The 144,179-nt window shown below is 39.2% G+C and overlaps 2 protein-coding genes across 2 annotated transcripts; one reads left to right on the top strand and one right to left on the bottom strand.

The window, feature by feature from the left end:
- Positions 1–24,507: 24,507 nt before the first annotated feature.
- LOC129773643 (uncharacterized) lies at positions 24,508–29,916 on the bottom strand. The gene has a single exon (XM_055777285.1). The coding sequence runs from the start codon at positions 29,914–29,916 to the stop codon at positions 24,508–24,510; it is 5,409 nt and encodes a 1,802-aa protein (XP_055633260.1).
- An 8,870-nt stretch (positions 29,917–38,786) lies between these two features.
- LOC129779036 (U8-agatoxin-Ao1a-like) lies at positions 38,787–120,375 on the top strand. The gene is made up of 3 exons (XM_055786280.1): positions 38,787–39,330; positions 95,711–95,783; positions 118,284–120,375. The coding sequence occupies exons 1-3, from the start codon at positions 39,210–39,212 to the stop codon at positions 118,444–118,446; spliced, it is 357 nt and encodes a 118-aa protein (XP_055642255.1). The 5' UTR covers positions 38,787–39,209; the 3' UTR covers positions 118,447–120,375.
- The last annotated feature ends 23,804 nt before the right edge of the window (positions 120,376–144,179 follow it).

The following is a 144,179-nucleotide window of genomic DNA, read 5'->3' as shown; positions in this document are numbered from 1 at the left end:
GTTCCGGTCAGCCGGGATCCTAAAGAGTTTCGTAATCTGGACAAAAATGTCACAGAAGGTTGTGTCCGAGACACGACCGCATAGTTGACGTAGGATTACGTTAGGCTATCTGTCGCATGTTGATTTTGGATGTTTGAAAATATATATTGTTAAACTCTTTGATAATGATCTGATGGCCCTGAAAAGGGCCGTTTGGTTTGGTTGTTGGGTATTTTTTGTTTTTTGGCAGCGGTAGCTTTTTCGGAGCCGCTGCTGCTTATTTCTGTTTTTATTTTGGTGGTTTTCGTTGACACCATCACGTCGAGCTAAACGGCGAATAGCGAGTTTGATACACTGGATATTGTCATGTAGAACCTTGCGATACGCTTCGATCCTCCTTTGCCTTCCTTGCCGCATGAGGTCATGTTGGTCGATGTTGATCTGATGTGACCACACTTAAAACACTAAAAACATATATGTTTACCGATCTGAGCGTCGAACAAAATGAGAAATCTGACTGAGCAGCAGCATCAGCAGAAAGAGAGAACATGCCTGAAACTTTCTGCTCATGATGTTTGCTGTTGCCATCAGTACTGGACCGATGCGGGACACAGCTCGATTGTTGATGTTAGGCCTCGATGTTTACCGCCGCTGCTGCTGCTACTGCCACTTAAGTTCGATATGAGACACAGCTCAATTGTTGGCCGCTCAGATTCGATGCTTCGATGTCTTGAAGTTCACTGCTGCACTTTCACGATTCCAAGAAGCGGGTGCTCGCACTTCTGAGAGCGTGCCCGAAATGCTCCGCTCGCGATGCTTGCTGCTGCCACTAGTAGTAGTAGTAGTAGTAGTAGTTTGCCGCTGCTTATACTGCCATAGAGGCTTGATGTGAGGCACAGCTAGCCTATTGACCACACAGCTTCGATGCTCGTCTATATATTAGCCGCGTCCACTGCTGCTGCTCTCCACTGTTGTCCGTTCCACGTCCGTTGTAAAAATGAATAAAATCCACGAACGCTCCATCCTTTTATATCATTTGATATGTGTGAAGTAGGCGCCTCCTACTCGATTGTCATGCAGCTTGCCGGCGAACGAACGCATCGGGCGCGAAAAAGAAATGACGTCAATTTCGATCAATCAGGCCTAGGTATCTTCTGTTTGGATAGTGGTTGAGATTTTTTAATTGTTCGATTGTTAGTTACATGATATATATTATTTTATTCAATGTGAAAAATTATTATGGAGTGCCGACAACGTATGATGCAAACATCTCATCAATCCATCATGAAATGAATGAGCAATAAGCGTTTGAAATTGGACGGGTCGCTCATTTATTTTCTAACCGGGAAGCAGTTGACATACTACGCTGCGCTTTTATGTACATGAAAACCACTATTAACATGCGGGGGAAACATCTTATATGAAAATTGCCAAATGTCAATGTTGCCAAGCGTAGTTATTGATGGTTAACCCTTCCGTTACGAGCGTCGTCTATAGACGACATGCGCGCGACGAGCTGTGTGTACGAGCGTCGTCTTTAGACGACATGAAATTCATACTGCTCTTCGATCACACCAGCGCGATGTGCATACTTTTCGGCGCAGTGCTCCGTACAGGGGCATACTTTTCGGCGCAGTGCTCCGTACAGGGGTAGCACTTCGGCGGAGCACACTGCCGTAATGAAAGGGTTAAACCGACGCCGAACCGAATAGCGATGAACGCACCCATATCACGAACTTCGACATTTGATTTGCTATTATGGTGCTACTCGTCCGTGTAGTTCGCGCAAAGGCATCGGCAAAATATTATTTTAGAAAATTCCTTGAGGCATGACCGGAGCCGTTTCGCTATATATATATGCATACATATGTCATTCGCCTCCACTAGAGACGAATGAACTCTCAGAGTTTAAAGTCTCTTTAATTCAATACCGTTACCGTCATTCGCCTCCCTTACCGCATCCAGTCAGGTTGGTTGATGGAAAGTATGTTTCTGACGTGATAAGTTTCATGTTAGTTGCACATGATCAAAGAAAATATAAAAGTAAACAGTATTTTTGATCGTAGTTTTATATCATTTTTATGATAAGTGGAAAACAATAAATTAAACTCTTTCGTTTCAAAGCAATATCGAAAGTCTTGAAAAGGACTGGAATGGTTAAATGGGTTGTAAGGAATCTGCTGCGTGCTAATGTGAGGTTTCAGTCGGATGTAGCAGTTGTTAACTTTTTGGCAGCGGTAGTTTTTTCGGAGTCGCTGCTGCTTTCCTTGGCTTTGGCATCTTCAGCTTCTGTGCGGCGGTTTGCAAGGGTTTCGTTGACACCATCACGGTGAGCTAAACAACGGATAGCGGGTTTGATACACTGGATGTTGTCATGTGGAACCTTGCGATACACTCTTCCTCAACCGGATCCTTTGTCTCCTTTACCTCCATAACCGCATCCAATTGTATTGGTTGATGTGAGCAGGAGTACCAGCAATGCACACTAGAAACACATATGTTTATCGATCTGAGCGTCCAACAAGAATGAGAAATCTGACTGAGAAGCAGCAGCAGCAGTAGAGAAAGAGAGCATGCCTGAAACTCTCTACTCATGATGTTTGTTGTTGCCAACAGTAGTGGACCGATGCGAGACACAGCTCGATTGTTGAGGTTCAGCCTTGATGTTTACCGCCGCTGCTGCTGCTACTGCCACTTATGTGAGACACAGCTCAATTGTTGACCGCTCAGATTCGATACTGCACTTTCACGATGCCAAGAAACGTTCTCGCATTTCTGACGGAGAGAGCGTGCCTGAAACGATCCGCTCGTGATGCTTGCTGCTGCCACTAGTAGTAGACCGGTTTCAACAACCGTTGCTACTGTTTGTCGCTGCTTATGCTGCCATAGAAGCTCGATGTGAGACACAGCTCGCATTTAGACCGCTCAACTTCTATGCTCGCCTATATATTAGCCGCTTTCACTGCTGCTGCTCTCCACTTGTTGTTGTCCGTTCCACGTCCGTTGTAAGAATGGATGAGATCCACGAATGCTCCTTCCTTTTATATCATTTGGTATGTGTGAAGTAGGCGCCTCCTACTCGATTGCCATGCAGCTTGCCGGTGAGAGAACGAATCGGGCGCGAAAAAAAATGACGTCAATTTCGACCTATCAGGACTGGGTATCTCTGTTCGGATAGGGGTTGAATTTTTTCAATTGTTCGATAGTTAGTTATATGATATATACTATTTTATCCAATGTGAAAAATTGTTATGGAGTGCCGTTATCGTTTGATGCAAAAATCTCATCAATCCATCATGAAATGAATGAGTAACAAGCGTTTGAAATTGGACATTTTTCACGATGCGATCGATTTTCATTTTTCAATTTGTACCCCAATATGATCCCGAAAGACGTAATCCTACGTCAAAAAGCCGTCGAACGGCTGTTATGTGTCAAACTCCATTATTCTCATCTTATGTGTCCTAGATTTTTTTTTTTTTTTTCCAAAATATATTTTTTATTAAGGCACATGTGGCGTTAGCCTGACGGGGCCGGGAGTCCAATATTTTGACAATTTTTGTCTTACAACTATGTTAGTAATATGTAACCGATTACTCGCGGTTGGCTCGAGGTTAGTATTACAAGTGTTCTCATAATTGATATGTTGCAGTCTTCGATGCTCTATATGTGTGCCCGACACGGGCTACTTCCTATTGGGATGCAGCTGACCATTAATCAGCAACGCTCCCTAGTCTGTACCCCATATCTAGCGTGGTGCGTCTTTCTCGACTCGAGGAATCCAGGATAGAATGGTCACTAGCCGGCGCAATCATCAGTTCGTGTAGAGTTGTCATGAGCGGTACAACCTTTGGCTCTTGTTGAATGATCAGTGGACTGCACAACCTTTGGCCCGTGCATCTGTAAAGAGTGTGTGTATGTATTGCCGCGACTAAGTAAAAGTTTATCGATCGGGTAGGAGGGTTATGAAACGGGGACACAACGAAGGAAACATCATTAAACGTTGACATCGGCGTTTCTGAGGAACAGGTATAGATGAAGCAGAAGATCAGGATCCCGGCTACCTAAGATATCCCGGACGGGGATATCCGATTGTCTGCCTTTTGCTCTCAGTGCTCTAGAGAGCTGAGAGCGAGCAGCATGGAACCGGATACACGACCAGACAACATGCTCGATGTCGTGGTAGCCATCGCCACAATCACAAAGATTGTTTGCTGCGAGCCCAATGCGATAGAGATGCGCGTTTAGGTTGTAGTGATTGGACATAAGCCGAGATATCACGCGAATGAAATCACGACCTACATTCAATCCCTTGAACCATGCACTCGTCGAGACCTTAGGTATAATCGTGTGTAACCAACGACCGAACTCATCTTCACTCCACATGCGCTGCAAACTAACGAGTGTGTCCTGACGAGGAATGTGAAAAAATTCATTATAGGCAATTTGCCTTTCAAAAAGTGTGCCTTCTGAAGCGCCCACCTTAGCTAGCGAGTCCGCTTTCTCATTCCCCGGAATCGAGCAATGAGAGGGAACCCATGCTAAGGTAATCTTGAATAATTTTTCGACCAAAACACTCAATAGATGTCTTATTCTTGTTAGGAAATAAGATGAGCGTTTATCAACTTTCATTGAGCGGATTGCCTCTATTGAGCTGAGACTGTCTGAAAAAATAAAATAATGGTCGATGGGCAGTGTTTCAATGATCCCTAGAGCATAGTATATCGCACCCATTTCTGCGACATACACGGAACAAGGATATTTGAGTTTGAAAGAGGCACTGGAATTTTCATTGAAGATGCCGAAGCCAGTGGACCCGTTTATGTATGAACCGTCAGTAAAGAACATTTTATCAGATCCAACTTTCCCATATTTTTCCGAAAATATCGACGGAATAACATTGGAGCGCAGGTGATCTGGTATTCCATGGATTTTTTGTCGCATGGACAGATCAAAAATGACAGAGGAATTGCAAAAGTATGGGAAGCAAACTTGGTTGGAGATGCCTGGTGAAGGGTGCACGTCGTGGGTAAGGTACTCATGGTATAAAGACATAAAACTTGACTGAGGAGTCAGCTGGAGTAGATTTTCGAAGTTATCAATCACCAATGGATTCATGATCTTGCAACGGATGAGAAATCTGTAGGATAATTCTGTGAACCGAAGAGTAAGCGGGGGTACTCCTGCCAAAACTTCGAGACTCATCGTATGTGTCGAATGCAAACACCCCATGGCTATACGCAAATGTACGGAAATGTGTCCTAGATGATTTCTTAAGTTTTCATGATTGTTATGCATACAAAATGGTAATGTTCATGTCTGTTTGTCTATCTGTCTACATTAATATGTTGAAACATAAAAGTAAAGTATAGAGCTTATTTTTGTATTCAGATGCAATAGCAGCTTTGTCCTAAACAAATTCGATAAACGGTCCATGATAAAAAACGCTGTTCAATGCTAGATGTTGCTCGAGGCTGTTGTAAGTGCTGTGCTTGTCGTGTAATGTAATGATGATTCGCGGTCGGGATTGTCATGTTGTGATGTATGTTGTTACGTCGGAACGGTCAGATGCGACTCCTGTTAACAACGGTATCACTTCAAATGTGTTAAAGTATCAGCAAATGTTTGAAAGGAGAAGGAATTGTTCTGTCCAAAACCGTCCTGTCAGAAGCAAAGAAAATAGAACCATGAAGAAGCAGAGTACGAAGAGAAAAAGTAAAGCAGATCCTGATAAGTCGAGTTTAATATTTGAATCACCATCGGTTTCTCAAAATGGATCATCAATTGGAGAAATTGAAGTCGATGTGAGATTCGTGTGAAGAAATGATGAAACATATGGAGAAACAGTTGAGCTCGCTAAAAAACTGTACCTAGTGAGCCAGCACAAGCAATTCGATGAAAGGTTCATCCGGAGTGAATGGGCGGATGCCACCACATGTTCCAGATGTCCGTGGACCATCCTTCCAATCTCTCGCTAGAACACGTGGAGGCCGGAGGCTGATACCCGGTCAACTATTGCTGACATATCTAGGGCAGTTTAATTCCCGTGATCAAGTGATCAAGTTTCCCTCCACATTGATGTATTTGTCGGCCTGCGTCACATAACCTCTGCGGAATTGGACATCTGTCTCGTATAACTTCCGCGTACGGGCAATGCTATGCAGCGGTGACAGGAGACAGTTTCTACATGATTGTCATCACACTTTATTTCTACATGATCACGGTCCTTCTGTTGGCACTTCCTCCGTTTTAGAGTCGTGGTCATGTCGTTCCAAGCCCGTCTGTACCTGGTTAAGTTCTCTCTCGTTGTAAAACTGAGGTATCGCACTGATTTCTCCACCACCGCTGCTTCACGTTCCCCGTCATACCAGACGCTTCTATCGATCGGTGCCTCTCCTTCTAGTGTCGCCGTCACGAATTTCCTGATAACTGTGTAAATCCTGCACTAACCATCCCATTCGTTGCGTGGACACCGGCTGGACAACATCGTTGCTGGACGAGCTGGACGGCGAGGGATCGAGTGCCTTTCTCAAGGCAAGAGGGTGGAGGGGTAGTGCTGGAGTAGAGTTAGTTTTCCAAGGGCCTTTCTCAAGGCTAGAGACGAATGAACTGGAAAAGTTTAAAGTCTCTATAATACAATACCTTATCTAACCTTACTAACCATCCGCGAGACGTGCTACGTCTAACTCTGTGGGTAGTGTCGCTCCAAACCGCTGCGCGTAGTTCTCGGTAACTTGGGGTTTCGTAGATGCATGATGTTGCCATGGAGTTCAGTTCAATTTTGAGCGCATGTATAAAGTTTCTAAGTGATGATCCCACTTGAATTCGGGAGATTCCCATATGAAAAAGGTGCTTCGGACTACCGTCTGCTTCTTCGGGAAGCTGCAAAGTTCACGCCATTGGTCATCGACCATTGTCTTTGTCTGCATTGTTGTCTCGGTGTGCAGACCAGACTGTCATGTCCGATCAACGGTTTATACATATATTCACATCCGATCTGCACGTTCATGTCCCCGATGACGATCTCGACATGCCTACATGTATTAAACACTCTCATGGACATCCGCTGGCTTCGTTTAGAACGCTTTCTTCTCGATTTCAAGTCTTCCTTCGTGTACTTGGCCTAATGAGATGTTGAAGATGCACTGTTAGGATAGATCTCACAAAAACAGTGTAATATAATTAATATATGCACGATAAGTCGTGTTACAATATATTAGGCTGTCAAAAAAGTCCTGCGGTATTTTTTTTGAATTTTCATTTGTTCATAAAATTAATTACAATCATCTGTTTTAAGTCAAATATGCGCCGTTTTGTTCGATGACTTGTTCCCAACGAGATGCCAACTTCATAATACTCCTGTTATAGAAGCTCGCTTCCTTATTGGCAAAAAACTCGGATAGCCAATTTTCACAGGCCTCTTTTGTGGCTAACTTCTGACTACCTAGCTCGTTCGCCATGGACAAAAACAGGTGGTAGTCACTTGGTGCAAGGTCCGGACTATACGGCGGATGCAAAAGAACCTCCCATCCGAGCTCCCGGAGCTTCTGGCGCGTCACCAAAGAAGTGTGTGGCCTGGCGTTGTCCTGATGGAAGACAATGCGGCCTATGTCTATCAAAGATGGCCTCTTCTTCATGAGTGCTACCTTCAAGCGGTCCAGTTGTTGGCAGTGCAGGTCCGAATTGAGCGTTTGACTATATGGAAGCAGCTCATAATAGATTATTCCTTGACAATCCCACCAAACACACAGCAGAACCTTCCTGGCCGTTACTGAGGGCTTGGCCACCGTCTGAGCCGCTTCAGCGGGCTTCGACCACGACCGTTTGCGCTTCACGTTGTCGTAAGTGACCCACTTTTCATCGCCAGTCACCATCCGCTTCAGAAATGGGTCGATTTTGTTGCGATTCAGCAGCGATTCACATGCGTCGATACGGTCAAAGATGCATTTTTGCGTCAACGTGTGTGGCACCCATACATCGAGCTTCTTTGTGAATCCAAGCTTCTTCAAATGGTTAATAACGGTTTGATGACTTATCCCCAGCTCTTGACCGATGCTACGGCTTCTACTATGCCGGTCTTTCTCGGCTAATTCAGCGATTTTGTCGCAATTTTCGACGACAGGCCTTCCGGAGCGTGGCGCATCTTCGAAGACCTCTACACCAGAACGAAAACGTTGAAACCATCGTTGTGCGGTGGAAATGGAAACTGTATCGGGTCCATAAACTGCACAAATTTTATTGGCAGCTTGAGATGCATTTTTGCCTTTGTCATAGTAGTACTGTAAAATATGTCGGATTTTCTCTTTATTTTGCTCCATATTTGCGACACTATAACTCACGAACGACTTATCCAAACAAAACACTGTCAAGGACTATATTATAGCAAAAATACCTTTCCAACAAGCTATAGTATGACTCGATACAATGAATACAACTAGAACTACGCGCTTACAACGACACCTCGCGGAAATACCGCAGGACTTTTTTGACAGCCTAATATTTGCATAACTAACCGCGGTGATTCATTCGGTATATTCGCAGCTAATCTATATATAGATTCCGTCCGCTATCCGTAACCTGCGTTCCAATAGGTTCCATATAGCTAGAATGTGAACTTTGTAAGATTGCAATGATCAGTATGAGGGGAATTAATCTATGTGAGAGTCAATACGACAATCGAAGGTATCGAATCGATGCATGTTATTTCATGTCATGCCTATCCAATTGTTTAATTTCGTTGCTTCGGAATTGAGTTTTTATAACTGTTCAGAAATCCGTAAATTTAACTCAATTAAACTCCAAATGGTGGGCCCAAGAGAAACCGTTTGTTATACGAACTGAACTGAACTTTAAACGGGCTGAAGTTGTAGTGGTAGAAATCATCTTGAACAAATCATTATGAATTATTTTCAATAGTAAATTATTGAAAGAAAAAAAATCAGATATATACAGGGTTTTTTTAGGGTATTTTTAAGCAAAGCGCCATGTGAGTTGCCTGGTGAAGTCATGGTCCATCATTGCTCCATCAACCCCAAAACCAATGAAAAAAAATTGGTATGCTTGTCCCTCTTGAACAATGAAACCATCTCGTTATACAACGTTTTAGAATCCGTTTTCGGTAACTTGTATAAGGTAAATCTTTCACGAATAGTATACCATCCTCCCAATAGCTAGTTCTGGCTACTAGGGGTGTTCATACACTGTTTGACTGAAGCCAAATATTTTCAGGTAAACTTCGATATAACGTACATTTCACTTTCAAAATTGTACGTTGTATCGAATTGTACGTTATATCGAAGCATAATAAAGTACTCACAAACGTAGTCTATAATACATTATTGTGTTGCTGTTTTAGTAAAGTTAATGAATAACTTCAATCAGAAGACGAAACCAGCCTTTCTCATGATGTTTCCCTTCGTACTGTTGACTAAAGCTTGATTCGTTTAGAATCCGGAATTACAAAACCAGCTGTATTTCGGGAATGATTGAAGGTAAAAAACTTGTTTTAGCATCACAATACAGATAATTCATTGTTCTATCAGAAAAAAAATATTGAAAATTTTCTTCCTTTACACTTTGGAAATGTGTACGTTATATCGAGGCAAAATGTACGTTATATCGAAGTTTCCCTGTAACTCTTTTTTGACAGATAAAATTTGGTCCTCGTGTACTAATCAAATATATTCGATGCAAAAAACGACAAGCAAGTATTCAGTTATTGGATGCCGAAAATATTTGTTGGTCTGTTCTTCAAACCTGTCAGTACATGAGATTACCTTAAATATTTCAGTCGAATTTTTTTCATGTTCGATGTTTGACATTGTTCGTCACAGTTGATAATTGAATAGTGGTAAACAAAATAGTGTACGAATTTCAAACCAAATTTTATCTGTCGAAAAGTGTCAATTATTTGACTTCCGGACAAACAGTGTAGTGACACTTGAAATATTTACTACATACTTTGTAGAAACCAGCATGCTTATCGGTACGGTCTGGATATCTGGATGCTTTACCAAAGTCTGGAAGATTCCAGACAAATCTGGAAGTCTGGTAACCGTGGGTTAATCGGGTAAACTTCACATCATTTTCTCATCAAAATTCAACAAAATAAATAGATGTAAAATTATATAAGTATTAATTTAATTGTAAATATGTTAATACAAATTACCCACAAATACTGGTAGGCAGTAGGGAGTAGGTAATTTTTGAAAAAAATATGGAAATCGTACATCAATGATAAAACAAAAGAATAAATAAAAATCAGTGTTATGAGAATCTGGTGACTTTATTTCTATTTCTACTAAATTTCTAATAATCTCTGAATTAAATTGGTGAATGAGTGCATTCATGTTCCAATAAATTTCAAAACGCGAATACCAAACGCACTTGCGAAATTTTTCATCTTACACGAACTTATACGCGCTCATCTATTTGTTGAGTTTTTGAAAAGTACAACAATAATACTTTCTACTAGAAATCAAGTTGAATCACGTAACACAATTTATACTGTATTGAGATTCCAAACATGAACTTGTGTTAATTGATGGGGGGTCAATTTCTAGACATCATCGACCCCCAAAATCAATTTTCGTTTATGTCGACCCCTTAGAAACCAAGGGATCCCCAAGGGGCCAATATCGACCACATTGGGAACCACTGGTCTAGAGGCACAGACGGAAACATGACGTAGGACTTCGAGGACAGTTGCTTCGGAATTGAGCTTTTATAACTGTTCAGAAATCCGTAAATTTAACTCAATCGAACTCCAAATGGTGGCCCAAGAGAAACCGTTTGTTATACGAACTGAACTGAACTTTAAACGGGCTGAAGAGTTGTAGTGGTAGAAATCATCTTGAACAAATCATTATGAATTATTTTCAATAGTAAATTATTGAAAGAAAAAAAAATCAGATATATACAGGGTTTTCCAACTTTAAATTCCGAAAGTAAATTGAAATAAAACACACTTAGAATTCGAATTTCGATGAAACTTTTATTTCAAATTAAAGTTTGGTTTATGCCATTATATGTGAAATACAACATCATTCAAATGTCCACCTAGGGCTTCCTCGCACACCTTGATCAGGAACAGGCAAAAAAAATCGGTTAACATGCGGCCATAGCGCTCACCATTCACAGTTACCGTCTCGCCGTCCTCATTTTCAAAGAATCGGGCATGATGACTCCACCAGACCATAATGCGCACCAAACAGTGACTTTTGGCGGATGCAATGGCCTCTCAACAATCACGTGTGGATTTTCTGAGCCCCATATACGGAAATTTTGGATGTTCACATAGCCACCGAGCTCGAAATGTGCCTTATCGCTGAAGAAAATTTGATGCGAAAATTGAGCATTTTGCTGCTGTTGTTCGTTCACCCAATCGACGTATGCCCGACGCATTCCATGGTCACCACGCTCTAATTTTTGTACCAGTTGGACTTTATATGGATGTAGGTGCAAGTCCAAATGCAAAATTCGCTACAATGATGTGTTTGACAAGCCCAATTGCTGAGCACGCCGGGGAATCGAAACATTCGGGTCATCCTCCACACTGGCAGCAACAGCAGCAATATTTTCGGCCGAACGCACATTACGATGATGCACAGGTTTCACAATATCCGCTACGGATCCAGTTTGTTCGAATTTACGCACTACATTAGCGATTGTGTGCTCTGTAGGCCGTCCATGACGACCAAAATCCGCCCGTAATGCTCGAAAAACATTTGCCGGTTTTTCATCATTTTTATAGTATAATTTAACAAAATTAACACGTTGTGCGATGCTAAAACGATCCGTATTGTCAAATGGCAGACATTCAACTAACGATATGACGCTTTGGTTGACAGCTATGTCAAACGGTTGTCAACGCAGGGCTGTATACTTTCGGAAGCCCGAAATGGAAAACCCTGTATTTCAACAATAAAATAAAAAAATACTCGATATTCTCTGGTTTTCTTGTATCGAGGTTAATAAATTTATATAAACATCCTTATTAATAAACTACTATTAAATACAGAAATATAAATAGTTTTTTCTTCCATTTATTCAATTGAATACGATACGAAGCCGTCATCTTACAGTGCATTGTTGAACTTAAGTTGCGGTTGCTTATTGCTCAATTGCGGCCTCTTCTGGTTGGCCCATCTGGTGTTTCTTCATGTTAAACCATTTTGTATGTCTAACAATCACGAACACCTAATAAATCATCTACGAGACATGAAATGAGAACTTCTTATGAAATAGTTTTAACGTTAATTGTCATTTCTGCTGTGAATAGATTATGATGATTTGCATTCCATTTGCATTGAATCCGAAATTCTTTAAAATTTATTCGGTTTGTTATACATTACGGTTCCCTAACCCACAATGGTCTCAATTAACTAAAATTGGAAGGATTCACATTTTCCCATACATTGGTTCTGTTCATTTATATGTTTTCTCAAAGGTGCTGTCGATAACTAGCAACTGTCAACGAAACACAATATTCAAGGCATGCGTAAATCGGTCGGTCGAAACGTAAATGCATCACTCTTCATACGGATAAATAGCAATGAATGGCACAACGCTCTCAAATTGTTTGAAATTTCTGATACGATAAAAACAAAATAATATGACAATTCATTGGAGAGATAAAAGGTGTGTGAGTGATATTTGTTACATATTGACCCAAAAACTGGTTCCAATAGTTTGAACAAGGACACAAATCTCCTGTATTGTTTTCGCGAGAACAACAATGAATCATTAATCAATCATCTTTAGCTGCGTCTACAAAACCACGCCAACCCATCGGTCTTTCCCAGGGCCACTAAACCTTTAAACTAAAGAGTTGAACAGAGAATTCGTCTCTACCCTTGAAAAAAGGCCAATTCGAAAAAATTAACTGTAACTTGTTACGCGCGACCTTGAGAAAGACCGTTTGGCAAGTCGTCCGGTCGCTAGCTGGATGACTGATAAACGGTGGATGAATGAATTACTTGACAATTCTCATGAATTCGAACATTGTTTTCGGGTTAAAAGTGAGGGCAAAGTGTTGCGTTTAGGTGTAGTGGGCAACAATATCGGGGAGAAATGAAAAATAGATTTTTCTTTGTTTTCTCAAGAATATTCTGGACTAACACAAGTTTTTGCTAACCAACTCAACAGCAAATCCAAATAACCTTATCAACCAGCTTTTATTTGGTTCAAGAACGTTCCTGTAGGACCTTCCCACACCGAGATATTTAAGTTTGAATGAAAATCACCCCGTCATCTTCGATGATGAATAATTCGATAAACAACCCTCGCACCGCAAATCGAAAGGCAGTTTTGAAAACTCCAATAAATTCTGCACAAGAATAATTTGTTACTTTGACAAAAAAATATTAAAATTTTATGCATCGATTTCAAAAAAGTGCCGAAAACAGGATTTTTATAGTGCTTTACAAAATCCACTGTAATTCTGCAAATATCGCAGTAAGTTCCAATGTTTGCCGGCAAATTTTTAGCCTAGTGTATTTCCTAAACATCCGTGAACGTTTCAAATTGATAAGTTCAGCCGTTTTTTTAAGCCGATTTTTGAATGTTTGGAGTAAATTAGAGGAGCATTTAATCGCAATTCGTACCAGAAGTATAAAACCATACACGACTCTAAGAATGAACGATTCGTAACTTTCGTCTTTATGACCAACCAACTGGCAAAAAATTGTGTTAGTCAAGAATATTCTTGAAAAAAACAAAGAAAAATCGATTTTTCATTTCTCCCCGATATTGTTGCTTATTACACCTACACACACCAAGATAAAAATATTTACGTAAAATGATGCGCATGCCCATTGATATGCGTTCATTTTTCACGAAGTTACAGCATGTCAAATATCACTTTAAATTTCCGACTTCGCATTCTGTTTTTCTATTTTTTGTCGAGTGTATAAAACATATATCTCAATAACGATTTTGCGTAATATGCATTTGAAATACCTTAATTTTTCGTTACATTTTTCGTAGAGTGACCCTCCTATATAAATATCAAAGACGTAGTCCTACGTCAAAATTTTCGGTTTCTTAATTACATGTTTATCATGTTTTTAAGTATGAATTATTATAATGACTTGTTGATTCAGTAATGTAATTTTGGAGGATAGTTATGACAAACGAGCCAAATTTTCAATTAGTAAACCACGAGTACCGTTTTGTCTCATATTCCGAACACTTGAGCTTTGATCGCCATTGAACAGTGTCTCATTACTCAAAATGGTACTCTCTCACGAAATCAATTTGATTTTTAGATATAATAGAGCCTTCTTTTTCAGTTGATTACAATAGAATAGATTTACAAATACATACTCATGGTGAAAAACTAAAAATATGTTTAATCATTTTTGTCTCAAATTCCGAACACCATTTTTGTCACTGACTCATATTCCGAACACTTTTGTCTCAAATTCCGAACAGCAAAAAAGCATTTTTTTTAAATCATAACTTTTAAACTACTGGACCGATTCAATGATCGATATATCAAATTAAGGCCAATTAGCTAGTGTTGTTTGGAAAAATGTTATACTCGCAATAAAAATTGAATTTTTCTTTTGTAATTATTGATTGTATTTGTTTTTTTTTATAGTTTACATGGTTTCGGGATCAAGGGCGCTATATCGGTATCGATACCTGTAAATGATGTTAAAATGAAGTCTGTAACCGAAAGAATGCTAGGTGGTTTTTTGCATATTAAATTATTTACAACATCAAATTTCAGTGAATTCACATTTAAAAATGAAGTGTTCGCAATTTGAATAATGCGTAGAAACTTGATTCATATTCCGAACACTGGTTTGAATGACGATTTCTGCATAAAATATAATTTTATTTCATCCATTTATTGTAGACTCTTACCATTTCTAGCACTTAACATGAAAACAACAAGCAAAATAGTTGAAAAAACTACAAAAACTGAAAAATTAACGTTCCTTGTTTTTTACAGAAATTGCTAATGCAAATATTTTATCATTGGTTTTTACTGTCACTTTTTTGCAAATTTCTAATATTATAAATTATAGGCTGTATCTATACCTGTAAATGATGTCAAAATGAAGCCAATACCTCAAAGAAAGTCTGTGTTTTCATTATTCAATTATTTATAGCATAAAAGTTTAGTAAATTTACATTTATAAATGAAGTGTTCGGAATTTGAGACTGTTCGGAATATGAGACAAAACGGTATCAAAACTAGCAGAACTTAGTTTTTGGTTGTTTTTTCTAACTCTCGTTCGTAAACACTGTCTTGTAAGAAATACTTACAGAATTTGTATACCTCATTCTTTCATCGTAAGATGTTATGATAGCAACAGTTTGTTATTCACTTATCGCTACTCAGTTATGATGTAATTCCTCACCAGCTGTTAGCGTTTCCCTAAACCAACCTAAAAAACCCTTCGCCAATCATCGCTGTCTGTCGGAAACACGATTGCGTATTTCGCCTCTGCTGGATTCTTTGAGCTAGTTACACGTGATTGCACAAAACCCAAGGCGTTTTTCCGAAGTGTTACATTTAACACTTGTGACGACAGCTGGCAATGAAAATGGCACCAATACCGTGTATGTTTGTGTGTGTATGTGCGCGCGTATACATTAGGAGGAACCGGATCTCATATTTCCACCATCCATCATGACCGCAATGTGGTGTGGAAACATCATCGTGGAGAATTATGATTTGCGCCCTCAGCGTGTGATTGGCATCCAATGTGCGTTTGTTATTTTCCGTCTAGTGAACAGCACGACGGTGTCATGGTGGGCGGAAATTAGTTGGGCACAGTTTTATGTATGTCTATGGTATGTTTAGCGAATTGTTTGCCCACAGAGTACAATTATCTGGCGGTTGCGAAATTTTGTTGACTAGACATGTGATGAGCCCGAAAAAGGTAATTTTAGCCGTTCGCTTTTATGATTAGCAGGCACGATTCATGGAAAGCCATGAGCGGGTGAAATCGAGTTTCAATTTTTTTTCCTAGTGTTAGCACCTAATTTTAGGATATTACTATTAATCTATTATTTGATATTATTCTCGGTCCTTTAGCACGTTGACTGCCACGTCAGTAATCGGTGACTGACACCGAGCTTTCCGTTCAGGCCTCGTCAGTCACCGGTGACTGACAGTATAAAATATGATGATAAAGGTGGACATTCAGTTATTTTTTTCGCAGACATTTCACTGCTCTCGAGCAGAAATACCTTCATAAGATAAGAAATGATGGCCCTAATACGTTCAAAAATTTCCATCGAGTAAATTCAAATTTTCCAGTATTGCGCTTCGTATTGCTGTATTACGATATCAGCGCGTGGCCTGACGGGAAAGTTGCTATAAAACCGTGTGGCACTCAATGTGTTAAAGCTTTTTTCTTTTATTTGTAGTTATTTTGACGTAGGACTACGTCTTTCATTTCTATACCGGGGGGTAAATTCAAAGTTTCGAAAACGAAAGCGTTACGCCGGAGACCGAGATTTTGAGTGTTAATAGCTCCTAAACAACTGAACGAAATGGTATGATAAACACTTCATTCGAAAGATAAAATGTCTACGCGTTATATACTTGTTACTTTTTGATCCAAAAACTTGTTTCAATAGTCTTAAAATTGCTTTCAAAACAGGCTATTGAAATCACCAATCGGTATATAAGCGAGCGCCGCTCGGAAATCCACTCAGTTTTAATTGAACAACGATTGGAGCATGTTGTCGCTGTTGCGGTGAAGCTCTTTATTTATCATGAAAGCGCGGATGAACGGTGTCACCAAGAGCCTGTTTGTGCACCCTAGGCCAGAAGGGAATCTATCAGGAGGAGAGTGATGCCACAAACGGTTCCCTGGGAAGACATCGCTACACACACATACACGCGCGGCTATTAACAGGTGGTTATCGAGTTGGCATTAACCACTGGTGGGCTTCCAGTATCGAGGAAAATGTGGAAATATCTAATCGTTACTGAAAATAATCTGCCAGTTCCTTTGGGAATTTTCAAAATATATTCATGTGAAAGAGTTTAATTGAATGTTTTCTATCCATGTAACACTGTGACCAAATACATTTGGTTTTGTGGTTTTTCAATCAATCGCAATTAACAGGATAGCTTCAGAAGATAATTCTTCCCCATCAGTAGGATATTTCAATTCCCCATCAGTAGGATATTTCAATCACACACAAAAAGCATACTTAAGCGATATTCTGGTGGTGAGACACATTCATATTTCGTGAGGACATCGACAAGACAACATCGTTGCCTAACGTGCTGGAGGAGGTGGACGGCGAAGGATCGACACATACACGCGCAGAACTCTTTCCGTTAGGATGCCATTCAGCATCGAGAAAGTTCCGGAAAGATCTAATCATTGCTGGAAAATAATCTGCCAGTTCCTTTGGGAATTTTCAAAATATATTCATGTGAAAGAGTTTAATTGCATGTTTTCTATCCATGTAACACTGTGACCAAATATGTTTCAATCAAGTGCTATTAACAGATGGTTATCAAGTTAGCATTAACCACTGGTGGGCTTCCAGTATCGAGGAAAATGTGGAAATATCTAATCGTTACTGAAAATAATCTGCCAGTTCCTCTGGGAATTTAAAATTACATTCATGTGAAAGAGTTTATTTTAATGTTTTCTATCCATGAAACACTGTGAAATACATTTGGTTTTGTGATTTTTCAATCAATCGCAATTAACAGGATAGCTTCTGAAGATTATTCTTCCCCATCAGTAGGATATTTCCGTATCCAATATTGGATGCATAAAACCTTGTGCCTCCAACGTAACACTCTCGTTTTCGAAGTTCTCCAAATATTCATTCATTCAGAATGAATTCAGATTCAACTTCAAACAAATGATCTCTAAATCAACGATAGTCCTACGTCACCCTTGCGGTTATACCATAGATATAACCCACTTCCTGTTTATTTTTACAGACTTAGTTACATAGGTTTAAAGGAGCCAAACATTTAACTATATTTTTACTAGAATATATTAACATGTTTCCTTAATTCTATGGTTAAAAAAATAGGAAACCGATTATTCGCGGTTGACTCGAGTTTAGAAGGGTGACCCATTTTCATTAGTAAATGGATGGGATGTAAGGAGATTGTAACAATGTCACACTCGCAATTTTATAGTTATATCATCAGGGCATTAAGGTGAAGGTGGAAGGAAGCCACAAATGGCTGCAACAATGGAGATGAAAGTCGCTCCCTCACTCCTCGTCCGATATTCAATAATTTTGCGAAACAGTGGGTAGAAAATTATCGTTTTCGCATACTTCCCATTAAGTAATATTAGCTAAGCTCTAATCGCAATTCTTTAAAAATCCATACTTTTTGAATTTCGTAATTATTGATTGTAGTTGTTTTTTATTGTATAGTTTTCTCGGTTAAAGATAGAGGGCACGGAAAGCTGAGGATTTTTACATAACATATGTCGATATAAGAGATGCAATTTTTTCTTTTTTGAGATATCATTTTTAAAAAATTTAACATGTTCTCGATACTCCTATGTGACTATACTAGACCTATGCGACTAAAATCCTATTTTCACGCAAGTGTGAATTTTTTGTTCAAAGAAGTTATTGGCTTATTGGCTCCAATTTGATATGTCGTTCATCTGAATCGGTTCAGTAGTTCAAAAGTCATGAATTTTTGAAAAACGTCATTTTTGGATAAAAGGGGAAAAATGATTTTTCGGACCACCAGTTAACTTTGAAATACCATATCTCAAAAACGAAAGAAATAGCATTTCTGATATCGAGACATGTTATGTAAAAAAACCTCAGCTTTCTAGAAAAAATATAACAAAAAATATAGTCCAAAGCCATGAAAACAATAAAAAACCCTTACCGAAAACCGAAAATAAAATGCGTCTTTTTTGCAAGTTCAATATTTTTTAATAGCTGATTGACTTTAATTTGATATATCGATCATCTAAATCGGTTCAATAGTTCAAAAGTTATTTATTTATTTATTTTTTTATTTATTTTTTTAATATTTCTTCAACTGACTTTTTTTGTCTTATTGAACATTTCAATTCTTATACTCTACGAACAAAATTTCACACAATAAACAATACAAACAGTTATCGTCTTGAATAGAGTCGTTGTTGAAACGTCTTAGTAGTCGAGTAAAAATCAAATAGCTCAAAATAGTCATTAAAAATACTGCACATATATCGAATTGGTTCATGTTGTGCATACTCTACATTTCGTGTACCAAGCTGTAAGAAATTTCGCTGTCGTAGTCTTCTCTCTGGTACATAGAAATTGATTTCGCCGGGGATATTCGGAGCATCAATTTCTCCTTTCAGCACTTTCGCCATAAAAACTGCTTGAGCTACAGATCGTCGTTTTTCAAGGGTGTGAAGACCGAGAAGCTGGCACCGATCCTCGTACGGCGGCAAGTTAAGCGGATCTATCCACGGGAGAGAGCGGAGAGCGTATCGAACGAATTTCCGCTGCACTGCTTCAATCCTGGCAATCCAATTAGCGTGGTATGGACACCAAGCAACCACACTTGCCTCCAAAATAGATCTCACCAATGAACAATATAGAGATCGTAGGCATAATGGATCCCGGAACTCTGTTGAGATTTTGAAAATGAACCCAAGTTGCCTATTTGCTCTAGAGATAACGTCACTATAGTGTATTCGAAATGTCAGGCCACTATCCAGTATAACGCCCAAGTCTCGTACTTGAGCTACTCTTGACAGAGGTTGTCCTGCGATGGAGTAGTCAAATACAATTGGTTTGGTCTTTCGATGGAAGGAAATGATGCTACATTTTGAGATGCTGACTGTCATGAAATTGTGAGTGCACCACCTTTCAAAACGATCTACCATTCTTTGAAGTTCCAAACAATCGTGCAGGCTCCTAATAATCATATATATTTTAACGTCGTCTGCATAAAATGTCCGGCATCCAGGTGGAAGGATTATGTCGATTTCGTTTATGTATAATACAAATAGCAGTGGCCCTAAATTGCTCCCCTGTGGTACTCCGGATGAGTTGGAACATGTTTCAGATAATTCAGATCCGATTTTGACACACAGCATGCGATCACACAGTGACGAACCATGTGACGAAAGCGGGAGACATTCCAATTTTCGCCAGCCTTGCTAATAATATCCCATGATTAACACGATCGAACGCTGCTTTGAGATCCGTATAGATAGCGTCGATTTGAGCACCAGAATTCATGCCACGAAAGCATGTGGTGATGAATTGAACAAGATTCGTTGATACAGATCGCTTTGGAAAGAATCCGTGTTGTTCAGTGGAGATGTAGCGTTGAGAGCTGGCAAACATTGCATCATGTACGATGATCTCGAATACTTTCGAAGTAGCACAAAGTGATGTGATACCACGGTAATTTCCAATGTCAGCCTTATCACCTTTTTGTGCACTGGGAACATGATAGAAAATTTCTAACAAGTGGGAAAATTGCCTTGGTCCAGAGAAGCTCCATATAAAACAGCCAGAGGATATACAAGAGCGTCAGCACAGTTTTTCAATACACAGGCCGGAATTCCATCAGGGCCAACAGAGTTGGAAGCCTTCAATTTGTCTATGGCTGATTTTACGTGTCTATGGCTGAGATTTCAAAGGTATTGAGCTCGATTACATCCCTAGGAGTTTCATCAAGTGCGGCAATTATTTGAGAACTCGATGCAACTGAATTGTTGAATGCAGTCTGGAAGTGTTCCGCGAAAAGGTTACATTTTCTCGGCAGAGTGCTGGTGTGCCTGTCATCGAGATGCATTTCCACGGGCAAGCCATTTTCCTTTCTTTTGGAATTCACGAAAGACCAAAATTGCTTCGGGTTCCTACGAAGGTTGTGCTGGGTACGAGTCACGTAACGCTTGTACAGTCGATAACGATTACTGGAATACGGGAGTTTTGATTAGCAATGGGATTGATTTGAGTAAAGCCATTTAGGCTGCGTCCGTCCAGCAAAATTGAGCAAGATGGTGCAGAATATCGATGACCGGAAGGTGGTGCGGTAAGCTTGACCAAACCAGATTGGATTGGTTGTAGTTTCCGAATTGAATCACGCTATCTGAGACATTCAAGTTCGAAAGAATCGCTTCAAGAGAACTGATATGGTTTTTAATGTCAATAACATTTGCTATTCGATCAGGTGGTAAATAGATCACTCCGATGCTGGCATTACCGGTGGGTGTCTTTATCCTAATCCATACCTGCTCCAATGTATCGCATACAGGTGTAGGATCTAAGCAACAATATGAATGTTTAAAGAAATTTTTGGGAAAAAATTAAAAAGTTGATGTTTCGGACCCCCCTAAAATGGAAATGGTCACCCTAACGAAAAAATAAAAAATACGGATCTAATATTATGCAATAAAGAACAAAACTATCACTTTTCATTTGTATCTTAGAATCACTATATCGGTTTGGCATGGAATGGCTGTATATATATATATAGATTGGGTATAACTAAGCCATTCACGATTTCTAATACACAGTCTCGCTCCAACTAGCAAGCAGTCAGCAGTCTCTCCTAATGCCGATGTCACACATAACGATTTTGCTCGATACAAAACGAAGCAACAATATATTTGCGCACAGACCGTATTGGTGATTGCTCAATTGAAACTTTTACTCGCCCCAAATTTTCAGGTGTTTCTCATCTTCTAAGAATTGTGCTTCCTGTGACGGTTAAACCGCGTTCGAATATCTTCTAGCCCCTATTTCTGAGCGGAGAATGTTAAAATGTCGACTGCAATCACTCATCGATTGTTTTCATAAAATGCGCGGGTGACGAATGTTCACTATCATTGAGATTGAAAATGGGATCTCAAAACAAACACAGAGGCATGGCACCGGCCCTGCAGTCGAAGTGGTAAACAAGCGAAATGAATAAAATAATTTCGTAGTTCTTCATCAACAATGCGGTTTTGGTTTAGATACAACCCCATGAGAAGGATTATTAGGTGGAGCAGATGGCAGAATTTCGAGCGTAGTGTGCGTGACAGCATGCGCTGCTATAGCTACATTTCAAATTTTGACGTCAATATTTGTGTTTACATTCAATTGCCATCCACATTCATGTGAAAACGCTTCTTTTCGGCGAGTTTCTTATCAATTAAAAATAGATCTTTCCGTGGAGTTCCCACTGAATATGCGTATAATGTGAGAGTGTGCGTTGGATATTTCTGAAATGATGTCGGAAAAGATGAATAGAAGTGATATTTTTGTGTGTCATTTTTACGCTCTCACCTTCATAGAAACAAAGTTTCGTTATTTTCGCGATGATATGATGGATATGATGGTATTTTGAAGGCTCCTAGTACCGGAGTATATGCTTTGAGAAAATTAGTTTACAATTAAGCAACATTTCATTGAATATTCTGCTATTTCCGAGGACTAGGCTGTTCTTTGGACGTTTTTGCTTAAATGATGGAAGTAAGTTACAATACAATTATCATCTATTAAAAAACAATCAGTTACAAGACTTCATGAGCATTTGGCCCATGACATCATCAAATTGTGAGTTATTTCAAGATTGTTTTGGTTCTTCCACATACATTACATATTGGATGCAAATAATGACGATACCATATTTTGTTTACCAATCCAAATATACTTTGCCTACTGCTCCACCTCATATGTACCTCAATGGATACAACCCTTCATATTTTTTTAAGAACACTTCGCATCTCACTAGTCAAAAACACTTGTTAAGGGGGTACTCTAGTGTGGAGATTTCGAACGTTTTATCGAGCTCCGAAAAATAAAACGAAGTATATTTTTACTATTCATTACATCATTATTTGTTTATCTATCTTTTAACGAAAAACAAAAACTGAACGGGAAAAAAATATTCATAATTAGATTAGTCACAAGTTAGAATAAATGAAGTGAGGTGGCTCAAGAAAAAGGTGTGCCATGGCGTACAAGATTCTAGCCCTTCTGGTTATCTTAAAGAAAAAAATCGAACAAATTCTGAATCAGTAAAGATGCCGCTACCACATGAACCTCGGACAAGTCAAAAACATGTTTTGTGACAAAATGGTGACCGTTAAAGAAAAAAAAGCGTTTTTTACGCATTACGCATAAAACGAGTTTTTTTACGTTTCCTGATTTTTTTAAATAGTCAAATAAAAAATGGGTGGGTTATACCTTATTAATGGGTTATATGGTATTAATGCAAGGTTGATGTGGGACTACCTTAGCTTAGCAATCATTTGTTTGTATTGATAAAATTTTTGATGGAATGAAACAATTCCCGAATTCAATTGAATTCAATATATTTGTTTTGTGAGTAAAAAGATTGTATAATGACATGTGCGGTTAATTCATGCATTCATATGAAGACATACCCTTCAATGCAATAATGAATAAACGAGCCAAAGCGTTGTGTTCGTACCCGCTTTTGTAATCCGTGTTAGGAAAACACAAAAAAAATGGGGTGCAGAATTACCCCCGGCTAGCATGAAACAACAACTTCAACTTCTACTTTTTATGCTATAGAGGCTTTAAACTTGAAAGTTCATTCGTCTATAGTGTCTGTTGGGGTTTTTTCGGACGACTCTTTGCAGCACGCGGGAATTGTTGGTGAGCGAGCTCAAAGCTATAATATAATATATTCACATAATGAATTCAGATATGATTTACAATAATTCATCTCGACTTACATTTGGTCTCCTTGTTTTGTATACAGCGAAGCTTACTACAGGATGACTTAAATTGATTTCAATATTAATTTCTAATAACACTCGGATGGAACTCTACCTTTTTGTGGTTAGCAAAGATGTGACGTATAGACGTATAGGATTGTTATGACAGCTGTATTTCGACGGTTATCAGACGAACTGTCATGGAGCGATGCTGATGGTACTGAAATGCGCAGGGTGATATGAAGTGAACAGTGGCGTGATTTGCCCCCTCAACATTCCCCTACCCGTAATGCACGTCCATCGAGTCCGGTGGTACTGCGTTACTTCCTGCTTCAGTGTTTTCCGAGGCCTTGATGTTCAAGATGGCAACCCGAGTCACTGGTCGTCGCATCACTCCTCCTGACGTCTTCACTTGAACTTGTCTGCTTCGCCCATCTCTCCCCTTTATTACGGAAACAATACGTCCTCGCAGCCATCCGTTTCGGACAGACGGATCCACGACGACAGCTAGGTCTCCAACTTTCGGTTCTTTCACCTCTCCGTACCATTTGGTACGACCAGCAATGGTCGGGAGATACTCTCGCACCCAGCGGCTCCAAAATTGGTCCACGAGGTTAGTGGTCAGTCTCCAGTTGGTCCGAACAGATTCAGAACATCCAGATATAGGCTTTGGAGGTTGAGTAACTCCCTGCGAGCTCAGCAGCAGAAAATGATTTGGCGTGAGAGCTTCTTGCGATTCCGCTTCCAGTGATACAAATGTCAGAGGTCTAGAGTTGACTGACCCTTCCGCTTCGGTCATCAATGTGAGAAGAGTTTCGTCGTCTGGGTTTCTGCTGCTATTCAGGGACGAAAAGGCGATCTTGATCGACCGGACGAGCCTCTCCTACGAACCACCCATGTGGGGAGCGGACGGAGGATTGAATACCCACTTGGTGGCAGCGTTGGTGAACACGGCGGATAGCTGTTGGTTCATATCCAGGATCTGATGCTGTAGCTCACGGTTGGCTCCGAGGAAGTTGGTGCCGTTATCACTTCTAATCTCCAAGGGTGATCCACGCCGCACTACGAATCGTCGTATCGCCATCTTACAGGCTTTAGTGGAAAGGGAGTGTACCACCTCTAGATGGACGGCCCGAATGGTGAGGCACGTAAACAGCGCCACCCATCGTTTGGCCAGAGAACGTCCGACCTTGACTTGAATGGGACCGAAGTAGTCCAGTCCAACATAGCTGAACGGTCGAGTATATGGACTGAGTCTCGCATCAGGAAGTGGTGCTTCACGTGGGCACAGCGGTTTTGCCTTTGACACTCTGCACTGCATACAGGTTCTGGAGAGTTTCCTGACTAGTGCTCGGAGACAGGGTACGTGAAATCGCTGGCGGACCTCGTTGATAACGGTTTCATTGTTCGCATGCAGATAATGTCGGTGATACCACTCTACGACCAGGTTGGTGAGGCGATGACCTTTCGGGAGGATGATTGGGAATCTAGTATCGTGCGGAACGAAGATTGCCCCAGCGATTCGAGTGTCCATTCGCGCTACTCCCCATTCGTCGATGAACGGTGATAGCTTGTAAAGACGGCTACCTTGGTTGAGTTTCGATTTTCGTCCATCTTTTGTCATCTGGAGTCGAACCATCTCTTCCGGAAACTCAGCTAGCTGCACCGATCGCCATAGGGTATTTTCAGCTCTATAGATTTCTTCCTGGGTAATGTGCGAGGATTGCAGTGGTTGTTTTGCCGCCTTGCGTCTACAGTTGTCTGTGAAGCGGTGGATGTATACAACTGTTCTTTGGAGCCTCTCGAACTTCGAAAAGCGTTCCCAGTTAATGATTTCGTCATGTTGCACTGCTATATGGATGTGACATGGTCGAGCTTCGGTTTCGGTTTCCTCTGGTTTTACTTGTTGTGACCAAGCCTCCTCTGGTGCCCATAGAAACTCCGGGCCTTTGAACCAACGGCTGTCGGGTTTCAGGTTTGGTCCACTAGCCCACTTGGTTCCATCATCCGCGACGTTGATTTTCGATGGAACGTACCGCCACTCCTCAATGTTTGTCTTGGAGAGGATTTCTCCTATCCGGCAGGCGACAAACTGTCGATAGCGACGATGATCAGAATGGATCCACGAAAAGACGGTTTTTGAATCGGTCCAAATCACTCGTCGCGATATTGGAAGACTGTGACTGCTGCATAACGTTTTCATCAACCTACAGCCTATTAACGCCGCCTGCAGCTCCAGCCTCGGGATGGATAACGTTTTCAAAGGTGCTACTTTCGCTTTTCCTCCGACAAGTGCACACTGGAACTTTCCATGGATGGTGGCCCTCAAGTAGGCGACACAAGCATAGGCAGTCTCGCTGCCGTCCACAAATATATGCAAGTGCAAGTCCTCGATTTCTGATGCCGTTACGCCCGGAAAATAGGCACGAGGTATACGAACAGCTTTCAGGTCGTTGAATTTGGCTACCCACAAATGCCATCGTTCAAGGATTGGCTTGCCTACCACGTCGTCCCAACCAGCTTTTGTGCGCCATATATCCTGAATGATAACGCGGCCATGGATGAGGAAATGGGAAAGAAGCCCCAACGGATCAAACTGACTCATAACGCACCGTAAGATGCCTCGCTTTGTAGGGGTGACGGCTCCCAAGTCGGTATCGCTGGAGAACACGAAGACATCCTCGGTTGCTCTCCATTGCATACCTAGCACGCGTTCTGCTTCGGGACCGCCTTCACCGACGATCTTCGTTGCTCTCGCTTCGGTATCCCCAATCTGGCGGAGTACTGCGCCTGAATTCGAAAGCCAGTTGCGAATTGTGAATCCGCCTCGTTTATGCACCAACTTGACCTCCTCTACAACTTGACATGCTTCTTCCTCACTGTCGAAACTATGCAGGTAATCGTCGACATAATGCCGGCGCACAATCGCCTCCGCGGCCCTCGGATATTGTTCTGCTTGCTCGGCTGCATTCAAATTTTTTACGAACTGCGCCGAGCATGGTGAGCTAGTTGAGCCGAAGGTTGCTACGTCGATCACGAAGGTTTTCGGAGGACGCCCGGTTTCACCGGGCCAGACGAACAACTGACTGTAACGATCTGCTTGCCGTATCTTCAACTGATGGAACATTTCCATGATATCTCCCACGACTGCAATCTTCCGCTCACGGAATCCACAGAGAATATCTGGGAGAGGTTGGACTAGATCCGGTCCTTTTAGTAGCATGCTATTCAGGGATATGCCGTTCACTGTTGCTGCGGCATCCCACACGATGCGAATCTTGTTGGGCTTCTTGGGGTTTCGAACTATTCCAACCGGCAGATACCACAGTCTCCTTTGATCCGCTTCGGCTAGTTCCTCCTCCGTAGCTTCGTGAATGTAGCCCTTTTGCTGGTATTGCGCTATCTGCCGCTGGACGTTATCAAACAAGGATGAATCCGCGTTGAAACGGCGCTCCAAGCACCGTAGCCGTCGGACAGCCATAGCGTAATTATTGGGAAATTCTACATAATCGTAGCGCCACAGTAATCCAGTCTCGAAGCCGTTTTCGACTCTTCTAGTCGTCTGCTCGAGTATTGCCCTCGCTCGCTTGTCGTCGTTCGATTCGGGACTCTGATTCACCGAGACGCCCACGTTCTCGACCGTGAAGTATTGCTTCACTAGCTCGTGCAGGCTCCTGTCTACATCACAACCACAGATGTGCAAGTTGCAACTCGCAACGTTCGTCCCGTTTGGCATTGAGCCGTAGATCGCCCATCCGAGACGAGTTTTTGCTGCCACCGGCTCTCCCACGCAACCTTCGCGTATTTGTTGGGTGGCGGTGAGGTGAGTATTCTTGGCTCCAATGAGAATTCCTGGAGCTTTGGATTCGAAGTCTACGACCGGTAGCTTCCGCAGATGAGGGAAACGCTCGGCAAGCTCTTTATAGCACAGCGTCTGCGCAGGTAGTGCAAGGGACTCGACCGTCCTGACGTCTTTTAGTGGATATCGCTTACCTCCACTGATACCCGAAATCTCCACCTCTACCTGACGGGAGCCTTCTTCCTCACGGCTAACGTTGCTTGTCCAGGTTAGGCAAAGACGCTTTTCCGTGCCTTCAACCTGTAGTACGTCGGCTATTCCCTTTTCGAGGAGTGTGACGGACGATCCTTCGTCGATGAAAGCTAGCGTCTCAATACACCGTCCTTTGTTGAAGAGTCGCACCGGCAACATGCGAAACAGTGTCGAGCTCTGGACGTTGTGAGCATTCACACCTTCCGTTGCATCACTTCGCTGGCCTGCTCCGCCTCTTTGAGGTATTGGATGAGATGGATTGGTCGAGGAACTGCCCGAATCGCCGTGCAGAAGCGGATGGTGTCGCATTTGACAACCTCGAACTTCACAGCGCGATGAGGACCGGCAGGGTTTTCTTCCGTGCTTCCCGAGGCAGATACGACACAAATAATAATTATGCACCACTTGCCAGCGGTCATCTCGGTCCATCTTTTTGAAGACGTCACAATCCTTCACTCGATGGTCTGGATTCCCGCAGACCAAACAGCTAATTGGCGAAGCTGCTTTTGGTGATTCCACCTTCGGGGCCTCGTCAGCTGTTGCGTCTGATGTAGCAGCATGAGCATTCACAAAACCTTTCAGCTTCTCCTCTCTCTTCTGCTTACTTCCCCTTGGATCCAACGTAAGAGTGACTTCAGCTGCTGCCGAGACCAGATTTGCCATGTACCGACCGAATACACGGAGGTCGACCGCCGCGAATTGTCGTTTGAACGCCACCCAGTCAAGCTTCAAATTTGCTGGCAGCTTATCCACAAGTTCTTGGAGCAGCACCGGGTTAGATAGATGTTGCACTTGTCCCGCCGCCTCCAAATGTTCGCTAAAGTTCTGTACCGCCATGCCGAAAGCCGCGATCGTGCACAAATTATCCACTTTTGGTGCTGGAACATCGCGGATCTTCTGGAGCAGCGCGTATATTATTTGTTCTGGCCGCCCGTACAGCATCTGCAGCGTATGTATCACTTGTGGCACTGATGTAGGTAATAATAAACGACTACGAACTGCCTCCAATGCGGCACCCTTCAGGCACTGTTGGAGACGACCAAGGTTTTCAACGTTACTGTAGCCGCATGCTTCCGTGGAGGTGTTAAAAGCACTGAAGAACATGGGCCACTCTTCGGAATTGCCACTGAACAACGGTAAATCCTTCGGCATAACATGTCGCGCTGCGATTTGACGAGGTGTAGGGGCTAGCTCGTCGATAATCGCAGCTGGTCCCATTTGTCCACCAAGAGGTCCCATTTGCCCACCCAGAGGGATTTGCGGGAGGTATGGATTAGGTTGCGGAAGCATCGATGGAAAGGAATAGGGGATGTAAGAGGGATATGCATTTATTGAACTGGCTACAGGATTCAGTGTTCCTACGCTACCGTAAGCATATTGCGAAGAGGCTACCTGACCTACTGGTGCGAAATTGTGTAAACTATTCGGTACCTGATATGGCTGACTCACGTGCCACGGTTGCATTGGATGCCTTCCAATCTGTCCCACTGAGCTGATGTATGGTGGCAGGCACTGGGTGGAACTGGTAAAGCCTGTCACTGGATTGACCCAATTGATCGTGCTGACTGGCGTCGATGCCCCCGGTCCGTTTGCTCCTCTGCCAGGTTGAAAATCGTGGGAGAGGCTACCTTGCCCACTTGCATACCCACTCGTTGTCGGTTGGCTTAGTTGCGAGTTTGATTGCATCGACATCGTAGGAGAGATTATCCAAGAAGGGAGAACAGATGTACCTCCGAACAATGACGTGACCGCAGGTGACGATGGTGTTGTTTGTGGAATAATTTTTGTATTTCCAGCAGCGGAATGCTGCGGTCTGGTTCTGGAAGACGTTGCTGAGACCGTCACCGTTCTCGCCGGCGCAGAAGTTAGCTCATTCTGGCTGACGGCGACCTGATCCAAGCGATGTAACCAATCTCCAAGACTACCAGCCATCACATCCCTGTTGGTTGCTCCACACCTCGCATTGATGATGTCGTACCGCGCTTTCCACATCTCTTTCTTCAACTGCAGCTTACGTTGTTCCAACTGGATCGTCTGTTGCAGCTCAATTTCCCTTAGCAGGAATGCCTTCCGCTCTTCCAACAGTTTGAGGTTAAGCTGGGCGAGTTCCCCAATCGGCTTTGCTCCTTCGTCGGATCCGTTCGCGTTAGTTTGCCCGTGTGCAGGTTCGAGGCCAACCGAAACATTCGAATCAACACCGACGACGCTATTAGCAGATTCGACGACGCATTTATGGCACATCCAATGTTCGTCCTTTCGCCCTTCATCGAAACCAGCACATCCGAAGTGCGACCATTTGCCGCATCCTTCGCATTGTACCATGTCATCGGCGTTGTTGGCGAGATCGCACATTTGGCAATCGAAACGATCCGTCTCCGGCATCCTGGTTTGCTACTTGCAACACGTTGCAACAAATCTTTGAGTTTGTTGGGGTTTTTTCGGACGACTCTTTGCAGCACGCGGGAATTGTTGGTGAGCGAGCTCAAAGCTATAATATAATATATTCACATAATGAATTCAGATATGATTTACAATAATTCATCTCGACTTACATTTGGTCTCCTTGTTTTGTATACAGCGAAGCTTACTACAGGATGACTTAAATTGATTTCAATATTAATTTCTAATAACACTCGGATGGAACTCTACCTTTTTGTGGTTAGCAAAGATGTGTATGAGGAAGACGTATAGGATTATTATGACAGCTGTATTTCGACGGTTATCAGACGAACTGTCATGGAGCGATGCTGATGGTACTGAAATGCGCAGGGTGATATGAAGTGAACAGTGGCGTGATTTCCCCCTCAACAGTGTCTGTACGATTTTCCCAGGTTCCTCAGTTAAGGAGACCGTGTTAAGGAAACATATTCTAGTTTGCACAGAGGCAAGCGAGTGCAAAAGTACTCGAAGTTTGCATTTATTTGCAGAGCCGATTTTCCCAGACATCTTGGTTCAGATGTCTGTGTTGGGAAAACACATTTCAGCTGGAACAAAAATAACTCCTTTCATATATTTGCAATGCCGATTTCCCCACGCTCCACGAATTTTAAGTTTGTGTTAGGGAAACACATTTCAGTCGGAACAAAAGTACCCCTGACTTTCATGTATTTGCAATGCCGATTTCCCCAAGGCTGCTTGGTTTAGATGGCTGTGTTAGGGAAACTGTAGATCGGGCCAATCAAAATGAGGCAGTTAGGGCGTTTAGATAACGCTTAACATTTTACAGTTATTCAATTGTTTATTCAATGAAAAATAATATTTTATTGATTGCGATAGGAGCGTAGAAATAGTCGCTATCAATTGATGGAAACATCTTTCCGATCCAGTAAGAAATGTTCGAGTTATAAGCATTCGGAATCTTTCATTTTTCCTGCATGTTCTGTGTTTAGGTTTTCGTTTTACCCCCCATATACTCCGGTTAGACGTAGTCCCACGTCAAAAGATAATTTTTTATTGATTCATGTGAGAGAGATGCATACAGATCGTATTCATATAAATTCGACAAAAATCGGTTCAGAAGAACTTGAGCTATCGTGTACGCAAGTTTGAAAAAACTATTTTCCTGAAAAACGCGTTCGAAGTTAATTTTTATGACCGTACTAGATTAGATATCGCATCACTGAAATGGCTACAACTCGGCAAATAATGGGATTTTCGAAAAAGTCATTTCGAGGGTAAATTTCTGAATGTCTAGACTTCAGAAAAAATGATTTTTTTTCAAATTTCTAGACTAGAAAAGACTTAATAAAATCATCAAAAGTGGCAGATACATCATCTCTTTCAACAAGGCCAAAAATGTTTGAAAAATCAGTCTTCGTATTTTATGTTGAAAGTTGGAAATTCGAGATGAAAGTGGAGTAGGTTTTTTTAGATAAATAAAAAACTTGGGCGGTAGAGGGTTAATGATCAAATTAGAGGCTGTCCACATACTACGTGAACAGCTTTAGGGGTGAAGGGTGGGGCTGTAGGTGGTAAGAAAATGCCCACGCTTGTCCACGGAGAGGATGGAGGGGGTATAGACCGATTCCACATGGACAGGAAGAATATTTTTTCAGATACAATCACCTATACATTCAAAATCAAATTAAATAACACATATTCTAGCATTTCAAAATTATCCGTATTTATCAATAAACCGCCTGGGAGTACTACCCAGCCAAACTTTCATATACTTTTTCTAATATCATTGATCTTCTTCAGTAAAATCTGTATTATAAAAATACATCACGTAAACTGTGAATGAACAAGCTATTTTCTATGATCGAACTTTTATATCGGGTATGCACCTTCAATGGTACCTTCAAAGCACAAAACTATAAAAATTAAACGTTCCTTAATGGTTAAGATTCATGATATGCGTGAATGATTTTTTCATTAAATACAATTTTCTATAGATTTTGTTATATATCGGAAACAGTTAGTCTTAGGATAATAATGTCTGTATAGTTTTTCATACAGAGTTGCGTGTGAAATGATTTTTTTCCAGCGTATTTTAATTTCGACAATTTCTGGTAATGAATATTTACATTTGCATGAGATTGTCCATGAACCACTAGTCGTCAAACTTTAAATAATTGAGCCAGTTCTCTAATAAAAATATACGTTGAATTTGGTAGCTGATTCGGAATATTTCAGTAGGTTATGGAGGATCAAAATTGATGAAAAAATCTTTCCACGCAAATGGTCAATTCTCAGCTAGGACAGAGCTATTGAATTTTTCTTAAGTCTAATTGTATGTCTTGAACAGACTTTAAATTAGAAAGTACGCTACTTGGAATGATTATGCTGCTCATTTAAATGATATTTTTTTTGTGTAGAATGCAGTTGTAAGACATTCAAATGAATGGAACCAAGTAACTTTTAGAGGTAAAGGAAAAACTAAAAATTTTGTATTTTTTATGGGTTTTTATTAGTTTTCCAAAAATGCATGATAAACTGGATTGTTTCTATGGTTTCTATGGTATGGCTTGAAGCTCTCCATCCACTCTACAATTCCTTCCTTGATACCACACTGTTATTCTTATTGTTATTTTTCACTAATCTAGATGTTTCACAATAAAATTTTATGTAAAATTTCGTCAACTGAAAGCAATTGAGTCGTACTAAGCAGCGTACTTTTTGAATTAAAGTCAGTTTAAGGCGAAAACCAGTCTAAAGAAACGTTCAATAATTCTTTCGTAGTTGAGATTTGACCATAAGCATGGAAGATTTTTCTCATCAAATATGATCCTCTATCACCTAAAATATTCCGGATCAACTACCTATCAACCAGTATATAACAATATTTTAAACCGATTTAATTATTTTCAGTATTTTATTCAATTTAAGAAGAAGTTTTCTCAACAGTTTAAACATTTCTTCAAATTTTAATAGAAAGTTAATTGACTTGTTTCAATCGGCCAGCAGTTTTCTATGATTTTTTGGGAAAAATGAACGAATTTCAGAAAAGGGGGGGGGGGGGGGATCGTGGCAGCGGCTGATTAAGTTAGCGTTGAACTGCTCTCTAGTGATGCTCAAATTTTGTAAGCAATGTTTTGATACGAATCGAAGCGGAAGAAAACTCACACCTACTCTGTATTTCGATCGATTAGAAATATTTCGAACTACTTGATAAAATTCAATTCTGTATTCCGTTGGAGTTGTTTCTGCATTTCGTTCGGTCTGTTAGTTTTCGAACATTAAATAAGCAAAACGTTCGGAATAGAGAATACGAAATTCTAACTCGAACGAAATGATGGTTTCGATCGAAATGCAAATACGGCGGAACTTGGAATAGGGGTGTAAAGAACAATACAAATAACTTTTCGGGCAAGGTAAGCAAAAAATCAATGAGTAGTGAGTTTTCTGATGTGATTTTCCCCCTGAGTATTCTGGAAGCCATCTAGGCACTCAATACAAAATGATCAATAAGTTGAAAAGTAGAAAAAAAATATACAGGGTAACTTCGATATAACGTACATTTTACTTTCCAAATTTGTACGTTGTATCGAGTTATACGTTATATCGAAGCATGAAAAAGAACTCAGAAACGAAGCTTATATTACTTTATTGTGTTGCTGTTTGAGTAACGTTAATGAATAAATTCTAGAAGACGAATCCAACCTTCCTCATGATGTTTCCCTTTATAATGTTGATTAAAATTTGATTCATTTAGAATCCGGAATCACGAAACAGTTGTACTTCGGGATTGGTTAAAGGTACAAAACAAGCATTAGTATCAAAATACAGATAACTTATTGTCGTTTCAGAAAAAAATAGTCAAAAATTTATTCATTTGGACTTTGAAAATATGTACGTTATATCGAGGTAAAATGTACGTTATATCGAGGGTATGTTATATCGAAGTTTCCCTGTATATTGAAAATATTGTGAATACGCTATTAGTACCTTCTGAAATTTCCCCGAACTATGGCGGAAAAGGCTTCGTATTGTGCAGACGATTATAAATGAAATGAGTATGTAAATAAACCGACATTTCCTTCGACCAATCGTTTTCCGGAGTGGGGAAAAAACTACACTCGACAAAAAAATAGAGGAGCAAAATGCGACATCGAAAATTATGAGTGATTTTTGAACCACTGTAATTCTGTTATAAAATAATGTATTCGTCAAAACAACAACTGGGCTTTGTATAGAATACAGCGCGGACTCGATTATATATTTCTTTTCACTGTATATAATCGAATCCTATATATAATCGAGTCAAAAAAAATAATGTAAGGGGTTGTATCTAGGACACGACCGCATATTTTCGACGTAGAACTACGAAATTATATTATGCAATCCACTTGTTTACCTCTTCGAATATTATTTTAGAATGTATCGAAATTGTTGAAATAGGTTATGTTCTTCGTTACAAATAAATATGATGAACGTTCTTTTACGTTTGATATGATGCCTAGGACTACCAAAATATGTGAACGGAAGAATTGTCAAACGATCATTGTGTTCTACATTTCCCTCTGAAATTATCGCATAGTTCTCGAACCGCGAAAGGTCATTCAACTCTAGTATCTGAAATGACGATCTTCCCAGGCTTCTGAGTTTAAAAGTACGTTTTAGGAAAACATATTCCGGTCTGCACAACGACAAGCGAGTACAAAAGTACTCAACACCAAAAAATACCCCCGATATGCATGTATTTGCAAAGCGGATTCTCCCAGGCACATTGGTTTTGAAGTCCGTGTTAGGGAAACACAGCTCAGTGAGAACTAAAATACCCCCGACTTGCATGTATATTTGCAAAGCGGATTTCACAGGCACATCGATTTTGAAGTCTGTGTTGAGGAAACCGTTAATCGGGCCGATCAAAACTTGGCAGTTAGAGTGTTCAGATAACGTTTGATATTTTATATTTATTCAATTGTTCATCTCATGAAAAATAACATTTTATAAATTGTAATAGACGCGTAGAAATATTTCCTATCAATTGATACAAACATCTTTCCAATCTGTTAAGAAATGTACTAGTTATAAGCACGGGTAGGGTTAGCACACAAATCGGCAGAACAAGTGTATGGAAAAAAGAAAATTCTTCCAGTTTTCATGAATTTAAACCATTTAGAGATTAGCGAATTGTAATGAATAGCATATCAAACAAATCCTAGAGAATTTCCGATTCGACTGGTATACGAATCATGAGAATTCGTTCACAGTGAGAATAGTTATTAACGTTAACTTTATTTCATAAAAACGTGACCTGTTTTCTGTTTGATACCCTTCCTGAAAGATGTAGCTCTGCGTCAAAAAAAATGTTTTTATTTGTTTTTTTTTCGCATGTATTTTTCGTTTTTTGAAGATAAAAGAGGAATTTGATTTTTGATTCATTCCCTTAAAGACAGAAAACACCTTTCTCACATGATAAAAATAAACTTATTCAGATTCTCTCAGGAGGTGATAAACGATCATATTTGATGAAAAAAATCCTACTACGCATATGTTCGAATTTCACCAATGACAATGTTATAGAGCTTTTTTTTTGTTTCGGACTCTGTTGCCTCAAACTGGCTCTACATTAAAAAGTACGCTACGGAAGACGATTCTGATGCTTTCATTTGAAATATGAGAAAATTTTATGCAGGATATAGTAGTGGAACAACTAAATTAGTGGATTCTAATAACATTTTCGAAGTGAAAAACTTAAAAGTTAATAATTTTTAATGTGTTATTATTAATTTTATCCTAAGAATTTATATTAAACTAGATTGTATTGTGAATTTCTTAAACGCTCTACAATTTGTTCTTCGACGCCCAACTTCTATCTTTCTTAATTTGGCTGCAATATCGATATATAAAATTTCTGGTGAAAATTCAAGCAAAATCATCAAAAATCACGATTTTCACCCCACAACGTTGAAAAGGTACATTTCTTCTTGAAATAAGCCATTTTTGAAATATGAAAAAAAAAATCCAAAATGTATATAATCGAGTCCAAAATTGTATATAATCGAATCACATATAATCGAGTCCGACCTGTATTTTCAAGTTTGCAGTGGGCAGTTTTGACCATCGATTTGCTGTGCGTTCATTATTTCATGAAATATTCTTGATTCAAAATTAAAGAATAATTTTTCATTCGATAGAGAACACCACTGTAGAAAATAGTTCTACTGAAACTTTCTATGAATGAAATGGAAGCGAAATAAGCAGGTTGATTGGATTGTTATTGAAAATATATTTTTAAAATCTATAGAAACTTTGAAAACAAACCAAAAACGCTATATCTTTTCTAGCAATGTCTTTTGTCAACAACGCATATACACATCAAACTAAAAATACGTACGATATCCCGAAATTAGAAATTTGTTGCTTGAATATGCTGTAAGGTACACCGGGGCAAGTTGAAACGATTTTTTCGATGTTCAACTTGAAAATTATCTTAAAAACCAATTAAATCACTCAATTGAAGTCTGTTTGCAGCATTTACAAGGTATGACTCTGAGGTATAACAGATGACTCTCGATAAAACATATTGATTCACACTGGATGTCTCGGAAAATATCAATTTTTAGAATGTTTAGTTTTCATATGATTTGTTTCAACTTGTCCGTAGAGCGGGGTTAGTTGAAACGCGGAATTCTCAGGAGTTTAATGTGCGGTTTTGTTTTTCGAACTATCTACAACTGATTTATGAATCACTAAATTGAAATAATTACATATAAACATTAAAAAAAATAATTTTTTTTTGGTACACGTGGGATGTGGGGGAGTAGTCTAATAAAGGGTGTGTCACCTCAAATTGCATCACGGAAAAAACGCTGTAGAAATTCGCCCAGTAGACCGATCCTTTTGAAAATTTTAGACAGTAAAATAAAAACTATTAAATAACTTTTGGCATTTTCCTTTTATTCATACTTCGAGCCCAAGCCCGTATGCTCGCACCTTCCTCTTTACCCCGTCCATAAGGTTCTGTACAACGTCAGGTTGTAGTTTTTTTTGAACAGAAATCCATTTTCTCTTGAAGTCCGCCTCCGATTTGACAACATTTGGGTTCTTCCGGAGGGCCTGCTTCATAATCGCCCAATATTTCTCTATTGGGCGAAGCTCCGGCGCGTTGGGCGGGTTCATTTCCGTCCATTACCAGGCAATGCGGCTTCGTCAGCATTTCGGCATTTCACACCCTTTACACACCAAATGGACACGAGGAAATAATATACGAAACAATAACATCAAGAATACTATTTTAGACGCTTTCATGTCAAAGTAGAGTCACTCGGAACGGCCACTAATGAGGTTTATGGGATCCATCATTCAAACATTCAAATATTATGTAACGAACTCAAAAATGGGTTGTGGAAACTTGTTCATAAATAAATCCAACAAAATCTAAACATTTTTATGCAAATGATGATTCGATACATGTTATGTAGAGAAGAGAGAGTATGAACTAGTAAAAAAATGCGTTACGTAAAATTTGAACGATCCCTTGTTGAAAAACTAACAAATTTTACTTGTATCATGTCTGTGTATTCATAAATTATGTAGAACATACTGAAGAACGAAATATAAATGAATCTTATTTTTTAATTTATCACCATCCATTCATACATAAATTACCGACAAATAACGTCTGACATCTGCAGCAATGTTTGAAAAATAGTCGATTTTCCCTAGTTTCAACTTAGCCTAGGGTTGCAAAAAACATGGGGTGAGTTTAAATGCTCAGAGCTATACGGTAAAAGATTTTTCAGTTTAGTTTTCAAAATCACTGTCATAAGGTGAGTTGAAAGATAATGTTTACTACATATATTTTTATTACGTCAATCCATCATTCCTAGTAAAAGTTATGAGTTCCGTTTTAACTTACCCTGAATTTCAACTTGCCCCGGTGTACCTTATATTTTATCTTCATGTCATCATTTATATCGAAGCTACAGGCGTTCCGAAATTGCTGAAAAATTTCGACTCTTTATTCGTCAAAGGATTGACGTGAAGATCTATAGATGTCCACGCTTGTCCACGGAGGGGGATGGGGGAGTCTAAAATCGTGCTTTTTCTGTCCACGTCGTATGTGGACAGCCCCTTGGAAGATTGTGTTTAGTTGTATGATGTTGAAAGTATGAACTTTATCCCAATATTGTGACAATAATTGCTATGCAACTTGAAACAAGAATTCTACATGTGGGTTACATGTGATCCTGGCGGTGTTAAACTAAAACATACGCACGATTTCCAAGATCCTAAGCCAAAGCAGAATGGTATCCATTCATTCCACTTAACCATTTGTTTGCGTAGATAATGTCCACCAGCTAGTAAACATGTACATGTGGCGAGGCAACCATCCTTTTAAACCATTTTCGTAGCCACAATTACCCTTCGGTACATAGTCTGGAGACTTTACTGTCTTTACTGTCGCCGTTATCGTAATCGTTTCCCTCTGGACTGCAGCGAAAAAAAGGACGACGACGACGACGACGACGCTGACGACGATGGCGAGATAAGAGCGAAACACTTCGGTCAGATTTGCCGCGCGAACAATTTCTTGTGGATGGCATTCTCGTGGTACCAAACCCGACCAGTCCCGATTCGGGCGTCGCGACGGCACCGATATCACAACCGAACACGGAAATGCTGCCGGCGGTGGAGAACATATAAAAATACCGGGTGGCTGCTATCAGTTCATCACTTCACTATCGGTTACTGTTGCTCGCGGAGCCCCAAAGAGAGCAGCAGCTGAGTGACTTTTTGCTGCTGGTACGAAAGCACTTCCGCCGTTGGTCCTGTGTTACTTCTCATTCTTGGGGTGTGAGACTTTCGTATCGCGCTGTGTCTCTCACTCGAGTGGAAAGGTTAAAAGGCGTGGATTCGTGTGTCTATGGAGCATCCCTATTAGACAGTAATTTAGCAGAGAAAACGCGAACGGAAGCAAATTGTGCGCTTTTCCGGTGTTGTGGAAAGAGTAAGGTTTTATTTTGGCCAATTGGTTTAATTTGGTGGAAACATATAAAGTTGAGGTGGTCGGAAACCGGGCAGCAGTTAGGAAGTGATTGTTATTTTTTTTTTCAAAGTGGCGCTAAGGCGATAAATGATCCAAGATGAATAAGTATTCGATTGGAAGACTGTTAATTTGTTTGCTGATCGCGTTCGTTGCCAGTGCCCACAGTGCCAGCAGCTATTTCTACGACTCGGACGAACGCTACCCGAACCTGTTGGACGGTGAGTTTATCATTTTTTTTTCTCTTGGTGTTGAAAAAGTTTGGATATCCACACCCACCGGACGAGGAAAACATATGTTTGCCCACAGCGCACCATGCTGTTGGCGTGTGTCGATGTTTGTCACCGCACTTTTAATAAACACTCACAATGTGCCTGTCCATCGTTAATATCCTTTCTGATTCCAATCACGTATAACTGACGCAATTTCCGCCAAATTGATTAAAAAGGACGCAACAGGCTGAAATTGACTTTGTGAAACTGGAGGCTATTTATTTCTTCCATTACCCCATGGCGAAATAAGTGTGCCCACATATGTGTATAATGGCACGATACGTGCGTTTAATTTGAAACAATGAGACACATTGTTGGAACTTGTAGGAGGTATAATTCTGTTAATGAACAAACCATACTAAACATAAAAAAAAATCTTCAATGTGTATGCAAAGCGAGAGACCATACTGAAGTGTGGCTTTAAGATTAGAATTTTCGGCGTTTCGAAGAAATAGCCAGATTAACCACATGCATGGGATAAAATGGGATAAATGTGTTTTTGCAGTGTGGAATAACTGAATCGTGATTACGCTCTGCATCGTTTCTTATTACTCACTACTCACTGGTACTAATTCGTGTGTGCTTAGTATTTCGTTTAAATAAATTTACTGTTTCTCTCTTGCAACATCGCCTTAAAGGACATCAATTAGTGAACTTTAGTGAAGCGTCTTGTTGCCCATTTTGGCAAACACCTGGTAACCGTAAGCTTTACAATCAGCTAGATATGAGGCTTTGTATGTCCAAGTACAGGAACTCATTCTCCGTGCGAGGTGTAACTCATTGGAATTTAAAATTATTTAATGTGGATTCGTTCACAGTGTTCAGGAGAGGATGTATTTTGAATTAGTGTGTTTCTCGTCCTATTTTAAATGTGGAATTTGTTGATAATTTGTCGAAACTCCCAAGTAATGCGAACAATATGTAGCGTTTGTTCTGCTTCACGATAATTCAATGTAAATTGAAAAGACACTGCGAGTTACCGTTCTGAATCATATTTCGGACGCTTAAGGCATATGATTCAGAAAACAGGTCTAAGCTTTATGCACAGGCATTATTTGGTTGATATTTTTAATAAATTAGTTCAACATGCTTTTAAGCTTTCTACTTTGATACTCATTTGATTGAAAACATTAAAAAATCATCGAATAAAATGCTTTTCAAATGAAGCGGATAAAAATCAAACTTCGGACACTAAATCTAATTTCGGACAGATTGAATTCAAATTTTGGACACTTTATTTTGAAATTTTTTGAACGAAAATTACATTACACTTGATTATATTTTATAGTCAACTGCGAAACACTTACCAAGCAATCACAGCAAACTGTTAACGATGATGAGAACTGATAAAACACGGGAGAAATTTAAATATTGATGAAGGGGTAAATTCTACGTGCTCACGCAAAGCAAACGTCAAACACAAACGATATTGAGTAGTGTTTTAAAATTTTTGCCGATTATGTTATAATTCAAATGAAGTTTTCATATGAAATGATAGTGAAACCGAGGGATTACTCTAAAGAAGCAATTGTGATATTAATTTTATAGTTATATCATCAGTGCATGAAGCATTCCAAGATATTAGAACAAAGTGTCCGAAATATGATTTTTTTTTCCAAAATATATATTTTTATCAAGGCTCATATGGCGTTAGCCTCACGGGGCCGGGAGTTCAATACTTTGACAATTTTTCTTATTATCTATGTTAGTAATATGTAATCGATTACTCGCGGTTGGCTCGAAATATGATGTTGTCCGAAATATGATTCAGATCGGTAATCTAATTCAGAAACTTGATCATTTTCTGGTTATTGATAAACAGATAGTCTATGTTTTTCACTAATGGCATCTGCTGGGCGTCTCAGTTTTGATTCAGTCGTGTCCAGCACCGCCCATCTAATTCAGAAACTTGATCATTTTCTGGTTATTGATAAACAGATATTCTATGTTTTTCACTAATGGCATCTGCTGGACGTCTCAGTTTTGATTCAGTCGTGTCCAGCACCGCCCATGTTTGCATAGGAGACGTAATCACCAACACCATTAGTGTTGGGAAAACGAATTTTTGTTGTTTTTTGGCCTACAAGCAGAACCAAGCAAATTTCCAATAACCTAACCTGTCCAGTTGAGGGATATTATCGGATAAAAGAGGGCCTAGGAGATTTTGCGGATTACAACATATTGTTTTTCATTTGAAAAACGCTTGCGTCTATTTATGTGGACAATCAATCGTTTCTACGAACATTTGTTCTATGCATTTTGCTGTTCTCTTCCAATTCCATTTCGTTTGTGCAGGAGAACTGACAGAAGCATTTGACGAAGATCAAGATATCGATGATAATTCGATTCCGATGGGTGCCATTGGCTATGGATTTGACAGTGAATAACACGAAATATTTGATATGGTGTAGTTAATATTTCACCATATTAAAGAAATCATGTTGATGGAAGTAGTGCTATAAAATTATTTGTGTACGAATGCCGCAATCTATCGTCATTTCCAATAATAGGGAAGGTGTATTTCCGAGGAGGAATCCATTCCTTCTACAGGGTAACTTCGATATAGCGTACATATTACTTTCAAAATTGTACGTTGCGTCGAATTGTACGTTATATCGAAGCATAATAAAGAACTCAGAAACGTAGCTTATATTACTTTATTGTGTTGCTGTTTAAGTAAGGTTAATGAATAAATTCAACTAGAAGACGATGCCAATCTTTCTCATGATGTTTCCCTTTGTACTGTTGATTAAAATTTGATTTGAATTTTGAATCCGGAATCACGAAAAAAAGTTGTACTTCGGGATTGGTCAAAGGTACAAATCAAGCTTTAGTATCAAAATACAGACAATTTATTGTTCTTTCAGAAAAACAATATTCAAAAAATTATTTCTTTGGACTTTGAAAATGTGTACGTTATATCGAGGGTACGTTATAACGAGGGTACGTTATATCGAAGTTTCCCTGTAACTTTAAAAATTTTTACTTCCAAAATGTTATTAAAATCCACTAATTTAGATGTTCCACTACTATATCCTGTACTAAATTTTCTCATCTTTCAAATGAAAGCAACATAATCGTCTTACGTAGTTTATTTTTTAATGTAGCGCAGTTTGGGCATTGGGTCAGAATGTTTCATTGAACATCCTACAGAAAAACATGTAGCAAAGTGTGAACAGAAAGAGATTGAATCGAGGATTCAACTTTTACCAACACGATGACCCTAAGCACGAGCCTCATATAGTTCGTACATGGTTACATTATAATTTTTCAAACGTTATTGATACTTCTCCCCAATCTCCCAGCATCAATCTCAGTTAAAAAATATGGAAGTTATCTGCGTAGGAAATTTAGAAACCATCAAATTTCTAATGATGATTTTCAAAACCACTTGATCAAAAAATGGATGAATACTCCTTCCGAATACACCAAAAAACTCGTAGATAACGGCTAAAGACAGCTAAAGATAGTTTCAATGAACAAGGGATACCATACTAATGGTGGAATCCTGGAATTGATCAACGCCTTATGAATCGAGTTAAAATTCAACCAGAGTACGATTATGAGTTTGAGTCAATTTTCATACATTCGCACATACATTCGAAATTCTTAGAGAAATAAAAACCATTATTCTGAGAACAGATAGCAAACCTTTCAACTATCATATGACACTATGACTTCATAGAAATAGAAACTTCTGAAACTTTGTTTTCGACTTTCAAAAGAAGGGAAAAAAGATTTGCACGGTGGAGTACGATTACGAGTTTGTATCACTGTATATGTCATATTTATATTTTTTGCTGTAAAATTTTCATTGAATATAATAAACTCTAACAATGAATATCAGAACTCATAATAATACATCGAGTAATGCAGCATACTTGGAGGTTATTTCAATATAATTTAGGGCGAACGGTACAAATGTCATCAAAACAAATTCAAGCAAGAAACCGGTTGGGCGCCGCAGGGATACCATGTGATTTTTTTTCAAATGTCTTCACATGGTACGAGAAAATGCCTTCAAATGTCTTCACCATAATATCGGAGTACAGTTCTTCACAAAAAAATGTAATAATTCGATTTGTTTATTTTAGCTCTGAAGTTTTGGTTGTAGGGGAAAAGGGGGGAATTTGGACCACCTAAGCAAATCGCCTAATAAAGGGTGTATCACATCAAATTGCATCACGGAAAAAACGCTGTAGAAATTCGCCCAGTAGACCGATCCTTTTGAAAATTTTAGACAGTAAAATAAAAACTATTAAACAACTTTTGGCATTTTCTTTTTATTCATACTTCGAGCCCAAGCCCGTATGCTCGCACCTTCCTCTTTACCTAGTCCATAAGGTTTTGTACAACGTCAGGTTGTGGTTTTTTTTGAACAGAAATCCATTTTCTCTTGAAGTCCGCCTCCGATTTGACAACTTTTGGGTTCTTCCGGAGGGCCTGCTTCATAATCGCCCAATATTTCTCTTTTGGGCGAAGCTCCGGCGCGTTGGGCGGGTTCATTTCCTTTGGCACGAAGGTGACCCCGTTGGCTTCGTACCACTCCAACACGTTCTTTGAATAGTGGCACGAAGCGAGATCCGGCCAGAAGATGGTCGGGCCCTCGTGCTGCTTCAATAGTGGTAGTAAGCGCTTCTGTAGGCACTCCTCAAGGTAAACCTGCCCGTTTACCGTGCCGGTCATCACGAAGGGGGTGCTCCGCTTTCCGCAAGAGCAGATCGCTTGCCACACCATGTACTTTTTGGCAAACTTGGATAGTTTCTGCTTGCGAATCTCCTCCGGAACGCTGAATTTGTCCTCTGCGGAGAAGAACAACAGGCCCGGCAGCTGACGAAAGTCCGCTTTGACGTAGGTTTCGTCGTCCATTACCAGGCAATGCGGCTTCGTCAGCATTTCGGTGTACAGCTTCCGGGCTCGCGTCTTCCCCACCATGTTTTGCCTTTCGTCGCGGTTAGGAGCCTTCTGAACCTTGTATGTACGCAGGCCCTCCCGCTGCTTGGTCCGCTGGACGAATGAACTTGACAAATTCAGCTTATTGGCGACATCCCGGACCGAACTTCTCGGATCACGTCTAAACTGCTTAACTACGCGCTTGTGATCTTTTTCACTGACGGAACATCCATTTTTGCCGTTCTTCACCTTCCGGTCGATGGTTAGGTTCTCGAAGTATCGTTTTAGTACTCTGCTGACCGTGGATTGGACGATTCCCAGCATCTTACCGATGTCCCGATGTGACAACTCCGGGTTCACGACGCTCTTTTTCGTTCGACGACATTTTTCCAAATTTACGAAAAATTGACAGTGAAGCATGGCCAACGTGATCTATACACTCTTATCTGATTATAAGCGAAAGCTGAAGATATAATTCCTAAAAATTAAATTTCTACAGCGTTTTTTCCGTGATGCAATTTGATGTAACACACCCTTTATTTCCAAACCAACACGGTCTAAATCAAAAATTTCACATTGTATAGTATACTGAGCTACACTTGTTTTCTCTCAATCAATAATGTTTAATCATTATATCAAGCTTCAAACTGCCAAATATATCATAAAATAAAAGAGATGACTTTTGGACATTAAAATTTGATGCGGGGCGATTTGGACCGTCTGTGGAGTGATTTGGACCAGTGTGTGTTCCATCGAAAAAAACATACTTATGTTTATGTAAAGTATTTTGGGACAATGTAACAATCAGTAACAGTGTTTTGGGATCGATAACAGGTGTCTTGGCCAAATTCCAGACCAGAAAAATTGGATTGACACCATCTCGAATTCTGCATGAATCTTTTCACTGTTGTTCGAGCATTTCACATTACCAACACTTTCGTTGTTGGTCAAAGAAAATCCGTTCTTGATGGCATGAGTTGCTCTTTCAAGCTCCTCCTTTTTCCAACATTGTCTGCCCACCCTCTTTTTGTGATTTCGTGACATCTGGAATCAATTAGATCAAAGAAAAGCCTCAAACCTGTAGGACCAATTCTCCCCCCAGAAACGTGTCCATGTCACAACATGCAAAAATTAAAATGCAATTAATTTCATATACTTTTATCAAACTTACAGTTTCGCAGCATCAAATTGTTCCTCTTCTGTAGGCGAACAGAAATTTACTGCACAATACACGAAAAGTTTCTTTAATCAGCGGGAAAAACTTTAAAATCACGATCGGAAAACTCACATTTTTTGGCAATCAATGTGCTTGCTGTGTTCATGCTACCGTTTCCTTCCACCTGTCGAAGTTTACCAAAGTTTTTTTACGTTAGTTACATACGGTTCAATAATAAAAGAAAATTACATTATAAAAAATCCAAGTTTAGCCGTACTTTTTGAGATAAAGGGGTGGCCCAAATCACCCCGTATGTCCAACTCACCCCGTGTTATCCTAACTCACTCCTCAACCTTATCACTTACAAACATTGTTACCCAGCCAGGGGTTGTTGTTAATCGGAGGTTTAGCGTTACTTGATCTAGTGATCCGGATGTCGTTACGTTTTATGACTTCTTGGGAAGTCCAAAATTGCTGATGCACTTCCAATTGTAGTTGTGCCTCATGTCTCGATCTAAAGTTTGAGCTGTAGGTCATCCGGAGACTGACGAGTTATTCTAATATGACCAAAACCCTTAAAATGGTCACCAATGAGCTAATTTTGACAAACCATCAAATTCGAGATTCCAATGATCGGATTTGGTTCTGGTCATGAAGTAGTCACTTCCCTCGGAAACCTGATCCGGAACATATCCAGTTTACGTCAATAAGGGCATATAGGTTTGAATTAATTACGAATAAGCAATTTTTGAAAAATCATGAAGTTTGATACTCCAAATGACGGGTTTTATGTTGTTTTAGTTTCTGGTATCTATGGCCCCTAAACATGTTCCCGCCAAATGAAACTTGTTGCATTCAATTCGGTTCAGTCGTTTCCGAGGAAACTGAGCCGCAACATTGGTTGTCTAGTCGAGCTAAAAAGTTCTATTCCATGGTGCTTTTTCATGAAACTGATTTTTCTCACTTGTTTTAATAGTATTTGTAACTATCTGCTCACTATTTCAACTCGTGATGAATCAACTGAGTGTGAATTAATATGTTTTGCGTCTATGAAAATCGTTTTGGTTTGTTGAAAATACTACATGAACTGGAGAGTCCCGGAATTTTTAATGAAAACAATCGCGTTTTGAGCGAAGTTGTATTCGTTTCTCAACATAGTTTCCTTCGAGGACAATACACTTGGTATGGCGAGTTTCCAACATTTCGATTCTCTTTCTGTAGTACGAAACATCTGAGTTAGGGACTCTCAAACTATTTTGGACAAGAGACCCCTTTTCCAGAATGATGTGATACCATCGACCCCTAAAAACATTGTGGTTGGTCAAGCGAGTAAACTGGATATCATTTTCTTATCAATAAATAGACATACCATTCAGTAAACATCAAGTGTAAATAATAATTATCAATATAAGTTTCAACAATAATACTTTTCACTGAAATATTAGTCATTCTTGTAACGAGTTGGTTCACGTAACAGTTTGGAACATATAGTAGTCGCTGGGGCCCATGTCTGGAGAATATGGTGGGTGAGCAACCAAATGGAATCGTAATTGATGGTACAGAACATTTTTCTTCGCCATATGAGACCGTTTTTTCTTCATTTCGTCGTTCAGTTTGTCAAATAACGCTGCAGAATACTCTCCGGTAATTGTTTTTCCTTTCTGCAGGTTATCGATGAAGATTATGCCATGCGCATCTCAAAGAACGGAGGCTAAAGCCTTCCCGGCCGATCGTTGGTCTTTTGGCCGCTTCGGCCGACTTTCGTGGCTTGTCAGCCACTCTGCAGACTGCCTGTGGGACTCAGGAGTGTGGTAATGGATCCACGTTTCATCCATTGTCACAAAACGTCGAAAGAAATCCACTCGATTACGCTTCAACGTCAAACCGGCTGTTGTTTCATCAACGCGCCGCTGTGTTTGGTCGACGATTAGCAAACGCTGCACCCATCGCGCGGATAGATTTTTCATGTTCAAAATGTCGTGCAAAATGTATCCCATTCGTTCTTTTGAAATGCCTAAGGCCTCAGCTAACTCGCGTAACTTCACTTTACGATCGTTCAAAACGAGTCAATGCACTTGTTTCACGATTTCTGGATTTGTAGCCTCTTTTGGCCTTCCAGAGCGAGTTGCATCTGCTGTGATTGTACGGCCCATTTAAAATTCACTAAATCTCCGATAGACTGTTGTTCTCGAATGAGCAAAAGTGGAATAACATTTCGTAAACCACTGCATTGATTGTTCAGGAGTTATCCCACCAAAAAACAATGTTTGATCAAAATACGATATCCCTCTTTTTCCATTTTCTATACAAATGCTCGGGTAGTGACACTTAAATAACTTTAGTTTGTGAACAAATAAACGAAATGTCATGAATTGATCTCTAGACAATGTCTGGCCGAGAAAAACCGGACTTCACTTCGCAGGCCACAAATATGAAAACTTCAAGTTTCTGCTCCTCTGGCAAATAAAATTACTACAAAGGCCCACAATTGTGATTCTGTAACCATCCATTCCTTATTATTCAAACTTACTTGCTTTTATATACGCCTTCATACCTTCGTCAATTATCAAATAAGATGCGCTACTTGCCAAATATGCCTTTTAGTATAGGCATTCGAACCAGAAACGTCTTTGAATATAGTATAAGTCGATGATGTTCCTACTTTTCTGCCTTCAGTCAATGTTTCCCATTAAGTCCCATCAGCAGCTTTTTCGGTTGAAATTTATTTATCAGAAGATGTATCGATAGCGTCTAAATCATTTTCGGTTTCAGAATCAGAAATAATTCTAGTTCTATTCTGTGTAACGAAAAACTTTATCTTCGCTTTCTGTTTCAGAATCAGAAATAACCCTGACTCTTTTTTTGTTAGGAGCTATGCAACAAAAATCTTCATCTCCACTGCTTGAATATTCAATTTTATTGACTTCCTCCTTTAGTAAATTTTCTTTATCAAATTGCATCCGATTCATTTTCTGATCGGTCTTGCTTTATTTTGATTAGTTATTTCAAAAAAAGACAATTTTTCTGATTTTTGCCCATAATAGAAACCCTAGATGACCAGATAAAATAAATATCAATTGTAATACCTTTTACTAATAAATTACAAAACTGCCTTGGTAGATATTTTATATTCGCAATTCGAAATGTAGTTATGAAAACTCTGCCATAACGCACACTGCGCTCGGGAATTCCACCATCTGCACCAACTATATTTCCTGCTCATGGATCTGAACGTAAGGTGGCCAAGCAGTTAGGAATGTCTCAGTCATCCATGCAACGTATTTTGATAAAAATTCTTGGACTTACAGCGTACAGAAAATAACAAGTAAGATGATTGAGATTTTTCTAGAAGGTTTGATTTGGTTTCATTCAATTCTAGAAAATATAGTGTTTCTGGAGGCTAAGAACTTCAATTTTAAATATGACACATATAAATGTGGGTTATATCTGTGATATAACCGCAAGGTGGACGTAGGAAAACCGTTGGCCTAGCAATCAATAAGTAACTAACATTTAACTCTTAGACATTTTATTTTTCGAATAAAGTGATTATCTATTGCACCGGAAAAGAATTATTAACGCTCAAAAGAGGAATCGATTCCGGTGACAGAAAATAAATGGGGTTAGAAGCATAGCTATTTTAAGCTATTAAAACAATTTTTCGAGTTATTAAGCAACAAGCAAATAACTCTTGGACTTGTTATCTTTTGTTTAAAATGGTTATCATACCATATCATTGATCCGGAGCCGAATTATTAACGCTTAAAGAAGGAATGGATTCCTCCACAGAATTACATAGCACAAATAATACTTCCCCGGCTCACATCGCAAGAACAACCAAATGGATATCCGAGCGGGCGCCACTTCAAATACAGATTTGTGTGATTTCAATAGCCTTTTTTCATAGCAATTTTGAAGCTATTTAAACAAGTTTACTGGTCAATAATTTACAATTATATAGCTCTTGGACATTTTGCCTTTCGAATGAAGTGACTATCATACAAGGTGGCAAAGATGTATTAATTAACATTTAAAAACGCTCTCATTTTCGAAATTTTGAACTTATACCACGGTACAGCTATGAAAGACGTAGTCCTACGTCCGATGGTGTTAAGTCGCATGTTGCACCATCTCATTGAAACCACAGTTTCTCCACATTAAAGGTATTCAATTGTGGCACAAAAAAAATTCTTCGGATCATGGCCCTGTAGCGACATGCGCATCAAAAAGTGACTTAATGCAACGGTGTTTCGACAATGCACAATGGTCCAGGAAGTGAATTCAAGTGAAAATTAGCATTTAGAACTCGACAGTTGTTCTCTAGACAAAATCTGTCTTTGACAAAGTTGTTACATACAATAGAGCGCTCATATTTATGTTGTCAAAAATAGGGTGACCAGAATTGTCGATGAAGTAAAATATATAACTTTCTTATCGACAATGTTGTAGCCCCAGTTAATTGAGACATCTTTGTACATTATGTAAAAGGAAATATTAACATAAAAGTGAGCGCTCTATCATATGAAACATCTTTGCCGAAGTCAGATTTTGTCTAGCGAATAACTGTCGAGCTCTAATGCAAATTTCCACTTAAATGCACCTCCTGGACCATTGTGCAATGATACGAGGATTGCAGTCAAAATTTTATGCTAGACCCATTCTTACCCGCACTCAGCGTAAATAAGAGATTATTCCGAAAATGTTGAATCATTCTATCAAAAATCCAACCTTGCAGTAGTTCTGTATAATGCTTAGCGTTAGATTTTTATGTGGTGTTATTTGATGGGTATTTCCACATCAAACTTTGATGAAATATTAAACAATAACTATTTGTACTACAGTTGAGTATTATGCATTGGAAGAAGTGAAAATATGTCTCCTACTAAACCGTTCACAACTTTCAAAAATATTCCCATCATTTGTCATGATATTACTAATACAGCCATTCCATGCCAAACCGATATAAAGGTTCTCAGATTTTCGTGAAAAGTGATAGATTTGTTCTTTATTGCAAACAATTAGACCCATATTTTGACGTAGGACTATGTCTTTCATTTCTGGGCCGGGGTGTAAATTCGAAATTTGGAAAACGAGAGAGTGACGCTAGACTGCAAGGTTTTGAACGTTAATACCTCTTTACCGGCTGAATGGAGTGGTACAATAGTCACTTCATCCGAAAGATAAAATGTCAACGATTTATATGATTGTCACTTATTAGTCCAAAAAATCGTTTCAATAGCTTAACAATTGTTTTGAAAGCAAGTTATTGAAATCATATAGATCAAGCTCATTGATGATGATTGGTGATCGCAATGTGTTCCCGAACACGGACGCAAAATCTAGGCACCTGGAAATACATGCGAGCTGTGATTTGTTTTGCTCGCTTATATTAGTGTTTGGGAAACCATAGCGGGTACACGCAAGGCGTGAGTACTTCCACTCGCATCAGTTTCTGTTCTGCTTTTGCATGGAACAGTCATGAAAAATTGCCCCATCACGATAAAAACGAAATGAATTTTATGCAGGGTTATATACACTTTATTTCGTTTCCACCGTGCAATGGCGCCCTCAGTCTTTATTCTGCGTATGGAGTGATCATGAGAAATCTCGTGTCATTCTCACGAAAACAAAAATGAATCATGTATTAAACATCTTCAGTTGCCTTTACAAGGCCACTCAAATTCCATCGGTTCGTTTTGGGACCATCAACAAGTTCGAAAGAGTTGAATTTATGTTAATAACAATGCCATACTTATACTCATCCATCCACACAATCCACAGCAATCTTTCAAAATATCCATTCATTCATGCATTAGGAATCGATTCAGATCCAATTTCAAATAAATGATTGCCGAGCCAGCGGTAGTCCTACGTCTACCTTTCGGTTATATCACAGACATAACCCACTTCTTGTTTTTTTATTTTTTCGTTAGGGTGACCATTTCCGTTTTAGGGTGGTCCGAATAATCACTTTTTTTTCAAAAATGATTTTTTTTTAAATTCATAACTATTGAACTTGTAACATCCGTTCATATTGGCCTAAAGCGATGACTCTGCCATCACTAAAATAAAGCTGAGCCGCAGACAACAAAATCTGCCAAATGTCAATTGACAGGGTCATTGTAATCTCTGCGCCAGCTCATCTGGGGGACCCCGCGTCCTTAACAATGGACTGGTTTGAGCAAAGGAGAGGTCGCGTCCATGAATGGGGCAACTACCGTCGCTCAAAAGGATAGGGCATAATTGTGCTCGGCCTGTCGGTATTGTTCCCTTTTGTCCGTTTTATGTGGTCTTTCTTTCTGTTCGTGACCGTCTCCGGAAGTAGAAGTGCACGTCGTGTAAAGTTTCGTATTACGTCCACGTTGTTGATAATTGTGGACGTCGTTAGAATTTAAAAAGTATAAAAAGAAAAGTCGAGGACACAGAAGATCGAAGAGGACACGACAGGAAGAGGCCACGGAAGGGACTATCAGTACCGTTCCAGTTAAGAACCGAAGGCCATCTGGTTAGGGAACGGAATTTTCCTCCCACGCACGCCGGAAACCATCATACCGCAAGTACCGTGTGCTGTAAACCCCCCCGAAATATATAGAAATCACTACCATTACCTTCAGTATCATTCCCTTTTAACAAACAGCCCTGAACATACATTCTTTGCCGTTATTCCGGGCTCATAAAGGTAGCCGTCACCCCTCGTCCGTAGTCGGTTGTAGAGAAGGTTTCACCACAGGAGCCTTGGGAACGGTAGCAAGAGAGGCTCCCCACGAGTGACGCGAGTGACTTTATTTAGGGTAGATAAACGGGAAAGGGTAAACTCCTGGGAAATTGTGGGTTGTGTGGTTCTTCTTGAGTCTGAATCAGCAGTTTGCAACGACCCTGAGCAATCGCGAGCAGAAGGCATTACAAACTACTGGACCGATTGTGATGATCGACATATCAAGTGAGAGCCAATCATCTCGTATTTTATAAAAATGCTCCAGTTGCGAAAAAATTTAATTTTGTTTCCGTTATTATTGGTTGGATTTGTTTTTTATGGCTTTTCACAGCCTCGGGACCAAGGGCACCATATTTTTTATATTTTTCGTAGAAAGCTGAGTTTTTTTTGCATAAAATATCTCTAAATCAGGAATGCGTTCTTTTGTTTTTAAGTTATGACTTTTCGAATTCAACCGATGGTTCAAAAAATCATTAATTACCTTCATCCCAAAAATGCCTTTTTTCAAAAATTCATAACTTTTTAGCTACTGTACCGATTCAGATGATTGATATACCAAATTAAAGCACATTAGCTTCTTTGAAAAAAAAACCACACTAGCGAATAAATAGGATGCTAGGTTTATATATCCAGTATAGTATATATCCAGTATAAACGAACACTAAAAACATGTTAACACTGAAAAATCATAACATATATATATATATATATATATATATATATATATATATATATATATTACCTTCGAAACGTGGTACAAGCATTTCTCGAGTAGTGTTTGTAATTGGAAACCACTTTCATGAAATGTATCGTGTTTTTATGTGTAAGCTGCTGGTGTAGTAATGTATCAAACGAATATACTGTTGTCGAAATTTTATGCTCGTTTGCTTCGAAAAGGCCAATGCGCACCTTTGCCCGGCACTACTCTACTCGCTACGGGCTCGTTGTGCCGTAATTAGTACGGGAGTGAGGGAGACAAATAAAAGTATAGTAGTGCTTGTTTCGATAGCAAATGTTGAAATTGATCGTTTGAAGAAGGTCGTAACAGTCGATATACCTGAGAATCTGATCAGATATAAGAGTAGCCTTAGCTACGTCTCTACGTACGCTCGTAGATCAAGACTTTGGCGGTGACGTTAGTTATATGATCCTTGAATGTGAGTTTACTATCAATGATGACTCCTAGATCTTTGATTGTTACTACACGGTTTAAAATCACACTGCATAAGTTATATTGATAAACGACGGATGAACGTTTCTTCGAGAAGGATATAATTGAACATTTTTCAGGATTCAAAACCATTCTATTGCTGTCACACCATTCAGCAAAAATGTCAAGCTGCTGCTGCAGGTACACTACGTCATTAGGACAATTGACGGGCCAAAACAACTTGAGGTCATCGGCGTAAGCGAGTTTGTGGCACTCCAAGCAAAAGCTAACGTCGTTCAGGTACAGGAGAAAATATAGGGGCCAAGATGACTACCTTGAGGAACACCCGATGATACTGGAAATGGAGTAGATACAGTGTCACCGATTTTCTGTCCAGTGTCACTGAGGAATTTGTATAAATAGCATCTATTTGTTGACGTGACTGTAGAGAGCGGGCGATGAATGAGGTGTACAATACCAGATTTGTCGAGGTAGATCGCTTGGGAACGAAACCATGTTGTTGATGTGAGATGTAATTACTGCAAGCATGGGAGATGAATTCCCAAATTTTAAGTTCAAATTTCTTAGAAACCGAACAAAGGCTGGCGATTTCTCTGTAATTCTTGACATTTTTCCTGCAGCCTTTTTTGAATACTGGAAAAACAAAAGAATTTTTCCATCCGTTTGGAAAATTTTCACATTCCAGTTATCGAGGAAATAGCGAACTCAATGGCAACGATAGACTACTAGAGAACTTTGGAGGGGATACCATTGGGCCTCGGATTTGTAGAATTTTTTATTTACTCTAGTGCGAATAGTAGTAATATTCTGTATTACTTGATGATATCGCAACTTTTGAGAGGTTCAAAAGAAATTGGCAAATATGGTATGAAAGAAAAATGCGTGATTCTAGTATAGCAGCTAAATGGAATGGACACATGGGAACGATCAATCGAAATTATCACACATACTACATCATTTCATCATATAATTCCGTTTGAGTTATTACAGTCCGGTGAGCAACGCAATTTATTATGTCGATAGCTATAAAATCAGGATGCTGTGGCGAGTGTGGAGGGTGCCAGCGTAGAAATTAATTGAACGTCATCCAATTCAGGGGAAAAATGTAGAAAATTGATCGAATTATCATTATTCCAATCATTGACTGTGAAAAACGGATGCGTTAAGGTTTTGTCGCTGTGTTTTTCGACGCAGCGACGCAGGGTGATGAAGCTGAGCGATTTTTGTGTTTGATGTCATGCCAATTATTAAGACTCGAATGAAATGTTAAATATCTATTTTCGTTGCACATTTCTATTCGGTTTGATCTAATATAGATTCATTGAAGTACTAACTTAAATAGCTACTATGTCCTTAACAGAAACAAAAACCCATCCTCCTATTCCAAATTTGCGCACACATTGAAATGCCAATCACGTTTTTTGGCGCCCAGACATTTCAAAAGATCCACTGCTCCGTGCGACGGGAAGAATTCTAACGAACAATCATTCCGCCCCTACCAGGTACCAACAAGCTTGTTATTGAGCCAATATTGACGATAAAATTAATCTTTGCTCTCGTTTACTTCTTTCTCGCAGCGATGAAATGATTCAATTTACATTATCGTTGTCGTACATATCGGTAACAGACGCACATTTGCCCCGTCCCCACTTTTGCGTGAGAGGGAGTGGAAGACCCTGTCCGTTGCACTCTACGGCTACGTTTATAGGTACGTGATGGGGCACTGGCTTGCTTGCGTTGTGGGACCTCGAATCTCTTATGTTCGCATTCATATGTGTACCCATATCACACCTTCATGAGACAGGTGTCCAAATAAATACACCAAAGAAAATAGCTTCCAGACAGCTATTCGCCGTCGTGCCGCGTTCCTTTCGTAGTCGTTAGTGATGATGTTTTCTACTCTGCAGGACTTTTCACTTCCTTTCCACCAAGGTGAGTCATCCTTGTGAGGGGGAATTTGCTATTTTGTTTAGGAGAGGTGCGGTGAAAACAAATATATTTCACATTTCAACTTCTCTTATGTTTGAATTTATGTATAGTCTAGTCGAATATTCAACACACTTTTCCATTACTTATCTCATACAGCAACTGAGAACTGAAAGATACACTCAATGGAACACTGTGGAAGTATACTCCCACAATCCGACCAGTCAGCGTTGATAACATTTCTGAATAACTCTTGAGAGAGTATCGAAATAGTGAAGTCGGCTATAATTTATCTGTCCATTGTACGTAAAAAGTGTCATCTTTCGATTTTCCTCTTCTAGTCGTATGGTGGTAGGATTTCATACTTACAGCGCGAATGAATGGGTTGTTTTTGATGGAAAATGTTCCAATACAATTTTATTCATGCGGAAAAGGGTGACGATAACAGCGCATTATTAACTGCCCTGTGTCACCATACGAAACTATAAAACACTGCTATGACCACAAGAAAGAAGAAAAGCATCACTGATAACTAAGTAGTCTTTTCGTTAATGTTGGTTGAGTGATTTTCACTGAAGGACTAGATTGTGTTTGTGACATTTTGAAAGGAGAGTAGCCTAGAGTTTTCGTTCATTCCTTATTGTGCTCGCCATCTCTCAACTTTTTAGTTTCGTTATATGTATTCGAATAGGTTATTCCTTTTCTTCACTTTTAAGTTATAGTCTCGAAACATTATTACTGTTTTGAAGGAATATTATTTATCACAATACTAACGGTGATCCAATTGAATCATTCCGTATGACCTAATCCGTCAAGATGCTTCATCGTGCAAATTATGCATAAGTTTTAGTCTGCTGAAACGAAGAAGCTAACAGAATCGTTACATTTCACAGAGTTTGAAACGAAAAATTCGCTTGTTGACGGTAAACGGATAACCGGGAAGATGCTCCGAATTGTTTGCAGCAGATGAAAAGAGCAAAACCATGTAAGCTGTCGTCTGCCGACTTTCCGAGAGTGGCTAGGCGCTTTTGTTGCATCATTTGAGGCTCGCTGTAACAAGGACTAATTGAATCAAGCTTTCGCCACAGCCCCAGAATCACATCGAATTCATGACACATTCGGTATTCATTGCAGCTAGCTCATCCGCTTATCTGGGGGGAGCTATATTCTGTAAACTAGTACCAAATCATGTACGGTCTGAGCTCGAAAAGTGTACCGATAGAGTGCGATACTGTTACTGCAGGACTCTCATATTGCCACTTCGCAAGATTGTTTCTCCCATTGCAAAGCGAAGAAGAAGAAGGAGCACTAAATCTGATTTTCTTGAGTTACAGCTGCGGAGTGTGATGTCACCACATCCAGTGACAGCAATAAATGTGGCGCCGGAAATGTCGTTTATCGTAGGAATTATTCCATTATAACTTTGTCTGCTGTAAACTGGAGTTCATACCGCATGATTTAGTCAAGGGGACCGAAGTTCTGCGGCGTTTGTGTTGACAGTTAAAAACACGAAACCCAAGCTTAGTAACAATTCAAATGTTCGTGATTAGGGCATACCATATTTAATTTACAGCCGTTGATTCGAAGGCATTCAATGCAGAATGGAGAAGCCGCATCAGAGACAGCGAATCTTGACGGTAATTCAGAAGATGTAACCGTGGCATGAAATAATAATAACAATAATAATAGCGGAATCCATCCTCGTGTGTTTGTATACGCAATTTAAGCTTCGCCAGCAGTTGTTTAAGAAGGAGACCTTAACTTTTTGGGTAATTACACAAGGAAGATGAAGTAGACAGGAAGGGTGACAACGCTGATCCCGTTTTGGAACAAATTGACCACTGAGTTCGACTAGCAGAGTATGCAACAGATTATGGGGGGTGTATGCAAGAAAGTCTGCTTTAACCGAAGTCTGTCGGTACATTGATACCAGCATCAAAATAGTGTGTGTGAACTTAGGATTGTTTTTGGTAGAGATTAAACGGATATCCGGTAACTATCCGGTATCCGGCCAATCCGGCCAATATTTGCTATCCGACCGGATACCGGGTATTCCCCAAAAAAATTTTTGGTGCACAACCTCAACACCTGCTTCACCATAGCGCCAGTTCAATGCATTGATGCAATGTCAAAGGTACCAACGATGTTTATAATGTTAACTGTCTGGGAAAAGGCCGAATATTTGCCTCAGCAGAGATTCATTACTAATACCCTAGCGTAAATAATTCCCTCCCACTATTTCCCCTCCTTGTTTATATTTATCATTACAAATGAGGGTTCAGCGTAGCGAAGATGCACTATTTTTACGTACGGATTATGAAGCACGCACGTACGCACACAAATATCCATATATCGATGGCTTGAGAAGCAACTAAATTTCTCAACAGAAGCCCTTTCTGTTAATATTGCCAGTCTAGATTAGCTTAGCTGTCATCATTTGTGGAAAGAGTTTTCCTACCGTCATGCGAAACCAAATCACTAACAAAATTCCAGAACATTTAATTTATCGGTGAGCTGACGATAGCCTAGCTTGATGATGGGGGGCCCCACACAGCAAAAAATATTAATGCAAAGGCGTCAGTTTGATGCAATGATTGCAATGCCAGAAACATCAGCGAATGAGTAATTTAGTCACGTCCATAGCTCAGTCTGAAACGAAGACATGTGATGGCGCAAAACAAGGAAGAACAAGCGATGTTTATTGTTAGGTATCTAGAACGATATTGAAAGTTTACCTTCCCTTCCTTTCCTTGTTGAATTAAGGAGACTTTAAACTTCATCAGTTCATTCGTCTCTAGCCTTCAAAAAGGCCCTTAGAAAACTCTTTCCTCATATTCTGTTCGGGAAAGCACACAAATGGACAGAATAAATATATGAGGAATAAAAAATCCTTCCAATTTTCACCAATTTAAACTATATACAGACTATGGGATTGTAATGTATATCAAACAAATCATAGGGAATTTTCGATTGGTTTGGTATGTAAATCGCCAGAATCCGTTTACGGCAAAAATAGTTATTAACGTTAACTTTATTTCATAAAAACGTGACCTGTTTTCTGATTTGGCATTTGGCATGAAAGACGTAGTTCTACGTCAAAATTTATAATTTCTCATTAACACAAAATATTTTTTTTAATTAAATATATATAAGCTCAGAACATTAATTCTTTAACACTTTTACTTTTATTATGATTTTTTAACCGATCGATTACGCTTCGCTTTGTACACCAAACCAAGCTTCAGAGAGCAGTCTTTCACTATAAACACTACTGCAGGGCAGGTATGGGCAAAATCGCATCGAAATTCGTTCAACAACACTCATTCACAGATAAAACCCACCCTTCTATTCTCCGTTTATGCCTCACTTTATTTGAGACAGAAAACATTCACCTATCCTCTTCGCAAAGTTCATTCTCGATTAGAACGGAAAAATACTGTCTCGATTCCGCTCATATATTCTCAGGGAATTTTGCATTCTCTCATTCACCTCTCGGAATGACGTTAGACGGTGATAGAATCAAATTGGAAACTATTGCTTGAGCCAGCGAGTGTCTCTGTAAAATCATTCGTTTTTCACTCAAATAGCGATCATTGAGCCTCGATCGCGGCAGTGAAATATAGGTAGATAGTTGAAATCGAGTTGTTTCCTGTGCGCTATTGCAATGACATTTTTTTTTGGTTTCTGGTATGAAACGATATAAGCCAACGCAGACCATATTAACGTTATTGGTGAGTGCGAAGGTGGATTCATGTGCACTTGATTGCTGAAAAGGGAAAATAAAATCATACATACACGCAAATTCAGTCTATTTTGACTCACTTGTTATTTGGTTTCGTGCGATCTTTCTAAAGGAGTAGTCATTCATTGAATGCTGTTTTCCACTCTTTGTTTTGTTATGTTCACTGTTAGTTCCGAATTACGATGGTCGGGGAGTGTAAAATGATTCATCGTGTAATCTCACGATTGCTTGCTGCATTTTTCTCGCCATGATTATTCAAAGCAGATACACGAGTGATTTATAATTAGGTGTGGAGAAATGAGCGAATGAGCTTTTCCATACATGCTGCAAGGAGATAAAAGGTAAATTCTAGCAAACCTTACCAATTGGTGTTTAACCCCTTGAACGACAATTTATATTCAGTCAGCACTGCTCTGGCAGACGATTTAATGTTCTTAGTTTTAAGAGGAAATATTGATAATTACTGGAGGTGACTGATTGATTATGACTAATAAGTTTCAAATGTATGGTACTTCTCAAAACACTGCAGAAGATTCTTGCGAGTCCAGCTCGTCATTGTCAGTTTGTTCAGGAGAGATTATAACGAGCTGAACTCGTCATTTCCGTTCAATTGGTTAATGATCACTAAACGTAAGGAATGTGATTGCGATCGATTCGATATTTCGTTGGGATTTTTTCCTGAACGCGACGCTGACTGTCATTTTCATTGACCACATTGTTGAAACTGTCACAAAAATTGTTGTGAGCTTCGCGTGAAAGGTTTAATTCAGTTTCGTCTCTTTTGTTTCGTTTAATTTTATTTGTGGTGAGGTAAGTGTACCCTCTCCCAGATTATCGTCTCTGAAGGCAGTTCTAAGTATAGAAATTATTACAATATATCCAAAAAAATTCATCATTGTAATAGGAAATCCTTAACAAAAAAAAATCTGTTCAATATTCCTTGCAGAAAACTTGAAGTTCTATTGGGGGATTTTCATTCTATACGGAAAATTTGATCATAGTTCATTTTTTTAATGTAAAAATGTGTTCATTACTCCCAGTATTCGCAAATAAAGAGCCGAATACCCGGCTGCTGGATATCCGGCTATCTGGTCTTGAAGTTTGTCGGATATCCGGTATCCGGTATCCGACCGAACGACTATCCGTTTCATCACTAGTTTTTTGGTTTATTGGTGGTTGGTGGATCATTCAATTTTCGCGAAGTCTTGCATTGATAAAAGTGGTTTCAAAGCATAAAATGTTGCAATCCCGATGGTAAGAATGAATTTCCCAGCAGTGAGAGCTGTGTTATTCGGTTGAAAAATGAAGATGAAAATTCGTTCTACTGCGTTCCGTATAGCTGTCGCCACCACAACACAATCGATTTCGGATTTTTTGTTGTCGTTATGCGAAAGGAGCTGCATAGTTTAATTTGTAGTTTTTTTTCCTTTGGAAATAATGTTTGCTAAGAGATACTGAAAAACTGCTTGGGTAATCAATACGTTCAGCGTTTCAGCGAGAAATCAATAGTAGGGGTGGTGGGGGTAAAACGGACATGTTAAGAAGAACTTCAATTATATCTTATGTTTCCCAAAACTTTGATGCAGTTTCTTGCAATTCAATAACCTAAATGGCCAAATATTTTACAAAAAAAGTGTTTTTCAATATTTTTTTACTAAAATTAAAATCAGTCTGTTTTTTACTACTTTCGTTAATGCATAAATAACCAAAGTATTAAGGTGTACGAAAAGATATTAGACACGGTGTACTTAATTTGATTTTAATAGTAATGTTCAATGCAAAGCAAATAGTGTAAACAAATCATTTCTCTGTAGATTATGTAAGGGGGTATTCTAGTGCAGAGACACGAATTTCGGACGTGTTTTCGAGCTTCGAAGAATATTTTTATTATCCTTTATATCATTATTTGTTCATCTATTTTTTAACCATAAAACAAAAATTGAACGGAGAAAAAATATTCATAACTAGAATAGTTGTGGATGAAGTGAGAGAGTTAAAAATCAGTTGTGCCATGGCGTACACGATTCTAGCCCTTCTGGTTATCTGAAACAAGAAATCGAACAGATTCTGAATCAGTAAAGATGTCGCTATCGCATGAACCTCGGAAAAGTCAAAAACATGTTCTTTTTTGACAAAATGGCGGCTGTTTGAAAAACAAAATGCGGTTTAAAACACTTTTTCTTACGTTTCCCGATTTTTTGAAAAATAATAAAATTAAAAAAATATATTTTTAAAGGTTCATGTGATAGAGAGATGCCTGCAGATTGTATCCATATAATTTCGACATGAATCGGTTCAGTAGAACTTGAGATATCATGTACGCCAGTATGAAAAAACTAGTTTCGAAAAAAACGCGCTTGAAGTTCAGTGATATGGCTGTACCAGGATAGATACCGCATCACTAAAATGGCTCTAACTCGGTAAATAATAGGATTTTCGATAGGTCATTTCTAGGGTATTTTCTTGAATGCCTAACCTACGGAAATATGAAAGAAAAAAAATAGATTTTTTTCAAATTTCTAGACTAGAATACTGCCTTAAATTTTTTAAGCTGAAATTGGTGAATAAATGTCCATCAACATTGAATTTAAATTGAAAAGTTTGTTCATAAGATAATGGGAGTCATATCGAAGTGCCATTATACATTCGAGAAACTTGCTTAACATTATTCATATTTTGCACTCACGAAAGATGTAGTTCGAATCTTTCGCATCTGAAAACTTTCCTGTCCCGTGGTATATCATCAAGAAAAAAGTATTCCGTTTTCGCTTTGCGAAACTTTTTAACTTACTCTGCGCTGATATTGATATATGAATGGATGACTGAGTATTAATTTGAATCTATGCTCTGAATTGCGCCCATTGTGCACTAGTTGCGCCATTGCTATCCAGTGCGAAAGCAAATTGGAGTTAATCCTAAGTTATGACGATACGGAAAGTTGATTGCCAACATATCCTTATGGTCTAGGATTGCAATTTGAGCGCAGTCAAATTATCACCAGTAGACATGCCATTATCACGGAACGGAAGCTGACGCTAACGAGTCCCTGACACTTATCTCACTATGGGAAAAGGCTTCGGATCTAAAAATCATCGATGTTATTACTTATCATCGTCCCCCGTCATCAACAGCATTCGTCAGCGAAGCTGAAATATCGGAATGTAACGAGATCCGTTACGTGGAGGAGTTATGCGTCTCACGCGTTTTTCGTCGAAATGGATGGATGTTCTGAAACGGAACTGGATATCAAATCAATAGTCATCACATGGGAGATGAAAATCTGCTGAGTTTTATTATGCGTCCGAAATACGAGTGATGTCATACGAGAAACAACGTGGGTATAATTTTGGAATCGTCTCACACTTCAGCTAGCCCGAGTTCAATCCCAATCCCACGCTGTTGGGATGTTTTGATGCGAAAAATTTGTGATTCCGCTTCAGATCCGAATCGAAGTAAAGCTTTGTGCCACAGTCCATATGTGGAAGCTTCTGAGTGCAGTTACCTTCGTGACGTTGTTCAATGTGGCGTAAATAAAAGAAGCGTAAGTCATCCCGAATAATTAAAAATGGAGCCACATGTGTCAAATCGAGAAAATGAATTTGGTAAGACAATTCTAAAATTTTCATCGTGGCATTTCGGCAACTTCATTCAGTGTTGTTCGGATGACATGCTATATCCGACACATGACTGACAACAGTCCAAAATTATGATTCAAATTGTTAACTTTTCTCAAAGAATACAAAGCGGATGAAGGCGTATTTCCCAATTTTTCCACCAGGGCTTGTGGTGCGAAAGTTTTCTGCTTTCACGCCCACCCGAGTTCTGAAATGTTTTCTTTGAAAACACAAAGTACTTCGAGGCATTTTCAGGCGAGTACACAGGTAGTTAATGGGAAAAGCGAAAAACAATTTTACATGGTTTACAAGAGCGGCGGTCGACTCTCACGTTGATCGTGTCACAAATTCGTGACGAGTAAACAAGCCAAAAAAATGGAAGGGATTATTATTTCACGGATGACAGCGGAAATTATCAACAATTTGGTTCCTCCCTGTTCGTTCAATTTTTTTTTGCCGCCGGGAGGAGTCGCGTGCTCAGTGACTTTATTTCCGGATTTTGCCACTGTTTTCGTTTGGCCACGCACCAATGCAAACACAGACACTGGCCCTGAGCTGTCCGGAGGGATATAATCGAAATTGTGTGATGTCTGATGATGGCTCATTTTATTAATTCTCTGCGTTGATAAGGCTGAAGTTATTTTCAAATTGAATGCAAGTTAGCTGTAAGCTACTTAGCGTTGTTTGTTTTGGTTGGTTCTGAAATGTCGCTCACTGAACTGTGCGGTGGAAACTGCAGCATCTCAAAACAGTACCACGTTTCAACCATAATGTCATCGGTGAAAGCTCATCAATCAAACATTTCTATTGCGAACACAAAATCTTGTTGGACAAGGACACCTTGCTAGAATTATATATATGCTAGCTGACCCGGCAAACTTCGTCTCGCCAAAAATTTGTATTTTGTTATCAATACCTTCATTCACATTCACGTTTTCTTACTATGAGCAAGTTCATGGGTCCAGGGGGAGGAGTAAATTCACCATAGAAACGTTTCGTGTCCCGTAAAACCTATACATGCCAAATTTGGCTACATTTGCTTGATTAGTTTTCGAGTTATGCAGAAATTTGTATTTCATTTGTATGACAGCCTCTCCTTAGAGAGCGGGAGGAATTTCTAACCACCATAGAAACATTTATTGCACCCTAAAACCTCCACATGCCTAATTTGGTTTCATTTGCTTGATTAATTCTCGAGTAATGCAGAAATTTGTGTTTCACAGTTTGACAGTTCGTTGTTCGTTTTTGACGATATACAGGGTGTAGAGTACAGAATAGGGTGATGAAATAATAATAATAACAACAATAAAGAAACATGAGAATCATGCCATGAGAACTATAGACCAATCACATGTAAGGAAAAGATGAGCCAGGCTATAAAAGCGTGAGCGACTCCGCGCAGCGGGCATTCTTACAACGGACGTGATACGAGCAACATCTAACAAGGAACACCAGCAGCAGTGGAGCAGCGAACAAGGAAGCTAACCCGAGCAGCCAATATCGAGCTGGGTGTCGCATCGATCTGCTTCAATAGCAGCAGCAGCAACAGCAGCAGGAGCATCGGACACTGAAGCTATATCCGAGGAACCATCGAACTGGGCGTCGCATCGGTCTTCATCAATATCAACAGCAGGAGCAGCAGCAGCAGCGGACATCGTAGTTAAGCCGAACAACCAACAATCGAGCTGTGCCTCGCATCGCATCGGACTGCAGTAACATCACGAGCTAAACATTGTCGGCACTCTCTCTCCGCTGATAGCGCGAGGACGCGCTTCCATTGAGCTGGGAGAGTGTCACAGTGTGGAACACAACCAACGCCGCATTACGTAATTAGCACCCACGTACTAGCCGGCTTCATAAAAGAGTATATAGAGTTTTCCTCGCTGTAACAAGCAGAGAACTTCCTGGGATGAGGCTTCATGTTTGAAGCCCATCTATCGATCGCAATGGACGATTATATTGGCGGTCGCGACACAGGGGAACTTCGATATAACGTACCCTCGATATAACGTTCATTTCACCTCGATATAACGCACACATTTTCAATTTGTAAAAAATATCGGAATAGGTGAGAAACTGAGAGTTTCATGATTCCCGAATTTCAATTAGAGCATTGGAAATCCAATAAAAACAATCTATCTATGTATTATGCATCTTCATTAGGGTGATTACAGTCTCATGCAGGACCCGAAATCTTCGAAGGTGAAAAATGAAGACCGACCCTACTCTCAGTAGCTTCGCTTCGACTAGAACTGCTTCGGCAGTCGCCGTCAACAAAAAGTGACTTGATTAGAAAATCAATTGACTAGCATTGACTAGCGAGGATGACTGGTGAACTAGTCCAGTCAGTGGTTATTTTAACTGACGCGACTATTGAATACAAAACTGCCACTAATTTTATACCCGCGTACGCAATCTTATTTTACGTCCATATAAAGAGGAATCGAAACTAGATTTCTGATGCAAAAAAGTAGTTACCCCATCAATGGGCGGTTTATTGTCTACCCATCGTGAACTCAAACCAACGAACATAGACATTGTTCAAGTATGCTATAAAGGTCTTCGCGTTAGTATTAGTAAATAGCGAGCAAAATAGCGCACACACACTGTACGCTATTTTATACGTGTGAGTAATTTTCGTGTACGATACAAAAAAATCTAGCTCACCTGTAGCGTATGTCAAACCACGTTGAACTCAAACATCGATGCATACATAATGATACAAGGGAGAGCGAGAGGAATTCGTTTTGGGGGAAGTCACTTCAAAATGCAATGAGGACAGTTTGACTGGGAAGAATGAAATGATATAGTCGAGTCGGTAGGGGGAGATAGCGACTAAACGCCCCACTAACTGTTTAGTCGTTTTGGCGAAGGAACTGCGTTAAGAAGTCAAAAGTCATTTCCGACTGAATACAGATATAGTCAGTCAGATAGTCTGCTGACTATCCGCAGTTAACTATGACTATGCCGAGCCCTGGTATCATGTCTGAAACTTAAATATGAAATTTGCATTTTTGCATTACAATATGGCTTGAACAGTGTTCATATTATAGCAGCGGTCGTAGTAGGCGTAGCTGAAATCGTTTGACAGAAAACTGTTTGGAAAACCTGTATCTTTCGATGGTGGAAATTTCAGTTGATCCGTTTTGTTTTGGAAAGGTTGTACGGGATGGATGTCGAGAGAAGAAATACGGTTTTGCACATCCACATTCAAAATCCGGCGTGGTCGGGTACTAAAATAGAGAAATAGCTGAAAGTGACTAAATTGAACAGTGTATGATGTGCTGAAACGTTTTCTTGAACGTGCAGTTGTTGTTCTGACGCATCAGTCTTAGTGGAATATACGGTCGGAAGCAGAGGTTGAAGGTATTGAGAAAACGTAAATCCGGAACTCTCGGACTATGACGTCGCCACAAACACAAAGCCACACAAACCAAAGTACCATTCAAAGAATCCATATGTGAGAAGGCTATCGTAATTTCTGTGCCTGCAAGCAACCAAACAGGACGCTAAAGAAATATGTGGTGGCTGAAACACGCGCTCAAAAATTGCACAACAAGGCTTTGACCAAGTACGAAGGATGTATGCTGATGGATGGCGAAACGTACGTGAATATGGATTTTGGACTGCTTCCAGGTCTGAAATTCTATAAGACCATTGCTTGAGAAGATGCTCCCAGCAATTTTTCATTAGTTTTCGTTGACTAATTTGCCATGAAGTTCTTGATTTGGCAAGATATTTGCAGCTGTGGAGCGAAAACCAAGGTTTTCATCACAAACAAGACAATCGACTCGAAAACGAATAGAAGGGAGTGTCTGTAGAAATGTCCGGTGTAGTTTTGGACAGATTTCGCAAGCTGCCACTACATTCGAGATGTGCTCAGTGGTACCGTAGCAATGGGTTCGATCACTTTGAAGAAGACCTCATTTCTCCCATTTGTCCTCAATTCAGCTCAATTGAAAAATATTGGTCATTTGTCAAGCGGAACTGATTTCAAAGTTACACGGGATGCTGCAGACATGAAGAGATAAAACAGAATAAAAAGGCCGCTGAGGTTTACCAACAGAGAGTCCAAGCTTTGATGGAGGCGTCCGAAGAAAGAAAGGTTCTTTCTAGAATAACATTAAATTATCTGTATTTTGATATGAAAACATTTTTGTACCTTTATTCAATCCCGAGACAACAACTGGTTTTGGGATTGCGGATTCTAAATGAATCATGTTTCAATCAACAGTGTGAGGGGAAATATTATGAGAAAGGTTTGCTTCATCTACTAGTTGACCTTTTTCATCACATTACTCAAACAGCAACACAATAAAGGAACATAAGCTATGTTCCTGGGATCTTTATTATGCTTCGATATAACGTACAATACAACGTACAATTTCGAAAATAAAATGTACGTTATATCGAAGTTTCCCTGTAATGACAAGAAATAGAAAACGCGAGATCTAAGCGCAAAACAGAGTGTAACAGAGTAAACACCAGCATTACGACTCTTTTCTTACTAATGGATTGGCAGAAGTGGCAACTGCTCTGCTTGCAACTTTAAAAACTCTAGCTGTTTGTCTGTAAACAGGTTTGATCACAGTCAATTCGAACCTAACAAATGGCTGAACAGTAATTCTGACAGATCGTTCCACCTTATTAGAGCACCTTGGTTAGTATATATTTCGCACCTTGGTTAGTATAGTATTTCGTGAACAAATGTTTGTTGGATTTTCTTGAGCGTTTTTTAAAGTTTGATTTCGTTTCGCGTTATGGTCTGGTACAATTTGTGCACTGAAACTTATGGTTATCATGTTTGTTTTTTTTTGTTGGTATGATTGTTTGCTCCGAGTTTTGAGAAACTCTTGAACTTGAATGGCGTTAACGTTCCCTGTGGAACTTTTGCCGTCTCAACATATGCTTTAATTAGCGTCATTTATTAATACTTAGTTGAGATTTCTTAAGACAAATAACACGTCTTGAATGTATTCCGAGGGGCAAGCTCTAGAATACGCGTGACCACAGTGCAAGTCGAAGGAAATTTCTTTGACGAAAAATCCCCCGGCCAGAACGGGAATCGAACCCGAACACCCGGCATGATAATGTGAGACACTAACCACTCGACCACGGGTGCAAACTCACGCGTCGTTAAAAGAAAAGCAAAATAACTATTTTATAAAACATCTTAATCACAACCAACGCAGAACGGAGAGAATCAAAACAACAATTTTGATGTTTGCTGCAAATAGCAACCTTGCGATGAAGTTACTACTGCGTTGCCAAACTTATGAACCGGCTGCTACCCTGGGAGTGCGTTGTTATTTTGCTAACCAGAATTTTTTTTTCAAATTTTAAAATGTTTAAAAATGATAAAATTAGAATGAACATTTCTACATCATGTTTTTTGATTACAGTGATTCGTCTCTAATTGGACATACCTAGGCACCACTCAGTGTCGCGTTAGAGGCGATTGTAATTGGACATATCAACATACACAACACAATTTGAAAACAAAAGGTAACAAAAGGTCTGTCCAATTAACAAGATGTCCAATTAGAGGCGAATCCTTGTAGTGTACATTATACATTGTACCATTTCGTCAATTAAATTTACTGACAAGAAACAATAAGTTAATGAACCAGTCAAAATAGAAGAAAAATATTGGATGCAAAAATAAACGAATTTGCTGTATCAACATCAAACATGACACAGTTGGGATATTTGTCTCAAAAATAATGGCAGTTTAGTTTTGAAATGCGATACAGTGCCTGATCGAAATCCGAATGAATGAATCAAAATCCACACATATGAATCAAAATCCACACATATCATACAAAACGCTTACTTTTTGTATGAAATGTACGGATTTTGATGCTGTACGGATTTCGGTCCCCCACGGTATAAATATTTGAAACAAATGCAGTAAATTTATGGACTGCATTGCTTATGTCAAGTCAACGGAAATTAAGCAAGAATGTGCCTAAGCATCAGTGAAAAATATAACACATCGAAAAAGATCTGCTTCATGACCCACGAATGATATAATTTCAGGATGGGATTGACTTCCGGTTAATTTATTTGATGGCACAAATCGACTTGATGTTGTTTTCAAAATTCCATGAAAAAGTAGGAATTTTTATGGTAGTCATTAGCGTATCTTACTTTTCAAATTGAAGTCAATTAGCTAGTCTTTTTTGGAAAAATGTTGTGCTCGCAAAAAAAAATTGATTTTGCTTTGGTAATAATAAGTTGTATTTGTTTCTTATAGTTTACATGGTTTCGGGACCATGGGCGCTATATCGGTATCGATACCTGTAAATGACGTTAAAATGAAGTCTATAACCTAAAGAATGTTAAGGCTTTCATTTTTCAATTATTTATAACAATAAAGTTCAGTAAACTTACATTTAAAATGAAGTGTTCGGAATTTGAATCATGCGTAGAAAGTTGATTCATATTCCGAACACTAATTTTAATGAAGATTTCTATATAAAATATCATTCTATTTCATCCATTTATTGTAGATTCTTACCGTTTCTGGCACTTAACATGAAAACAACAAACAAAATAGTTGAAAAAACTACGAAAACTGGAAAATTAACGATGCTTGTTTTTTACGAAATTTGCTTACGCAAACATTTTATCGTTGCAATTGATTGTCACTTTTTTGCAAATGCTTGATATTATGAATTATAGGCTGCATCGATACCTGTAAATGATGTTAAAATGAAGCCTATAACCCAAAGAATGTTAAGGCTTTCATTATTCAATTATTTATAACATTAAAGTTCAGTAAATTTACATTTGAAATGAAGTGTTCGGAATTCGAATCATGCGTCGAAACTTGATTCAAATTCCGAACACTACATCAATACTAATTTTAATGAGTATTTCTGCATAAAATATCATTGTTATCATCCATTTACTGTAGATTCGTACCTTTTCTAGCACTTAACATGAAAAAAGACAAACAAAATAGTTGAAACAAGTACAAAAATTGAAAAATTAATGATGCTTGTTTTTTACGGGATTTGCTCACGCTAACATTTTATCTTTGGTTTTGACTGTCATTTTTTTGCAAATGTTTAATATTATAAATTATAGGTTGTATCAGTACACGTGAATGATGTTGAAATCTAGTCTATACCCCAAAGAATGTCTGGGCCTTTATTATTCAATTATTTATAACATTGACTGTTCGGAATATGAGACAAAACGGTAAATGGGTGCTTTTAGGATATGACATAAAATTGTAAGGCATGCATTTATTATATAAAAATTTTTCGCCGCACTAGAAATATTGTAATATTGTAATTTTTACATAACCAAAGGCGCAGTAAAGTGAATTTACAAGCCATTTCTTTCAACTAATTCAATAGTTATTTTTTTTTAAAGGAAAATATGTGTTATTCCTCGTGTAAGGATTTTGTTCTCTGAAGTTGGAGTCGATTCGTTGCCTAGTTTCCACGGCCTTATGAAGGGTTAAAGTCTCTTAAAAACAAAGACGAAGAAGAAGAAAGAATATTTTGCCTCACCGCTACATTAGTTGCTAGTTATTGGTGACACGGCCAGGAAAGCACAGAAATGCATGGAAGTTGGAAGCTTTCATTTGTACGCTATTTTAACAAATTCTCCATTTTCTATGTAGCAATTTCTTAGATTTCAAGAGGGCGGTAAGGAAGTGTTAAAATCGATTGGTAAAAATGCGCTCCAATATGTTATCAAAAGATGTAGTTCTACGCCAAACAATATGTTCACAATTGGTTCGTATGCCTTGGTACAAACTCGTGGGGCATATGATGAAATCATTAACTATGTATAACAGTAATTCAACGTGCTCCACGATTTTATTTTATTCTCATCAATGCCCTAGATTAACCCTTTATCGGGCCGTGGCAACTATATTGCCACCATTTTTTTCAACTGTTTCAATAGTTAATTTTTTTCAAATGTAGATATGTCTTATTCCTCATGTAAAGAGTATGTCCTCTGAAGTTGGAGTCGATTCGTTGCCTAGTTTTCACGGCCCGTTGAAGGGTTAAAGGAAGGAGTGGGATAACTACTAATTGCTACTTGCCTAATTATTTTTTAGCTTTCAGTACATTATCTGTATTATCTTTATGTTTTATCACAAAGAAACCGTTTAACTTGAAAAGTTTTTTTTCCTTTTTTTTTATTTAAAATTCTCAAAGTTATGAAAAAGTTACACTCATGATAGGCGTTGCGAGAAAGAAGGATCGTGATGAATTATAGAGGTTTTGAACTTTTCAGTTCATTCGCCACTAACAGGCGTTGCGAGATATATACATCTGAATTTACATCTGGTGTTCGACCATTCATTTTTGCCGATGCCTCAAAGAAAGCATACGGGAGGTTGTTGCTTCAAAAGGGCGGAAACATTATTTATTTCACGAAAAGATCGGCGGTGCACAGTACAAGTGTTTATCAATGTTTCAAGAAATAATGATCACATGGTAAATTTATAGACGAAAATATTTCGATTCTTTCCATCGATTTGAAAAAATAGCAGAACAAATTTTTGTTGTGTTTTAAAGAACCAAAGTTGCAAAGTTACGATGCATAATTGCAGTTTTTCTATTACTAGCGCGTCAAATATTTTATTGTATTCAAATACTCAATAAAAACTGTGTACAGTACCAAACCATTTTAATGGTCTTCAATGGCTCTGTGGACCAGTCACTCTGCATGCTGGTCCTCAACTTCTGCTTGCGGATCGGTTTATGTAAAATCATTAATCAGGTGTACTCAACAGAAGCTGTGCATATATACCCTTTTTTCATCAGCATTCCTAGCAACACATCGTAGATTCGTCACCGCACTTTGCGGTAAAATTATGCAAATTAAATCCGATAACGTTACCATATACAAGGGAGCTTGGAAAATTTATCGCATGCTAAAGGTCGTAAAAACGGAAGGCCAACAGATTTTCGATGAGTGTCCGAAGAATGGAATTTGCTGCAGATTTATTCCTCCCTGGGTACCCCATTTCCGGGAGGTAGTGAAAGATAGTTCAGTAATGTACACTAGCTGACAAAAATATAAGATTTATGTGTTTGTTTGTATTTTATAATCTTATCAATTTTTCAGTGAATTATTTGTGCTTCGATTTATATATAGTCGAAGGAAAACAATTTCATTCTGCTGAGGTTCGCAATATGTAATTCTTTAAATATCACTTGTTGTGTTTCCGATCTGGTACATAGATTTAACTACGGATGACGGGCGCGAACCAACGATCATCGAACGAAACGTGGCCAAACAGTGTAAAAATCACGAAACCGCTCTTATTACTCAAAAAGTTGGTACGATGGCGAATGAAACAAGAACATTTGAACAAAACTTGACTTCATCCAATAGCATAGTCTCCTTCAAGAGTGATTCGTTTGACGATGTTTCAATAAGAAACGGAAATTAGATATGAACATTGGTTTCAAATCATAAAATAATCTTCAATTGAAACAATTATAGCTTGTGAACTAAACGTGAGAATTCATGAAATCCCAACACGTATCAACTTGAGGTTAGTACTATACAATAAACTCAAATTTATGTTAACTGCCATTTATGTAATAGGTCGGAAACTATCAGCTGAGTGTTTAAGTTAACTTCGTTTCTTGAAATATATTATATTTCTTAGGAGTATAAGTATATAGTCATTTCTCATTGCATTATTTATATTAGATACTCTGCAAGCAAGTAGCAGTTAGCAGTTATCACACCCCTTCCTTCATTAATCTAGGACATTGATGAGACTAAAATAAAATCGTGTGGCATATAATGGAATCGTTAACCAGCGTTAACCAGCATGCCTGATTATTTTCTAGCTTTTAGTACATTGCTATGTTTAATCACAAAGAAACCGTTTAACTTAAAAAGTTTTTTTTTACTTATTTTATTAGTTATAGGAGTTACAAACGAAATCTCTTTTACTTGTGTATTTCGAGTCCGCTTGGGATTCATGAATCAACATCCAAAGTTGTTTTTGTCGTTTTGTCGTCAGTTTTTTTAAAAAACTTGCAAGAACTTTGCAAAAATGCTTCCTACCGAATTTTCAGTAGTGTTAAAAGAAAGGTGTCACAAAGCTGACAATTTGATAATAGGGTGATATTTGACGTAGGACTACGTCTTCGATTTCTATATAGGGGGGTCACACTATGAAATTGAAAATGAGGCATGTAACGATTCATTGAGAGTTTTCAAATGCGATAATTTATACAAAAAAATGTTACGAATTGAACATTAATAGCATTTTTCAAAGAGAAACATGAAAATGTTGTTGTTCGAAAAACTTTTTCCATGTAAATGTGCCCATCGTCCGATGTATGGAAAACTTGTTGGAAATTTTAAGGGCTATTTATATCTATTTCTTTCAGAATTTTGAAAGCATATGTTTCCGTGAAAAATTAATTTTAATTTTCAAAATATTTTTTTTCAGTGAAATTTTTTTCCAATAATTTTTTTGATGATTTTTAATGAAAACCAAAATAATTTCCTACATTCAATTCTTTGACTAAAATTTTGTAGGTCTGATATTTTTTTTGGCAGGTTTTTTTTTAAATTTTGAGTTTTCTCAACTTTATTTTTTAAACACAATAACATCCACAAAAAGATGGTCAGAGAATGAAATGTAGGAAATTACTTAGGTTTTCATTAAAAATTATCAAAGATTTTTTTTGGAAAAAATTTCATTGAAAAAAAAAATATTGAAAATTTAAATTCATTTTTTTCGTAAACATATCCTTCTAAAATTTTGAAAAAAATAGATATAAATAGCCCTTACAATTTCCAACATGTTTTCCATACATCGGACGATGGGCACATTTACATGGAAAAAGTTTTTCGAATAACAACTTTTTCATAGTTTTCTTTGAAAAAATACTAGTAATGTTTAATTCTAATATTTTTATGTATAAATTATCGCAATTTACATGCTCTGCTAACTTTTCTCTAATGGGAAACATGTGAAGAACATGTCAAACGTGATAATTTACACACACAAATGTTACGAGCAAAACAATATTTTTTTCAGGAGTCTTCATACGAAAATGACTTATATTCCAAAAACTATAATAGATAGAAAGTTGACGTCTTTGATAAAAGTTCACATTTTTAATAGATCTAAAACTATATCGCTAACTTGACTTTAAACAAAATTAAGATTAGTTGTTTTTTTTTCAAAGAAAATATAAAAAAATTGTTGTTAAAAAAAATTTCCCTGTAAGTGCCCATCTTCCGATGTATGGACGACTAAATTTTTACGAAAAAATACCAAAAATTTTTTTGGAAAAAAATTTCGCTGACAAAAAGTTATTTTTAAAATTGAAATTCATTTTTCTCAAAAACGTATTTTTTTTAAATTCCCAAAAGTATATATATATGAATAAACTTACAATTTCCAACAAGCCATCCATACATCGGAAGATAGGCACTTATAGGGAAAACGTTTTTCTAACAACAACTTTTTTATATTTTCCTACATTGCATCCTTTGACATCAATTTTTTGAGGTCTCATTGTTTTTAAGTTATAAATTTTTGTAAAAATTTAAGAAAACAAAGACTAAACTACTTAATATACATCACCTGGCTATAAAGTTGTGCAACCCTCTAAAAACAATGTTCCTGATAACGTGGCAACGTAGTAAAAAATGTTATACTTATCCACAATATGGTCTATGGAGATCCAAGCTAATAAGTCTTGTGTTCAAAAATTCACTGATGATGACTCCTTGTTCTCTTCTGCATAATTAAATAAATAAAAGAAAAATGTGGTGAAGACTTTATTTGTGCACATTTTTGAAAATCGGTATAAAAATACCAAATAGTGTCGAGTCACTCGTGTCCATGTTAGAATGTGGTTTCGGATTCTACCTCATCCTAAATAATATAAGTTAATATAAGAAACTGTTTTACCAGGACCTCCATTTAATGTATCAAAAGAGTAAAAATTACAGATTTCTGAACAATGAAAAAAACTCAATTCAAATGCAATTACCTACTTCAAGTTCTCGTACGTGCCCTAGGCCCAGACCCATCTACTTTTCTCTTGCTCTCTTCATTCTAGCGTTTTAGCGCCATTTTGCTTTTCAATTGCTTCAAAAACTGAAGAGAAATACTTTAACCGGTATGGAAAATGAGTTCAATGTTCTTCTAGATTGCGAAACATTACAAACGAAGCAATTTCAATTGCTTGTGGAATATTCATAAAAATAAGCTAAATAAAGTCGGGATGGTCCTAAACCGATCTCCAGTTTTCACATCGTGATTATTTAACACGTTCACTCTGGTGCTTGCCATCAATGGCTCGCACAAGTCTGGATGATCGAGCGGCGCTCACGACTGGGGGAACATATTTGATTTTGCTATTAGAAACTTTTGATTCACTCTATGTATGCATCCGTGTGCATGTGCGCGTACCTGTGCAAGAGCCTTTATGTTTGCATGTTGAAGATGACTCTTACGTTGACTTTGACCGTTGACTGTTGACGTGCATTTGCATTTTTTTTGTCTAACTCCTCTCGCGTCGCTCTAACGCTAAGTTCTTTGCACTCTAAAGTTATCTCCCTCTCGTTCAAATCATATCTGCTCACTATAAAACTTTATTGGCTTTTTTAATTCTTCTTCGCGCACCCGTGGATATATCCTAACACTACAATTCCCGATCGTATTGTGGGATTGCATGCTATTTTCGGTCTTTTAGATCCGTTTTCAGCGAACCGGAGGTCATCATCCTCGATTCCAAAATGGAATCGGAATACGACATTCGACTTCCGCTGGTGGGACAATCAATATCCATTTCGTGTGGGTTCTCCATATTTTTTGTCATCCAATACTATTATTAGCCAACCGGAAGTCGAAACAAGATTATATTCTATATTCCGGTATCTACGTTCATCTATTGTTGACAAAACATAGAAGATAGTTCATTTGTACGTTTTGGAATGAAACTGAAATTAATTAAATTAATCATTAATGTTCAATAGTCCGAAACAGCAAAAAAAAAAAGTCAGGTGTTGTCACTTCACTAAAGTATTTGATTGACAACAAGCCATTCTAACTATAAAATATTCTCCTACTGATGATTCATGTTGAAAATTTTCTCAATTTTATCATAACATCGTATAATTTTGTGTATTTTATACATGAAAACACAAAAAAAAAAGTGTTTGTGGTGAGACAATGCGTTGTCAGGCCACGCTAGAAGGGATCGTATACTTTCGTGACTTGACAACAACTTCTTGAGACAGTTGATACTCCTCTATTCGTGGACCGATCTTAACCATATTTTGTGGGTTGTTGAATCTCGTTGTTTGCTCAGAAAAACCTAAGTAGGTATAACAATGTTTGAACTTAGGTTCATCTGATAAACTAAAAAAATGCTCCATTTTTGTAACGTGACCACACTTCAAAATACCAGTTTTTCAAATGCTTTTTTTTCTCATGAATTACAAAATGAAACCCAAGGCTACCAACGGCTCTCCAAACAAGTTTTTAATGTGTCAAAAGAGTAAAAATTACAGATTTCTGAACAATAAAAAAACTCAATTCAAATGCAATCACTATAAACAATCACAGTCCTACGTTAAGTTCTCGTACGTGCCCGTACTTGCGTGCCTCCTAGGCACAAACCCATCTACTCTTCTCTTGCTCTCTTCATTCTAGCGTTTTAGCGCCATTTTGCGTTTCCATTGTTTCAAAAACTGAAGAAAAATATTCTAACCTGTATGGAAAATGAGTTCAATGTTCTTCTAGATTGCGAAACATTACAAACGACGCAATTTTAATTGCTTATGGTATGTTCATAAAAATAATCTAAATAAAGTCGGGATGGTCCTAAACCGATAATTATCCATTCAATAGTATATAGACATTGAAGTTTGGTTAACACGTTGACTGCCACGTCAGCCACCGTTAGTCACATATGATAATAAAGGTAACTAATATAAGCTTATAAGCTTGTAAGCAAAAATACTTTCCACTACGATAAAAAACGATGGCATTAATACGTTTAAAAATTTCCATAGAGTTGCTATAAAACCGTGGCACTCAACGTGTTAAGCAAGTGCAGATATATCTCAAAAACTTAAAACCTATAATATTTTAAATATAAACTCCTCCCTCTCAAAGGTTTGTGTATAAAAATCAAATTCGTTTCAAAGAATTTATGATGTAACTAGTGCATATTCAAATAACGTTTTCAATTTCCTAAAACCAGATTTGAAATCTAGTTCTTTGGCGCATAACCTCATGGAATGGGTCTTATTTTCGTGCGAAAAATTATGGCGAAGTCATGGCGTTTTAGAAATCATCTAAAAATTTCGATGGCGCACTTTCCAGTTCTAATTTTTCTTCGAGTGTATATTTCGATATCAAAAGCGAATGCAAATTGAATGCAAAACATCTCACATTAGGCGTCGTGCACGAATTACGTAACGCTAAAAATCCGGATTTTGGACCCCCTCCCCTCCTACGTAACGCAATTTCCTATCTCTAAAGCACAGTAAGTAACGCAACCTCGACCCCGCTTCCCTCTTCACACGTTACGTAATTTGTGCATGACGCCTTACTATGTTTTAAATCATTTTTATATGGGCTGTGGATTTACTTCAATAATTTGCTATTTTTTATTTTTAAATTATGACTTAAGTTTTAACCCCTGTGCGATCTAATAACTTTTCAACCATAATCTGATACGTTTAATACGGGTACGAATGTTACACCACATCCTACAACAAGCATGTTTTTTTCTATGGCTATTTCAAGCCAATTCCGATAAAATTATATTGTAGATAAAATAACTACCCATAAACAAGCATTGACGATGGATCATAATCGAACATCATTCAACAGGGTAATGGCTTACATTTAATTGTCCCAGAATGTATGCTCCGGTCGACGTCATAGTAAGTGACTCGCTGCTCGCCCCCAAGAGTCTGCTAAACCTCACGACCATCAAATTTCAGCTGGAAAAATGGTTCGTCCTGGAAAATTCATTACCACAGTTCCACACTCGAGCACATTCAACACTCGCCCAGAAAAGCAGCACTGTGGTTTGCGATAAATCCCACAGCAATAAATCTGCCACTTTTGCGAGCCACTCAGATATGGATATCGATAAGAAAGCTACTAAATACTGGCACTGGTAGGGCCACGTGAGAACGCGCACAGTCCGAGATCGAGTCACAAACGCTTTGCGCTGTACAAATACACCCGCGCAATGAAACCGATAAAAACATCGACGCGAGCCATTTGTTTTCATTGCGAGGGCACATTATTATTGGTGACGTACCTACAAGTGAACACTTTGGCTATCCCAATAAAGAGGGGAGAGACAGACAGTAACTATCATGATCTAAGTGGAAAACAATATGCTCCAGCACGCGTCATGAAAAGTGTCATAAAATGTTATAGATCACCGTTCCATACCATTGGAGGGGGTGGTTTTGTACCCGTTCGAAGTGTTGAACTTGATACGGCCGAAGAACAGTAATCATTTGTGCGAATTGATGATTGATGGCAGTTTGGTTTTGTCATACAGCTGATATATAATATTGAAGTATGAGGCGTGGAAATTTATTTTCGAGATTAATCACATCTTCTAACAGGCCTTTTTCAAGACAAAAGCAGAATGAAAATCGATTGATTGATTCCGCAATTTATGGAAGGTGCATCCGAGTTCCTGCAACTGCAACTTGTTGAAGAACTCCGAACTCGGAAACTCTGCGTACATTCTTATGAAAGCCTTAAAGAATTTCATTGTGCAGCATTGTTTTCTTATTCGTTGAACAGAGCGTTGAACTCCCCGACATACAGTTTGAAAATTATGATGGATGAACATTTCTGTTTCACTGTCCCAAGGGTGTGGATGTTGGTGTGCAGTTATTTTTTCAGCTAAAAAGTAAAGCTTCCCCATCTCGACAGTTTTGATGGAGAGCAGAAATTTGTCTTTATTTGTTTGAATGTTCAGACCTTTTGTCTGAGGGCAATGTTTTTTAAAGGCAATATTTTTCTCGTAAATAGCTGTCGTCGGTAGGTTTGAAATCTTTAAATATGTTTTCTTCTCGTTTTTGTTTGCTACTCGACAACCATTCCTCCGGGTGGGAAGAATGGGAGAGTCTAAGAAATGCGAATATTTAGTTGGCATGTCCCTAACCCTTTACAAGAAAATCCATCTTTTTTTATAGAATTCTAAATGTATCACAGAACTAAAGAATGGTTTGAAAGAAACACATTTTCAATAGGAAACCTTTTGTCGATAACAATCATTGTTGGTGGTGGCACAAGCAGGGTTTTCGTTCGTTGTAACTTTCTGTGTGTGTATGTGTGTTTGCGTGGGTGGGTGGGTTGATTGTACTACGTTCGATTATGTTCCGATAGCTTTTGTGGCCTATTCTCCGCCGGTCGACTCAATTTGAGTTTTATCGTTCGAGATAGAATGGCTTACGTCGGTGGGAAATTTGAAATATGAAAAGGATTTCCTTTGAGCGGTGGATAACACCGTAGGCGTTTTCCTCGGCTGCAGCAGCAACAGTCTTTCTGTTGTCATCATCTACACTTCGCGCTAGTGTTTTGCCATTCATTCATATTGATTCATAATCTAATCTGAGTTTGCTCGAGTTGCGGTACCCGGCAAGTTTGTTTTGGAATACGTTTATCTTTATGTTTGTCAATTTTTGAAAAGGGGTGAGGGAGGAATGTGAATTCAAACAGATGGGTCAAACAGATAACGGTTGATGATTCTGTTTGGAAGCCATAGCCCCGTGGAATCTAGTTCAATAGGGAGGCAAATAGCTAAATCGTTCATCCGACGTCTCGATCGTCTGCAGTTATTTTGGAATTATCTTCGTATATGGCAAAACACCTTTCAATCTCTGAAACAAATGTGTCCATCCCTTGAAAAATATGATTTGTTGTGAATCCGTATTCAGTGCAGTTTTACGTGATGGTGTGACGGAAGTCGAACGTCTGAATTTTCAAAGAAAAAGATACACAGTCGAGTATACAGAATTAACCTAAATAAAAAATAAAAAATTACACCGATGAGCAACCCCAATCACTCTGTAAATGAAAATCATATGGGCAATTCTGAAAGTTAATGATGACATCCTACTATGCAATTTTGATAATTGAAACATACTTTGAAAAAAACTAGAGGGGGTTATATCTGTGTTATAACCGCAAGGTAGATGTAGGACTATCATTCGTTTGAATTTGCATTTGAATCAATTTTCAATGAATAAATGAATGGAGTTTGCTGAACGTTTTGCTTATAACCCGGTCCTGATCACTGATTGATCTGAAATTTGGAACATACCTGTTGGAATCAATCTTCGACTCGTGGAGATTTAGCTGTCGTAAGCGAAATGCAGGTAAAAAAATGAAAAACGCGTGTTTTATCTTCAAGATATAAATTCAGACTATTAACTTTATTGAATTGTTCCATACAATTTGGTTGTGAGTATGTCTATATGACCATTAGATTCGCGGGAGAAAGTACCTCATCACGCTTTGTGTGTGCGTTTAGTACTGCTGCGAGTAATCGGTGGAAGTTCACGATTTCCACTCCGACATATGCCGCCCACCAAATTCCGATCGGGAATTTCTGCTCCCAATCTACCTGGTACAAACTCGTCATCGTCAATGGGCAGGACACGGATTCGTCGCACATCTCGACGCGTCGTTCCGTTTGCTGTTTGTAATGACGCGTTTGTAATAACTACGCGGATCAAACCATCATCGCCCGGAAAGACCTCAAATACCCGTCCTAATGGCCACTGCTTTGATTTCGCATTGTCGTCCACTAAGAGCACGAAATCACCAACCTTTATGTTCGACGATGGTTGTTGCCACTTGCTTAAAAGCTGCAGGTTTCGAACGTATTCTGCTTGCCATCTACACCGGAACTCCTGTGCGAGTCGTTGGATATAGATCCACCGGGACATCGAAGAAATGTTGCGTTCCAAGAGATTGGCTTCTGGAACCGTAGTGAGTGGTCTCCCGATGAGCATATGTGCCGGTGTCAAAGGTTGAGGATCGCTGGGATTGGTTGATAATGGAGTTAAAGGCCGCGAATTCATTGTGGCCGCCACCTGGGAGAGAAGTGTAGATAATTCCTCGTACGTGAAATTATGGTTGCTGGTAGTTTTTCCTAAAAACGTTTTAGCGCTTTTGATCGCAGCTTCCCACAAGCCGCCGTGATGTGGGGATCGTGCAGGTATAAAACACCACTCTACACCTTTGTTGTTTAAGAAATCTGTCACCTCTTGGTTGTAATCGGTAGAATTGAATAATTTATGGATCGCCTTCAGCTGCTTAGCAGCTCCTCGAAAGTTAGTCGCGTTGTCCGAAAACAGCTTCGCTGGTAAACCATAGCGACTGGAAAAGCGAGTGAATGCTGCTAGAAATGCAGCGCTACTCAGTTCCGACACAGCTTCCAGATGGACCGCCTTTATGGAGAGACACACGAATAGGGCAATGTATCCCTTCCTCACCACTGCCCCTCGCGTGCGTCGCCCTACGATGTTGACTGGTCCAGCATAATCAACACCAGTATACAGGAACGGTGGACTTGGTTGCTCTCGTTCGGAAGGTAGCTGACCCATCTTTTGAGTGATGGGGGATGGCTTTGCTCGAGCACATGTGATGCATTGTCGATATACCTTTCTTGCTACGCTTGCTCCTCGAATTATCCAGAAACGACGTCGTGACACAGCGAGTAATGTTTGGGGTCCGCAGTGATGGTGACTATGGTGAACGTCAACCAGTATCAGAGACGTAAGTAAACAATTTCTAGGAAGTAAAATTTGGTGTTTGGTGTCGTAGCAGAGTCCAGATTTTTCGAGCCTTCCGCCCACCCTGAGCACTCCATCTTTATCGACGAAGGGATCTAACTGTCGAAGAGTGCTATTTAGAGGAACATTCTTATTTTTCTCCAAACGTTGAATTTCCTCACTGAAATGCGTATTCTGAACATGGCGCAAATAAACTGAGAGTGCTCGATCGAGTTCCGCTGGAAGTAAGCGCTCACATCTTTCCGAATGACGAAAACGCAAAAGGCGTGCAGTAACACGAAGGAGGACTTGCAACTTGGGGTAGTATCTCGCCATCATACCGTCGAGAAAGACATTCTCATAGAAAGTAGTGATAAGCGTTACGGATTTAATTCGCTCTTCTCGAATTACCTCTTGTTTTTGCTTAGAGGTCATCGTCATTTCTGCTGAAGCTGGATTACTGCAACTTGGTGTCCATTCGGGCCCACACCACCATAGCGGATTATTCTTTAATTGATTCGGCGTGACCCCACGGGATATTAGGTCTGCTGGATTAAGATCGGTCCCTATATGACTCCAGTTAATTGCAGGATGATTGGACGCTATTTCGGCCACCCTCTTGGCGACAAAGGTCTTCCACTTTGATGCACCTCCTTTTATCCAGGCTAAGACAACCTGAGAATCAGTCCAAGCATGTATTTCATGGAATTGCTCATCGAGAGCTTCGGTGACGTTCTTCAACAGCCTAGCAAGAATAACAGCGGCGCACAACTCCAAACGCGGTATCGTGGTTCTTCCGTTGCCGATGGGTGCAAGCTTCGATTTTGCACACAATAATCTAGATCTGATGTTCCCCGCTGCGTCGACGCTCCGAATATATATACACGCTCCCATGGCCTTCTCCGATGCGTCACTGTAGCCGTGCATGTAGAGACGAGACGCCCGTTCCGTACTGATGACACGCCGGGGTACCTGCAATGATTTGAGAGCGAACAAATTTTGCACAAAAACTTGCCATTCATGAAGTAACTCACCGGGGGGAGTGGAGTCCCAGGCCACCCTCAGCTCCCACAGTCGCTGCATCACCAGTTTGGCCTTTATAACGATTGGTGCAAGAAGGCCGAGAGGATCGAAGAGACTGGCAATTTGCGACAGGATGATGCGCTTAGTGGGCTGAAGGATCTCTGTTGGGAAGTACGAAAACAGGAGCTCGTCACTGCACGGCTGCCAGTGAATTCCAAGGGTTTTTATGCTGTTTGTAGAATCAAGCTCGATCGGAACCTTTGCCTCCAAATCAGTTATCGGTACGCCTTCCAAAGCAGCCACACTGTTTGAGGCCCATTTACTGAGGTGAAAATTCCCAGCAGAAAAGACTTCACAGAGTTGCTTGCGTAAAAGTTTAGCATTTTCCTCGGTATCAGCGCCAACAAGAACGTCGTCGATGTACATCCCCTTCAGGGCCTTCTGAGTTGCCTCTGGGAACTTGTCCTGATGATCTAATAAAAGCGTCTGCACACACTTTGTCGCTAAGTAAGACGCGCTTTTGGTGCCGTAGGTGACGGTGTTTAACCTATATTCTTCGATGGGACTATCAGGACTCCAACGCCATAAAATGCGCTGACATTCACGATCATTTTCGTGAAGCAGCACCATGCGGTACATTTGTTGAATATCGCCGGTCAACACAACAGCAGGAAAGCGAAAACGCAAAAGTATATTGATGAGCGAGTCCTGCAATACTGGGCCAGTGAGGAGGATGTCATTCAGAGAGCGTCCGGTGCTTGTTTTCGCTGAAGCATCGAATACAACACTTTGTGGTTGAACTTGCTTCCTTAATAACGCAAAGGTGTGGAAGATACACAGAACCATTCGGTGCGGGCGTTGTCGCGAGTGACATATGCCGTAGCTGTGCATATTCACTTAGAAAATCATGATACTGCCGCTTCAAAAGCGGGTTCCGATTTAATTTTCGTTCGAGATGCAATAACCGTTTCACTGCAATTTCTCGAGAGTTTCCAAGAGCAGATGGATTTTCCGAAAATGGAAGTCGAACAACAAATTGTCCCGTTGATGCCCGAGTTGTGTGCTTGGAGAAGTGTTCCTCACAGCGAAGCTCCTCATCAGTAAAGTGTGGTGATATTTTGTTACACTGTTCCAGCTCCCAAAATTTCTGAAGCTGGTTGTTGAGATCATCGGTAGAAGAAGCCAGTAAACAAGATGACACTGCGCCTTCACTGCTGTGATTAGCCTCCTTGAATCCACCGGATACTACCCAGCCGAGCTTGGTATTCTGTAGCAGTGGTAGAGAGTCATCGGCGCTGAGACGAATTGTGCCTGGTTCGAGTAATTCGAAAAATAACTTATGGCCCAATAGCAAACTGATTTTGTTCGGGTGATGAAACTGTGGATCAGCCAAGTGTATGGCATCAGGAATGGGCCACTGACTGATGTCTATGGGTTTTAGCGGCAATTCGGATGTTAAACGATCCAAAACTACACAAGGTTCAACATTTTTATAGTTTGAACAACGCGATGAAAATGTTACTAGTGCACCCATATTAGCGTGACCTTTCGAGCCAGCAATGTCACTGAATTCGAAGTTAACACTAGTTGTTGGCAGATTAAGCTTTCTGCATAGATCACTCGTGATATAGCTTGTGTGAGAGGCACAATCGAGAACTGCTCTACAAGCATGTGGTCTACCGTATCTATCATACACGTTCACTGTAGCGGTTAGCAGAAGTACATTCGTATCGATGATATTATCGACCAGCGTGAGAGATGAAATAAGCGATTGCGACGCCGACGATAAGTTCGGGTATTGCGATGGTGTACGATTCGTTTGATCTGGAGATGCTGATGATGTGAAAGCCTCATGTAAACGAGTGTGATGCGATTCTCCGCACGTCCTGCAGCTGCTGGATGTACACACCTGGCCTCTATGTGCCTTCAAACAATTGAAACACAAATTTTGTTTGCGCACGAAAGAAAGTCGATCTTTAGGAGACGCATGGAAGAATTTACCACACTGATATAGCGAATATAATAATTTGTAATTTGTAGCAGTATTGGCAAACTTTCTCATCACTATTTTGAGTTGACGATACGAGAGTATTCGCGCTGCGAAATTTAGGATTTTGATTTTGAGCGAATGAGTGTTGCGAGCGTATTGGTTGCAATGATTGTAGTGCGGTGCCTTTGGTGTCCACAAATTCAATAGGTGATCGAATGTGACCTCGTTGATATCCATGTCTGCTCTTTTTTGATACCACTGCTGCCGTGTTTCGGGATCTAATTTTTCCTCGATGATGAACATTAGCCAAACATCACGGTCTTCGCATTGCATGGCTTTCAGAGCACGAATTGTTTCATCAGAAGTGTCGTGCAATGACCTTAGTCCAGTTGCGGTAGCTGATGTCAACGTTGGTTGCTTCAGAAAGCGTCGGATGTGCTGTGCGGCAATCTCTAGCGGGCGATTGTACCTTTCCTTCAATTTTTGTAACGCTGTAGAATAGTTGACGTCTTCGATGCGGAGGTGCGATATTAGCGAAGCTGCCTCACCAGCTAGGTTAGATTTCAGAAAGTACAATTTTTGGCCATCTTGTAGCGATGCATTATTGTCCACTGAGCTTTCGAACAAATCGATAAACGATTGCCATTCGAGGAAATTTCCACTGAATATTGGAATATTCACGCGCGGTAATTTAACATCACTATTGGCAGTAGCGGTTGTAGCGTTTAGTGATTGATTGGTGAAAGTAGATGAAAAGATTCGTAGAAACTCTGCTTGCTGTTCAGCCAATTGTTGAATGGCGTCGGCGCCAACTTGTGCAGTAGCGTGGCTACCATGCGGTGTCGAGGATTGTTCGACTCTTCGCAATAATTTCAGAAGCGTGGTTTTTAACTCGATCGATTTTTCTTCGAAATTGGACATTTCATCAAGAATCGTATCCACTTCACTATCGGCACATACATTTACCATCCGCTTATGCACGTTCAGATAACCATTCCATATATTTTGTAGACTGATTGGATGTCTACGTCGTCAATTTCACCTTCTTCACAAAATTTCTTCACATTATAATCAACTCGTTTCAACCGCGCGTCAAACGATTTCTTTTCGCGAAATAATTTACCGAATACAATGGCATTGTCTTCATGAGCTTGGTCTGAGACGCTAGGTTTATCACTTCTCGACATATTGCGATTATTATACGTCCACTACACTAGGATCGATTATCCGGATAGAGATTCAGGAAATTCACGGATATAACGCGTAAATTATTCGCCGACGGTCCCTATCCGGTTCGAAGGACCAATATGTTGGAATCAATCTTCGACTCGTGGAGATTTAGCTGTCGTAAGCGAAATGCGGGTAAAAAAATGAAAAACGCGTGTTTTATCTTCAAGATATAAATTCAGACTATTAACTTTATTGAATTGTTCCATACAATTTGGTTGTGAGTATGTCTATATGACCATTAGATTCGCGGGAGAAAGTACCTCATCACGCTTTGTGTGTGCGTTTAGTACTGCTGCGAGTAATCGGTGGAAGTTCACGATTTCCACTCCGACAATACCTTTAATTCTATTGCCATTATAAAACTGCGTATACCATGATCTTGAAAAATTCAATTTGTTCGCCGCTAAGAAATGACTGAATGGCTTGACTTGGAGAATACACTACATTATCAACAACACAAACATGAATGAAGAAACGGATGTGATAACTACTAACTGTTACTTGTCTAATTATTTTCTAGCTTTTTATTTTATTTTCTAGTTTTTAGTAAATTATCTGCACCATTAGCATACTACAATGGTATCTCTACAATGAAACCATTCAACATTTTTTTAAATTTTTCTTTCTTACCTAACTTTCTTCGGAATATTTTAATTATTTACTGTATTCTATTAGTCAAATCATTTTATTTGATAACAATGCAGGGTAACTTCGATATAACGTACATTTTACTTTCAAAATTGTACCTTGTATCGAATTGTACGTTATATCGAAACATAATAAAGAACTCAGAAACGTAGCTTATATTACTATATTGTGTTGCTGTTTGAGTAAGGTTAATGGATAAGTTCAACTAGAAGACGAAGACAACCTTTCTCATGATGTTTCTCTTCGTACTGTTGATTTAGAATCCGGAATCACAAAACAGTTGTACTTCGGGATTGGTTAAAAGTACAAACCAAGCTTTAGTATCAAAATACAGATAATTCATTGTTCTTTCAGAAAAATACTATTCAAAAAATTAATTCTTTGGACTTTGCAAATGTGTACGTTATATCGAGGGTACGCTATATCGAAGTTTCCCTGTATTGAGGGGAATGCAAAAAATACATAGTCGACTATTAGTGGTGGTTACCTTTTCGAATTTATGTTGTTCATAATGTAGTCTATTCTCCATATCAAGCCATTCAGCCATTTTTTAGGGGGGGGGGGCCAAATTGAATTTGCAAGCAGTTTCATAATGGCAGTATAATTAAAGGTGTGTTCCAAATTTCAGATCAATCAGTGATCAGGAACGGGGTCAAATTTCAATTAATGTGGGGCAATCCTGCAAACACTCAAACATACATACAAACAGGGCAAGCTGAATGAAACCATTAAAAAGTAATCAGTTATTTGCGGTTATTTTCATGATCTGCTATGTTCTACTAGTCGAACACTTTCATTTGATACCCATATTGATGTGGTTTTGAAAAAAAATATATATTTTTTTTATATACCACTTTGTGGTGGGGGCCATTTTGGATTTGTATTTTTAATAAATAACTGTGCTCTACTAGTCAATCCCTTTCATTTGATACAGGTCAGACTCGATTATATGTGATTCGATTATATACAATTTTGGACTCGATTATATACAGTATGGAATTTTTTTTCTTTATACTTCAAATATGTCTTATCTCAAGAAGAAGTGTACCCTTTCAACGTTAAGGTGAAATTTGAGTGGCTATTACATGTACAGTGGGGTAAAAATAGTGATTTTTGGAGATTTTGCTTGATTTTTTACCAGGAATTCTTTATATCGATATTGCAGCAAAATTAAGAAAGATAGAATTTGGGTGTCAAAGAACAAATTGTAGAGCGTGTGACAAGTCACCTCGGGTTGTTCGAGGCTCTGTCTCCTCCCACGGCAAATAGTGAATATAATAACAGAGGAAAACACACCAGTATTCAAAAAACGAAGCTAGCTAGGATATTAAAAAACAAACATATACCTAAAATAAATAAAATCTTAAAGGATTATAAAAAAAAGTAATGTAAGCTATCTAGATTAAAATGACGACACAGGGTTATCACAACACAAACTAGAATTTATGTTCAGCCAACATAACACTACACGCCACAAACCACATCGCAACAGTTGGCAAAAGTGTACCATAGTCGGTGTAACCAGACCCGAATATTACCTGGCGGGTTTGACAGAGTTCCGCCATGCTCGAGGGGCACTTAAGCTTGAACCACCGGACAGAACGTACTCAGAAACACTCGTTCCTTCCCGTTCCAACCGCACAAAAGTCCCCGTTTACGGAGGAAGTTCTGTAGCGAAAATTGTATCGCTTTGCTATCGGTTGAGCAGCAGATAGTGAGGACCTGTGCTTTCTACGAGTCCGGTTCCAACTTCTCGTCTCCTGTACACCAGGCAAGGAGCGGAAATCGGACGAGCAGGTGCATTAGCACACTGAACCCACCCAGAAGACCTGAGATTAGTCTCTAGTGAAGCAGCGGATCGTGACCGGAATAATGTTCCGGACCGGAACCGTACCACAGCAGAGCAAGGATTCAGCAGCGGGCCCAGACACTATAATACACAAACACCGTGAGTAACGTGTGAAACAAAAAGAGTAGGGAACAAGGGAAATAGGAAGGTTAGGATAAAAAAATATAATAAATTGCCGTTGTACACAATAGAGACACGTGCGTTTTCCCTTTTTATAACCCCTTACGGGTTAACCTAGATAGGCTGTGATTGAGCCGACCCTGAGAGGAACCACAGAGTCCATGCGGGCAGCTAGGGCGTAACAGGGGATCTGTTACAAGCGGTTTGAGAGCTTCAATTTAATTGATAGGAACAATCCAATTAGTACAATTTTGAGGATAAAAGTAATAATAACACATTAAAAATTATTAACTTTTAAGTTTTTCACTTCCAAAATGTTATTGAAATACACTAATTTAGATGTTCCACTACTATATCCTATACTAAATTTTCTCATCTTTCAAATGAAGGCAACAGAGTTGTCTACTTTTCAATGTAGAGCCAGTTTGAGGTAACAGAGTCCGAAACAAAAAAAAAAAGTTCTATAACTCTGTCGTTGTTGAAATTCGAACATATGCGTAGAAAATTTTTTTTTCATCAAATATCATCGCCTATCACCTCCTGAGAGAATCTGGATAAATTTATTTTTTTCATGTGAGAAAGGTGTTTTCTGAATGGGATGAATCAAAAATCAAATTCCTCTTTTATATTCAAAAAACAAACAAAAAATACATGCAAAAAAACGAATAAAAAATATTTTTTTTGACTCGATTATCCGGAGAATTCGATTATCCGGAGTGAAAAAAAAATCAATACTCCGGATAATCGAGTCCGACCTGTATATAAAATCAACAACGCTTACGTGCGATTACCAGAATTATCCTGTTCTGGGATCCCCTTCCCATAACAAACGATTCCATATTGAACTCTCTCGCAATCCAATGATCCAGCAGAATCTCCGATGCAAGAATGCAAGATTCCTTATTCTAGAAATACCCAGCCTAGATTATATCCCCACTAATTCAAATCGACGATCGATTACACCATTCGCGAACATTCAATATTGCTTGCGTCAAACATGGCGGTTTCTTGATATGGTGAAATATTATCTACGCCAACCCGTGATGAAACATTCCGGATTGTCCGGATTGATTCGTGTGAACTGGACGGTCTGAGAAGCCGCAACGATCGAATTCGTCAGCTTCTATCGAACTTTTTTTTTTATTTCTCTTCGTACAATCAAATTTTCGTGCGTACTCCGATCCAAAGTAACCTTAGCCTAACGCATAAGATGAAAGTGTCTCTTTGGAAAAAGCATCACCAATCTGAAGATGATGCTACACGTAAGGCTGCAATAGATTTGTAAGGGGAGTCGCATGAAGAAGGCACCAGCGTATTTGGATCAATACGTACGAACGGTTGAACAATGAGTATGTAAATTATCCACAAAGGCGGATCAGAGGAGTTTTCAAAAATTAACAAGAAATTTTATTTGAAAGATTCTGATATGTAACTAGCAATATTCTACATTCTGTTTCTTTTTATATGCTAATTATGAAAGCAACCCCGACTGATATTGAAGACTCGAAATGGATAACGCAAATGATGTTGATAGCATGTATAATCCATTAACATTATCTAACAAACCTCAATCGAACCAATAAGCATAATTTACTCATGAGCAGTTCTCTTGTACTAGAAATTAATTTTATTTATGACTAACTGACCCGGTGAACTACGTCAAGCCCAAAATTTATTTATTGTTATCACTTTCACGTTTTCCTACTAAGCGCACGTTCATAGGTCAAATCGCAGAACTATTCATTGATTCTAATCTACCCTTTAAAATAATCTTTTACTATAAAATTCCTAGATAACATTCTCGTTCGAGATTTATACATATATCTATATACAGGGTTTTCCAACTTTAAATTCCGAAAGTAAATTGAAATAAAACACACTTAGAATTCGAATTTCGATGAAACTTTTATTTAAAATTTAAGGTTTGGTTTATGCCATTATGTGTGAAATACAACATCATTCAAATGTCTACCTAGGGCTTCCTCGCACACCTTGATCCGTAACAGGTAATTTTCGATGACTTTTCGGCACATATGGGGTGGTATCTCGGTCATAACTTCACGAATGTTGTCTTTCAAATGTTCAAGAGTTTGCGGAGAGTTGGCATAGACACGGTCTTTCGCATAACCCCACAAAAAAAGTCTAGCGGGCTCAAATCGTATGATCTGGACGGCCAATTGACATCACCAAAACGCGAAATTATGCGTCCCTCAAATTTCGTTTGCAATATGGCCATGTTCGGTCGTGTTGTGTGGCACGTGGCGCCGTCCTGCTGAAACCACATGTCATCCGTATCCATATCTTCAATTTGTGGCAAAAAAAAATCGGTCAACATGCGGCCATAGCGCTCACCATTCACAGTTACCGTCTCGCCGTCCTCATTTTCAAAGAAATACGGCCCGATGACTCCACCAGACCATAATGCGCACCAAACAGTGACTATTGGCGGATGCAATGGCCTCTCAACAATCACGTGTGGATTTTCTGATTTTCTGAGATACGGAAATTTTGGGTGTTCACATAGCCACCGAGCTCGAAATGCACCTCATCGCTGAAGAAAATTTGATGCGAAAATTCAGCATTTTGCTGCTGTTGTTCGTTCACCCAATCGACGTATGCCCGACGCATTCCATGGTCACCACGCTCTAATTTTTGTACCAGTTGGACTTTATATGGATGTAGGTGCAAGTCCAAATGCAAAATTCGCCACAATGATGTGTTTGACAAGCCCAATTGCTGAGCACGCCGTGGAATCGAAACATTCGGGTCATCCTCCACACTGGCAGCAACAGCAGCAATATTTTCAGCCGAACGCACATTACGATGATGCACAGGTTTCACAATATCCGCTACGGATCCAGTTTGTTCGAATTTACGCACTACATTAGCGATTGTGTGCTCTGTAGACCGTCCATGACGACCAAAATCCGTCCGTAATGCTCGAAAAACATTTGCCGGTTTTTTATCATTTTTATAGTATAATTTAACAAAATTAACACGTTGTGCGATGCTAAAACGATCCATATTGTAAAATTGCTGACATTCAACTAACGATATGACACTTTGGTTGACAGCTATGTCAAACGGTTGTCAGCGCAGGGCTGTATACTTTCGGAAGCCCGAAATGGAAAACCCTGTATATATATATATAAATAGATTTCTGTCTGTCTGTCTTTTTTTTATTTCTGCATTTGTCGAGCATTAATCAAGCAAATGAAACAAAATTTGGCATAAGGAGGTTTCGGGGCAATAAATGTTTCTATGGTGGTAAGACACTCCCTAAGGGGGAGCTGCCATACAAATGAGGACACAAATTTCCGCATTACTCGAGATTTAATCAAGCAAATGAAACGATATTAGGCATATGGAGGTTTCAGGGAGCAATAAATGTTTTTATGGTGGTTTGACACATTTTTTCCCTCTCGAAAGAGGGAAAGGAGGCGGTCGCTGAACAACTCGAGAACTAATCAAACAAATGGAATCAAACATATAGAGGATTTAGAGATCGATAAACGTTTTTATGGTTGTTCGACACTCCTCCCCCCTCTCCCATACAAATTAAACACAAATTTCTGCATTACTCGAGAACTAATCAAGCAAATTGAGCCAAATTTGTGATGTGAGGGTTTTTGTGTACGAAAAATGTTTCTATGATGGTATGACACCCCTTCCTCCTCTGGAAAGTATAGGGGGTCCCATAAAAAAAAGGGATGATAAATTTTGCACGAGAATTGTGTCTGAAAATTACCTGATATTATTATGTCGAATTTTGGTAGAGGTACTGAAATGTTGTAGTAAAACATAATTTTAAAGGGTAGATTAGAAGATCAATCAATGAACAGTTCTGCGATTGAACCAATGAACGTGCGCTAAGTAAGAAAACGTGGATGAGATAACAAAAAATAAATTTTGGGCGGGACGAAGTTTGCCGGGTCAGCTAGTAATAGAATAAAAACAGCCCTAAATCAGACAATTCCTTTCTCGAGTTGTGCTCTTATGAACACATTCGGCGATCCATTTTTTTATACAGACAGAAAAAGATATAGGATCGCGTTTTATCGCATTAAAATCCATTTCGACTTACGAACAAAGATCAATGCCGTTAGGGCAAACATCAAATGGACTAACTACGCTTGTCACTACGTAATTGTAGAACATATGCGAATTGAATTTTTCGAATTTTCCCATTTTCCCATTTTCGTTCAGAGTTTTTCGAAAATTTTCAATTGTTGGGTTTTGTAGAAATATGTGTATCATTTATACGAGACCCCCTCTCCATTCCGGAGCACTGAGGGGTATCATATCATCATAGAAACATTTCTCGTACTCAAAAACCCTCACATGTCATATTTGGCTCGATTTGCATGTTTAGTTCTCGAGTTATGCATAAATTTGCGTTTCATTCGTGTGGCAGTCCCCGCTGAGAGAGTTGGGAGAAGTGTTGAATCACTTTAGAAACGTTCCTTGCCTATTGAAACCTCCATGTCCATATCACACATATCACATGTTTCAGAAAACCGAAAGTTTAGTTTAATTGTTTCTGGAGGCTTCAAACGGTAAGTTCGATCGCTTCTAGTTTAAGTATTCCAAATTTGCCTTTTAAAAACTATAATATCAAAAATCATCATTATCACTGACGATAAAACATGTTGCGGCATCTCTTTTAGTCAATTGAGAGAATTTCGCATACATTTGTGCATATCTCTAGGTGTTCAGTTTATCATTTATCATTTATTCACAATTTTCGGAAAACTCTGAAGGAAAAAGGGAAAATTCAGAAAATTAAATTCCCATATGTTCTACAGTTACATAGTGGCAAGTGCTGTTAGTCCATTTGATGTTTGCGCTAACGAAATTGATCTTTGTTCGAAACTGGAAATGGATTTTAATGTGATCAAACGCGCTCCTATATCTTCTTCTATCTATGCAAAAAAAGGATCGCCGGATGTATTGATAAGAGCAGAACTCGAGGAAGGAATTGTCTGATTTAGGGATGTCTTTATTCTATTATATTTTCTGTATTAATCATTTATTCCATGTAACGGAGAAACATGTTATTTGCAACTGGTTGGAAAATCTAGAACGAGAATTGTGTCTGAAAATATTCTGATATTATAATGACGAGTTGTTCATAGTAAGAAAACGTGAATGTTTGAAGGTATTGATAACAAAAAACAGATTTTGGGCCGAGGCGGCTCTAGTCGAAGCGGAGCTACTGGGAGTAGAGTCGGTCTTCATTTTTCACCGTCGAAGATTTCGGGCCCTGGTTGTAGTTTCGCATAATTGATTTAGCTACATTCCTTGATTCTTATCCTCAATATTTTTTAATTAGCGGTCCAAATAACAACAAATCGCTTTCATTTCCCCCAAAAAATTCTTTATGAACTTTCGAAACCATTTTCATTGAACACATTCCATATTGATATTAAACTCGAATCAATAAATTATAAACAATGCAGGGCTACCAATATCTAACAATGAAACAGAATATTGACATTGAATTTTGAAATAATTATTTGTACCTTTATTCATCAATACAAGTGAACACATATTTTGAAACATTCAAAACACGAGACTATGTTTATAAAAAATTCAATTCCATAAATGGAACTCAGGAACCTATACCGAGCCCACTGAATGACCTTTGTGAATCTGTAAGATTGATGGGATTATTTAATGAAATAGAATCGATACTTGGAGATTCTGAAGTGAATTTTCACAGATTGAAAATGTGTATGTTATATCGTGGGACGTTATATCGAGGGTACATTATATCGAAGTTCTCCTGTACCATTTTCGCATCGAACCATTGGAACACAAAGCTAAATGCTTCAACGCGAATTGGACTAACAACGCCTACAACGATCTCACGACAGAACATATTTCGCATTTTTCTTCAATGTTCTATTTTTTCTCACTGTGTGCACATCCCCGATGCGCGAACTAATATTCATGACGACTGGGCAGAGGCTGAAGGTCGCAATGGGAGCTTGGGCTTTACTAACTATATAGTATTATTATTATTTTTATTATAGATTTCGAATGCATTCACAAACAACCAAACAACATAATGCAGGAAAAAATATTCCAACAAATCTTCCTGGTATCAGCAGATAATATCCTGATCTGGAAGCTTATTAAAAGCCCATCAAATATGTGTTTATTGATGCAGGAAATAAACATGCCAGAAAAACATCAGAGCTCCTATTGGCAGTATACTTCGCCTTCCGCCTCCACCGGAAATATTGTTTACTGATTAATATATCTTCACCGTCGAGAAGAAAAGAAAAAAAATAAAATCTTAATGTATCTTTAAAATATTCTCTGCTTCAGCAGCTTCATTTGATCCAGTGTGTTAGGAAGAGGGGGGTTAGTATTGTACTAAGAAATATCTTTAACGCCTTTCTTTCTATTTTGCTATATATTAAATTGTTAAATGAGCTGGTTAGTAAGAGAATGTAGACACAAATATTCCTAGCCGAATGTAGCCGAATGTAGCCGAGACATCCATCCAATAATAAACTAGCACTAGTATCTCTAGGTTTATTTTTCCGCCCACCCCAAATTGTCCATCATTTCAATCTATTTCAATTTACTTCCGTTAAAATTCATGTTCCTATTTCTCGCTGCAAAATGAGGAATATCCTCTTCCCACTTTTAAGTTTACCCTTAAACATGGTGATTCAACTGCACTCTGTTTCCTTCGTAATTACAGCTCACTTCCTATCCGGGGAACTGGTATTTACCATCCTCATTTGAAGTCTGCTCGTGTCCGTGTGTCTTGGAACGTGGCATCACGTGCATTTCCTGGACACCGTTGCTAGACGATGGTGCTACTCATTCAATTTATTTATATCATCCCACTTAAAATGCCTTTCTTGGGTATCACTATTTAATTATTGTACGCCCGGGAACGGGTCCCATAGTGAAGGCAAGCGTCTGTATAATTTTTCAGCATGAGATTGAAACAAATTGCAACAAATCCTTGCCCCAAGACTGGATCAATCCGGCACAAGCGAGCAACAGATGACCGTTCGTCCACAATCTTCCGAGACATGTTAGGCTTAAGCGAAACACTTTACCAAAAGAAACTTCCGTTTTTGTTCGAGAGGATTCGCGGGGAGGGAGAGCTAATCTAACTTCGACCGGAAACAAATAAAACCATTATCATGATGCTGGTGGAAATATAAATGTATATCTCTTCATTGGTGCTTGTTTGCCATCCGACGCTACACCTGGATAATCCTCGGTCAATTTCAGAAGGTTTATATTTGTTTGCGTGGACTTTCTGAACGCAATTGATTATGCTAACATCACTTCGTATTTTATTTGAGAGATTTTCAGTCCGCTGTTGGTTCGTCTCTGAAACATAATAATGGTGGTAATTGGTTTCATCATTTTCACTTATTGTAGTATATAGCAAATAATAACACAACTTTCGTGTCTAATCTAGTTCTTCTTCTTGTGGATTTCAGATGATACAATGGACAACGATAAAAGTTTAAGCGACGACAGTTTACTAGACAGCGTGCTGCAACCTGGTGCCAAGTAAGTGTGGTTTGGTTTGTTTGACCCTCGACGAGTTCTCGCCGTTATCCAACAGATTTTTTCAAATGTATTCCCTCATGTATAATATCGTTGAGAACTGTTCTCTATAGACACTTTCTAGCAACATTGAAATCATGTGTATTGAAATGACATTGACTTGACAATGATCGCTTCAGAAAACTTTTGGTTCGTTACGAAAGACGGGACGCTAGGTTTCAAAACCAGTTTTCTAATCAGTTTCAATTTAAGTTTTCATTTTCATTTCATAGACCATTTTTTCAATTTCTTATTTCCGATTGAAGAGTTTTTCTTATAGAACGAGTTTCCAAAATAAAAACAACCAGAAAGTTTAAACCTTCCTAAAGCCAAAAAAGAAGAACAGAAGAAGAAAACTTCCAGAATATGAAAGAAAAACGCAAAGTGAGATACATTTCCATAATGGTTGGTAACGCGTACATTCTATGGCATTTGATGTGAAAGTATTATAATTGTTCTTGAGTCTTCCCGTGATTTTTTTCATTATCACATCATAAACAATCGTAATTAAGAATAAACACAATAGTGTCATCAAACCGAAGATGCAACAGCTTTCTCTCCTTCCATTTTAGAAAAATCCTTTGCTCGTCAACGAGAACCATTTTTAGCGTTTATCAAATCTTGATGATACAACAGCTTCTACCGGCCAGAGAGATATCCTTTCGATATATACTATATTTAGTTCGGAATCTAATAATAGAAAAGTCATTAAGAGAAGATCGCTCGCAAAATGAAGCTGTCAATTATACTTTTTTGATGCTCCGAAGCAAGTGCACATTTTACTGGATCGTTTTTTGTTGCAACATTATCCGCCAACATTGACATTCTTTTTTGAGATGTATCTTTTACATGATGTTTATTTATTAACAACGTTCCGTATATCATATTAGGTTGGGGAAAAAGTAATCCATTATTTTCTTGGTAGCTGGCTTTGGTGATCAATATCTCGCGTAATATCGATCGTACAATTTCAAGTTTAGGCTCGTTATAAAGTTAAGGCGCGTCCACGTTATGCCGAATGATGCCGTTCGACCTGTACACGGCGGCATATTCGATTCGTCCTGTAAGGGCCTGTCCACATACCACGTGGACAGAAAAAGCACAATTTGACCCCTCCCCCGGTTGTCCACGTGGACCTTTGTTCTTATTTTACTAGAATAATTGAGGAAATAAGTGAATTGCGCATAAATGGATTTTTATTTCAACATATTAAATACTAGAAAGTTAATTTACGTTCACAACTTTATTTCAAAATTGTGCTTATTCCAACTGGAAATCTTAAATCTTCCAGAGGTGTTGTTAGTATACAGGCAAACCTTCTTTTGTGCGGGGGATAGGGACCGCATAAAATCGCATAAAAAAGATCGTGCAAAACTTCACCAGTAGCTTTAAAAAATCGTGTTCGGTACACATTTTGAAAAAAAAACTTTTTTTGTGCGGTAGATAGGGACCGCATAAAAAAAAGTTTCCCCCAAGAAAATAACTCAAATCCACGCCGTTCACTGTTCAATTTCCTTATGTTTCCCTGCTTTGCGATGGGACAGTTTGCCTTTTTGGTTGCGCGTGGCTGTTTTGTGCTTTTAGTTGCATGTCGAAACGTGTTGCTGTTAGAAATCATGTCATGCAAAAACTTAGAAAAACTTAGAGCATTTGATGGGAGAGGGGGAATGATTTCTGAAATGGATAATTGAGACGAAAATATGCTTTTTTCGCACTGAAATGCATATAAATCTTCGAAAAAAAATCAAATGGACAATAACTTCGTCAAATATGCTTCTTTTCATTTACCGCACAAAAAAAAAATCACACAACCAAAAAAAAATCGCACAGAAACAGGTTTTACTGTACTTGAAGTGGATTGTATGTTGTGTCATAATATGAGCTCCATCAGTGCCGAGCTTTCCGAGATTTTGAAGCGCACACAAACGAACAGAACAATCTCATATGCATAGGTTATTTTTTTTTTTTTTTTGATAAAAAAGAATTTCAAGAAAAGAAAAAATTAAGTATGAAGCATGCACTGATATCTGCACTTGACAAAGGATTTATGAGTAAAGCGTCGAAATTTTTAAGCGATTTCGGAACGCTGTAGTTTCGATATCAATGATGACATGAATCTACAAAATACAACATTTTCAAGCTACAAATTTCTAGTTTAGGGTTATCGTACGTACATATTTTTAGTTTGATATGTGCATGTGTTGTAGACAGTCTGCAGAATGTAACTCGGTGCTGATGCGCAACAAGATTTTTGTACCCAGTTGAGCTCCCACTCCTTGTGCACACATGCGATCTGGCATATGAGCACGCTCCGAAACACAGATGAAATGTTTGGTTTTTGCGCCCAGTGTTAAGCTGAGTTTTACGCTGAAATTTGCGCCGTACTTGCGCCGTATTTCTATACTGCGCGCTTGAAACTGGATTGCTCTCTCTGTTGAGATATTTTTCTTCACACAAGCGTATACGGTTCAAATGAGGGCGCGCTGTTGTTTTTATGCTTTGCTAAGAACGAACGAAGACAAAGCGGGCGCTAGAATTTGATGTGTGTGTGTGTGTGTGTGTGTGTGTGTGTGTGTATAGAATGAGACGCGCATCACACAAGTGAGAAGAAATGTTTAGTAGGGAGTGGTGGCATAGTGGTCGCCCAAAGGAATATGTCCATTTCCAGCGTCCACATACCACTACAATTCCCGTTTTTCTAAGAAAATTATAGTTCAATTCATTGTTGTTTAAGATAGCATACGGCTTTTACTATAAAAATTCAAAATTGTACATTTTTCATCATTAGAAAAAAAAAGATGAAAAATAAAACTTTTTTTTTGGTTGTAGGTAAAGTGGTCACCTTGTGGGGGAAAAGTGGTCACTCGCACATATCAAGCTAAATGGGATAGATTTAAGCATTGTTTTCGTCCTAATTTGTTCAAATCATATTCGATATAGTAGGTACATGAATGAAATAAGCTTGGTCTATTCACCTAGAGTCTTAATTCAAATTTTCTGATGCATACAAAAACGTTGTAGGAAACACATAACGTTCCGCATAATGAGGCTTGATTTAGTTGGAATGGCATATTTTTCCAGGGTCAGAGCCACAAAAGGAACCTTTTCAAGAGCTGAATATGATGAGGTATATTAGCTTTAGTAAACAGAACATTGTAGATTGTTATGAACCTATGACCACTTTGCCCCCAAACATCAAAGTAATTACTATGCTTATTAATCGCTGAGATTGATCAAAATGTATGTTCACCTCTCCTAGAATATGCGAATAGTCGTCCAAACTGATGATTTGTCCAACATACCAGATTGAATAAACTAAATTTCACGGAAAAGGATTTTTTCGTCCTTTTCCGTGAAATTATCTTAAATCTATCCCATTTAGCTTGATATGTGTGAGTGAAAAAAAAATGAAAAGTTCTATTTTTCATCTTTTTTTCTAATGATGAAATGTACTATTTTGAATTGTTATAGTAAAAGCGGTATACTATTTTGAACAACAATGAGTTGAACTATAATATTCTTAGAAAAACGGGAATTGTAGCGGTATGTGGACGCTGGAAATGGACATATTCCTTAGGGTGACCACTATACCCCCACTTCCTTAACGAGTTTTCTTTGAACGCGCGCTGAAAAAAATTAAACTCAAGCGCAGCGGTGCGTTTGTTTTCTAAAGACTGGTTGTAGACATTGCAGAAAAAAATAAAACATTTTTGGTTTGCAAGAAAAAAAAACGTTTCTGGTTTGCTTTCAAAGTTTGCACAGATTTAAAAAATATATTCCCAATCATAATTTTATTTCGTTTCCATTTGATTCATAGAAAGTTTCAGTAAAACCTTTTCCAAAACAGCCCACTGACAACTACAAACTTGAAAATATTCTATGCAAGGACCAGTAGTTGTTTCGACGAATGCATTATTTTATAACAGAGTTACAGCGTTTCAAAAACCACTCGAAACTCACTTTCGATATCGCATTTTGCTACTTTATTTTTTTGTCGTGTGTAGTTCTTTGCCCACTTTGGAACACGATCGGTCACAGGAAATGTCGGTTCTTTTACACATTACATTTTAGTCGTCAGCGCAATACGAAACGTTTTCCGTGATAGTTCGGGGAATTTTCAGAGGGTACCAATAGCGTATTAAAAATATGTTCAATATATTCTTTTCTTATTTTTCAACTGCTTATCGACCATTCTGCACTGAGTGTCTAGATGGGTTCCAAAGTTCTCGCGGAAAAAAACTACATCAGAAATCATCGATTTTATACTAACCTTGCTCGAAAAGTTCAAACAGCTGAGACAGCTTTCACATAAATTGAATAATGCATCGAAAACGTTTATATATGTTTAAAATATTGTTATATGCAGGTTGTTGAGTAGCTGATCCACAATATTTCAGGAGGTGATAGAGGATCATATTTGATGAAAAAAAACCTTCCTCGTTTGTGGTCAAAACCCAACTAAGAAAAGAATTATTGAACTATCCTTGAACTGACTACAATTCAAATAGTGCGCTGCTTAGCACGATTCAATTGCTTTCATTTGAAGGATGAGGAAATGTTGGATATAATTGTGTTAAACATAAACATTTAAATTAGTGGAAGATAATTGTTGAGGTTCCATGGATGGAATTGAGAGCGATTGATACAAACAATCCTGTTTATCATGCATTTTTGGAAAATTAATAAAAATCCATAAAGCCATAACATTTTAAGTTTCTTCTTTACTTCTGAAACGTACAGGAAAACCTGTTTTGTGCGATTTCTCATTATTATTTGTGCGATTAGTTTGTGTGATTCAAGACCCGATGTCATAATAAAATCGCACAAAAAGGGTCGCACAAACAGGGAATCACGCGAAAAGGGACCGCACAAAAACAGGTTTGCCTGTACTTGGTTCCATTAATTTAAATGTTTTGCAACTACATTCTCTGCAAAAGTATCTCATCATTAAAATGAGCAGCATAATCATTCTAAGGAGCGTACTTTCTAAATTAGAGTTAGTTCAAGGCATAAAATTGGGCTCAAGGAAAGTTCAAAAACTCTGTCCTAGTTGAGAATTGATCATATGCGTAGATGGATTTTTTTTTCATAAAATACTATCCTCTATCATTTCCCGAAATATTCCGAATCAGCTACCGAATTCCATGTATATTTTTATTAGAATACTGGCTCATTTGTTTTGAATTTGACGCGTGTACAATCTCACACAAATGTAAATATTGATTCCTAGGAATTGACGAAATTAAAATACTTCGAAAAATTTATTCTACACGCAATTCTGTATGAAAAATTTTACAGACATTATTATCCTAAGACTCACTGTACTCGAGATATAACAATATGTATAGGAAATTATATTTGATGAAAACCCATTTTCGCATATCATGAAACCTCAACCGTTATGGAATCGTTTATTTATATTCTAGTGTGAAGGTATTGGTGGCTACCATACACTGCATGTTTTTCATATGTGTGTGTGCAAGCGCTGAGCGTAAACGAATGTTTTCGTATTTCTCACTGTCAAGTTTCTATAAGACCAGTTACATTTTCCGTTGTTTTAGTTGTTTTGATCAATTAAATCTGGAAAATGCCGAAGGAAAAAGTCGCCACGGAGAGAGAAGAAAGACAAATCGATGCATTTCACCAAGAAAATGTTGGCATCAGAGACATTTCTCGTCGGATTCGACGATCCAATTAAGTAGTGCTCAATTATTTGGCGAATCCTCAAGAATACGGTAAGAAGAAGAGAGCTCCACGTAAATCGGAGCTCTCTGACCGAGCAGGAAATAGCTAGAACAGATTCGACCTCACAATCGCATGTGCAAATAAAGCAATATTTCAACTACTTAACTGGTCGAGTAACAATTCATCAAATTTTGATAAAAAATCCTCACATAAGAAAGCTTAAAAGGTTAAAACTCCTCATCTTACACAATCTCACCTCGGAAGACGTCTGAGTTTTGCCAAAACTCACATGGACCGACAGTGGGACATGGTATGTTGTGACAAAAAATGTTTTCAAAAGAATACATTTTACTATATACCATAACGGAGATTTCTTCAATGTATAAGTTATCTTCACTGACGAAAACAAGTTCAATTTGGATAGTCCTGATGGTTTCAACGGGTACTGACGTGATTTACGGAAGAAGGAACAGGATTTTTCAACCAGGAATGTTGGTGGAGGCTCGTGCATGGTTTGAGCGGGATTCTGCCCAACCGGAAAGCTCAAAATAGCTTTCACATCATTCAAGGATTACACACGTGTTCCGTGAATCCTTTCTCCTACCGTTTTTACCTACATTCCAGCAAAACAATGCTTCTATTCATACCAGCAAGTAAACTAAGCAACGGATTAGGAACAAAAACCAAATTTTTTGGACTGGCCGGCTCGCTCTCCAGACCTGAATCAAGTTGAAAATCTTAGGGGGGATCTTTGTACGCATAATCTACACTGAGGGAAAACGGTACACCACGATTGAAGAACTCAAGGTCGCAATTTCGGAAAAATGGAACAATATCGAGAAATCCATTTAGCAGAATTTGGTAAATAGTATTCCAACACGAATTTTCAAGGTTATTAGTCGAAGTGACAATGTTACCAATTATTGACATGTAAATCAGTCTATCGTTTTGAATTTTTCATTGATACTACTTATGAATTTTGAAGTGGTCTTCAAGAAACTGGACAGTTGAAATTATCATCACAATAAATAAAAAACCACTCTTTTGAACAGAATTGACGTTGACTATACTTTATTCTAAGCAGTTTACAATGTATGACTGTATGTTGTTGAAATTCTAACTGTTTGTGTTGCAACGAAATAGAATCAGGGTGGTCTTATAGAAGTTGGACAGAGTGTATACATAGCCCATCATAGTCGATCATAGGAAACAGATTGGTCATTTATTCGTGTTTACGTGAGAAATTTTTAGAATACTGAAGAAGTTCAATGTTTGAGAAAAAATATATAATTGCTTGACTGGGCAGCACTCTCAGGCGGCTCGAACCGTTTATTTATAAATGCGGAGAGTTTTGAAATTCTTGAATATGTAACATATTTTATTTAATTTTGAATGTACAGGTGATTGAATTTTTACCATTCTGAATCATATTTGGGACACTCTGTAAAAATAACTTAAAATGCTTGATGCCCTGATGATATTACTTAAGTTAAACTGCTTTAAAGCTCGGAAAATAAAGCCAAGAGATTTGGACGCTTTAGACGTAATGTAGGAAATGTGGGCACGAAATATTAGCTTTGAGTTCAACATGACGCCGCCAAGATATTTGATAGCGACAACATGATCCAGTATTTCGCCATGCAGCTCAACATCGAAGATTATCGATTGGTTGCTTGGCAATGATAAGTCCCAAAAGGTTGATTTTCGGGCAAATTTTTTTTTCTAGATTTTTTTTTCCAATTCATTTATTTGTAAGGCTCAATCGCATAAGCTTTGCGGAGCCGCTAATTCAAGGTTTGTTTATACAAAGTTTCAACTAATTGCTATGTTTAGTAGGATTCGACCGAATACTCGCGGTTTACTCGAGGTTAAAAAAGCAACATTTTTGTGGGACGGGTCAGGTTAGGGATATGGATATAAGATATCGTTGTCTCAACCGAGAGTTGCCGCACGCACTGTAGCATTGTGCATAATGACCAGGGATAGCATCTGGTGTCGAGGGTGGGCGACGGTGAGATGAGAATTTTTTTTTTCTAGATAACACCAGATCTCGACGTTTTATGCTATTTAAAAAAAATGATTTTCCAAATTTCCTTTACGTATAGTTGTCTCGATTTTTCATTCAGAACATGCTACGAAATGATGATTTGCAAAATAATATACCGTATGCAAAATATTAGCTCATTCGGACTTCATTTACTGGTGCCACAAACGTTAAAAACGTTAAAAATCCCCTCTTGGGTGATTTTTCGATTTTCAAAAAAAATAAACTTTGACCGCTTTGCGCCACTCTCCCTTAGTCCGATTGAGCTGATATTTTGCATAGGGTGTTTTTTCGAGTTGGTAAACATTTTTCATAGGGTAACTTTTTGAAACTCGAGATGATCATTTTTATTGACACCCTAATGGACATATAGTGGGAAGTATAATTTTCATATCGCGAGAGGCATAATTTTCAATCAAATAAGGTCTGAACTCATCACGAATGTCCGTTTAATGATGAAAAAATCGAATTAATCCACCTAGAAGTGATTTCAGCAGTATAAACGGAGAGACGGATGTATATGTATATGAATTCACCTCAATTTCCGCAATAACTCGTTCCAACTTCAAATAAACGGACTTCAACTAAATGAATAAGTTTCTGACCTCTGTCAACTAGAATGACTTATTACTTGACTTGCATGTTGAAGCATCGGTTGAAGCCCCATGTTAGTTAGTGAAAGACCACTATACACTCCAACGCCACTCCTAAACGTCTAAAATCGAATAAGAGTTCAGCCATATATTGACGAACAACGGAAGGAAGTAGGTCTTCCTGTGTCCATGAGCCATGGTAGAAAAGAAGCTTTTTCTCTCTTAGCCATTGATGACCTCTTCATGGAACAATTTTCAGTTGTGTTCACAAATGAAACGTTTGATCCCCAACAGGTGCCTGAGGCGGCAGCTCTTCGTCCATCTTTCGGCCCACATCCTCAGATCTCGCTTATTAGGGTTGGACCCTGTTGCACTCGATTGAAACGTTCAACGAATCCGGGACCGGATGGTCTACTATCTATTGTTTTAAAAAAGGTGTAGCTCTGCAGTTTTCAATCGCTCTCTGTTGTCAGGACCATTCCCGAGTATGTGGAATAAATCTAACGTTTTCACCGTGCATGAGTTGAATTGGACGTTAATTTCTTGTTGGAGTAACAGCCAGAATTAACCAATAACAATCACGGAATTCAACAGCCAACATTCAGCAGTCTATAATCAAATACTCCGATGTTTGAAATTGTCTTAGTACTGAATCAACGATATTTTTTCTTAAACTTTAGTCACCTCTTCAATGAACTAGCGTATTTTGTGACAATTGATAATTTACAATTAAATTGAGTCATTAAACTCTACCACAAGGCAGCATATTTACACAGTCGAACGAATTCCGAATTGAACACCCATCCAGAAGATTTCCCATCATTGCAATGATATGAGCACGAGTTATTTTATTCCCCACAATTCTTTTCTCAAGTATGTTCCTAAGTCTCGGAGAATCAGCACGTGGTTTCTCTGTTGAGGGTGGAAAACAATAATCCTCTAACATTCCACTTGTCGTTGTTGGTTGTGAACTGCTGCCCAAGCATCCACAATTCGTATATCCGATTTGCATAAGCATTTTCCGCTTAAAACGAATCGAAATATTGAACCACATGCTTGTTCACTAATGCGTGTTTACGACCAGCGACGACTAGCGACAGCCATTTGTTACGAAGAGTTTATTCGCGGTATGATGATTTTCGCCACACCATCCTTCTTTTCCCATGAGATGATGGGATCCAGCGAAACAATATAATGTATTCTAAATGCTGCAACATTTGCTGGTACGGGTGGCCTCTCGAGAAAAGCGATAGCGGAGCAATTTAATCAAATCAACATTACAAATATTCGAATTCGGGTGAATCTTTGCTTGATTTAAATGGATTTCATTTGTGGTGGATTACACATCTCTTGGATGTAAAAGGCGTTGTTTGCGACTTGATCACGCTCGTGCGTTTTCCTCAGAAGGGGAGAATTGTTTCTTTCGGAAATCTTAAACGGTACATTGTTTCATTCGAAATTAATTTTGAACCCAACTTTGATATTAAGCTTAATCTTTTCTATTGCTGAATAAATGTGGAAATTGCCAAATGGGAGTGAAATAGATTGGAATTGAGTATATCTCGTTCTGGAATCTGAAATCAAGAGTCCATGATCAATAAAACCGTGTGAAGTCATAAATGAACACGTGCCCTGATATTTTGTAACTAAAGGGTGTGTCACATCAAATTGCATCACGGAAAAAACGCTGTAGAAATTCGCCCAGTAGACCGATCCTATTGAAAATTTTAGACAGTAAAATAAAAACTATTAAACAACTTTTGGCATTTTCTTTTTATTCATACTTCGAGCCCAAGCCCGTATGCTCGCACCTTCCTCTTTACCCCGTCCATAAGGTTCTGTACAACGTCAGGTTGTAGTTTTTTTGAACAGAAATCCATTTTCTCTTGAAGTCCGCCTCCGATTTGACAACTTTTGGGTTCTTCCGGAGGGCCTGCTTCATAATCGCCCAATATTTCTCTATTGTGCGAAGCTCCGGCGCGTTGGGCGGGTTCATTTCCTTTGGCACGAAGGTGACTCCGTTGGCTTCGTACCACTCCAACACGTCCTTTGAATAGTGGCACGAAGCGAGATCCGGCCAGAAGATAGTCGGGCCCTCGTGCTGCTTCAATAGTGGTAGTAAGCGCTTCTGTAGGCAATCCTTAAGGTAAACCTGCCCGTTTACCGTGCCGGTCATCACGAAGGGGGCGCTTCGCTTTCCGCAAGAGCAGATCGCTTGCCACACCATGTACTTTTTGGCAAACTTGGATAGTTTCTGCTTGCGAATCTCCTCCGGAACGCTGAATTTGTCCTCTGCGGAGAAGAACAACAGGCTCGGCAGATGACGAAAGTCCGCTTTGACGTAGGTTTCGTCGTCTATTACCAGGCAATGCGGCTTCGTCAGCATTTCGGTGTACAGCTTCCGGGCTCGCGTCTTCCCCCCCCCATGTTTTGCCTTTCGACGCGGTTAGGAGCCTTCTGAAACTTGTATGTACGCAGGACCTCCTGCTGCTTGGTCCGCTGGACGAATGAACTTGACAAATTCAGCTTATTGGCGACATCCCGGACCGAACTTCTCGGATCACGTCTAAACTGCTTAACTACGCGCTTGTGATCTTTTTCACTGACGGAGCATCCATTTTTGCCGTTCTTCACCTTCCGGTCGATGGTTAGGTTCTCGAAGTATCGTTTTAGTACTCTGCTGACCGTGGATTGGATGATTTCCAGCATCTTACCGATGTCCTGTTGTGACAACTCCGGATTCTCGAAATGAGTGCGCAGGATTAATTCACGGCGCTCTTTTTCGTTCGACGACATTTTTCCAAATTTAGGAAAAATTGACAGTGAAGCATGGCCAACGTGATCCATACACTCTTATCTGATTATAAGCGAAAGCTGAAGATATAATTCCTAAAAATTAAATTTCTACAGCGTTTTTTCCGTGATGCAATTTGATGTGACACACCCTTTAATATAAAGTTTTTACATTACCTAGTCAATATTCGAGGATAATTGCTCACATGATTGCACTTCAGTCCAACTCCGCTTCGAATCGAGTCAACACCGCAGCGATTGGTTGTCGTTTATTAGGGAGAGACTTTCCCATATACCCACTAAACGCACTTGCAAAAATTCGGATAATCCAGGGGTGACATTGCGCATTTCGAAACGAGTAACTTGTTTCGAGATAATTCCAACTCGATTCGAATTGATTTTAGCATTATGTATCTTTCTCGAGTTAATATTTTCAGTGTACTAGATTTCGAGCAAAATTTGTCTCGAAGAGAAATGCCAAATTTTTGAGTTTGTACACAAAGCAAACTCCACAGCTATTGCAAATATGAATGTCGAAAAACAAATTAAATTTGATATAATATTAGAATTGTGATTAAAGAAAAGGATTGCGAAATGTTTTTTGACGACAGCAATAGGGAAGAAGAGAGCACGCTTATTCCACAGAGGCGGGAGTTAGGGCGATGAAAGTGACTCTCTTTCGCTGAGTGAAAATGAGTGAGTCCTGTAAATATTAGGCTGTCAAAAAAGTCCTGCGGTATTTTTTTTTTAATTTTCATTTGTTCATAAAATTAGTTACAATCATCTGTTTTAAGTCAAATATGCGCCGTTTTGTTCGATGACTTGTTCCCAACGAGATGCCAACTTCATAATACTCCTGTTATAGAAGCTCGCTTCCTTATTGGCAAAAAACTAGGATAGCCAATTTTCACAGGCCTCTTTTGTGGCTAACTTCTGACTACCTAGCTCGTTCGCCATGGACAAAAACAGGTGGTAGTCACTTGGTGCAAGGTCCGGACTATACGGCGGATGCAAAAGAACCTCCCATCCGAGCTCCCGGAGCTTCTGGCGCGTCACTAAAGAAATGTGTGGCCTGGCGTTGTCCTGATGGAAGACAATGCGGCCTCTGTTTATCAAAGATGGCCACTTCTTCATGAGTGCTACCTTCAAGCGGTCCAGTTGTTGGCAGTACAGGTCCGAATTAAGCGTTTGGCCATAGGGAAGCAGCTCATAATAGATTGTTCCTTGACAATCCCACCAAACACACAGCAGAACCTTCCTGGCCGTTAATGAGGGCTTGGCCACCGTCTGAGCCGCTTCAGCGGGCTTCGACCACGACCGTTTGCGCTTCACGTTGTCGTAAGTGACCCACTTTTCATCGCCAGTCACCATCCGCCTCAGAAACGGGTCGATTTTGTTGCGATTCAGCAGCGATTCACATGCGTCGATACGGTCAAAGATGTTTTTTTGCGTCAACGTGTGTGGCACCCATACATCGAGCTTCTTTATGAATCCAAGCTTCTTCAAATGGTTAATAACGGTTTGATGACTTATCCCCAGCTCTTGGCCGATGCTACGGCTGCTACTATGCCGGTCTTTCTCGGCTAACTCAGCGATTTTGTCGCAATTTTCGACGACAGGCCTTCCGGAGCGTGGCGCATCTTCGACGACCTCTACACCAGAACGAAAACGTTGAAACCATCGTTGTGCGGTGGAAATGGAAACTGTATCGGGTCCATAAACTGCACAAATTTTATTGGCAGCTTGAGATGCATTTTTGCCTTTGTCATAGTAGTACTGTAAAATATGTCAGATTTTCTCTTTATTTTGCTCCATATTTGCGACACTATAACTCACGAACGACTTAACCAAACAAAACACTGTCAAAGACTATATTATAGCGCGCAAAAATACCTTTCCATCAAGCTATAGTATGACTCGATACAATGAATACAACTAGAACTACGCGCTTACAACGACACCTCGCGGAAATACCGCACGACTTTTTTGACAGCCTAATATTTATCTTATATATGTACGTTTCCGATATAAATGATAATAATTATTCTTTTGTTTCAAGGTTGCGGCAGTATATCAGACTTAGTCGAGAAGCATTTAAAAATATTTCGGATACGTGTTCCAAAAAACTTTCAGAAGTACTGCTACTCCTGCAGCTTTGTAATTTGTGGCCGTTAAGAATCATTTGGCATCTGGTCGTATCAAATTAATATAATGAAGGAGAAAACTTTTTACTTGGTATGGCTCAACAAACAGTTTCACCAGTGTTCAATGAACTGATACATCTTCTGGAAAGAAGCTTATGCGAAAAATGGATCGAATTGGATACAACATCGTTTAATAAAACAAAGCAATATTTCTTCGACAATTTGAAGATACCCGGTGTATTGATGGTACTCATATACCCATTCGATGTCTTACGGAAAATGAACAAATGTACTGCAAATGTGATGCATATTGTATTTCTTTGTGATTCCATAGTGCTGAAATAGAAGGTAGAAGTGCTGAAGTAGAAGGAGTATTTTATTTTTGATTTTCAAAAATTTTGAATAATTTGCATAATAATTCCGTATTGAATAGCTAATATGGGTATCAAATGGAAGGCCTTGGCTAGTAGAATGCAATTATTTATGAAAAATGCAAATCCAAAATGGCGGCCACTACAAAATGGTGGATTTCATATTTTTTCAGAACCTTATCAATATGGGTATCAAATGAAAGGGCTAGTAGAACACAGTTTTTCATGAAAACCGCAAATCCAAAATGGCCGCCACCACAAGATGGCGCCATATATATTTTGTTTCATAACCCCATCAATATGGGTATCAAATGAAAGGCTTGACTAGTAGAACACAGTTATTTATGAAAAATGCAAATCCAAAATGGCGGCCACTACAAAATGCCAGATTTTATATTTTCTAAGAACCCCACCATTATGGGTATCAAATGAAAGGGCTTGACTAGTAGAACACATTACATATTTTCTCAAAACCCCATCAATATGGGTATCAAAAAAGGGCTTGACTAGTAAAACACAGTTATTTATAAAAACCGCAAATCCAAAATGGCCGCCACCACAAGATGGCGCCATATATATTTTGTTTCACAACCCCATCAATATGGGTACCAAATGAAAGGGCTTGACTAGTAGAACCCAGTTATTTATGAAAAAATGTAAATCAAAATGGCCGTCCCCACAAAATGGCACCTTTTTTTCAAAGCCGCAATAATATGTGTTGGGGAGCCTGCCCGTAAAACTTCGATAACTCTGTAACAGGCCCCCAACATCGAGAGGGAAAATCTTCTTTTCCAAACCACAACTTCCTATTGCCGTCGGCAAAACAACATGCAAACAAAACTGAATTAAACACAATGCCGACGGCATATCAAACGATTGACCAGCACAAAACAATGTTTCTTCCGATTGCTTATGAAAAAACACTCAACGATGCTGGTACAAACTACTTTTAATTCACAACAATTACATACCACATATATTTATACATAACAGTTCACAATATTACAACATATATTTCACAAAGTATTTGACACATCGTTACTCCGTGGTGGACCGAACTGGACTGCCGTTGCTCCTGATATTGGTCCCATACGAAGTTTCGTCTGCCGATGGACCTTCGGCAGACGATGATTATATTCACCACTGTGATCTTCCACTTTGGTTTGGGTTTCTCCAGAATCACAGCGGTGATCGAAAACGTAATAGGAGCGAACGGTAACCCATTGTTTTCATTTCCTTCTGTTCTGGCACACATGAGGAGAACAATCCATAATACCGCTACTTGTTGTAACGCATCAGCTGTTAGTTCCCGTTATTTCGTCTGGCTTAATTTGGGCATCCAGACAGACGATTGATGAGGGATTTCCCGGACCAGGGCTGTAGTAAGGGTGTTCGTACTACTCCCAAACAATATGGGTATCAAAAGAAAGTGCTCGACTGGTAGAACATAGTAGATCATGAAAAAATTAAATCCAAGATGACCGCAGTTCTCAAATAAACAATTACTTTTTAATGGTTCCATTCAGTTTGCACTGTTTGTATGTATGTTTGAGTGTTTGTAGGGTTGTCTCAAATTAATAGAAAATTTATCCCGTTCCTGATGACTGATTGATCTGAAACATGGGACATACCCTTAATTCTACTGTCGTTATAAAACTGCGTATTCCATGATCTTGAAAAATTCAATTTGGCCGCCGCTAAAAAATGTCTGAATGGGATTTTGGATTTGCATTTTTCATAAATAACTGTATTCTACCAGTCAAGCTCTTTCATTTGATACCCACATTGAAGCGGTTCTGAGAAAATATGTAATCCTCCAATTTGTAGTGGTCGCCATCTTTGATTTATATTATCCATAAATAATTGTGTTCTACTGTTCAAGCCCTTTCATTCGATACCCATATCGATGGGGGTTTGGGAAAACCCATATTGATAGGATTTTGACAAAATATAATCCGTCATTTTGTAACGGCCGCCATCTTGGATTTACAAGGTCATGGAATACGCAGTTTTATAATGACACCAGAGATAAAGATGTGTTCCAAATCAAAGATAAAGATGTGATCCAAGTTTCAGCTCAATCGGTCAACAGGAAGGGGGTGAAATTTCTATTAATGTGCTACAGACAAAGTTACAAAGTTACAAAGTCACAAACATACAAACGGGTCACCCTAGATAAAACCGTTAAATAAATAAGTGCAAATCATAATTATATTACGTTTACCGAGAGAAAATTGTTTTTTTAATGACTTGATTATCCGGAGTGAAAAAAAATCAACTCTCCGGATAATCGAGTTCGACCTGTATTGTACTTATACTCATAAACTTGTACAAATAGACGTCAAAACTAAAGGAAATGCAATTGAAATTTTCTTTGATGTAAGGTTTAGTATTAAAATCAACGTTGCACTAGCATTTTCCCATACGACGATCAACCATTGCTTGTCGAGACATTTGTTCTCGTTTCGAGTTGAAAAATGCTCGAACACAATGTTACGTAATGTCAAACTTTGCTCGAAACTCTACTAATGCTTTATTCATTTCGCTCGCTTCGAAATTCATAATGGCAAAAGTTGTCGAAACGAACAAAAATCACTCGTTACGAAATGCGAAATGCCACCCCATACCTCTCTAATATGCGGCCGATCTGCATGTGAGCAGATCAACAACTGAATTCGACGATTTATAGTAGCAGTGCAGTTTCTTTGAAAAATTCAACTAAATTGTTTTCCTGAAGTTTCGTCATTACTAAGAACGTTTCCTAGGTTCCAATGCTATATCGAATTCTAGAGTCCCGTGCATGTTGGCAATCCAGTACAGAAAAGGAGAGCATTGAGGCATGAGTGACCTTTGTGTGGTCGATTCGAAGACGGGTGAGAAGTCGTCTTTTCTTAGTGTTATTTCTGTCATGTCATCGAAGAGTGGTGTTTTTATTTTTTTTTGAAAGTTGATCTACTGTTTCTCCAGGCTATTTCCCAACTTTGGCGGATCTTCTGTAGTAATCATCGTTCCTCATCAGAGCGAGTAACGGGAATATTAGGGGGTTCGCGGGTTCTGTTCCTATCGGCTAATTTGTCGGTGGAAATATCTACAGGAATTCCAACAGAAGGTAATATTTTTATTACAAGCATCCTCTTCTATTTGAATGATCCATGAGTGAAGGTTTTAATCTGAATAGCCCGGAGAGAGCTCGTGGAATCAGAAAATATAACAGTAGGTAGTGAAACATGTGTGCAGTTTTGAGTTTACGCAATTGTACACCATAACTCTTTTGATGACGTTTGAGGATTGATACCCTCAACGAACTTGGTCCAGTTGCCCTGTTTGGCTTTAAAAATGGCAGACCTAGCTTCGCTACGATCCTCCTGGGATTCCTTCAACAGAATAGGCTTGAGCGGACTATTTGAGTTGGTTGGTTTTAACCTCGAGGGTCCGCCAACGGGCGAACTTTCTTCCAGGGTTACCACTGGTTCTTGGTACGTGCAATAAGGTGACTTCAAGGATGGACTGAGAATAATTTTCTGCAGATAAATCCTATCTGACTAAGAAGCGGTTCTCAATAATCAATTGATAGCTAGTCCAATCTGTAGTAGGAACTTCCGGGGTAATCTGGCCAAGGGTATAATAATGGGGGAAGTTCTCACTGTTACAGTTGTCTTTATAGACATACCATAACAGCTTCGAAACAATTTGTCTACAAGCGATAGTCAGATCAACGACGAGAAATCGATCAAATCACTTACACCCCTTGCATTCTAAGCCCCTCAATTGCAATTCCAACCCCATGTAAAGAGGGGGTAGGGCTTTCTTTGAAAAATGTTACATAATTTCATATGTAATCTGAGCAAAAATTACCAGGAGAGCAAATGTACAAAAATGTTTTCTCGATGCATAAAAAATGGGATTATTATCGGAGGTTTGAAGTTGTAAGTCGAGAAGTCTGCCTCTGAGACCTCTTACATTCAATTGGACGGCTAAATAATAAAATGATTCCAATTAATTCTTGATGGATTTTTAGCCATTTATGAAAAATTATTTCTGGCTGGGGCAGATGTACTGCTATCAGAAGCAGATGACTGCAGCCTCATCTTATTGAAAGTTTGATTGATTTTAGGTTCTTTAGGTGTTATCTTGTCGGAATCTTTTTAGCTGGCTGTTGTTCGTTGTCAATTGTCAATTGTATTTTTATTGACCGTTTTTTGTTTTTATATATGATGTGTTCTTCCGGTTGTTCATTATTTTCAACAACAATTTTTTTTCTCGTTCACTTCCTGTATGCAACGGATTCGTGACAGAAAAGTGTATCGAGTTTTTTTAAATTTAAGTTTGCAACTAGCTTTTTAAGATCTTCGATCTCACGGTTTTTTGTTGCAATTGTTTCAGTAATTCGTCGTTAGTTTCATTTTGAGAAAGTCTTTGTTGCGTTACTCCTGCATAGATGGTGTTTCCGCCTTTCATAGTTGTACGCGCTTCTTCGAAAGAGAATCCCTTGCCGTTAAGAACCCGTTGGACATTTTTCTCGTCTTGGTAGATTTGACATTTCCTGTTGAATGAACCAAGTCTTTTGGCGTCTAAAGCAGAATTCTGATTGGTCGTATTTTATGTTGGGATCAATTTTATGTTCTTCGCCACAAGTACCTCAAAAAGGTCGTTCCTTGGGCATCTAAGCTTGGTGTGATCTATGTTCCAGCATTTATAACATATGCTCTCGAATGAATGGGCGGATTGATACATTGAGCGGACCGAATTTTATATATTCTGGTGCTACAGAGCCCATAACCGGGAGGATCAAAGTTGGTTGAGGAATGACATTTCCATCTTTTGGGTTCTCATTTGTCATTCTGTAAATTTTAGTTACATTTTGTTCGCTTTGGCTCTTCATGAGGTCTTCTATAGACATCTCAATGGCTTCCTAGCATGCCACGACACATTTCTGGAAATTTAGGATTGGATGGTATTTTGGTTCCATTGATTGGTATTTTCAAATTTAGCAATATGTCAACATGTTCAGGTTTCGTACCTGTAAAACGTAACGTGAACGGTTATTTTCGGTACGGGTGTTTTCAATTTCGCCTCTCACCGCGTACAACCTTTCTCTGCTGGAAGCAAAAGGAAGTGTGTCTTCCCGAACTCTCCATTAGGGTCCATCCAACGTGGTAATGTAGAATTAGAATAATGATTTCTTTTTTTTTTGTTAATATCTGGCGAAACAGTGCCACCACTGTTCATTGCCGTTATGATGGCAGCTGGGCTAGTTAACCCTCAGAGCTAATACTAAAAACTATAGGAGGTTGTGTCCAAGACACGACCACATTGTTGACGTAGAACTACACTGTTAATTTATTCAAGTCGCTTGTTAATAACTTCGGATATTATTTAGAATGCTGCGAAATTTTAGAAATAACTGTTTAGTAAAGTTGTTTGGTCGCCCTGAAATGATTTTTTTATTGTATAATCAGTTGACGATAATTGATTGATGATTCATTCTTACCCTCGCAGAACAATACACAAGATTTTCGCATGTCGCAATTTGTTGCATGCCAATGCATTGAAAATTTACCTCGAAGCTATTCCAGTGGTCTTTTCCGTTTTTGACATACACTATATTCTATATTCTTGTGGCACCAGCACCATTATTCCATATCTCATAACTACATCAATTTTTCTTTGGCATCGCATGCAAGCAACAACAATGGCAATACTTGCAAGTATTAAATAATATGCTACATGTTATTTAGTATTGTCTCAGTGGAATCGCAGCTCTAGAATCCTTCGTACAACATAAACCAACCAGCGTCACATAAGTGTTCAGGATAGCATTCATACAGAGCCATACATTGTTGGCTTGCAGCGACTAAGAATATAAACACTTCTCATCATTTTCCGCTGTTCTCAAAAGAAACGCTTTTGTTAACACTCCTATACTCACGCGAAAAATCATAATTTGTGCACTCTGGACTGTGCGCGTTTCTGTGATATTGCTATTGTGTATTTTTAGGCGTTATAGGTATTTATTGTGCTCCCTTGGTCGAGTGGTTAGCGTCATAACTAACATGCTGGGTGTTCGGGTTCGATTCCCGTTCTGGTCGGGGGAATTTTTCGTCAAAGAAATTTCCTCCGACTTGCACTGTGATCACGCGTATTCTAGAGCTTGCCACTCAAAATGCATTCAAGGCGTGTTATTTGGCATAGAAATCTCAACTAAGTACTAATAAAAATGACGCAAGTAATACTACGTTGAGACGTCGAAGTTCCTCTAGGAACGTTAGTGCCATTGGAGAGAGAGAGAGAGAGAAGGTATTTATTCAAAGAAAAAGATGTAATTGAGTGAAAAAACTCTAGAAAATTTTTTTCTTTAACTTTTTTCAATTTTAATAGTCATTTAACACGTTGAGTGCCATGTCAGTCATCGGTGACTGACACCGAGCTTTCCGTTTAGGCCGTGTCAGTACCCGGTGACTGACAATATAAAATATAAATATATATTATAATAAAGGTAAAAATATATTTTTTTTCCCAAGAAACTTTGATGATTTTTATTAACACGTTGTTATCATCGGTGACTGACACCGAGCTTTCCGTTCAGTTCGTGACTGACGTCGAGCTTTTTGCTACTGTTATGCGAAACAAAATCACACACAAAATTCCTGAACAATTATTTCCTTAGTGAGCCGATGGCAGTCTAGTTTTATGATTCCCCACAAAATTGTGTAGTTCAGAACCTTAATGGAAAGGCGTCATTACAATGTAAATATAACAATGCCAGAGACATCAGCGAGTAAGAAATTTGGTCGGGTCCACAGCTAAATCCGAATCGAAGGCATATGATGAGGCAAAACAACGAAGAACAAGCGATGTTCATTGATTCGTATCTAGAACCATACTGGAAGTTTTTCTCAGCGAGATCGAATATCTATGTTCTAGACAAATATTCCCCTTCGTTCTTGTTCTTCTTCTTTTGTTTGTTCATGGAAGCTTCAAATCATTCCCCTTCGATGCTCGCCGATAAGTTGCTTGTTATTGACGGCATGGGTAGGGAGACTCACAAAATGAGCAGAACAAATGTATGGGAAAATGGCAATACTTTTAGTTTTCATCAATGAACCGTTTATATATAGCATAACAAAGGAATCTTAGGGAAATTTCGATTCGTTTGGTTTTGGTGTGTAAATCGCCAAAATCCGTTCACGGAAAAAATAGTTATTAACGTTAACTTTATTTCATAGAATCGTGACATGTTTTCAGATTTGGCACCCTTAATGAATGACATAGTTCTACGTCAAAAAGGAATTTGTATCCATGGAAGAAATACAAAAAAATCGTATACTGGTAATATGTTTTCAGAATGCAACGCGGTACTGATGTGTAATAAGTTTTTTGGACTCAGTTGAACTCGCACTTTCTGAATACACATGCGCTCTGGCGAATTAGCACGCTTCGAAACACAGATGAAATGTTTTGTTGTCATCATCGTTTTTGCGCCGTGTTTTGCACCGTATTTATATATCTGTTTTACACCGCGCTTGAATCTGACTTGCTTTCTCTGTTGAGTTAGTTTTCTTCACACAAGCGTTTACGGTTGGTATGGAGGCGCTGTTGTTTTTGGAACAGGGCTATGTCTTTGACTCTAAATCATTCATCTAAATAGAGGGGTCACTCTACGAAAAATGTTACGATTCATTAAAAGATACGCATATTACTCAAAGTTGTTATTGCGACACATGTTGTGTTATATTCCATTAGATAGGAAATTTATCCAGCTTTTTTTTTTGCTGAAAACATGAACATAAAATATAGTAAAAAATAAACAGGTTGACGATTAAAACGGGTATGTTTTTTCGATTGCACTAAATACTCGTCTTCTTCCCCGACGCAACAAGCAATCTTTTTGGCTACAATCCGACGTTAGCTCACAATATGAGTCGATGCGTATCACGAGCTATTTTCCGTTTTTCGGACTTCGGCTTAGAACGAGCGAAGACAAAACGGGCGCTAGAATTTGATGTGTATAAGATGAGGCGCGCATCACACAAGTGAGAAGCGATGTTTAGTGTTTGAATTCTTCGACGTGTTCATTCGGTGCTCTCGTGTTTATGAATTTGGTATACTTCGTACCAAGAGAGAATACGCGTTTGTTGTGAACGCGCGCTGATGAAAATCAACCAAAGTGTAGCGCAGCGTATGTTTTCTGAAGACTGGATAACTCCGATTATTCACCACTACAATCCTCTATAATTCACCAGAAAGAAAAGTAGGACCCGCGGAACTGGATTGACCAGTTAATTATTTTTCTTTTTCCACTTTATAATTTATTTTTATTGATTACAATTGTTTTTCTGTTATTTCGAAATTATAAGTACACTCAGTACTCAAAACAACTTTTTCTGCACCTTTTTACACTCGGCACAACAAAGTGCAGTTTTGACGGGAAAATTACACCTGGAAATAAAAAAATAAGAAGAAAACGTTAGTGGGTAAAACTTGCATCAAGAAAAACCCTTGAAAAGATTTTTTTTCGCTACTTGATCTGATTGCGATGTCATTGTTAGAGGCAATCCTACACGATTGAATTTAAACTCAATTTTAACTTTCTCATTAAAGAAAAATAACTACGTTTTGAATGATTAACTAACATAAAAATCTACTAAATCAATTTGCAATAAAAAAAAGCGAAAACGCATGTACAAGTGAGCTGTTCCACATCTGCTCAGTATTATGAGATTTTCCGATAGAACATTTCATGGGTGGATGACAAATATTCAAATAGCTTTTATTGTCTAACGATGGATAGCTCTTTTGATCATTGGAACTCGATTTTCATTATCTCCTTCCAGACGCTCCTCGCTAATCCAGGTGTACCGCAGGGCGTGTATCAAGCGGGGCGGAAACTGTGACCACCGACCCAACGACTGCTGCTATAACAGTTCCTGCCGCTGCAATCTCTGGGGCTCGAACTGTCGGTGTCAGCGGATGGGTCTCTTCCAGAAATGGGGATGAACGATCTGGCCAACAGCAGAATCCCTAGTCCCGCTAATGATCCCACTGGTATTCCTGCTGCTGGGACTACAGCAGCAAAAACATTGTTACGGTCGTCAACAGCAGCAGCATCAACTATGGGGACAGCTGCTGCCCCTGGTGACCGGAACGGTGACGCATCCGTGAACTGGCTACCGACTTTTGGAACTTTTGTACAATACGAAACGCGAGGAATTACGGCAAAGACTACACAGGCGAACTATCCAACAAATGATGGTGTTTTATGATGAAATCTGGTTCATGCATTTTTGATCTCAACAGAACGAGGAGGTGAGAACGATTCCATGTAACTGTAATTACGTATGTAATGCTTACCAAAGTAAAATGAAGAAAAATTTTAAAGCAAATACAGATTCTTTATAACTTAAAAAAAAAACAAAAAGGGAATTATTTACTGTGTGAAACGAAATAGAAAACAACAGTAACAACTATATTGATAATGATAATAATGATAATGATAAATGATAATAATAATTGTATACAGAGAGAAAATATTGTCTAGGTTAATCAGATTCATCCTCCACTGTTTTAACGATATAAGTTGAGATAAAGACGGGAGAAGATTGAATTACAAATGTTGAAATAATAATCAATTAACCGATGCTTTAAGGTGCATTTCAAGCTTGTTTAAGAAACAAGATCGTTGAGAAACTACGTTCTTCAACTTCGTGAAACGATGTTCAATGTGTTTTTGTTTCCAATGTCCAGTGGATTTTGATACGACTAGTTTACTCGCTGTTTGTGTAATGGAAACAGATATATTACAACCAGCAACTATTTATAATGAAAACAGTGAAGGTAGAGCAGCTAAAGGAACTAATTTATTAGGAGTAATTATTATCAGAGGAAAAGTGATTGGAGCACATTCCTCCTTGGAGGACAGACCATCGTCCGTTACCCAACCATTTCCCAGCCTTTTAAAATGTGTGAGTAAGAGCCGAGTGAGAAAAGTTGTCACAAGCATTTTTCCGCTGAAACTTAAACTTGTAAACCTATGTGAGATAGGTGTGAAGCACATTTATCGTACTTCCCCTCTAATGTTCTTATGCATGTGTAGTAACTATTAATCTCCCATTTTCCAATACGCATCACGAATAAAAAAAGCACGAACATCAAGAGCTTACCTATCCATCTTATGAAACCATGACCATAACCCACCCATCATTGCAGTTATTTCAACATACAAGCTTATCAGTCCGCCTTTTGTTCGTTCCGGTGGTTCTCTCCACTTGGCCAGACTATGCGGCAAGGTTCCACCACAATCGTAAGCCTTCTTTTGTCTCGGTTTTCATTCTTCATTAGGTTAATCTACACGATGTTTGGCTTTGAATGGTCTGTGCCGTAGCCAACTGGTTCGTATGGGAGAGAAAAACAACTTATACAACGCAACGGACCATGGGGAAAAAGCTATGGTATTGATCCGCAAGCTTTAAGAAGTCATAAATCACCCCTCTGCCCGTAAGCTCCCATATCTCAGCGCAGATGCTGGCAATATCACTGCATATTAGTGAACCCCCACGTCTCGCAACCGAAAGAAGACAAGCCAATTGATAAAAAAATGAGGGAGGAAAACAACAACAAAAAATGGTCAAGCGGAGCGAAGCACAAATCAAGGAAAATTTTCCAACATGTTTTGCTCATTGAAAAAAAAAATCGAAATTATCTCTATCTGCTTAAAGTTTCATTTGTAATAGTTAGCAGCCGCCCTTTGTAAATGTGTATAAAGTGTAAAGATAAAACCAACAAACCAACAACCCACAAACACAGAAGAAGGAAGCAAAAATAGTGCAGACGAAGAAAGAAAAAGATACAATTAAAAGAAGTAAAATGAAGAATAAAAATAAATAAAATTATAGTAAAAGCCAAAACTAGAAGCAATCCGCTTGGTTTTGTTTTTATATGCTTTTTTGTTCACTGTTCACCGAGTGCGATCTGATTTTTGCTGATTTCATACATGTAAGATTGATGACTTCCCTGTTGTTCATTTCGACCGATTACACAACGCGGCTATCGCGGTCGTCTGCTCTTGATGAAATCTGTGTATGTTTTTTTTGTTATTCTTGAGGAAAATGTGTTTCGGATGCTGATTGATTATCGAACATACTTCTTGAGGGGAGAGAAAATAACAAACATATCGATTGTTTAATGTCACTGCAGAACACTTGCGGTTTTGTTTGAAGGCTTTTATCCGCATGTGTTATCATTATTATACTGATATAAATTGATGTATTTTTCTTTCATGTCCTACGGTGGTTTGTGCCCTTCACATGAGTTTCAATGACCGATGCCAAGGAGACGAATTAGCGGGTAGTTTATCTGTAAGACCCCTTAGTGGAATCGGAGATACCCTAATTTATTCTCATTTCGATGGAAACTATGAACCTTCTATTTTATCACTTGACGAAACGTGAACGACTCAGCCGAATCTGCAATGCAATGTCATTCGATTTTCAGGCTTGTGATTTTGACCGTTTGAACAACACACTTACAAACATCGTCTGGCACGTGCTAATGAGTGACGGACTCGCGGACAAATAACCTTCGTCTTTCAACGATACGATGAATCAAGTTTTAATAGCACGTATCTCGGAAAGAACGAGCATTTGCCTCAGCTATTGACAAATCGTGGTGGACTCCTAAACTACGGCACCTACGCAATACATCCATAAAAGCACACAAAAGTTTCTTCCGAACTTCTTCGGGAAGTGGAAACAAATTGTAGGGAACTTCTTCTGTCCTCCAACGAAAACTATATTGCTAGGGTTCAGTCGAATATGAAACAAAATCCTTCACTTTTGAGTAATTCCAAATTAAATAGACAAATGACAAAATATGAGTTTTTTTATTCGAATGAAAGTTTGTATTCCGTTTGGGTTGGAATATGAGTTTTCCACAGCAATTGGGATTATTTTGACTCAAGTGTGAATTTTCAATAGGCTGTATAGTTTTTTTAGGAGAAATCTTTGATCATTTATATCTCAAAAACTATGAGTCGTACCGAAAAAGTGTCTTGAAAAAATTAGTATCCTTTTTTTATTTACGAAAAAAACTTCTGATTTGCAATATCAATTTTTTTTTTATTTTTTCAATTTTTTTTCATAGAATACAGAAGTCATGTAGAAAATTCAGAAAAAAAATTTCCAAGATGATAAAACTATTTTCTTAAATCTATTGTTTCTATGTATTGTAATGTTGGCAAGCTCGAGCTTGAGGCCAATCGCTCTCAGGGTCGGCTCTTCGGGGAAAGCTTTTCAAGACTCGGATGGTAGCGTGTGATAATAGTGATATATAATTTTTTTCTTTTTTTATTACCTATCCGGTACACATTTGTGTGGGTGTGTGTCGGTGTCTGGTGTGGTTTTCCGTCGATCTCCTGGTCGCCGGCTGAAGGGGGTCTCTGCTAAAGAACTAATGCTTTAAACTATTCAGTGCTCCGCGCAATCACTCTAGTCAGGAAATGAATCTTTCTTATAGTGATCAGTCCCACTGCCCTATATTTTCTTTCTTGCTTTCTCTCTTTCCTCTCTCTCTATTCCTTCATTTCTCTATGTTTTTGTTTTTTTTTATAGAGGTGAGGAACGCTCTACCAGCTTTACCTGGGAAGGGTTAACCCAGACGTCGAGTGGGGATCGCACCCACAAAAACCAAGCCCTCTACTCGTTGCCTCATTCCTCCTACGACCACATCTAGGCGACTACTTCAAGGGGCGGCTGTATCGTACGAGCGCTGTATGCTTATTATCCCTGGATTGCACATGGAAGGTAATCCAAGATCCCCACGGTAGTTATCACCTACCAATAATTTTATCGATCGCCAATGAATCAAAATCTAATGAGTCAGTCGATATTGCGTATGACCTCACGAAGAATATTGACTGGAGAAAATTTGCAGAATTAATATCTGAAGCAATCATTTCGATGCATGAACTTGAAGAGTATAATTTTATATCAAGTTTGATTTACGATAGCGCACTTCAAGCTCAAAAGAAACGTGTACCGGCTACCACTTTCCGACGTCGTCCTCCATCACTTTGGTGGGACAGGGAGTGTTCAAAGGTCTACCTTGAAAAATCATCCGCTTTCAAAAAATTCAGGAAAACTGGATTAGTGGAATGGTTTCGAAAGTACCAAGCTCTAGAAGCCAAACTAAAAGGTCTGATTAAAGCAAAAAAGCGTGGATATTGGCGGAAATTCGTCAATGGTTTGTTAAGGGAGACCGCTATGAGTACTCTTTGGAATACGGCTAGGAGAATGCGTGGCTGGAACCATACCAATGAAAGTGAGGAATACTCTGACCGTTGGATTTTCAAATTTGCAAGGAAGGTTTGTCCCAATTCTGTTCCTGCACAAAGCGTCGTACGCGATATTCCGCTCCAATGCGATTATGAGAATTTTTCGATGGTAGAATTCTCAATTGCCCTCCTCTTATGTAACAATTCAGCTACGGGGTCGGACAAGATTAAATTCAACTTGTTGAAGAATCTTCCCGACTTGGCAAAACAGCGTTTGCTGAACTTGTTCAACAAGTTTCTGGAGCTGAATATTGTCCCGCATGACTGGAGACAAGTGAGAGTGATAGCCATACGAAAACCCCACAAGCCGGCTTGCGATCACAACTCGTATAGGCCGATTGCAATGTTATCCTGTATTCGCAAATTGTTAGAGAAAATGATTCTACTTCGTTTGGACAAGTGGGTCGAAACGAACAATTTGCTGTCAAATACGCAGTTTGGTTTCCGCCGAGGTGAAGGGACGAATGATTGTCTCGCGCTGCTATCTTCTGAAATCCAAATCGCATTTGCTCGCAAAGAACAAATGGCTTCCGTTTTCCTCGATATCAAAGGGGCATTTGATTCAGTTTCCATGGAAATTCTCTCAGCGAAGCTTCATAATCGTGGACTTTCACCAATTCTGAATAATTTCCTGTACAATTTACTGTCAGAAAAGCACATGAATTTCTCTCATGGCAACTCAAAATCTTCTCGTTACAGTTTTATGGGCCTACCGCAAGGCTCCTGCCTAAGCCCCCTCTTGTATAGTTTTTACGTCAATGATATGGATGATTGTCTAACTAGAGACTGCACGCTGAGACAACTTGCAGACGATGGAGTTATTTCCATCACGGGTACTAATCCCGTCGTTCTGCAAAAGTCGTTGCAAGATACCCTGAACAATCTGTTCACGTGGGCCCTCAAGCTGGGTATCGATTTCTCTACGGAGAAAACTGAAATGGTCGTTTTTTCTAGGAAGCACGAACCCGCCCAATTCCAGCTTCACCTATCTGGCAAAGCGATCAGGCACTCGATGTTTCTCAAATACCTTGGAGTATATTTTGACTCTAAATGTACCTGGGGAATACACATTGCGTATTTGAAACAGAAATGCCAGCAAAGAATCAATTTTCTCCAAACAATTACCGGAACATGGTGGGGCGCCCATCCAGGAGACCTCATTCAGTTGTACAAAACAACGATATTGTCAGTGTTAGAATATGGCAGTTTTTGCTTCCGATCAGCTGCCAGGATTCATATTCTCAAGCTGGAGAGGATACAATATCGTTGCTTGCGTATAGCCATGGGGTGTTTGCATTCGACACATACGATGAGTCTCGAAGTTTTGGCAGGAGTACCCCCGCTTACTCTTCGGTTCACAGAATTATCCTACAGATTTCTCATCCGTTGCAAGATCATGAATCCATTGGTGATTGATAACTTCGAAAATCTACTCCAGCTGACTCCTCAGTCAAGTTTTATGTCTTTATACCATGAGTACCTTACCCACGACGTGCACCCTTCACCAGGCATCTCCAACCAAGTTTGCTTTCCATACTTTTGCAATTCCTCTGTCATTTTTTATCTGTCCATGCGACAAAAAATCCATGGAATACCAGATCACCTACGCTCCAATGTTATTCCGTCGATATTTTCGGAAAAATATGGGAAAGTTGGATCTGATAAAATGTTCTTTACTGACGGTTCATACATAAACGGGTCCACTGGCTTCGGCATCTTCAATGAAAATTCCAGTGCCTCTTTCAAACTAAAAGATCCTTGTTCCGTGTATGTCGCAGAAATGGGTGCGATATACTATGCTCTAGGGATCATTGAAACACTGCCCATCGACCATTATTTTATTTTTTCAGACAGTCTCAGCTCAATAGAGGCAATCCGCTCAATGAAAGTTGATAAACGCTCATCTTATTTCCTAACAAGAATAAGAAATCTATTGAGTGTTTTGGTCGAAAAATTATTCAAGATTACCTTAGCATGGGTTCCCTCGCATTGCTCGATTCCGGGGAATGAGAAAGCGGACTCGCTAGCTAAGGTGGGCGTTTCAGAAGGCACACTTTTTGAAAGGCAAATTGCTTATAATGATTTTTTTCACATTCCTCGTCAGTATACGCTCGTAAGTTGGCAGCGCATGTGGAGTGGTGATGAGTTCGGTCGTTGGTTACACACGATTATTCCTAAGGTCTCGATGAGTGCATGGTTCAAGGGATTGGATGTAGGTCGTGATTTCATTCGCGTGATATCTCGGCTTATGTCCAATCACTACAACCTAAACGCGCATCTTTATCGCATTAGGCTCGCAGCAAACAATCTTTGTGATTGTGGCGATGGCTACCACGACATCGAGCATGTTGTCTGGTCGTGTATCCGGTTCCATGCAGCCCGCTCTCAGCTCACCAGAGCATTGAGGGCACTAGGCAGACAATCGGTTATCCCCGTTCGGGATATCTTAGGTAGCTGCGATCCTGATCTTCTGCTTCATCTATACATGTTCCTCAGAAACGCCGATGTCAACGTTTAACACTCCTATACTCGCGCATTGGTCTGTCAGACCGAGAAATCAATCATTCGTTCATTTCTCAGAAAATATCAACACTACGACTTTGCGATTCTCTCTAGCTTCGCTATTCGTCGTTCGTTATCGTTTAGCGTATCGCATGTGTTGGTACAAAGGGGACGTGTGTCACTTTTTTAACACTTTCGGTCTGACACACCGACGCGGGTATAGGAGTAACTTTTTTGGACTAGTGGCTTTTTTCATATTCTAGAATATTGTTCAATGAAATGTATAAATTAATGTTAGTGGCGTGGAATATTTTTTTAATATAATGCGTAAGATCATTACCGGACTATTCTTATTTGATTTCAGTCCCTTTCTGGACGGATCCTTATATTAACTATTCGTCGTTAGATTCATACGTTCAAAAGCAAAATATAAATGTTTGACTTTCGTATAGTTATTCGCTAAATATAATGGTCGTACATATACACACTTGTGAAAGAATTTCACTTGTGGAAGAATTGTAAACAGTAAACAATAAACAAATCGGTGGCTTATTTTATATCATCTTTTCATGCCCCATCTAAAAAAAGGCATTAATTCTTAGTTTACCAAGAATACAGAGACAAAGACTATTAGAAATATGCAAACTTTATATTCCAGAACCTTTATCATCTGGTGATTATATAGAAGGTTCTTTATACATTCTTCTCTTCGATAAAAGATCCGAAAAACACGCTACAACTGCATGAAATGTAAAAAATATGTTTGTTTCGAGCATGCAGTTATGATATGTTCTGATTCATATTCCAATGAAACCACAATCGATTAATACGTTTTTATGTTATTTTATAACTCTTTATACTTCCATGAATTATATTCAGTTGCTAACTTTTAATCAATAACAGTGAAAATTCGAATTTCGTTATTTGTGTTGGAGTATCAAAAATTACTCTGTTTTGAGGAGGCTGAATAAGATGACTATTAAAACATAACAAAGACGAAGAAAACATATTTTTTGGAGTTTTTTCATTTAACTATACCCTCTTCTTCAAATAAATGCCAATAAAGCCTGAAAAATACACAATGGTAACATTACAGAGAAGTTCAATTTCGGTCTGTGACACCGTGCGCGAGTATACGTGTTATGATTTTGCACGCGACTACAGGAGGGTTAATGATGTATCCTCCGTTGTATCCCTGTATCATATCCCTCCTATCCGATCGATAAACTTTTACTTAGTCGCGGCAATACATACACATACTCTTTACAGCTACACAGGTCGAAGGTTGTGCAGGCCACTGAACATTCAACAAGAGCCAAAGGTTGTACCGCTCATGACAACTCTACACGAGCTGAAGATTGTACTATTCTACCCTGGATTCCTCGAGTCAAGAGATATGCACCACGATTGATATGAGGTACAGACTAGGGGGCGTCGCTGATTAATGATCAGTTGCACCCCAATAGGAAGTATCCCATGTCGGCCACACATACATAGTACTGGAGACTGCAACATCCCAATTATGAGAATCTTTGTAATACTAACCTCGAGCCAACCGCGAGTAATCGGTTACATATTACTAACATAGTCGTAAGACAAAAATTGTCAAAATGTTGAACTCCCGGCCCCGTCAGGCTAACGCCATATGTGCCTTAATAAAATATATATTTTGGAAAAAAAAATCATAAATATTAAATTCTGAAGGTTTTGCGTTGTACGCCCAAGTAATACCGCAACGAACTTCTTCAATTTTGTTTAATCAAAATAAAAAAAAAAACAAAAGCTTTTAACCCTGTACAAGTTCCTATATTGGAGGCGATCTGGCGTAGTGGTAACATCCATGCCTCTCACGCTAAAGGTCACGAGTTCAATTCTCACTCCCGACATTCTTCCAAAAATGGAAGTAAAAGTGACGAACCAGCCAAATGAGTTGAAAGTCACTATAATACAGTTAAAAAAAAAAAAAAAAAGTTCCTATATTTGTGTACACCTTGATTTAGAACGTATTGTCTAAAACATCAATTTACCGATATCACGAATTCTATTGTTATCACTAGCATGACTTTTTTTTATTGTGCTGCAATCACAATAATATTTATGATTTACTATAACTGAGCCAAACTCATTCCATCAAATGCAAAAATGGACTTTAAGTAAGGAGTTAGACTAGTTTGGTATTAAAACGGATGATGATCGAAAAGCATTTGCTGATGAATAAAAATAAAACAAGCTGTCAAGTATTATTCATTCAATTATCGCCATTTCATCATTTCATCATTTCGTTTGGAAAACAAACAAAAAACATAGATGAAGTAGAAATTCGGCAATAAAATCTCAAAACCTGTCATTTCAACTGGCGTGGTAAATCAAGTGATAAATATTCTCATTTTGCGACACCTTGTGGGCAGCGGTATTACCTCTCATGACAAAAAATATATATAATTCAAGCGTAATTTTGCGCCAGCTCGTGATGCAAATCTGCAAACCAGCAACCAATGCGAACTCAGAATTCGATTTCTCGAGTTCAAATTTTACTTCTGTCCACTTTGAGAAGGTCACAGTTCTCCGTTGCACTCTATGAATAATTAATAGGCTACTATCGTCTCTGCAAAACCCATCATTTAACGTCTATATTTGGAATGAATGTAACTGCAAATGCTGTCAGAATGTCCACCTCCCCACAATTGCACTGTTATTTTCGTCGGGTTTAATTTTAGCTCATGCAAAATGACAATAAGAATAATTCCGTTTGGGTTATCGAACGTTATCAGCCTTCATCGGACCATTGATATATTGAATGAAGGTGAAACATTTTGGTTCAAAACAAGCCTATCCTAATTCGCGCTCACACGTCTCTTCACTAATGGCATGCCAGCAATTGTTTATCTGCTGGAGTAGCTACGAAACATTACTGAAAACAACCTGGATCGAATTACATGTCAAACAAAAAAAAATTGTTGTTGTGAGCGATAGTTCACCTAAATATGGTCTCGTTTTGTTATCCTGCCATGGTGGGCAGTGGACTGTGACATTCATTAGTTTATACACGGGGATGTTTCGGATCGTACGAACACGGTCAACGACGCGTGGCAGTCCACGCGCTCTATCATCCGAAGGGGGAAATCCATTGGAGGGGGAAATAAAGAGAGTGCACCCAACCGTTGAATGTGTGGCATGCGTGGCTTTCGGTTTAAAATGGGGAGGAATCCATTCAAACCAATCATTATTTTCGTATTCATAAATAAACATAAGCTAGGTGAGTGTAACCCTGACAGGAGATATATTAGGTTTATAGTGGTTTTTTATTGTTTCAAATTCTTATGACTGACGAAATGCATAAAGCACCGTTGTATAAAAAAAAAAGAATTGTGATAAAAAAGGTAACGAGAATTTTCAAACTTCGTGGTCTGTATAAAACTGGATTTTTCATTTTTTATTTACACTAATATGCACTATTGTTTCTTATAGGTGGTAATAACATGAAAGCATCGTTTTTATCGGAACAAAAACGTATCTTTTGCGAGAAGTACTTTAAGCAATTGAACAATAGAGCATACTGTTCTATTCAAACTAATGAAAAAATTTATAATTTGACGTTTATAATAATATACAAATTAAGGACTTTCAACTTCGACTTCAAAATTCAACACATTATTAAGATCAGGTACAAATAGTAAAAACAAAGCTCTCAATTTCAAGCACTCGTCGTGGATTCATAGAATGGAATTACAAAATACCGAAACGTGGCCACGTGGCAATGTGTCATATGGCAAGTTGATATAATAAATATAGTTTATACTATTTTACCTATACCTTGTGAGCGGTTGATCCAATTGTCTTAGTGTCAAAGAGTCGGTTGTGAAAAGTTTATCACAAATTCCGAAAACTGTCGAGCTGTCATCAGGCGTGGAAATGCTCCATAGGACTTCAATCGTTCGTTCGATTGACGAAAAATATCTTTCTTCGAACTGAACCTCAATCGAACCGCTCATCGCAACTTAATGACCAATCAATCCCTATGTTGCGTGGGAACTTTCACATGCCCTTAGCTGTTTGGTGGATTGAAAGCTGAGCAAAGAATATCGAGAATCCGATAATGTAAAATTAATATCCGGCTGGAGCATAACAGTTTGTTTTTTCACTTACACTTTTGGCCGGATTTATTGCTTTATATAGCTGGCCGTTTCGAAATCAACAATTTCCGTCCAGGCAAGATGTGTACGTAAACAAATTTACGCTCAATTAAAATTGGGACAATTCGGTTGGAGGCTATTTTGATGTATAATTTTATTTAAATCACATAAATACCTATAAAACTGTCAACAGCTAAAATGATCTTAAACAGTTCTAGTAGTGTACCACTTTTGTGGTCATGTGCAAGACAACCCAAATTCGAAATAAAAACTACATTTATTAACCCTTTCATAGCGGCACATTGTGCGCATTTCGGTCACCATATGAATATTTATAATTAAACTCTACATTGGGCAGAAAGAAACAGGCAGCAGAAAGAAAGAAGCACAAATCTTTAAGAAAAGTCCATACGGAAATGAGAAAAAAGACGGGTGGATAATGTCGGGGACATAACCGGAGAGACGTAGGACTATACCAAGGGGTGTCCACAGATCCCAGAATGGTCAACTTTTCATATACAAAATTACAGAAAAAAAATTAAAGGATAAAATAAAACCTCAGCACTCAGCAAACACTCAAACGTTTAGATTCAAATACGAAAAAATCAAAATTTGTCGTGCAAATGTTGCAGGGGTTATTGTTCAGCCGGCAACGAATACATACTTGATGGCAAGCATATCGTAATAGGAATTTACCATCTGGTATCGTGAAATAATTGGGCTTTGCACTCCTCATGAATGACTGTGTTCTACTAGTCAAGTCCTTCATTTGATACCAATATTGATGGGGTTTAGAGAAGATATGTAAACCGCCATTTTGTGGTGGCGGCCATTTTAGATTTGCATTTTTCATAAATAACTGTGTTGTACTAGTCAATCCATTTTCATTTTCAATATCATTAAATATGCAATTTTATAATGACTGCAGAGATAAAGGTGTGTTCCAAATTTCAGATCAACCGGTCAACAGGAAAGATGTCAAATTTCAATTAATGTGGTGGAGCGCCATAGACAAACATGTTACATACAAACATACAAATATGTCACAGCTAAATAAAACCGTTTAAAAACTCCAGCACTCTATCAAATCGAGCGCGATGAGCCACTCATTCACCCGGCGCGACGCTTCTACCGCTTTCAACACACTTCGATAGGCTCTCCTGCTCCACATCCCATTGAAACTCCTGTCTCTCACTCTTGCGGTATCGCACCGCATACATCCCCGGCAAATGCAGCAATCTCTTATGCTGAAAATCAATTTCAAGATAGCGTCTTTCCTGCTTGGCGTCCGATGATAGAATGTGGCCAAGCCCCACCATTGCTCACTTTATATAGCCATATAGTTAACGTTGTAGCGACCGCCTATATTTATTTATAATCTCTTTTTTGTCTCCCTCCTTCGCCTTGTCCATACGATTCGCCCGTACCCGTGGTTGCTTGTAATGAATAGCTGTTTGCTGCGGGAGCGCAGACAAAATGTATAGGAGAGTAGGGAATTATTTCTTCCAATTTTTCATCAATTTGAACTTTATATGAGCTGAAAACCCGTAATGTGTAGTATATAAACAATTGCTGAGGATATTTCCTATCAATGTGTGTATTTGGAACCAAAATCCATTCATTAATTGAGGAGGTATTAGCGTTCAAAAACTGAACACTTTTTCACACCGAAATATTGAAATGGGCCCCAATATTGGAAGGCTAGACGTAGTCCTACGTCAAAAAGAGTAAAAGTTAGAGTGTCTCTCGTAGTGAAAGGATTAAACGCCCGACAGATACTTGGCGTCGGTAGCCATAGTTTGTGCGGAAAAAAAATTGTAGATGGTTGTGTCCAAGATACGACCGCATTGTTGACGTAGAACTACACTGTTATTTTATATAAGTCGTCATACATTGGTGGCTTGAAATTACTAGGAATATAAACACTTCTCATCATTTTGCGCTATTATCAAAAGAAACGCTTATGGTAATATTACTGGCCTCGAAAAAAGTTACATTACTTTCTTATGCTAGAGGGAAGCGCAGCTGTCACCCTTAGTGGAGGAGGTTTTGCTACTGGCAAGCGAAATCTAATCACATAAAAAATTCCAGAACGACATTTACTTTCTTGACATAACAGTTTATCTAAACAAGCGAGAATAAACTCTTTTTGTTAATAACAACCTCGAAAACAGTAGCAATGCTTCATGATGATCTGGGTTATGTTTTCCGAAATTGTCTTTCGGACCGATTTCTTCTAGCCAGTCACAAATCTCGTTTCGTTGTAACGTAGCTTTAGCTGTAAGTATATTTTTAATTTAGTTTTACAATAATTCATAAGAATATATTAATTAGACTTGCAAAATTCGGTTTGCCGGTGTAGTATTAGACAATTAATTCTTTCGGAAACAGCAAACTTCAATTTCACTTTCTATATAATTATGTAAGGTTAGGTTAAGTTTCGAGTAATTTAGTACCTAAGTAATTTTATCGTAGGTACTTACAATTCGCATGAACTGGTATAGAATAAGTAACTTTAAGTAATTTTAAGTAACTTTAAGACCAATAATTTTAGGAATACTTTAGTAAGAATAAAATTTAAAGAAAATTCACTAGTTCAATTTACGCCACCGTTTGACTGCACGCTCTATCGAGGAATGAAAGCAGGGAATAGAAACAATAACTACTCATGTTCTTTTTGATTTTTCTTTCTTCCTGTCTTCTGTCAGAATAACGTTTTAATCACCACCGATGTAGACTCGACTGTAACGTCTATGCCGTGTTGCCAGTACCAACAATGATCAATATTAGCGCAAATGCAATCCTAGTTGAAGGCAGTTTTGCGATTGACACGCGAACTCAAATAACTTATAACATTCCAGTAAGACATTCAAGATGCTTGGTATTCCCCAAATAATTTTTTGGCGCTCAACCTTACCGCCTGCTTTGCCATAACGTCAGTCTAATGCATTGATGCATTCTCAAAGGCACCAACGAAACCCTTAGGATGACGGAAAACAAACAATGTTAACAGCTTGGAAAAAGAGTGAATTACACCACACAGCTTGTTCTCTGCTGTAACATCCATCGATGCGAATTCGCTGATGAGTTTGCCAAGAGCGACCGCCTGCACCACCTGGTTAACGGCGTTTACATTTTCGACCGACGCGCCGAAATCGCCTACTTCGCTGTTGTTCGATGCGGTGCCTCACTCGCGAAGGCTCGATTCAGTGCGAGCGCTTTTCGCTCCACCAACATCGCGTGCATCATAAGATGACGCTTGTCTCGAAATTTTATTGCTCCTGGCAATGCGTTCGTTTTTTGCAGGGCTCGAGCCTACCTTTCTCTTTTTCTTGCTCATCACACACTACGCGAAGCGTCCAATTTATAACACGGAAAGAATAACACACGATATGAATAACGCGAAAAACGAACAGAAAAACCAAACGACGATATCCAAGTTGGATTACCACTGGTGGGGTCCAATCTTAGATCGAAGCGCAGCGAAAGCAAACTAAACTGGATTGCTCAACAGTCCGATGCCGAATGAAAGTTTGCCACAGCGAGATCCACTGTTTATACTCTAGGCAAGTATTCCCCTTCATTCTTCTACTTTCCCTTTGTTCACGAAGACTTTAACTCCTGCGATTTCCCCTTCGTTGGTCGTCGATAAGTTGCTTGTTATTGACAGCTCTGTTCGGGAAAGCACACAAATGGACAGAACAAACGTATGGGGAAATGGAAACGCTTATAGTTTTCATAAGTTTTAACCATCCACAAACCAGGGGATTCTAACGTAGAGCATATTGCACAAATCTTACGGAATTTCCGATTCGTTTAGTATGTAAATCGCCAAAATCCGTTCGCGACAAAAATAGTTATTAACCTTAACTTTATTTCATAAAAACGTGACCTGTTTTCTGATTTGGCACCCTTAATGAAAGCCTTAGTTCTACGTCAAAAATGTGTTCCTCCTAGTTTCAAGATCATAGATTCCGTTTTATTTTTCATAATATATAGGGAAAATCAGGGTAAAACCGACACCCTGCTTACATACCAGTACTGTTTTTTTTTTTTTTTTTTTATCCAAAATATATATTTTTATTAAGGCTCATATGGCGTCAACCTGACGAAGCCGGGAGTTCAATATTTCGACAATGTTTGCCTTATAACTATGTTAGTAATATGTAACCGATTACTCGCGGTTGGCTCGAGGTTAGTATTACAAGTGTTTTCGTAATTGTGATGTTGCTGTCTCCAATGCTCTGTACCTGTGCCCGACACGGGATACTTCCTTTTGGGATGCAGCTGACCATTAATCAGCAACGCCCCCTAGTCTGTACCCCATATCTAGCGTGGTGCGTCTTCTCGACTCGAGGAATCCAGGATAGAATGGTCACTAGCCGGCGCAAACATCAGCTCGTGTAGAGTTGTCATGAGCGATACAACCTTTGGCTCTTGTTGAATGATCAGTGGACTGCACAACCTTTGGCCCGTGTATCTGTAAAGAGTGTGTGTATGTATTGCCGCGACTAAGTAAAAGTTTATAGATCGGATAGGAGGGATATGAAACAGGGACACAACGAAGGAAACATCATTAAACGTTGACATCGGCGTTTCTGAGGAACAGGTATAGATGAAGCAGAAGATCAGGATCACGGCTACCTAAGATATCCCGGACGGGGATATCCGATTGTCTGCCTTTTGCTCTCAGTGCTCTAGAGAGCTGAGAGCGAACAGCATGGAACCGGATACACGACCAGACAACATGCTCGATGTCGTGGTAGCCATCGCCACAATCACAAAGATTGTTTGCTGCGAGCCCAATGCGATAGAGATGCGCGTTTAGGTTGTAGTGATTGGACATAAGCCGAGATATCACGCGAATGAAATCACGACCTACATTCAATCCCTTAAACCATGCACTCGTCGAGACCTTAGGGATAATCGTGTGTAACCAACGTCCGAACTCATCTTCACTCCACATGCGCTGCCAACTAACGAGTGTGTCCTGACGAGGAATGTGAAAAAATTCATTATAGGCAATTTGCCTTTCAAAAAGTGTGCCTTCTGAAGCGCCCACCTTAGCTAGCGAGTCCGCTTTCTCATTCCCCGGAATCGAGCAATGAGAGGGAACCCATGCTAAGGTAATCTTGAATAATTTTTCGACCAAAACACTCAATAGATGTCTTATTCTTGTTAGGAAATAAGATGAGCGTTTATCAACTTTCATTGAACGAATTGCCTCTATTGAGCTGAGACTGTCCGAAAAAATAAAATAATGGTCGATGGGCAGTGTTTCAATGATCCCTAGTGCGTAGTATATCGCACCCAGTTCAGCGACATACACGGAACAAGGATCTTTGAGTTTGAAAGAGGCACTGGAATTTTCATTGAAGATGCCGAAGCCAGTGGACCCGTTTATGAATGAACCGTCAGTAAAGAACATTTTATCAGATCTAACTTTCCCATATTCTGCCGAAAATATCGGCGGAATAGAATCGGAGCGTAGATGATCTGGGATTCCATGGATTTTTTGTCGCATGGACAGATCAAAATTGACAGAGGAATTGCAAAAGTATGGGAAGCAAACTTGGTTGGAGATGCCCGGTGAAGGGTGCACTTCATGGGTAAGGTACTCATGGTATAAATACATAAAACTTGACTGAGGAGTCAGTTGGAGTAGATTTTCGAAGTTTTTTTTTTTTTTTTTTTTATTAATTCGTTTATTTTTACAGGCTCAGTTACTTAAGTTTAAAGGAGCCGAATTCTTAAATATAATTTTAAAACTATATACATAAACAATTTTCTTAGATCTATGGTTAGTAAGGTGGAAAACCGATTACTCGCGGTGTACTCGAGTTTAGGAGGGTGACATATTTTTAGGAGAAGGATGGGATATAAGGAAATTGTAACAATGTTGATGAACACTCATTTCTTAAATCTATTCGTATATCTATAGTGTATTTACATTTCAACTTATTCTACTATTTATAGCAAGGGGACGAATTACCCGCAAAGGAAGGAAAGGAGGGTATAAGGATGTAGGGACAATCACACACGAAGATCTATAGCTTTAAGGAAAACATATATATGGGACATGTAATCAAGGTCTAACCGAGCCAACACATCTCTCACCGGCACATTGGGCTGCCTTCCTCTAGCCCGAAGGGAGTTTTCTAAATTCGATCTGGCAACAAGATACACCTCACACGCCCAAACAACGTGTTCGATGTCGTGGTAACCTCGGCCACAAATGCAGAGATTGCTACCGGCCAGATTGAAACGAAAGAGTAACGCGTCTAACGAACAGTGATTGGACATGAGTCGGGAGAAGGTGCGAATAAAGTCCCGACTCAAGTCTAGACTTTTGAACCACGGTTTGAGGCTAACCTTAGGGATAATCGAGTGAAACCACCGGCCCAATTCATCTTCATTCCACTTGCGTTGCCAGTTAGCGATGGTATTTTTGCGGACTAAAGAATAAAATTCATTGAAGGCGATTTGACGCTGATAAATATCGCCTTCAATTGCACCTACCTTTGCTAATGAGTCAGCCCTCTCATTACCCGGAATGGAGCAATGTGAAGGGACCCAGATAAAGGTAATGACATAACAGCGTCTGGATAAAGCACTCAAAATTTCTCGTATTCTCTCAAGGAAGTACGGCGAGTGCTTTTCCGGCCTCACTGAACGGATAGCTTCGACAGAGCTAAGACTATCCGTTACAATGTAATAGTGTTCAACAGGTCGTGAGGCGACGCTGTCCAGCGCCCAATGAATTGCTGCCAATTCAGCAATATACACTGAGCAAGGATTCTGAAGACTGTGTGAGGTGCTAAAAAATTCGTTGAACACTCCAAATCCTGTGGACTCGTTTATAGTGGACCCATCAGTAAAGTACATATTATCACAATTGATACCCCCATACTTTTCATCGAAGATCGTTGGAGCGATCCTCGATCGTTGGTAATCTGAATATTCATGGATATCTTGCTTCATGGACAGATCAAAATGCACAGAGGAATTGATGTAGTCAAGGAAACAAACACGGTTGGGAATATACGAAGAAGGATCAACCTGCATGGAGATGAATTCATGATATGAACTCATGAATCCGGAGTGAAAATTTAGCTCGATCAGCTGCTCAAAATTTCCGATCACCAATGGGTTCATGACCTTACACCGGATGAAGAACCGAAGAGATAATAAATTGAAGCGATCTTTTAGTGGGAGTAGGCCTGCCAAAACCTCGAGACTCATGGTATGCGTTGAGGGCATACATCCCAACGCAATACGGAGACAAAGATACTGAATTCGCTCGAGTTTAATGAGGTGTGTTTTGGCAGCTGATTGAAAACAGAAACTGCCATACTCCATCACTGAGAGAATAGTTGTTCGATACAACATTATAAGATCTTCGGGATGGGCTCCCCACCAGGTGCCGGTAATTGTACGGAGAAAGTTTATTCTTTGCTGGCATTTTTTACTCAGATACCTAATATGGGCCCCCCAAGTACATTTGGAGTCGAACCAGACCCCAAGATACTTGAATGACATAGCATGAGTGATCGGTTTACCCAAAAGTTGAAGCTTTGGTTTTGCTGGTCTATGCTTCCTAGAAAAAACCACCATCTCTGTTTTCTCCGTGGAGAATTCGATCCCTAGCCCAATGGCCCAGGTTGAAAAATTGTTCAAAGTATCTTGTAAGGGTCCTTGCAGGTCGGATTCGTTTGATCCTACGACAGACACCACTCCGTCATCTGCAAGTTGTCTTAGGCTGCAATTTTGTGTAAGGCAATTGTCGATGTCGCTTACATAGAAGTTGTACAAAAGGGGGCTTAAACATGAGCCCTGGGGGAGGCCCATGTAAGAGACCCGACTTACTGCCGAATCTCCGTGAGAAAAGTTCAAATGTTTCTCACAAAGCAAGTTATATAACATATTATTCAATAGAGGCGGCAGACCCCGAGAGTGTAATTTGTCCGACAAAACCTCTATTGAAACAGAATCGAAAGCCCCCTTTATGTCCAAGAATACTGAAGCCATTTGTTTTTTTTCGGCGTAAGCCATTTGAATTTCTGAAGAAAGCAACGCAAGACAATCATTCGTCCCCTTGCCCCTGCGGAACCCATATTGTGTATCTGAGAGTAGGCCATTCGTTTCAACCCATCGATCAAGGCGAAACAAGATCATTTTCTCCAACAATTTCCGTATACAAGACAGCATTGCTATTGGGCGGTACGAATTGAAGTCGGACGCGGGTTTTCCGGGTTTTTGAATAGCTATAACTCGTACTTGTCTCCAATCATCTGGAACAATATTATTCTCCAGAAACCGATTGAATAAATTCAACAAGCGATGTTTCGCCACATCAGGGAGGTTTTTCAGCAAGTTGAACTTAATTCTATCCGATCCCGGAGCAGAATTGTTACAAGAAAGCAGAGCAAGAGAGAATTCTACCATCGAAAACTCGGAATCAAGATCGCACCTATCTTGTGGTATATCTCGAACAATTTTTTGCACAGGAGCGGAATCAGGACAAACCTTCCGTGCAAAATTAAAAATCCATCGATGTGAATATTCTTCGCTTTCATTCGTTGAATAGCGATTTCTCATGTTTCGAGCCACTTTCCATAATTTTTTCATTGACGTTTCTCGTGACAAACCTCCCACGAAATTTCGCCAATAAGCACGTTTTTTCCCTTTGATTAAGTTTTTAAATTGATCTTCAAGGGCTAAATACGTTTGAAAATTTTCAGGGGTTCCACGTTTCCGAAAAGCTTTAAATGCATTCGATTTTTCTACATAAAGCTTGGAACACTGGCTATCCCACCATAGATTGGGAGGCCTTCGGCGAATAGTGGAACCTGGGATGGGTTTCGTTTGAGCGCGAACTGCGCTGTCATAGATCAAACGAGAAAGGAAGTTATACTCCTCCAATGGAGGTAAGCCATCTCTGGAATTGATGGCTAGAGCAATCGCGTCCGCATATTTTTTCCAGTCAATGTGTCTTGTGAGGTCATATGCCATGTTTATAGATTCAGAAGAATTCGACCCAATGGTGATGGAAATTTTGATTGGCAAGTGATCACTACCGTTGGGGTCCTGGATTACATTCCACTTGCAATCTAACGATAGTGAATTCGAGCAAAGCGAGAGGTCAAGAGCACTTGGGTTAGCAGGAGGTTTAGGTACACGTGTTGTTTCCCCAGTATTCAAAACGGTCATATTGAAGCTGTTACAAAGGTCATAGATCAACGATGAACGATTGTCGTCGTACTGTTCCCCCCAGGCAGTTCCGTGAGAGTTGAAGTCTCCCAAGATCAATCGTGGCTCAGGAAGGAGTGAGCACATGTCAACAAGTTGCTTGCGGCTAACCGCAGCTCTCGGAGGCCAATACAAGCTGACAATACAGAGGTCTTTGCCTCTGATGTTTGCATGACAAGCAACAGCTTCGATCCCTCCAATAGGTGGAAGGTCAATTCGAAAAAATGAGTGGTACTTATTGATCCCCAATAGCACCCCTCCGTATCTGTCATCACGGTCCAAGCGAATAATATTGAAATCGTGGAAAGAGAGATCATCTCGCGAAGAAAGCCAAGTTTCGGACAGAGCAAAAACATCACAATTGGAGTTATGAATTAAAAATTTGAATGTATCCAATTTAGGGATAAGACTACGACAATTCCACTGTAAAACAGTGATATCTCCGACCTCTCTATTTGAATTAGACATCAAGAGAGATAATCATTGCAAGGAGGGGCCATGTTTGCATCAATTGTTGCAAAATTGTCTTTAATACTGGAAGCATTGAGATAACAATGGTTCTGATGGAGTCGGAAACATTAAAACACGTGAAGATTTGATCCACAAGGTCAGACAACTTTATAAATCCCGATTGGGAAGTTGAACTGGACGGAAAAACAGGGACAGTTGGGGTTTTTGATGTCCCCTCGAGTGCTGGGTTGTTCAAAGATGAACTATTCCCACGGAAGCCAGGAGGAGCCTGATTTTGCTTGTCCGCTGCACTCGATTTTTTAGGCAAGCTTACAGGGGGTATCACCGGGGGGACTTGTTCTTGAATTTTGGGAGTGGTCACATTTTTGCGCCGGGGATTCCCTTTGAAAATAAACGGTGTGCCCCCGCTAGCTGTGTCCGCTTCCATTTCATCAACTGGCAACGTAGAGAAAACATTGTGTGTGTAGATTGGTTGTTGTTGCTGCTGGGCCAGTGGAGAAGCGCCCTTTAAAATTTCCGCAAATGTGCGTTTCGAGCGTTCCTTTAAAGAGCGCTTCTGTTTCTCCCAGCGACTCTTGTAAGTTTCACAAGCTGAGAGTACATGTGGAGCTCCTCCGCAATATGGACACTTATGCTCAGTCGCACTGCAGGATTCGCCCACATGTTGCTCTCCGCAAGTGGCACAGCGCTCCTTGTTGGCACAATAAGCTGAAGTGTGGCCAACAGACTTGCATTTTTGGCAAGTCATGGGCTTTGGCACGAAGAGTCGCATAGGCAGCCTCAATTTATCCACCATGACGTAGTCAGGGAGGGCGGAACCAGCAAAAGTTACTCGAAACGAGTCGGACGGCGTGAATTTAGTTTCTCCCCCTTCTTGGGAGACTTTCCCTAGTTGGCGGCAGTCCAAGATTTTAACACTCACCAAAGGGAGTTTTTTAAATTTTCCAAATCCTTCTTTTATCATTTTACACGTCAGACCCGTTTCAGTTACCACCCCCGAGATTTCTACGTCATGGGACGGCACGTAGACACGATACTCTAGGGTGAACCTCTGGTCGATCACAATACCGTTTGCATGTTTCCGGTCACTCACGATAACACGCAGTTTGTTCGGTCTAACTTTTAAAATTTCGATCACGGAGGAGTAGTATCTTGTCAGATCTTTCGTGATCTGAATAACATTCAGTGCTTTTCCGTTTGGTTTGGGCCGGAAGAAAACAACCCAGGGACCAGTTCCAGGTGCATCTTCTGGATAAACCTTGACACGGGGAGAGGATACAACAGAAGAGGAAGACGAGGACGAGGTTGGAACTGGCTCGGAAATATCAGAAGAAGGAAATGAAATCGATGGTGGGAGAGGAGGAGTGGGAGTTTTGGGGAGTTCAGGGAGGAGGGAGGAGGCAATTTTTTTCGAGGGGGGCTTGGTAGGATGAGCAGATTCGTCCCCAGACGAACTACATTCTGTAGGAGGGACTCGTTTATGTTTTTTCCCATTTACTTTTTTTGAATTGGTTTCAGAGTCGGAGGTCTCCATTTCTGGAGATCCCTCATCATTCTCCATTATAATCAATGTTCTAACTAATTTTCTAATCTTATATTTATATTTATTTTATATGTACCTCGTTGCACCAAATCGAACGGCAGACCACGTTGATACAGACGAGATGGTGTATCGGCCAATAATGCGATGAATCGGTATACCTCGGTGATAATACGGCAATGCCAGAAAAACAATGCCGATAATCCGACACCAGCAAAAGGTCACAGCGTCCGCTGTAGCAGCCTTTGTTCTCCGCTGATTGTGGCACTGGTATTCCGCTTTTCCACAGCACGGATCACACGCGACATTCACAAACCCGCTTGGGTGAAAACAAAAGCACTCCACCAGTCACGAAGCCAATAACGGTATTGTTGTAACGATACAATAGACGCAAACAACTCTACGTCTGGATGCCTCGGAAGCTGGTTAACGAATCGATTTTCGAAGTTATCAATCACCAATGGATTCATGATCTTGCAACGGATGAGAAATCTGTAGGATAATTCTGTGAACCGAAGAGTAAGCGGGGGTACTCCTGCCAAAACTTCGAGACTCATCGTATGTGTCGAATGCAAACACCCCATTGCTATACGCAAGCAACGATATTGTATTCTCTCCAGCTTGAGAATATGAATCCTGGCAGCTGATCGGAAGCAAAAACTGCCATATTCTAACACTGATAATATCGTTGTTTTGTACAACTGAATGAGGTCTCCTGGATGGGCGCCCCACCATGTTCCGGTTATTGTTTGGAGAAAATTGATTCTTTGCTGGCATTTCTGTTTCAAATACGCAATGTGTATTCCCCAGGTACATTTAGAGTCAAAATATACTCCAAGGTATTTGAGAAACATCGAGTGCCTGATCGCTTTGCCAGATAGGTGAAGCTGGAATTGGGCGGGTTCGTGCTTCCTAGAAAAAACGACCATTTCGGTTTTCTCCGTAGAGGATTCGATACCCAGCTTGAGAGCCCACGTGAACAGGTTGTTCAGGATATCTTGCAAGGATTTTTGCAGAACGGCGGGATTAGTACCGGTGATGGAAATAACTCCATCGTCTGCAAGTTGTCTCAGCGTGCAGTTTCTAGTTAGACAATCATCTATATCATTGACGTAAAAACTATACAAGAGGGGGCTTAGGCAGGAGCCTTGTGGTAGGCCCATAAAACTGTATCGAGAAGATTTCAAGCTGCCATGATTGAAAAACATGTGCTTTTCTGAGAGTAAATTGTACAGGAAATTATTCAGAATTGGCGAAAGTCCACGATTATGAAGTTTCTCTGAGAGAATTTCCATGGAAACTGAATCAAATGCCCCTTTGATATCGAGAAAAACGGAAGCCATTTGTTCTTTACGAGCAAATGCGATTTGGATTTCAGAAGATAGCAGCGCGAGACAATCGTTCGTCCCTTTACCTCGGCGAGAGCCAAACTGCGTATTTGACAGCAAATTGTTCGCTTCAACCCACTTGTCCAAACGAAGTAGAATCATTTTCTCTAACAATTTACGAATACAGGATAACATTGCAATCGGCCTATACGAGTTGTGATCGCAAGCCGGCTTGGTGGGTTTTCGTATGGCTATCACTCTCACTTGTCTCCAGTCATGCGGAACTATATTCAGCTCCAGAAACTTGTTGAACAAGTTCAGCAAACGCTGTTTTGCCAAGTCGGGAAGATTCTTCAATAAGTTGAATTTAATCTTGTCCGACCCCGGAGCTGAATTGTTACATGAGAGAAGTGCAATTGAGAATTCTACCATCGAAAAATTCTCATAATCGCCTTGGAGCGGAATGTCGCGTACGACGTTTTGTGCAGGAACGGAATCGGGACAAACCTTTCTTGCAAATTTGAAAATCCAACGGTCAGAGTATTCCTCACTTTCATTTGTATGGTTCCAGCCACGCATTCTCCTAGCCGTATTCCAAAGAGTGCTCATAGCGGTCTCCCTTGACAAACCATTGACGAATTTCCGCCAATATCCTCGCTTTTTTGCTTTAATCACACCTTTTAGTTTGGCTTCTAGAGCTTGGTACTTTCGAAACCATTCCACTAATCCAGTTTTCCTGAATTTTTTGAAAGCGGATGATTTTTCAAGGTAGACCTTTGAACACTCCTTGTCCCACCAAAGTGATGGAGGACGACGTCGGAAAGTGGTAGCAGGAACACGTTTCTTTTGAGCTTGAAGTGCGCTTTCGTAAATCAAACTCGATATAAAGTTATACTCTTCGAGTGGAGGAAGTTCATGCATTGAAACAAGTGCTTCAGATATTGTTTCTGCAAATTTTCTCCAGTCAATATTTTTCGTGAGGTCATACGCAATATCGACTGACTCACGAGAACCTGATTCATTGGCGATCGATAAAATTATTGGCAGGTGATCACTACCGTGGGGATCTTGGATTACCTTCCACGTGCAATCCAGGGATAACGAAGAAGAGCAAAGTGATATGTCTAGCATACTTGCCCGTGCAGGAGGGTTGGCTATCCTAGTTGCTTCCCCTGTATTTAAAACTGTCATGTTGAAGTTGTCGCACAGATCATAAATCAACGTGGCACGGCTGTCATCGTAGTGTGACCCCCATGCTGTTCCATGGGAGTTGAGGTCACCTAAGATTAGCCGCGGCTCCGGCAATGCCTCGATGATATCAAAAAACTGATGGCGGCCGACCATGGTTCTTGGAGGAATATATATCGTGGCAATGCAGAAGTCTTTGCCATTGATTTGTGTCTGGCAAGCGACAACTTCAATGCCTGTCATCGATGGGAGAGTGACTCTATAGAAGGAGTGACATTTTTTGATCCCCAATAGTACGCCACCAAACGAGTCATTTCGATCGAGGCGAATAATGTTGAAATCGTGGAAATTCAGCTCGTCGGCTGAAGAAAGCCATGTTTCACAGAGGGAAAATACATCACAGTTAGAACTATGAACTAAAAATTTAAATTGATCTAGTTTAGGGATGATGCTTCTGCAATTCCACTGTATTACAGTGGTCAAATCCTTGACCTCTTGCACTGAATTAGGCATCGAGGGAAATGAACGCTGCTAAAAAACCACATTTTTCTTTCAAAAATTTTCTCACCATCGGAAGCAAACATAATACTATGCTTTTAAGAGGGTCATTTATATTTAAAGCATTTAAAATGTTGTCCACCAGGTCAGAAAGCGCAAGCAAACCAGATTGTGGCTGTTGCCTCGACCGCAAAAATGGAACAGACGGGGTGGGTGCTGCTCCGGGAAGTACTGAGGACCCCTGGTGCGTAGAAGAACCGCTTAAACCAGGAGGTACTTGCTTTTGTCTATTCTCAGCACGTTCAATTCGAGTTTTCATTCCAACTTGGGAAGTTTCGGTCGTCTTTCTGGGAAGTGATGGAAAAGAAGTAATTTTTCTTTTCCTGACGGCACCCTGCGATGTACCGGAACTTCCTGCATTGGGAGCGTCAGCAACAGGCTCGTCGTTCTGCAGAATGGAGTAGGGATTGTCCTGATTCGTTGGTACGGAATTC

This window comes from Toxorhynchites rutilus, chromosome 3 (assembly GCF_029784135.1).
Source record: "Toxorhynchites rutilus septentrionalis strain SRP chromosome 3, ASM2978413v1, whole genome shotgun sequence".
Classification (NCBI taxonomy): domain Eukaryota; kingdom Metazoa; phylum Arthropoda; class Insecta; order Diptera; family Culicidae; genus Toxorhynchites; species Toxorhynchites rutilus.
This window is presented reverse-complemented; position numbering and strand designations above follow the sequence as displayed.

Coding starts and splice junctions, on each gene's coding strand:
- LOC129773643 (XM_055777285.1), bottom strand. CDS start 29,916: ATGTGCCATAAATGCGTCGTCGAATCTGCTAATAGCGTCGTCGGTGTT.
- LOC129779036 (XM_055786280.1), top strand. CDS start 39,210: ATGAATAAGTATTCGATTGGAAGACTGTTAATTTGTTTGCTGATCGCG. Junction 39,331..95,710: donor CTACCCGAACCTGTTGGACG/GTGAGTTTATCA, acceptor TGTGGATTTCAG/ATGATACAATGGACAACGAT. Junction 95,784..118,283: donor GTGCTGCAACCTGGTGCCAA/GTAAGTGTGGTT, acceptor ATCTCCTTCCAG/ACGCTCCTCGCTAATCCAGG.